At 36.0% G+C, this 144,179-nt stretch overlaps 1 protein-coding gene across 1 annotated transcript; it reads right to left on the bottom strand.

Annotated features, from left to right (window-relative positions):
- Positions 1–43,907: 43,907 nt before the first annotated feature.
- Positions 43,908–137,993, bottom strand: LOC149533640 (Ankyrin repeat family protein). Its single transcript, XM_089805344.1, has 5 exons — positions 137,652–137,993; positions 102,448–102,580; positions 46,272–46,396; positions 45,492–45,638; positions 43,908–44,292 (listed from the first exon to the last, which is right to left on the bottom strand). Exons 1-5 carry the CDS (start codon positions 137,829–137,831, stop codon positions 44,158–44,160), a joined length of 720 nt encoding a protein of 239 aa, XP_089661470.1. The 5' UTR covers positions 137,832–137,993; the 3' UTR covers positions 43,908–44,157.
- Between the last annotated feature and the right edge of the window lie 6,186 nt (positions 137,994–144,179).

Here is a 144,179-nt window from a genome sequence, read left to right as displayed (position 1 = left end):
CTCTTATTAGTACTGTTGAAGGAGTTACAAATAGTGTTTTTTTCTTATTTAAAAAATTATTTAAAGCTTTAATTTTCACCAACGAAATAAAGGACAAAGTAGCAAAGATTGATGAAGACTTGAAGAAAAGTGGTAGTCAATTAGCACTTGACCTGAGTTTCAGCTCTAATCATTAAGGGTCATATTTTTGACAGATTTGTAGGAAAAGTTATTGAGGGAGGAAGCTAGAATCAGGGCAATAATATTAGACATTCATAGTATGATACTTCCTCACATGGATGTGATGCAAAAACATCTTATACATGCAAAGACATTAGTTCTTAGTTCATGACACAAACTTGTTAGTTGCAAATCTCATGATGGAGTTATCAGTTGAACTTCAAATTGAACTGCATATCTTGAAGGTATTGCAAGAAAATTAGGATAAAACTGTGTCTTTAATTTTGAAGGTGCATAATTATTTCCTCACACATTTTGGTATCACCTTGCAAAGATAACTTTAAGGAATTTGTGACAAAAGCAAGGGGGAAAATAAATTATTTAAACAAAGGAAAAATATAATATGTAATCAAGGGGAAATATTTATAAAGGAGAATTGTATAGAGTAGAGGAAATGTATAGGGGAACATGTATATGAAGTAGATGATCATATGACTAGTTAAACAAAAAAAAATGAAAAAACCAAATTCAAATTAGTTGTGATCAAGCCACATTTTTCAATTCAAACCAAGTTGCAGAACCAAGCATATGGAAAGGGGGAGTTTGATAGAAAAAAAAATTATTAAGAGATTTTTTATTGCTAAGAAAACTACTCAAGATAAGTGTTTTTGTCACTAATACCAAAGGGGAGATTGTTCACCCTATGGTAAGACATATTATCAATTAGTGACAAACCACTTAAGTTATCCAGAAAGGTAGGTTAATACTACAACCAAGCTTTCCATCAAACAACAAATTTTAGTGTAGCCCAAGTAAATCAAGGATATCTAATGTAAATCGAGATTCATAGTATAACTCAAGTTATTCAATATTACCAATGGAAACTAATTTCCTAGTGTGAACCAAGTTCACAATTCTTGCCAAGGTATCAGTATGAACCGAGCTATCCAGTTCAATTTTGTATGCTCTAGTATCAACTGAGTGCTAAAGTGTTATCCAAGAATTTAGTATCACCTGAGTGTCATAGTATCACCTGAGCTCATTGTGTTGCCTGCGTATTAGCATAGCACCAAAATGTATAGTGTTGACCAAGCATCAGCATTTGGCCAACTTGAAGGTATAATCTTTTTATTGTTGAGGTATGTCTTGTGTGAGTCGACTTGGTATGAAGTTACTATTTGAGAGATAGATAAGGAAGAAAAATAAATTTGTCTAAGATGTAATATATAACATACATGAATATTTGAAGACAAGAAGCAAATAAGGAGAAGATTGATTAAGCAGGCTACAAAGTAGTACTTATTTCTCACAGCCAGGTGATCATATTATTCAAAGGATCTACATTAGAAAATAGAGTTTCAAAGAAAAGATTAGCCTATTGATTCATTCTAATAGGTGCATCAGTCAAATCCTCTAACCCAGTGGACCTAATGATCCTTTGTTGAATCTATTAATAGAGTACATACTTCATTGTATTGTAAAATCCTTTCACAAGGTGGACCTAATAGTCCTTCATTCTCCTAATAGAGTAGATCACCAAAAGTGATCAATTGTAAGCCATAACAAGCCAACTTTAATACTGTAGTAGTGAAGCATTGTGGGTGTCATCCCCACCCCAGTTTTACCTTTTCCTTGGAGGGTTTCTAAGTTACCAAATATTATGTCAAAGTGTTAATGGTGTTGATTTCTTTATTGATTTATGTTCATGCATGATATTACATTAGATTAGATAATCTAATGAGATAAAAGAAAAATTATTCTGAGTGTGAAAAGTTTAAGTGGTTCTTGATTCACAGTCACCTCACCCCACCCCCTTTTCCTCACTTGCTTTTCATTACATTTCCAACATTTAGCATCACACATTAAGGCTTGATTCCTAGCCTAAAAGTGTTAAATAGTCAAAATTGGCTTATTATTCCCAAGAATATTTTTTCCTTAATGTGTGGTATTTAAGGGTGACTCTATTTTTTTGGAGTACCTAACCATCACACTCAAAATGCATAGGGAGGAAGCAATAAAGGAGTAAGAATGTTTAAGAAAATTAGTAGTGGGAGAGATTCCCATGTCATCACACAACCACAAAATGAACATGGAATTATAGATGATGGAGCTCTAATTCAAGAAAAGACTAGAAAGCCTAATGTTTGAGAAGTCAAAGGTAACTAAAGGCATCTAAGTCGATATAAGGGAAACAACTAGCAAAGCTTATGATAAGAGCATAATGGAGCAACAAAGTATAAATCAACATCTTATGACTATTTTCTTAGCCTTTACAATCTAACACACCATCATCTTCTAGAATACTTCCAATGCAATAGATTAAGGACTTTTGACCAAACAAATGAAGATGCAACTAGGAGCTTCTTTGCAATTATTCCAATTACCTTTAGTTGGGATACAAGTTGATTTAGGGAGCATATCATCACTAAAAAAGTTTCATTCAAGTGATATCTTTCACAAACAACATAGGAAAAATCCTTAAAAAGTAATTAGAAAACATTGATCTATTAGCATATTTGGTAAAGGAGATAGTACAAAATTTTACTTGCACCAAAGAAGAATCATGATTGTCCTTATCTACCCAACAGATATGTAGTAAAATATATTACCATACAAAAGGACACCTTAAGGAAGCATTTCATTGCAGAAAATGGGAGGAAAGCAAGGATCAAAACTCAAAAAAAATCAGAACCCTTAATTGCAAAAATGATTTTATTGTTGTTGAAGGCTTTTTATTTTCAAATCCATCATCCAATGCAGGTGATTTGAATAGTTTAAAAAATAATCGAACAAATATTCTAACAAGAATCAATTTAATTCCCAAAATTAATCCATGATGGAGAAATTAGGGAAGGAACATCTGAATAAGGTGATTCAATAAATAGAGAAAAGGCACACCTTGCCTATGGATGCTTCAACCCACTGACTAGTCACTAGAAACGACACCAGCAAAGCAAGAGAGGATCCAAAATAAGGTAATGCACGCAATGACATATACATAATGTGTATATGTGCAACTTGTCTTCTCTAAGGTATATAGCCATAGTATCAAGGTTTTCTTATAATCCCAGAGTCCAATCAAATGCGTGATCAAGGGAAAACTCTAGAAGAAAATGTCACATGTTTGTGGATGAAAAATTAGTATCATGAGAATATAATGTTGAAAGAATGAAAAATGCCCTTAAAAACAAATTAGAAAGAACAACATTTCCATTAATATGGAGAAAAAAATGTGCAGCTTACTTTCTTAGTGTTGTGATATGGATCCTAATTAGACTCAAATGTTAAATTTTCAGCACTTCATTCGCATCAATTTCCCCCAAAAAATTTACTTCGTAAGTTTGGGGGTAACGCCCTTATTCTCTAGGGGTCAAGGGGAAAAATTTCTTGCGGGGTTCTGGGGTAGTACCCTAGCCGAGATCAAGGGGCAACACCCCTCGTGGGATCCTAGGGTCAATGTTATAGGTAAGAGTCAAGGGGTAGCACCCCTAAAGACAAAAATGGATTTAATAGTGCAAAAGATCAAAAGTACCTTATGCTTCAATTATAGGGAGCTTAATGTATGTCATGGTATGTACTAGGCCAGATAGTGCACATGCAATGGGAGTTGTTAGCAAGTATATGAGTCATCCTAAGATTGAGCATTAGAATGCAATCAAATGGATTTTTAGATGTTTGAGAGGAAAATCTAGTAAATGTTTACATTTTGGGGGACCTACTACTAATTTACAAGGCTATGTTGACTCAAATTTGGCAAGGGGTCTAGATACCATGCATATTACAATAGGATATGTATTTATTGCCGGTGGGCTAGAAGTGAGATGGATTTCTTGGTTACAAAAGGTGAATACTTTATCCACTACATAGGCAAAGTATGTTACTACTACAGAGGCAACTCAGGAGGTAATATGGCTTCAATTCTTCATGGAAGAGTTGGGGAATCCTTAGATGTGCAATCATTTGTTTTTAGATTGCAAAAGTGTCATTCATCTTGCGAAGAATTATGTTTTACATTCAAAGACAAAATACACACAGTCGCAGTATCATTTTATTCGCTCAGTTTTGGATGATGGAAAATTAAAGCTAGAAAAGATACATACACATGATAATCCAATAGATATTCTTACAAAGGAAGTGATATGGGAGAATTTGAACTCCACTTCAACTTCAATTGGTCTTCTAGGCTGAACAGAATAAAAGAACAACAAATTCTAGGGTGATTTTACATTCCAATGGGAGCTACAAGTTTCGTTGTGCTATGATCAATCTCCAAGTGGGAGGTTATCATTGTGGATTTTTATTTGTATCCAAGAGGGAGAATTTTTTGATGTGGAGCCTAATCAAACTCAGAGGTAATTTTTTTCCCAATTCATTTGGGTTGGTTTCCTCGCATATTTTACTACAAGGGTTTGGGAGAAACACCCCACTGCTTTAAGGGTCAAGTGGCAACACCCCTTGCAAGGTCTTGAGATTAGTAATACAAGGCAAAGTCAAGGGGTAGCATCCCTGAAGCCAGAAATGAATTTACTATTGTAAAAGGCATTAGAAGTTATATTTTCTATTGGTTGGATTTGTAAGTGTAAAAAAGCTTGTATGAAATGGCTTAGGGTTAGCTATTTCATTATGATGGTGAGATTGTAGCTTCTTGCGATGGTTTTGAGTTGTAAGGGATTGTAGATTATAATCAGGTTGTAATCACTAGATAACAAGAATATTGAACTTGTTGGTGGACGTGGCCTAGGGATTGAGTGAACAACATTAAATCTTTGTGTCTTGTATTCTCTTATGTGCAATTTTTGTTTTTGATTTTCATTATATTCACATGTAATTGTTATTTATGTCTCAATAATCCTAAAACTTAGGTATTTTAATTTCTATTCCACAATGACATTTACCAGTTTAAAGATAAAGAGACATACATTAACCTTTATGTGCAAGTCATCTCATCAAGCTATCTTGTTCATTCCCTTATGCCTTAAACATAGAAATCAAAGTCACCAAAACACATTAAGCCAAAAGTCAATTGCTATGAGGAAAGCTTCTCTAGAAATATTACTATTATTTAAGTGTTTCTTCCTTTTTAATTATACAAAACATTTTAATAAATATAAGAATTATCTTCTTGAGTAAGGTAAAATTATCGCCAATGGAGATTTTTTTGGTAAACTAGCAATCGTTCAATGCATTGTTATTGCAATATTTTTCGAATGGGTAATCCTAGACATGTTTCAAATTGGTAGTCATTGGAGTATTTTTTGTTATGTAGTTTAAAAAATATATCTGATTAAGTGGTGAGATTTAAAAAAACACATCATGATATCACAAAGATTTACATGTTAAGATAAGAATTTTAAAAAAATTGATGAGCATAGTAAATGGCAAAATACAATAGCACAATATTGTTATATATGAATTTACATGTAAATTTTCTTGTTTTGAAGGCCAATGAAAATATTTAGTTACCAAGTAGAAGTTTCATTGCATAAAGATGAGCACAAAATAAATTTTGAGATATGTCATCAAGATGTGCATAAAATAAATGTAGAAGGGATATTTTTCAGAAACTAAATTTTAGTAGAATAGATTTTTTCTTTCTTTCAATATGTTGGACTAAATAGTGAATAGAAACGAATAGATTTGTCAAGAGCTTATTTTCATGTTACATATGATGTGAACATATTAATATATTATTGGTCAATAATTTATTGTCAAACAATGACAGTTCATTATGGTGAAAAATAAGTAAAAGTTTATTCATATTTCAAGTTATGGTTGTATAAAATTATTAATATTTAAATTAAATTTCTATTTTTTTTGCACTAACTATTTAAAATATAAGTCAATAGAAAAAGAGAACAAAAAGGTTTCTCAAATTATGGGAAAATGTAAAAATTATAAACTATAGACTTTTTGTTCAAATTTGTAAATTGTGTATCATGAATGGTGCAACTAATAGGAAAAAGGGATTTGCATGAATGCATGTGTATTCATGCCTAAAATAGAACCTAATAAATGAAGAATTAATTTAAAATAAGTTTTATCCTCATTCTCTACCAATTATGACCATCGAAATTAAAATTTGAAAGTCTTACTCTTGGGAAAATATCAAATGAATTTCAATGTCCATAGGTTTTGGTGAATGTATTTGTCATATTTATATCAGTTTATTTACAAAGCAATTTCTCATGTAGATCAATAAGTGTGGAAATATCGATTCTCTAAATTGGCTTTCTAAAATCTTGGGTGCAGTGTATGTGTCAATTCAAACAAATTACATATGGTTTTTATTTCAAAAAAATATTGAATGAGATACTACGACCCTAAGACTTTGCAAGATTGTTATTCTAGTATAGAGAATCGTAGAGGCCAATTGGTTCAATGTAAATATGAAATGAATGTGAGATATCATTTTCCTAAAAAAGGACATTTTGAAAAACCATGGAATATATGAGCAACAAATTTATTAAATCATGAATCGATTGCACTTTGAAAAAATACAAAATGAGGTTATGAGATTTTGAAAATGGGCATAGGTTTACATATGATAGGCACAATTCATAGAAACAATTGTTCTAATTGGAAATGTCTTAGGTATTTAAATATTGACTCATGAAAACGGCTCACTTGAAAGATGTGTTATAAGATTCTTTCTAACCCTAAAAGATAGAGTTTCAAAAACATATCAATTTTGACTCAAAGAGGTTGAGAACTGATGTATACACTTATTTTTTCTATAAAATAGAATTCTGAGGAGAATTTACTTGTCAAAATGAGTATTCATAATGGTACTTAATAAGGTCTTCATTGATTTCCCTCATTTAGGAAGCACCAAAAATTGCAAAATAATAGAGTTCAAACGTATTCATTAATTAAACAAGGGAATGCTTGTATTGATGATTTAGGAGCGGCTTTAGTTTTATGGAAAAGTTGTACTCAAACCAAAATATTTGTTTTTCTATTTTCTAATTTGTACAATCTTTGAGTTTCTTGTAACACTCCTTCATTTTAGATCCTTTCCATTTACACAACTTGAGGCATATTCCTAGTATCATGTTGCTCCTTCACCTAGGTTTACACCTTGATTGGTTGTTTTGCGTATAAGACCTTGTGGATTTTTGGTGTGTTCTAATTGTTCTTCACTTCTCATAGTCAATTTGATTTTTTTGCTCTTATGAAGGATAATCCCAATTAAGGAAGCTTTGTGGTTCCTTTATCAAACTTGCTATAGCTATAGTCAACCTAATTGAGGGGTTAGTCTTTGTGTTTTATCTATTTGTGGGAGATACTTAGGATTTGGATCTTGACCCATATTTGTAGTGTTTTTTCTTCTTATTGGGAAATGTAATTCTTTCAAGGTTGACTTGATGCTTGCAAAGGCCTTATATGGTGATGTAATTGACCCTTTAAGAAATTAGTTCTAGTTAGCAAGAATAAGGCTTATACAATTTTATTTTTTAATCAAACCTATATGCTAGGAATATTAGATTGCATGTCGTTGGTCTATTGCATGCGATTTTCTAAAAATGAGAAGGTTGATTTTTCTATTCTCTCAATTAATCTTTTTTGTTTACATTGTCTAAATCTTATTTCTTAGATTAGAAAGCTCACATTAAGCTCCCTATGTCCTTCACCACACCATGTTATCGCAATAATTATTTTGTTCCTTGAGGAAATTGATCTCTTTTCTAGAAGTTGAAAAGCCCTAGATTCAATTTTTGTGGGGTGAGAGTGTGAGGATACAAGACAATTGCATAGGACTTGCACAAGATGGTTTGTCAAAGGAGTGATGCAAATTCGTCCATGATAGATATGTTGAGACAAATTTTATCTAGGTTAGAAGTGTTGAAAATAATTGTTCAATTGTATATTGTCTTTGATGTTACACAAAATGTCAAGTCTTTACCAATCAGTGTCTTTCAAGGTCACTTAGGTGATGAAGATAGTTTCTAGTGTCTATCAACCATTCTAGAGTAAACCAAGTTCAGAGACAATATGTGTCGAGCTTCACTCAGACAACAAAGAAATTTTCCAGGAAGATAGTGTTAACTGAGCTCACTCGGTTACCAAAGGAATTTAGTTTAGGATGCAATGTTAACTAAGTTCACAGGATTAATAGAGGAAGTCTGAAGAAAGTCTTTTTTGAGTTAGAGTTGACCGAGCTAGGTCAGCTAACAAAGGATTTTCTTGAATCAACACATTTAGTTTGATGAATTTATTTGTTAGGTCAAGCCGACTTAAGGGATGAATATTAAATATTTATAAGTATGTTCAAGTTGCCTTGACTATTCAAATGATATAAGTCTAAGGTCAAGTTGTGGGATTAAAGAGAAAAATTAGGGGATTGAAAAGATAAACCAAGGAAGCGAATTGGAAGGATAACAGAGTATCCTAAGTTGACTGAGTTGCAAAGCTTTATTTGATCAAGGAGGATCAAGTATTCAAGCCAGAATAGATATCTGAAATCAGCAATACAATTGAATTGGAAATAAGTTTGTATCATTGTTACTCTTTAATAATTATAGCAGTGTATTAAATCTCTTAACAAGGTTAGCTTAACAGCTATTTTCCAAATCCTTTAACAAGGTAGCATTTCTAGATTGAAGTGTCTAAATACCTCTAACAAGGCTACTCCTAACAAGGTGATTAAATTCTTTAAAAAGGTCACACCTAACAATGTGTTTTGTAACCTTTAGCGAGGTTGGCTCCTAACGGGTCTCACTTCAGAAGGTGAAAAATAGTTTTTGTCACCTAAATTTGCACCCTATCAAATTACAAGAGACATTTGATAATTTTAGGCCAACATTGGGACAGCCAAAGGCTGTGGGTAAACTATCAATGACTGAACCTCCAGATTCTAGGCCGGCTCCTTTATGGGAAATCACCTGATTGATTCTTCTAACACTACTTTCTTGCTGAGAAAAGGGTTAAGAAAGATTGCAAAATGGAAAAAGTAAACTACTTCCTAAAAGGTGATGCACCAAATATGTTTAAAGAAAGGTTTCAATGAATAACAACCATTTCATCATCAATATACAGGACAAAACATTAATAAGCACTTCAAACTTTATATTGGCCTGCAACAGTGTTTCACATTGAGGTTTTGATTCTCACTCATTAAGAAAAATAGAAATTTTTTTTAACTTAATAAGATGAAAATTAAACAAACACAAAAGGTGACTTGCAAACAAAATACACTTCAGTGACAAGGTATAAACTGAGACAGATTAACAAGGAACCCTTGGATTCACAGACTAATCTTATCAAATCAGAAAAACTACACAGTACCACTAAAAAATATTAAGGCTTGAAAATCCTTTCCAAAATGAACCTGTAAAATGCTTGTCATATATTCAACTTTTCTTCAAAATAGTTACAAAAAAAACACATAACAGTACTCAGGGTAAAATATCACTCAATATTGTTTTGCATAACTCAGAACTGTTTATATTTTCTGCACATGGCACAAACATGTTAGCAATAAAGTCACTTGTATACATGGTTCTGATACTGTTGTTTCATGATTGATTGAGTTCATTGTTCCTGTTCAAATTAGGATCATGGGTAAATGGTACAAGTGTACATGTATATTTTTGCAGAATCAGACATTGCTTAGATCCATATGGATCTAACTTGTACCTTTCTTTGACTTTTTGCAAGAGTTGGATGCTTAAGGAATTAGGAAGAGCTCAATTTCAACAAGGCAACTTCGGGAATGCAGGCTCAGACCAGCCATATACCCCCAAGCAATGGTTGGTTCCCTTTCTCTACTCTTGCATGTTCATTTGTATCATTTATTATGTTTTCTACATGTTCCTAATTTGCACAAGAATAATGAATAGGTTACTCTCTCGGCCTTGTGTAAGAGATTTTGATCACTTTTTTCATTCAGTACATGTTCTTTAATCCTTTAATGTATAAACTCCAAAATGAAAATTGTCATCGTTTAACACAAATAAAGAATTTTCTCATTTTATCAATGCAATGTACTTTTTCCATTTCTGAAAACATTGGCAATTGAATGCAATTGATAAATAGTAATGAATGTTAAAACAAAATTTCGTAGGTAATGAAATTTTGATAACATTTTTGGCGACTTCCATGGGATGTATGCCTACTATACACGAGACCAATTGTCTTACAAGTCCATTGGGCTATGGAGTCTGATAATGTGGGAATCAATGATTATTGTTTTCAGCTCAGTGTGATTTGGGTGTCTTGTAATGATAAAGACTTGTCCTCATTATTATGAGTTATGCTAATGATACTGAGCTGGAAGTAATGATGGTTGACTCTTGCATAGGTATCTTGATTGGGCAATCATGCTTATATGTATGTTGTGAAGACATTTGACCAGTTTGTTGTAGTCATTAGACATAGAGTCTGAATTATGCATCCCTAGCACCTAAACTTGACACAAAGCGACTTCTAAAGTTGTTGGTTCAGTTTTGAATGTATGCTCGTGAATTTAATATGGAATAACTTATTAAATTGATGGGTATGCAAGGTTAGAACTCAAGTATCAACTTTAGGAGTTGAACCATCATAGTCGACCATTTGGTAACAAATGTGTGGATGTATGGACTTAAGTGCATGTGTGTATGCAACGTATGCATGGATATGCAGATATGTATGGCTGACAGCCAGACATATTTAGTGTTGGCAATATGTATGTGTGTATGTGTGCGTATATTGGATATATATATGCATTTGAGCACACACATTTATGCATGCGTGAATCAAAAGGTGGATATGATTGCAGAACAACATAAACCAGCAACTTAACTAACCTAGACCACTAAACCAAAAACAAGATAGAAAACAAAACTAAACTAAAAGTAGACGCATTTATTGAAAACAAGGGAATCTAAACCTAATATGTACAAAGTAGACTAGAACTCATACCTCAAAACATGGTTTGAGGTGGATCCCGTTCATAGGGATCGGTAGCCTTTCTCCATTCATCTTTGATAACTGAAAAGCATTGTGCTCCTTGCACTCTGTAATGATGAAAGGACTGCTCCACATTTTGTCAAACTTAGTATGCTGTCCCGGTCTGCTTTTCAGAACATCCCACCTCAAGACAACATCACCTTCTTTGAACACTTTAACAGTTGACTTCTTGTCAAAACTTCTTTTCATTTGGAGTTGATGATACTCCATATTCTTCATTGCTTTGTCTTGTATTTCTTCTAACTCCATGAGCTCAACATATCTGACTGCCATTGGGTCTTGACCCTCTAAAATTTCCAACTGACGCACAATCTCCAAAGCTGGAATCTCCACAGATAAGGGTAATCTGGCTTCCTTCCCATAAACCAGCATAAAAGGGGAATTTCCAATTGATCTCTTCGGTGTTATACGATCTACCCACAATGCAGATTTCAGCTTAGTATGCCAATTCCGTTGGTTATCTTCCAATGTTCTCTTAATAACCCTTATCAGATTCTTATTTGTGGATTCAGCCAAACCATTACCTTGAGGGTAATAGTTCGAGGATGTATTCAAATGAATACCATGCTTGACAGCCCAATCAGTGATTTTTAATCCCAAGAATGCCCATGCATTGTCAGATATAATTGATTCCGGGACTCCAAACCTGGCTACCAAATCTTCATAAAATTTTAGAACCGATGTTTCATTAGCTTCCTTTAATGTCACTGCCTATGTCCACCTTGTGAAATAATCAGTAGCAGTAAGGATCCATTTATGTCCTGAACTGGATAGAGGGCTAATAGGTCCTATAAAATCCAACCCCCATCTGATGAAGGGTTGATCCACTCGAATTGGCTGAAGAGGTAAAGCTAGCAACTTGTCTTTCCCAACAAAAATAGCACATTTGATACATTTTCTAACCCAAGCATGTGCATCTTTAAACAAACTTGTCCAGTAGTAGCCAACCCTTAGGATTTTCCAAGTTGTAGTCCTAGGTGCAAAATGTCCTCCTGCTACTCCGTCATGAAACTCATGCAAAATATTCTCAACTTGATGAGAAGCTACACATTGCAGTAACACGCCACTATAGTCCTTTCTGAATAGCACACCTCCAAGCAAAACAAATGGAATTGACTACAACCGAAAATACCTTATTTTAGCTTTATTCATATTAGCTGGATATGTACCATGTTGCAAAAAACTTATCATTTCAGTCATCCAATCACCTTCTAAAACCTCAGTTTCCTCCTGATGTCCAGTTTGCAGCATTAAAACATTGTCTGTCTCAGTTAAAATAGGGCCTTCAGCTAGCTGCTCACATAAACCTTTACCTCTGACTAGCTTAGTGATCTTGATATGCACGTCATATTCCATGACTTTAGTGATCCATCCTGCCCTCTTTTCATTTAAATCCTTGTTTAAGAGGAAATCCTTGACGCTACGATGAGAAACCATAAGATGAATCCTGTTGTTAAACACTAGAGGTTTAAATTTTTTTAAACTTATGATAACAGCCAGCACATGCTTCTCCACAAAGGAATAATGTTGCTCATAATCATGAAGCCCTTGATTGAAAAAGGCTATTGGCTATTCAAAGTTATCTTCATTTTCTTGGACTAAAATTGCAAAAATACAATCATAGCTCCCGTAAGCATAAAGGATGAAATCCTTATCAAAATTCGGATTTGCTAAAGTTGGAGCTTCACTTAGAGCTTTCTTGATCTCTTCAAAGCTTTGCTTTCCCTCCTTTGTCCAACTGAAAACTGCATGTTTCTTGAGCATGGCTATCAATGGTTTGAGCAAATTTGCAATGTTATGAATGAACCTTCGAACAAAATTGATCCTTCCTAAGCAACTTTGCAATCCCTTTTTTTGATGAGGCAAAGGCAGCTCCAAAATGGCAGAAACCCGCTCAGGATCAATGGTGGTTCCTTCTTTTGACACAATATAACCTAACAATTTTCCTTGGTGAACAGCAAACACACTTTTTTTTGGATTTAAGGATATCTCGAACTCTCTACAGCGTTGAAAAATCTGCTTCAAATGGCCATGATGATCCTTTGCTTCTTTTGAAAATATTGTTATATCATCAAGATATACCAGCACTATCTTGTACATTAATTTGTCGAAAGCCATATCCATAGCTTTTTGGAATGTTGCTCCAGCATTAGACAACCCAAAAGGCATCTTTTTATAGGCCATAGTCCCCCACTTGGTTGCAAACGTTGTTTTATACTGATCCTCATTTTTAACCAAAACTTGATTGTATCCGCTATAACCATCCAGCAATGAAAAGCGTTCAGCTCCTGAAACAAACTGCAAAATTTGTTCCATTGAGGGAAGAGGAAGGCGATCCTTCAATGAGGACCTATTAAGGTCTCTGAAATCTACACAAAGCCTAAGCTCGCCATTCTTTTTTCTTACTGGGACTAGATTTGAAACCCAGGAAGTATGTTTGATTGGAAAAATTATGTTGCTCTCAATCAGTTTGTTAAGTTCTTTTTGCATTAAAGGCTCTAATTTGTGATTCACAGGCCTTTGTTTCTGCCTAACTGGTTTAGCACTAGCTTCCAATTCAATGGTATGCTGGGCTAATTTTGGATCAAAGCCTTTCAAGTCTCCATACTCCCAGGCAAAAACATCACTAAACTCATTAAAAAGCTGCATAAAAGATACTTTCTCCTCTGTTGTACATGCTTTTCCTAGCTTAATTTTCTTCCCTATTGAAACCTCCACCTCTTCTTAATGATCTTGTTGTACTCGAATGCTAGATTTTGTTTTTTTAGCTTCATCATCAGTATTAAATACTAATTCAAGGGTAACCAATCCCTTTGGAACTTTGTTGTTTTTCAGCTGGATAATCTAATCATCAAAGAGATGTTGAATTTTATCTTGATTCATCAGAGAGAATTCTACCTCTTCTCTGATAAAATTTATGATTTGCTGGTCGCTGTCAAAAACTTGCCAATGTACGCTATTATCAGGTACAGCCGGTCTGACAACCACCTTAATATGTTTGTTCCAGCCTTTGCTGCTGACCTCCTTGGGAACATTAAATTCTGCCCTATGGCAACCAACCTGTCAGCGTGTCTGTTTTGATTTCTTGGAATTGAAATCAGATTTACGGCATCAAAATCTTCTAACAAATCCCATACTCTGTTTTTGTAAGATTTCAACAGATTGTTCTTGGCTGTATTCAAACTCCTCACTTGATTAACCACTAATTCACTATCTCCATAGATCCTTAAACAACAAATACCCATCCTTCTAGCCCATTCTAGTCCATGTATAAATGCCTCATACTCAGTCGTGTTATTGGAACAACTAAAACAGAAATGACAAGAAGAATAATACCTCTTTCCACTAGGAGATATCAACATACAAACACCACCAGCTCCGACTTTTCTTCTAGCACCATCAAAATACATGTCCCAAACTTGCTCAACTAATTCCTCATCTTGTTGTTCAGTTTCTTTGACCAGATTTGGGATTATGGCATTTGGTTCCATCATCATGTAAACTCCAAGGTCTGACTATTCAACAAGGGCTGACGTATTTTGCATTTGGTCCTGAACAACCCATTCATCAAGAAGTATATCTGGAATACCTTGAATCAGAGTTTGACTTTCTGCCCCATTATCCTCTAATTCATTTATTATCAAGTTGGCATTGACAGGGCTAGGATTATAGGGCTCAATGTGATCTTTTGCAATAGGTTCAGACTGGATAGTGACTTTGGTGCCATACCTGGTCCTAACCAACATATGTGACCAATTTGAAGATAAATAACCTCCTATCTTAGCAGTGAAATCACGCGAAAGACACAAGGCAAAATAAGGGGGTAACTTAATGATGTAGATGTCTTGAGGAATAGAAAAGTTTGGACAGGCATGGAGAAACAAATCCAAACCCTTAACAACACGAATCGTGCCTACTGATGTTCCATCTAGCTGAACAACTCCCTTTTCCAGAGGCTCATACTTAATTCCTATATTGTCCACAATTTGTTTAGGCATAACAGAGCTGCTAGCTCCCGAATTGATCATACAGTTATGGACTAGGCTATTTCCAAAAATTAAGGATACATAAAAAGGAGGTGGTTTAGGCTGTACCAAAGTTTGAACTACTTGACTTTCTTCAACATTAGTCAATATGACTTTAGCACTATCAGGATTAGGCTCACTAGACAAATTCAAATCACGCAAAGCTGATTACAACAAATCCTTTTGCCCCGGAATACTTAAAGGATCCCACAATGACATGGAAACATTAACCTTCTTCATTGAATCTAAAATATTGAAGGTAGGGACACTTACTTTGGCACCTTTAGAAGGAATCGTCGGATTATCAGTTGCTGTAGCAACAGGTGGCACACTTGGTTTGGGTATATTTGTTGATTGGTTAGCAGTTGGTAAAGATTGACCCCCTAGTGAAATCCTTTGGTTGGAAGGAATCTGCTAGGCTTGATTTGTAATCATGGCCGTTGCTGGTTTATCTGGTACCACAGCTACTTTTTCTGGTATGTTGGCATCCAAAGCTCTCTTTTTGCTTCTCGTGTTATCTGCTATTGTGGAACCGTCCTGGTTAACTCCACAAAAGTCTTCTTTTTGCCAGTTTAACAATGTTGTTTCAAGTTCTTGCTCTACTTGATTGGATGTTGAAACTTCATTGGCTACAGCTTGCTAGTTAACTAGCATAATCTAAATCATCAGTGCCTGATTGATCATTCCATTCACACAAGTATTCTGATTGTGTGCTTGGTTACAAGGATAGCACGATTTGAAATCTTGTACCAAGTTATTCTGAACGGGAATTATTTCCTTTGAAGTACGGGCCAAATTTGGATTATAGGGCTGAAAAGGTCTATTATTGTATGCTCTTTGACCTTGATTTTGCTGGAATACGGGCCTATTCCCTTGGTTTTGCTGAAACCCAGGTTGTATAGGCTGTTGATAAGGCCTATAATTCTGACTTTGTTGCTTTTTAATATTAACTATCTCATTACCAAAGTTCTGTAACAAGCCTTTGATTTCTTGAAGTTCATTTGACTGAGCTAAAACATTCGTTTGTGATGCATTCTAAGATGTTCCTGATGCTGGCAGTGTTGGTACAGTTGGAATGGCTGCTAAAGGAGCCACTTGTAATGGCTCTGCTGGTGGTAGCCTTGGTGCAACTAGAAAAATAGGCATTGCAAGCCTTGGGGCTATTTGACCAACTTATATCAAATTTTTTTCTGCCCTTATAGCTATTTGATACACATTTGGGAGAGTATTTCCTCCTAATGATTGAATCATTACAGCAATGTTGTTGTTAAATGCCCTTAGGAAGTATAAGAATGCGTGCTCAGTAGATGGCCTTACTATCACAGGAATTCTTTCCCAAGTCTTTTGGAATCTGAAGTTGAAATCAGATACCTGCTCATGGGGAGCTCGCTTGATAGTTGACAACTGCTCCATCAGAGACAAATGATTTGAGGTATCCTTGAAAAAGTCACACAAGGCTATTCCCAGCTGGTCCCAATCTGTAATGGATGTTGCAGCTAACATTCTGTACCATTCTAGAGCTTTTCCTTTAAATGAGGCTGCCAAGAGCCTAACTACAATATTGTCTTCAGTCACATGATGTAATGCACATAAGTTAGCTACATCTTGAATATGTTCTGTAGGAGTGGTTTTTTCTTCTCCTAAAAAGTATGGTAAACTTTTAAAAGCAGCCATTGGTATGGGATCATGTTGTGCTAGATTTAAAGGACTCACTTGGTCAAACACAGAAAAAGCTCTTGCCATTTTTGCTCTTCTTCTTCTTCTTCTAACAAACACTAATGGGAATGGTTGTACTAATACTGGACTTGCAAGAGGAGGAATAGATTTTTCTCTTCTTTTCTTGACTAAGCTTTCTTGCACTCTATCAGTTGTTCTCCTGCCTCTCATGGGTGGTGATAGCTCACTGTATTGAAGAGGTGCAGGATTGCTCCTTGTTTGGACTTTACTCATAAATTACTGCACTGAAAATGCTCATACCAGAATAACAGAGTCGCCAAGTGTGCTTATTTTTGCCTTTTGTAGAAGAATATATTGTTGAACACACCAACAACAATATCAGAAAAACACAAAAGAAGTACAAAAACTCCTTTGAGTCCCACCGGGCGTGCCAAAAACTATTGTCACCTAAATTTGCACCCTATCAAATTACAAGAGACATTTGATAATTTTAGGCCAACATTGGGACAGCCAAAAGCTATGGGTAACCTATCAATGACTAAACCTCTGTATTCTAGGCTGGCTCCTTTATGGGAAATCACTTGATTGATTCTTCTAACACTACTTTCTTGCTAAGAAAAGGGTTAAGAAAGATTGCAAAATGGAAAAAGTAAACTACTTCCTAAAAGGTGATGCACCAAATATGTTTAAAGAAAGGTTTCAATGAATAACAACCATTTCATCATCAATATACAGGAAAAAACATTAATAAGCACTTCAAACTTTATATTGGCCTGCAACAGTGTTTTACATTGAGGTTCTGATTCTCACTCATTAAGAAAAATAGAAATGTTTCTTAACCTAATAAGATGAAAATTAAACAAACACAAAAGGTGACCTGTAGACAAAATACACTTCAGTGACAAGGTATAAACTGAGACAGATTAACAAGGAACCCTTGGATTCACAGACTAATCTTATCAAATTAGAAAAACTACACAGTACCACTGAAAAAGATTGAGGCTTGAAAATCCTTTCCAAAATGAACCTGTAAAATGTTTGTCATATATTCAACTTTTCTTCAAAATAGTTACAAAAAAAACACATAACAGTACTCAGGATAAAATATCACTAAATACTATTTTGCATAACTCAGAACTGGCTTCTAATGAGCTCTAAAACTCATTAAGTACAAAACCCAACCTCTTGGGTCGTATGCAGAATGATAGCCTCCAAAATAGGGCTTAGAAACTTCCAAAATGGAGTCCAATAAAGTCTAAGACTTCATTAGCTCACAACTGCACCCCATGACTCATCAAAACAACCCAAAAAATGCTCTAACAAGTCATAAAGAGCCATAAACCAATAGGGAAAAATCAAATTCGACCTCCACACCTCCTCCTAAAAAGGTTCCTCATGTTTCCAGCTTTAACCTTTTCAATCAAGACCATAAAATATCGAACTAATTCAATTCCTCTCCTTTTTGCATTTAAAATAGAAGAATATATATTTAATGACTTATACATTTGTCATTCAAATACATCTTCTTTACAATGTGACATATATATGCAAAATAGAAAAGAAACAAAATAAATAACCATAAGGTATTAAAAAAAAACCTTTCCCTTCCCTCAAATTAAACACAAAGTTTCAAAAACATAAAAAACCCTATCAAATACCCCGTGGACTTCAAATGATCCTTCAAAATGGCAAATGGTATAATATGTTAAAGAAAACATAAGTTACTATTTTCTCATTCTAGGATTTTCGAAGTGGAAGAAGGAGTGAGGGTTTTAACCCTAGCTGCAGGGATCTTGCTGCCATTTTTGGACCTTGCTGGTTCAGTTTTCCTAAGTGCGTTTTACTCTGATCTTGAACTTGCTAGAGATGTATATTTCTTCAGCGATTCCTTGCTATACTTATTCTTGGATGGGCGCCATACTGCAATCGCTTAACAAATTTTTACTTTGCGAATTCTGAGCTTTCCTGATGCCATATTTCCTTTGTTGAGATTTTCCTGAGGGTTATCGGATTCTGATCTTGGATAGCAGCTATATTGGTGAACATCATTTTTTACTAGTATGTGCTTTTGTTGCTAGCCGTAAGCCTTAGAAACATTGTTATTTTCATAGGCTATTATGAATATGAACAGTATTGAGACCATACCAGTAAATTTACCTTACATATTGGTTTGCATATCTTCTGTGATTTTTGACTCCATTTGGTAACAAATTCAATGCTTCTTTTACTATTATCTGCTACATGCTATAAGGATTGTTTCACTTTGTCACTACTTCAAAACTCGAATAAAGTTTACTTGTTTTGTTGAAAGATCTTCATTTTGTTTTGGAACCACTTATAAAAAGAATTGATGTTTCTCTTTTTGCTTGAATCCGTCGTGGCTTTTTTGTGACTGAAGGGCTACCATATCTCCTGTTAGTTGTGAATAAAGGTGACCGAACATATCTGAAACATGTTGTTTGATCACAGTCTCTGCAGCCTTAATAGCATAATCAGGAAGGCATGCCTCATGTAAGACTTCACCAATCCTCCTGACATCTGATGAAATAACTCTCAATGAAGAAATAAGCTTTGTGGTAGACACCACACCTTCCTCATGATTCTGCAAGCTTGCAAAAAGTTTGTTGAAAAGATCTATTGCAATTTCAGTAAGGCACTTCTCTAAATTGGGGAAAATAATACGATAAGCGGTATTTTTTGCAAACTTGACAATAGAATCCTTTTTTGAAAATTCCATTGATTGTTTGGAGCTTGTGGAATCAAGCATATTTCTAGAAGACTTTTCTGTCTTCAGCAACCCTGGAGTTTGTTGTCTAGTTTCGGCCTGGAATTCTGAAGGGAAGTGTTCTAACTTTGCTTCTAAAACTTTAGTCTTCAGGTTGTCTACCCATAAGACATCCGTACTTCCTTGGAATAAAACATCCTTTCCACTATCCAAAGCCATTTGCAGTAGCTTCATTTCATTTGAACTCCCTCTCTCCTTTTGTCGTGACTGAATATTCCTTTGCTGTTAGCGATCAGCACATGGTTCTTTTTTTCTTTTTTTTTCAAATGTTTTCTCTTGCTGGTTCCAATAACTTAAAATATATTGTGAGTCTAGATATCTCCAGCAAGTTCCAAGAAGGCACATACAATCCTCACTTATCAAAGCAATTTTTTTAATTTCTATGTTGCTCTCTTTGCATAACTCATTTGTACAACATGTATGATCTAATTCCCCCCCCCCCCAAAAGCCAACTTCATATTTTATGCTTCTGTTGTTATGTTCCATTATTGCATTTGCATATTTCCAATAATGAATCTGTTGTAATAGCATTTTACGTACATTTTTTCTTGGTTGTTGATCTTCTAAAATTTCCATTTCTCTTTGCAAACTCTGTGCTTGAACTTTTAATAGCAAAGTTAAGCTCATTGTAATTGGCTGAAAAAGGAAAATCATTACTAGAACTCAATTTCAACAAGGCAACTTTGGGAATGCAGGCTCAGACCAGCCATATACCCCCAGGCAATGGCTGGTTCCCTTTCTCTACTCTTGCATGTTCATTTGTATCATTTATTCTGTTTTCTACATGTTCCTAATTTGCACAAGAATAATGAATAGGTTACTCTCACGGCCTTGTGTGAGAGATTTTGATCACTTTTTTCATTCAGTACATGTTCTTTAATCCTTTAATGTATAAACTCCAAAATGAAAATTGTCATCGTTTAACACAAATAAAGAATTTTCTCATTTTATCAATGCAATGTACTTTTTTTGTTTCTGAAAAGATTAGCAATTGAATGCAATTGATAAATAGTAATGAATGTTAAAACAAAATTTCGTAGGTAATGAAATTTTGATAACAATAGTAACTAGTTGCAATTTGTGGTTTTTCTTAAATTGGGTTTCTACATTAAATCATGGTGGCATGTGTTCATGTTTTTTTTTTTTTTTTTTGTTCTGCAATTAAGTTAATTATGGTTAATCACATTAAACATCTAAAGAAGTAATATCTTAGTACTTACCAAGTTATAGTAATTCTTAGTGTTTGCTAAGTGATTCAGTGCTAATTGTGTTACATTAGTATTTTTTAGTCTTGGCGGAGTTTAGTTTTGATTTGTAATGACATCTACAAGATTTGGGATATATTTTTGTGGTAACTGATTCAACCCTCCTCTCTTAGTTACTCCTCTTATATTTCCAACAATTGGTATCAGAGATTTTGGTGCTTGCAAAGAAGGTTTCAACGACCTAAGATAAAGATCAAGATGCCTTATAGAAGGGAGATCCCTAAGCTGAACAAAGATAACTTCAAGGTATGGCAGTAACTCACGAGATTGCATTTGGAAACTATTGGTAACTCAAGCCTAAAGTACCTAGATGCCAAGAATGTGGCACCAATTGGAATCATGATTGTTGAAGAAATTGCAAAAAAGAAGAATCGTAACATTATGATGATTGATATTGCTTCAACTCTCAGCAATGTTGAATTCGATGAAGTCAGAGACTGAAATTGCTCATGAGATGTGGATCAAGCTGAAGGACATCTATGGGGGAGGTGATAATGTAAGAAGAGCCAAGGAATAAAATCTCAGACCTCATTTTGATCAAATAAGGATGAGATAAGACGGGAATATTGCAAAATACAGTGAATGTTATATTTTATATTCTGAAGGAGTCTAGAGAAGGAAAATTTGATGTCAAAAGTGATGAAGGAATATTTCTAGGATATTCCAATGAGAGCAAAGCATATATACGTTTGAATTTACCTACTCATAAAGTTATAGAAAGTGCACGTGTGAAGATTAATGAGTTTGCAAAAAAGAGCAAAGAACAAAGCAGTAAGGAGCTTGAAGAATACAAAAACTTTGTTTACTATGAACCTGATATTGTTCCTAATATTCAAGCATGTGAGAATCAACAGCCTTAACCACCCAAGTCCCAAAAATCTCTAGTTCAACCCGATTCATCAAAAGGACCAGAGTTTCAACCAGAGGAAACTGAGTCACAGTCTGATGGACCCAAGTCACAGATAGTGGGACTCGAGTGTGAAATAGAAGATCATGGTGAACCTGGTGATTTTAGAAAGAAGGTGCCTAGACTTGCTAGATATGTCAAAAAGCATCATGCATCCAAGAAAATCATTGGAGAATAGTTAGTTGGTACAATGACAAGGAACAAATTAAAAGGTACATGTTTTCTTCCTGAATTTGAACCTAGATCTGTAAAAGATGCATTAGAGAATGAAGGTTGGATTGAAGCTATGAATGAAGAAAATGATCTAATTGAAAGGAATAGGACTTAGAATCTTGTTCCTAGACCCAAGGATAAGAATCTAATTGGCACAAAATAGGTGTTGAAAAATAAGTTGAATAAGAATGGAGAAGTTTCTAGAAACAAGGCAAGGCTAGTTTGCAAGGGCTATGTTGAAGAGGAAGGTATTGACTATGGAAAAACTTGTGCTCCTATTGCTAGACCTGAAGGTGTTAGAACACTCCTTGCATATGTAGAACACAAAGGGTTAAAAGTGTATCAGATGGATGTGAAATTAGCATTCCTGAATGGAATCATAGAAGAGGAAGTCTACATTGAGCAACCTAAAGGTTTCGTTGATCCTAGAAAATGGGACATGGTTTGCAGACTATACAAAGCTTTGTATGGTCTCAAACAAGCCCCTAGAGCATGGTATGAGAGATTACACAAGTATCTGATAAGGATTGGTTTTCAAAGAACTAATGACAACACTAGCGTATACATCAAAGGACCAGATAAGAAGATTGTGTTGGCATAAATCTTTGTGGATGATACATTGTTTACTAGAAATAATCATTTATGCAAATCATTTTTTGAGGAAATGAGTAAGGAATTTGAGATGTCAATGTTTGGAGAGATCAAATTCTTTGTTGGCTTGTAGATTCAACAGAAGAAGGACATCAAGCAAGTACTGAAGAATTTTGGAATGGAGGATTCTAGACCAGTTAAAAGACCTATGTCTACTGGACATAAGATTTCTAAAGATGATGATTCAAAAGAAGTAGATTAGACTACATACAAATCAATGATTGGAAAACTTCAATATGTAGTGCATACAAGCTCTGATATAGAATTAGCAGTTGGAATGGTGGAAAGATTCTCTACTAATCCAAAAGAAAATCATATGATGGAAATCAAAAGAATCGTGAGGTATCTAAAGGGTACTGAAGACTATAGTTTGTGGTATAAGAAAGGAGGCAACTTTGAATTGAAAGCATTCATTGATATTGATTGGGTAGGAAGCATTGATGATAGAAAGAGCACTAGTGGTGGAGCATTTTTTTTTTGAAAGAAGTAGTATCTTGGACAAGCAAGAAGCAAAATTGTATCTCTCAGTCAAAAACAGAAGCAGAGTATGTTGTTGCAGCAATCAATTGTTCAAATATTGTTTGGTTCAAACAACTGTTGACAGGTATGAAGGAAAAGATCAAGGATCCAATTGTTTTTCTGTGATAGCACCAATACGATTAACATTTCCAAGAATCTTGTGATGCATACCAAAACCAAGCACATTACAATTAGGTATCATTTCTTAAGAGAATTGGTCCAAGACAAGGAAGTAAGATTGGAATATGTGAATTCAAAAGAATAGATTGTAGACATATTCACCAAGCCATTACCTAAGGATGCATGCATGTATTTAAGAGGTAAGCTAGGGGTCATTCCCCTATCTAAAGCTCACTAATCAAATTTTAGGTATGCATCAATCAAGCATGTTGAAGATCAGTCAAGTTCATGCAGTATTGTAAAGGGAAGATTGCATATGAATCAATTCATCAGGTACATGGAAGTTCAATGAATGTTATCTTTGGCATAAGATGTAAAAGAGGGAGAGTTATGTCATACATTAGAGAAATTTTATAAGAAGAGTTTATTGTGAAATTTATGTTTTTGCATGAGATGTCAAAGTTTGTTGTCAAGTCAGATAAAGAGGGAGAATGAACTTGAGTTGATATCGAAGAGGGAGAGTTTGATATTGCAGTCACTGTAATCAAATTAATCAAAAAATCATTCCAAAGGAAGAGATTGATGTCAGAGGAGTTCACACTAATAGAAGGAGTTCTCATGGATGGGAATCAGAATGAAACTAAAGATATTATCCTTTTATTTTTCTCTAAAAATTTTGTTGTATAATAACATGTTGTGTTGTCATCAATGCCAAAGAGGAAGATTGTTGAAAACAATTGTTCAATTTTATATTATCTTTGATGTTACACAAAATGTCATGTCTTTACCGATCAATGTCTGTCAAGCTCACTTGGGCAATGAAGACAGTTTCTAGTGTATGCAAACATTCCAGAGTAAACCAAGTTCAGAGACAATGTGTGTCGAGCTTCACTCGGGTACCAAAGAAAGTTTGCAGGAAGATAGTGTTAACCAAGCTTACTTGGTTACCAAAGGAATTCAGTTCAAGATGCAGTGTTAACCGAGTTCATGTGGTTAACAGAGGAAGTTTGAAGGTATTTTATGAGTTAGTGTTGACCGAGCTGGATCATCTAATGAAAGATTTTATTGAATCAACATATTTAGTTTAATGAATTTATTTGTTAAGTCTAGCCAACTTAATGGATGAATATTGAATATTTGTAAGTATGTTTAAGCTAACTAGACTATGAAAAAGATATAAGGTCAATTTGTGGGTTTGAAGAGAAAAAACATGGGATTGAAAAGATAAACCAAGGAAGCGAATTGGAAGGATAGCAGAGTATCCTAAGTTGACTGAGCTGAAAAATTTTATCTGATCAAGGAGGACCAAGTATTCAAGCTAGAATAGAGATATGAAATCAACAATCAGGTCATATCATTGTTACTTTCTAATAATTGTAGAAGTGTGTCAAATCTCTTAACAAAGTTAGCTTAACAGTGATTTGTCAAATCCTCTAACAAGGTGGCATTTCTAGATTGAAGTGTCTAATGACCTCTAACAAGGTCACTCTTAATAGGGTGATTAAATCCTTTAACAGGCTCACACCTAATAGTCTGTTTTGTAATCTTTGATAGGTTTGGCTCCTAACAAGGCTCACTTCAAAAGATTGAAAAATAGTAACTAGTTGCAATTGGTAGTTTTTCCTAAATTGGGTTTCCACGTTCAATCTTGGTGTCATATGTGTTCATGTTATTTTCTTTATGTTCTACAATAATTTAATTGTGGTTAATCACATTAAACATCTAAAGAAGCAATATTTCAGTGCTTACCGAGTTACAGTAATTCTTACTGTTTGTCAAGTGATTCAGTGGTAACTGATTTATAATAGTATTTTCAGTCTCAATGATGTTTGGTTTTGATTTGTATTGACATCTAAGGGATCCGGGATATATTTTTGTGGTAACTGATTCACCCCTCCCCTCTTAGTTACTCCTCTTATATTTCCATCAAGTTGTGGAAATGACCCTGAGAAGATGTTTCCATATTGATGATCTCAATGATGATGAAGAAGATGAGGAAGAAAAGACACAAAACTTGATCTTGGAGGTGAAAGACTCCTAAAGAGCCATAATCAAAGTACAAAATCATATTTTAATCCATCCAATTATGATGGAAGTTGGACTTGAATGAGTTTCTTAATTAGATCATGGAGATGACAAATTTCTTTAAATTTGAGGTTACTAATGAAGATAAGAAAGTGAAGTATGTTTTCTCAAAGTTGAAGGTTTATTTATCCTTTTGGTGGGATCATTTACAAGTTGATAGGAAAACAAGAGGCAAGGATACAATCAAGTCATGGGATAGGATGGTGAATAAATTGAAGACCAAGTTCTTATTTATTAATTATCAAGTAAATTTGTTTGAAAGTTGTAGAACATAAAACAAAAGGAAGCTAGTATGAATGAAAATACCAAGGATTTCTACAAATTTGAAATCATATTTGTGTTAGAATATTTTGGAATAACTGAGAGTGGGGTGAATCAATTATCCTTGGGTCTAGATGTACAAATCAAACACTTAAAATTCAACAAACTTAACCTAATAATTTTTTTATTAAAACATGTTCACTCTAATCAAACTTATTCATTCCACTTTATCTCTCTATTCTATATGTCCCAACTTAGAGAAACTTATCACAATCAACAATAAATTTAAACTTAAAAACATTAAGTAGCATTACACAATAAATATTTGAACAATGTTTAATACTGGTATTTAACGTGGAAACCCAATTTGGGAAGAACCATCTATAACATGCTACCATTTTTTCACTCTTCTAAAGTGGGCTCCATTAGGAGCCAACCCTATTAAAGGTTACAAAACGCATTGTTAGGTGTGACCTTGTTAAAGGATTTAATCACCCTATTAGGAGTGGCCTTGTTAGAGAACTTAAGAACATTCCATTAGAATGTCACCTTAATTAAAAAATTTACAAATAATTGTTAGGTCAATCTTATCAAAAAGTATTTTACTACTGTCATAGTGGTTATAAAGTAATAGTGAAACTTTGATTTGATAACATACAACTCACTATGCAAATTCAGATCTATGTTTGTCTCAACTCTAGTTCATTGACTAGACTCCATCATTCTCATCATTTTGGGTCTACTTGGTTACTCTTCAAGCAATCCTTTACCTCACAAACTTTGCACTTCTCCTTGTAAGTTTTTCTTCCACTTGTCTTCGCAAGTTTTCAGTCCAACAACACACCAAGAACATAACAGATACCTTCTTAAATAGGTAGCTTTGATCTTTTGTTTCTAAATCACAATTGTAGATCTTAGGGTTTACGATCATATCCAAAACATCCAATGCATTTTTCCACCATCTTGTTCTCCTTCTCTTCTCAACACTTCTAAAAAAATATCCTCAAATCTTAGCCTTTGATCACTCAACTTATCCTTTCTTTGCACTAAATAATACATCTCATCAATCCTCATCATCAACATGTTTTTCTTATTCGAAGATTTCAACTATGTCAACTACAAATCTTGATTCTATCATAACTTGTTCTTTTGTTGTCACTCGATCATCACTATGTCTTTCTGCCTGACTTTCACTGGATCACTTGATCATCACTATGATTTTTTTTTTGGTCTTCACTAGATCACTCAATCGATATTTTTACTCAGCAATCTCTACCACTCGACCAATATAGATACTCGACCAATATTGTTATCCTCAACAATGCTTAAGTTCCTTAATCTTCTGCTTCAATTCCTGCATTGATCGTGCAACACTATACTCAGTCAAGCATATCCTTATGACTTGTTTCAACTCTTAACTTCACCCAACTGTCTTCTACACTTCATGTATTGATCGAACAACACATTATCTTGTTAAATACTAACTTATAAAGTGCTCATTGTAATTCCATCTCACTTATACATCTCAACTCAACCTTTCACTATGTCTTCTCATGATCTCCTTTTCAAATCCTCTTCATCAATCAATAGATATGACACTCTACACTATTAGTAAATGTCTCTCCAGTAGGTTTGACACTTGTCTTTTCAATGGGTTTGACACCAATGACAATATAATAATTGTTTCAATTAAGCTCTCAACAATTGTAGCTCTAACAATTTGGTCATACATATTATCAAGGAGGCTCGACACCACTCGAAGAAAGTCTACTATAATTTTGTGGATTTTTGTAAGGCTTTCGATTCCATCCCTAGAGCAGCCCTTTTTCAGAGACTGAGAGATATTGGTATTTCTAAGATCTTACTGATGGCTATCATGAGGTTATATGAGACAGTGATTGGTAGACTCAAGACCACAGAGGGCCTCTCCAACCCTATCTAGAGCACCATGGGGATGAAGTAGGCCTGCCCTCTCTCACCCACCTTGTTTAGGATCTACATTGATGAGCTTGAGGCTTTTCTTAGTGACCCCTCACTTCTGGGTAATGATTGTCATCTACACCAGGTATTGATCTCCATCCTTCTCTTTTTTGATGATGTGGTTCTTCTTGCCTCTTCTCTGAGGGTCTTCAAAGGCTTTGGATAGACTTGCATCTTTTCGCGACATGAGACAGTTGGTTGTGAACCTTGAGAAGACTCATTTTATAGTCTTCAATGGTCTAAAGACCTCACATCTCCATTGTCACTTCTAGGGTCGAGAAGTTGAGATTACATCATCTTACACATACCTTGAGATTAAGTTCTATGGATCTCGTTTCAACTTGAGACAAGTCATTCAGCCTCGAATCAGCAAAGGATTGGGTTCCCTTGCCATGCTTGAGAGACAGTGCTTCAAACACCACTTTCAAGACACATCATCTAAGCTATCCATCATGGATTCCTTACTAAGACCCATTTTGCTCTATGGTTTGGTGGTTTGGGGTCCTTCCCTTTTAGACTCGGATTGGGCTATGATCGAGCGTACTCAAAACTCTATTCCTTCGTCAGATTATCAGATGTCATAGATCTACCCCCCACAATATTATTTTGGCTGAGTTTGGAGCTCACCCATTCAGGCTTGTAGCCACTTTTGACCTGATCTAGTTTCTCCATCATCTTTGTGGCTTTGCAGACTCGGCTAAAGGCCAACACAGATATCGTTACTGAGCCTAATGTTCCTCATTTGTTATTGCTGACTCTAATCCAGCCACTAGAGCTCATTGTTGGTATGCTCGAGCTATTATCCTCCTTAGCTCAGTTGGGATCGACATTGACCATCTTCCTCCCTACCAGTTCTCATTGGATGCTCCTGCTCACCTACTCCCATCTCGACAGGAGTTAAACAGGCATGTCATACTTGAAATTTACAGGCAATATATCATATGGACTTGGGTGGATCCTCTAGGGGGACTACGTCTGAGGATGGCTTTCTATGCCGAGCACTTCTTAGATATTCGGGATGGGATCATTGTATGCCCTAAGTACTTACACAGATACTAGACATATACCCTACATATCTCCCTAGGCTCCTTCAGGGTAGACTCGCACAGACTCTGGATACAGGTCGATCACCATATTTCTAGAGAGGATGGGGTATGTAGACTTTCTACCTTAGCAGAGGCAGAATCTGAGATCCATTTCCTTTTCAGATGCCCCATATACTACGAGATTAGAGGGAGATTTTATTGTTTGTTTAGAGATTGCAGATCCCTCTCCAACTTTTTCAGGTACATAGATCAATGTTGCATTGTGCTCTATCTCCATGAGTCCTTACAGCTTCGTGACCATACTTTACAGCTATCATTTTCCAGGAGTTAGACCTAGGCACAACTTATTATGACCTTCTCGCCCTTAGTTCCAACCCAAGGTGTGAAGCGACTGTACAATTTCTCTAACGCAAGCCATTATAGATATGTGAGACCCCGTAGGGAATATCTTCGCCAACAACACTCCTTTCGTAGCACTCAGCTTCATCACAGGGCCTCTGGTAGCCATATAGATCAGCCGTTGTTGGACTTTTTCCCTGTGAGGATAGATAGCTAATATTTTTCGTAGGTCTCCTACTTTCTTCTTCTTTTGTTGTACTGGTTCTTTTTTGGACACATTTTGGTCCTCCATTTGTTTGCTCTCTTCTTGGTGTAAGCTTCCAATCCCATAGACCCACGTTGTGGTCTTTTGTTGGAAATTAATAAAATTATCTTATCTATGACAAGATTGAAATAATTGAAAGATATTTGAATGGTTTAAGGGTTTCATTTCAAGATGAAATAATTTTGGTCAAGTTTCTTGATGTAGAAGAAGCTTATCAATATGTCGTAAAAACTGAGAAGTTGAAAATGAGGCAAAAGAAAGGATAAAGACAAAGAGATGGAAGATTTCATAGAAACGTTTGCTAGAAGAGGAAGATCTTATGGGGATTAGAACAAAGAGCAGGTTGAGTCCAAAGAAGAGAGTTTGTATATAAGGGATGGCTTAATTGTCCATATAGGTGGAGGATCAAGTAGCTATAGAAGAGGTTTAAAAAAATTGTTTAGAGGACTTCGATTCAAATGGAGAGGACACTAAGCCTTTCAATGTACTCTAGGTAATTTAGGCAAGATGACTGAGAAAAGGGGAATATTTTCTTATGATAAGGAAGACCTATTAAATCTTTGAATCAACAAGAGAATGGAGAATAGCTAATGGTGAGAAGAGTCGGGTGCCATGAAGAGATGGATCAAGTGTCATAAGGAGAAAGATTTTGCTGGGAAAAAAGGTGCAAAGTTGAAGTCAATTGTTGCAAAGTAATCATTAATAGTTGTAAATATAACCTAGCGTTTGAGGAGTTTGTGGATAAGTTAAAGTTGTAGATATTGAACCATCCCAAACCCTATCAAATAGCATGGATAAAGGATGACCATAAGGTATCGGTAAGTGAGATGCCTAGTGAAATTTAAGATTGGATCTTAATGAGGAAGTTATTTGTGATATTATGTCTATGGATTTGTGTCATATCTTGTTGGGGGTAGACCATAACAATATGATAGACAATATTTGCATGATGAAAAAAGAATAGGTATAGTATCATTGCAAGTAGAATGAAACAAGTGTATTTTTTCTTTAATGGAGACTTCTAAGACTGATAATTGCACTAGTACTAGAGTTTGTTTGGTTAAGGAAGAAATTTCTTGGATGGCTTTGAAAGTAACAATATGTGGTATGTTTTGATTTCTTAAGATGTCTAATTTGGAGTCAAAGAAGGAAGAACCTAAGGAGATAAAGGTGTTGCTAATAGGGTATGAAGACATAATCTCAGATAATGTACTTGATGGATTACCACCTGTGAGGATTATTAGTCATTGCATGGATCTAATCCCTAGAGTTATTCTTCCAAAAAATGTTGCACACAAAATGACACCTACAAAGATTGAAGAATTGAAAAGGGAAGTGCAAGAATTGTTAACAAAAGATGTTATCAAAGAGAATTTTGATTCCTTGTGTAGTGTCAATTGCATTAGCACCTAAGAAGAATGAAGAATGAAGAATGTGTACTTATTCAAGAGTCATAAACATGATCATAGTGAATTATAGGTTTCTATTCCCAAAGATGGATGATTTAATAGATTGTTTGAGTGGAGATATATATTTCACAAGGATTGATTTGAAGAGTGGATATCATCAAACTAAAATCGAAGAAAGAGATAATAGGAAGACTATATTCAAGGATTTGTATGAGTGGTTAGTGATGCCTTTTGAATTGGCCAATGCACCTAGTACTTTCATGAGACAAATGGATAAGGTATTGAAGGAATTATTGGGTAAGTTTTTGATTGTTTATCTAGATCATATTCTGATTTTTAGTAGAATAAAGGACGATCATTTGTTACATCTGAGACAAGTGTTTCATAGGTTAAGGGAAGAGAATTTGTTGATAAATATAAAGAAGTGTCCTTTCATAAAAGAAGATATAGTATACTTGAGATTTATGATCTTAGTAGATTGATTGAAGATGACCATAAGAATGTTAAAACAATTGTTGATTGGACTATGCCTAAAAGTGTTGTTGAGGTAAGATCAATTCGTGGATTGGTTAGTTTCTATTGAAACCTCATTAAAATTTTCAATTCAATTTGTAGTCCTTTGATTGAGACAATGAGAGGGGATGGGAAGAAATTCAAGCGGATGCATAGAGGGAAAAAAGGAGTTTTGAATTGTTGATGCAAAAGGTAATTGAACTTTTGTTAGTTTTGCATGATTTCAATAAAGTATTTCAGGTTTATTGTGATGCAAAGGGAATGCAATTGGAGGATTATTGTAGACCTACTTATTTCTGTGAGAAGTTGAATGATGCAAAGAGAAGATATTCAATTTGTGATCAAAGATTATATGTCATAGTTTGAGTCTCAAAGAAGTGGAGACATTATATGTTGCCTAAAGAATTTGTGTTATACATTAATCATCAAATATAGCAATATTTGAGCAGTCGAGGCAAGTTGAATCAAAGATGTATGAGATGGCTTGAGTTGCAAATTTATACTTTTGTGTCAAAGCATAGGAGTAGTAAATTAAACCAGGTTGTTGATGCTTTGAGCAGAAGAAATGTTTTTTTGACAGAGGTAAGAGTCAAAGTGTTGGGATTTGATGAGTTAACTTGTCTAGGGATGACCCTAATTTTGCAAAACCTTAGAAATCTTGTAGAGAACATGTCATAGCATACCAAAGCAAGTGGTTGGATTATTTCATTCCAAATGATATGTTACTCAGAGGAATTCAGTTATGTATACCTAGGAGGTCAATAAGGGATAACCTAATTAAGGAAAAGCATTGTGGTAGATTAGCTAGACATTTTGACATTGACAAGATAGTGGCTTCGGTAAGTGGGAATTATTTTTGACCTCATATTTATAAGGATGTAAGGAAATTTGTTCAAATTTGTAGAGTTTGTCAAATTGCTAAGGGAAGTAGATAGAATGTGGGATTGTATACACCTTTGATAGTTCCAACTAGACCTTAGGAAGACATTAACATAGCTCTTGTACATGGTTTACACAAGACACCAATAAGTAATTATTCTATATTGGTGGTAGTGGATAGATTTTCTGAATGTCATGTTTCATATCTTGTAAGAAGACTATAGACACACCACATCTACTTGACTTAATTTTTAGAGAGATTGTGACATTGAATGGATTTCCTAGAAACATAGTTTCAGGCAGAGATATAAAGTATGTTGGTTATTTTTGGAGAATGCTTTAGAAGAGGATGAATATTGATCTGAAGTTTAGTTTTGCATTTCATCAATAGAAGCTTAGGGAACTTGTTAAGGTATTTGGTTGGAGAGTATATTGGGAATTAGGATTTAGTCCTAGCATAAGAAAAGTTTTTATATGATAATTTAGTGCATAGGGGTACAGGGAAGACACCATTGAGATATTTATAGGGATGAATCATAAAGGATTAGCTAAATTATGGGATATCAATCATGAAATAAAGAGAAGTGTAAAGGGAGACAAGTTTCAAGAGCTTATAAAGCCATCGCATGAGAAAGTTGCACAATATTTAGAGGAAATGAATCAAAAAATGCAAGGAGAGGGCTTATGTGAAGAGGAGATATAAGGAGTTTGTAGTAGGAGATGAAATGATGGTATAGTTGAAGAAAGGTAGATTCCCTATTGGGACATACAATAAGTTAAAGAGGGGGAAGTTTGGATCGTGTTAGATCTTAAGGAGATTCAAAGAATGCATATAAAGCAGAGTTACTAGATAACATTGATACACCACCTATATTTAATGTTGTAGATTTGTATGAGTATCATCGGGCATGTTTCGGTGAGGACAATAGATTAGATGTGTACAACAATACCCTAAGAAGAAAATGGATGAGATAAAAGAGATTTTTTATAATAGAATTGGTAGAAGGACAAGAGGTTGACAATATAAAGAATATCTTGTTAAATGGAAGGATAGACTAGTTGATTCTTCATGAATATCTTAGGCTAAGGATAGTCATCTTGGTTTTCCTCTAGCCCTAGAAAAGTGAGAGGCTCACTTGTAAATAATCTTGGGTGTTCGATGTAGGAAAATCTTGGGTTTCTTGATAATCTTTCATCAACCAAAATATTTATTTTCTTGTTTTCTAATTTATCCAATTTGAGTTTCTCATATTGGGCCTTAAGTTTTGATCTTTTGTAGGTGTGCAGCTCGTAGCATGTTCCTAGCATCATGTTGCACCTTCACCTAGGTTTGGACCTCAATCAGCTTTTCGAGTGTGAGATCTTGTGGATTCTTAGGGAGTTTTAATTGTTCTTCAAATTTTGCGATTAAATTGTGTTTTCCAATCTTGTGAAGGATTTTCTTGTCCAACGAAGCTTCCTAGTTCACTTTTCAATGTTTCTATACTTGCAACCAACCTACTCAAGGAATCGCTCTTTGTGTTTATCTATTTGTAGGAGATCCTTATGCATTGGGTCCTAACCTATATTTGTAATGTGTTTTTTGCTTATTAGGAAATGTAGTGCTTTCTAACCTAACTTGATGCTTGTAAAGGCTTTATATTGTGATGTAATCGATCCTTTGGGAAGTTAGTTTTGGTTAGCAAGAATAAAATAACCTCTTGAAGTTTAGCCTATAGTATTTCTTTGGGTAACCAAACATGTATGCCTAGAATGTAAGATTACATGTTACAGGTTCATTGTATGCAATTTTCTAATAATGTTAAGGTTGATCTTACTTCTCTCTTAATCACGCTTTATTGTTTTTGTCATGTCACTCTTGCTGCTTGGATTGGAAAAATCTCATTGTGGTCCCATCATCCTTGACTGCAGCAGTTGACCAATTCAACATGTGACTAATGCAAGAGCATCATGGGTGTAAGGGCAATTTTAAATTAGCGAAAAAATATTATCTACTTTGTCAATAAGGACTATCTCAGAGCAAACTTGTTAATTTTGAAAACTTACAAATTTTGGGAAGTTGGTTGTTGGAGCTTAGAATGTTCTAATTTCTTCCCTACAAATTCACTTTAGATATAGATCATCTCGCCAGTAAAGTCCATATTGCAAGATCAAATCTAAGTCTTGAAAATATGGGTACAAAAACTTTGAACTCAATTTTTAAGGCTTAAGAGGTTTTGAAAGGAGGTCAAACCTCAATTTATTAAAGCTTGTGCAAGTCAAACGCTATAGGACACTTCTTGTCATTTCCAAAATAAAGTTATGATGCCAATCAAATCAACTAGCAATGAGTTATAATCTCTCGAAGTTGCACTACTCAAAATAGACAAGAAAAATGAAATTCCTTCCAAATTTCTTGAGTTTTGAAAGTTTTAGAAAATAAATTTGTCTTTTACAAAAACAACCTTAAAAATGACTCTCAAATACCTGGAAGAGAAGACACGATTGTGCTACTAATAGTTGGGTCGCTTTGCAATTAGAAGACATAAGTGCCTTTTGAATTATCTTGTGTACAACTCCCTGTGTAAGATTTTCAATGAATTCACAAGACTAACTACAAAAATCCTTTTAACTTGAAAGAAAATAAGGTATACAAACATCCACCTGTAAATGTGGAATAGATGTAAAAGACCTAAATGTAAAGATAAAAGAATGCAAGAAATGGACACATAGATCACTTTCTCGCATTCATAAAATACAAATTAAAAGGGAAAATGTGAAGAGTACATATCCCTTTCAACAACTAGCTTAATCTGGAAACTAATACTAAACTTACATTTGTCGATGGTACTAAAAATAATCATATTCAAAACACAGTTCAATATGATCTAAAGGAAGCAATAACAAATTCATAGATTGAATAAAGTTTCCTTCATTTATTCAATACCAAAAAGAAGGTGAGCTCGCAGACTCAGAACTTGTACAACAATTGCATAAAAAGCTAATTTGCACTCTCCTTGCTACAATTATTTGTAGAAAATTATTTGCTCTCCTTTACAACACACAAGCCTTTTTACCAAAAGCAAAACCCCTCTCCTTATCAAACTTTTACAATAAAGAAGTTTCACAGGAGCATGATTTAGTTTTCATAATTGAATCTTGATATAGAATACTACCCCCATTCATTTTTCTCTCATCATAACTTTATAATGTCATGAGCATATAAGGTGTGCCTTGTGCCTTTATACAAGTAACATGTAGCATATCTCCCTTGACATATATTATATTCTTTAAAATCAAACATTATCTTAAAGTAACAGGTGGCAAATGTTGATGATGACGTGATGTTATCCTAATGATTGTCGTTGATAGTTTTGATAGTGTTGCACATAGTCATTCGTAACTCACAAACCAATTAGAATTTTGAAAATCAATTTGGTGAGGAGTTAGATAATTAGGTTTTTGAAAACATATCTCAAATTAAGCACCATCCAATGGCTGACTTGAAAGTTATGCCTCCTGAAATATGATTTTTTTTTTGAGATGGTCATGTATTCCGCTTCAGCAAATCGGTGTCTTTCTCTATTCAAAACACAGGTCACCGTTTTATAGTGTATTCTCAATTAATGCATGCCAATTTGATGAACAAAAAATTCAATTTCCGCCATAATTTGGATCGTTTCGTGCAAGGCTAATAGATTGTTTATATTGTCAATAGTAAATTAACATTCCTCAAATGTTTTCTTTATATTGACAAAACTTTTCTCCTTTTTTTGCTTTAACTTTGCTTGAGTTTGAAGGTTAACCAACTCTTAATCATATGCCTCTCACCTGGTAGAAATATTTGGATGAGCTTGTAAATCTTTAATAATAACTCTTGAGTCTTATGATAGATAAGATCAGATAAATTTATTAATGTCCAACAGGAGACCAACGAGGGTCTAAGGGACTGGAAACAATACAAAGGGAAAACGCCAGCAGGAGGGAGCACCAAATGCTATCCGCAAAAAGAGCATGAAATGAAAACAACCAAAGAACCAAGAAAATGAAGAACAACAGCTAAGAACTCCTCACAGACGACAAGTAGTCTAGAATGGAAAGGTGTACATTAGAGAAATTAGGTGCTCTAGAAGGTCGCCTCTGAGGTCTACAGAAACTAGTGGTAGTAGTAGAGATACGTTGCCAAGTGCGATCTCTACGAAGTCTTACAGATCTGGTGTGAACCTAGATAGTGCAGAGAAGCCACTTTAATCCTCGGGCAGGAACCGTAGGACTGAAGAAAGAGGTGATGAGTTGTGTAGGGATCAGTCTCCAGCAAAGCTAGAGCTATATAGTGTGCTCGCGAAGCCGCATGGTCTCCTAAAGGTAGAGTGCAAAACGGTGATGATCAATATATCTGAAAAATGAGGGAAGAGACCAGCACTCTCTGAACATATAGTAGAATCTCCCTTGGATCTCATAGTAAATGGGACAACAAAAGATAAAGTGAGACTCGATCTTAATCTCCTTGAGGTGACAAAGCCAAAAAATCTTATCCTCCCTGCTGATTTGGTGATCAGTCTGAATATGTAGCCGGTGAGATTCCACTTTCAAAGATCACAAGGAGATGTGAAGAGCGTGAATCCAAAAATGAGTGAGGTACCAAGGGTGTAAGATGATCTCATCTTGGATATCAAGGAAGTGCTCAGCATAGAAGGCCATACACGGACGAAGCCCACCGGGGGGATTCCTCCAAGTTGTGATAACATACTATCTATCGATGTCAAATCTAACATGCTCGTTCAACTCCCGCTAAGGTGGAAGAAGGTGGGATGGAGCATCCGGAGAAAATTGGAAGGGGGAAAGACAATCCAAACTAATACCAATCGTTGGGTGTACCAGCAACAAGACCTGTGACCAAAGTCCAAACCCACAACCTCCTTAGAGGAGCAGCAAGTCAAGTAGGAATATATGTGACAACTGTCAAGGGAAGCAGTGAAGCTCCACAGCCGGTGAAGAAGCCAACCTAAATCAAACATGGTCCCTAATTTGAAAGTGTGAGCTCCAAACTCTACCAGAACGATGTTGTGCGGTGTGGACCGATGACATCTGATAATGCACCTAAGGAAAAGAGTTTGGACTCTCTCAACAGAGGCCTAGTCAGACTCCAAGAGGGAAGGGCCCCAAACAGTAGAGCCATAGAGGAAAGTCGGCTTGACCACGAAGTCAAGAAGGGACATCTTAGTCGTGGTGTCCTGGAAGTGGTGTCGAAAGCACTATCGCTCAAGAATAGCATGGGAGCCAAGCCCCTTGTTGACTTAGGGTTGCATGGCTAGTTTCAGGCTGAATCGAGATCCATAAAACTTAACCCACAAGTAAGTATATGAAGATGTAATCTCAATCTCAGTACCCTGGAAGTAAAAATGGAGGTGCGATGTCTTAAAAAAATTGAAGACCATGACCCCGAGCCTTTCCCAAATTTACAACTAGCTCACAACAAATTGAAGATTCTCTCAACAGAGGCTCAGTCAAACTCCAAGAGGGAGGGGTCCCAAACAGTAGAGCCATAGAGGACAGTCGACTTGACCAAGGAGTCAAGAAGGGACATTTTAGTCGTGGTGTCCTCGAAGTGGTGTGGAAAGCACTATCGCTCAAGAATAGCGAGGGAGCCAAGCCGCTTGTTGACTCAGGGTTGCATGGCTGGTCTCAGGTTGAATGGAGGTCCAAAGAACTTAACACCCAAGTAAGTATATGAAGATGTAATCTTGATCTCAATACCCTGGGAGTAAAAATGGAGGTGTGATGTCTTCAAACAATTGAAGACCATGACCTAAGCCTTTCAGCAAATTGAAGACTCTCTCAACGGAGGCCCAGTCAGACTCCAAGAGGGAGGGGCCCCAAACAGTAGAGTCATAGAGGACAGTCAACTTGACCAGGGAGTCAAGAAGGGACAACTTAGTCGTGGTGTCCTAGAAGTGGTGTTGAAAGCACTGTCGTTCAAGAATAGTGAGGGAGCCAAGCCCCTTGTTGACTCAAGGCTGCATGCCTGGTCTCAGGCTGAATCGAGGTTCAAAAAACTTAACCCCCAAGTAAGTATATGAAGATGCAATCTCGATCTCAGTACCCTAGAAGTAAAAATGGAGGCGTGATGTCTTCAAACAATTGAAGACCATGACTCGAGCCTTTCCCAATTTACAACTAGCTCACGTGAGTCGCAGAAAGAGGCCAAGCCATCAAGGAGTCGTTGAAGATCATCGGGGGAAGATGCTAAGAGAATCACAACATCAACAAATAGGAGAATAAAGATCAACACATGATGTAAGTAACAACCAACACCAGGGAGTGAGCAATCACTAAGAAATGCCTCAAGCTCGTCGATGTAGATGCCAAAGAGAGAGGGGGAGAGAGGGCAGCCCTGTTTCACCTTGATAGTGCTCTGGATAGGGTCAGAGAAGCCATGTGGAGTCCTGAATCTGTCCACAATGCACTTGCATAACCTTGTAATACTTGTAAGGAGAATCTCTAAGATCCCAATATCTCTAAATTGTTGAAAGAGAGTCGCCCGAGGAACATAGTTGAAGGCTTTACGAAAGTCACAAAAATAGCAATAAACTTTCGCTGGTTGGTGGGGAGCCTCCTCAATGATGGCCCGTAAGGTCAAAATGTGATCAGTGATCTAAAAATCTGTACAAAACCTACCCTGACCCCTAGCCCGGCAATGTTGCTAATCGAGCTCTCTAGACAAGATATTGTTCAGCGTGGTCAACTAGAGTTTGGCAAAGGTATGCCCAACCATAGATAATATGTCGTGACCAAGAGTCGGGGAAGTCGGTGCAAACCACTTGATTAAAGAGCACTGTAAGAAAGGGACCCAAGACAAAGATACTCAACTTGAAGAATTCAGCTTGGAATCCTTCCTCATCTGGTGTTCTTCTACTGTTCATAAGTCTAACTGCCTCACTAATGTGGGAGAAGGAGAAGAGGTGACAACAGGTGGGGGGGAGGATGAGATGGAGAGGGGGCGGGCCAAGAATATCATATCGGGTGGAGGTGTGGGAGGAAAGGGAGTGAAGGTCCAAAGTGGAGGAAGGGGGGGTGGTGAGAAAACATGGTGCACCAAAAGAGCTTTGGAGACTGGAAAAACATGGCACAAAGGGACCTATATTGCAACAAAGTGAACTTCTGTTTCTTGTGGCAAAGAAAGTGGCAATAGTCGAGCCTCAACTGAGAGGAAGAGGAGGAAGAAGTGGGTGAAGCAAAGCGAAGCATGTGGTGGAAGGATTTACAGTCCTCATCGAACCACTGGTTCATGGGGCAAGATCTGCGAGTGGTGCGAGAGGTGAGCGAGGAGGTATAGTGGGGAATGGAGAGAAGGGCAGACTCCCACAAGACAGACGCAAGTGAGTGGAACATGGAGGTGACATCTCCAGAGTCAGATAAGGGATCCTGGGGGAGAAGTCGTCTGAGGTGATGGATGAAGAGCTTTGTGTCACCATCTATGAAGCAAAAAGAAGTGTGAGTGTGGGGGGGAGAGGGGGGAGGCCGCTAGAAGAGGGGGGGCAAGCAGAAGGAGAGAAGGTGTCAGGGGTCCCCGAAGGGTGATGCTTAGGAGGGCATGGTCAGTCAAAGGAAGGTGAGAGATGGTAGAAAGGAAAATGAGAGGGATGAAGGAGGCAGTAGAGAGAACATAGTCCACAATGCTAGCACGGCCACCATGTGGCCAACAAGTGAAGAGCTCAGAGCCAAGAAAGCAAGAGAGCCCATTCAGGATCACTAAGTCTGAGGACTCACAAAGTTGTAGCAAATTACGACCATACCAAGTGAAGGGCCCCTAACAATCCTTAGAGAGTCAATGCAAACCCACAGAACCTGGATCAGAAGCAGTTGTACACATGGAATCAAACCTACGATCATGGAGAGGAGGTTGTAGGTATCTGGTCTGTGCATTAAAGTCTCCCAAAATGATGATGCCCCCCATGGCAGAGAATCTAGTAATGTGTTCAAGAAGGTTCTCATAGGGGTCCTGCCAATGCTGTAAACTAGATAGTATGAAGATGTTGGTGGGAAGTAGCAGACAACAATATAGGTATCTCTATAGAGCAAGGTCCCTCGATCAATGCAAATCCACATGAACCTAGCATAGCTGTCAGAGTGAACCAAGGAAATAGTATTGAAAAGGTGGTCCCGAATAAGACAAGCGACCCCACCAGAACCTCTAACCCCAACAGAGCATCTGACCTCGTCTCTAAAAGAGGAGAGCCACTTATAGCCGATAATACCAAGAAGAGGACACGTGGGGCTCTCATGTGTCTCTGTAACAAAAAGGTGGTCGGTAGAACCAATAGCGTTGTTAAGTAAGCCAAGAAAAGACTAGAGGATACCATTACCGTTCCAAGAGTTGAGGCACAAGGAGCCTGTGCTCAACTATCGCTAAGCACGTCATTTGGCCTTAGAGGCCGCCCTCAAAACCTAGCCTATAGGAAAGGTGTCACAGATTACTACTTTAAGATTTATGATGACTGCATATTTACCCTCTTGACAGGTAGCCACAACGAGGGCACGAGCTTGCTTAAGTTCTACCACCTGTGATCGGGTGAGATCCTCATCTAGGTAGATCTTAGGGAAAAGAGAAAATAACTTTCTCTTTGCCCTAAGAGCCCACAACTTGTCAAAGAGGGAGAGTAACTGGATGAAGAGAGTGTTATCTAGGCCTAACCAACGTCTGTCAAGTGTGATGTCTGAAATGTCCAGTTGATCCTTGAGGAAAGAGTATCCAGCAGTCGAGGGATCATCAATGGAGGAGAGACCACGGACCTATAGGTTTAGTTCACGGGTCCGCCTAATCCGCTCATTGTCCATCTTCCCTTGTACTAACTTCTCAATACCTAAAAGAGGAGCCTCAGTCGCAAAGTTGCATAAAGAAGCCCAAGAATTCACCTTCAATTCAGTCTCTATTAATAGTGAAGCATGCCTATCCACAATCTTCGATTGTTTCTCTTTGATAGTGTCTAACTCCTTGAGTTGCATGGTGGCAGACTCCAAATTAGTCTTGAGGCCTGTAGTTTCAACAACTAGAGATTGCACAATATCATGTAGAGTGTGGTTCTCGAATTCCAACAAAGCCAACCATTCGGCAAGTTTAATGTAGAGTGAGGTATGAGCAACAACACTTTGTAGGACAACATTAGCGAACTCCACTATAGTCAAGCGATCAGTGAGTTGCTTGAGTGTAATTGGATGAGATATGGATGCCATGGCTCACAAAGAAGAAAGGTACATCCACAAGAAGAAGGTGCCCCTGGAAACTCACAGCATTACAACAGACTAGGCATTCTGTCAAACAATTTACAGATAGCTAACCGTTCCAAGAGTTTAGCATGTCATGTGTTGTGCTTCCACAATAGATGTGTTGAATTCCGCCAAATACCTCCACACAGCATTGAGGTCAAGTCAAGAGTGTAAAAATGGCAACAAGCAAAGAATCTGAGACCAAATGTGATGCACAATGCGTCAAACAGTTGGCACCCAATAACCTGTATGAAGACATTGGCAGTTGGCACCAAACGAGAAGTTGGTGATTTTCCTGTGGTAGAGTCCCTTTATAGAAAATGTGGAAGGAGTGGTGCAAAACAACAACGATAGCTCTTGAGCGAATCACGGCTAGGGCGAGCGAAGCAGAGCAAACAGCAGTGACTCACAGGCAGGTGGCTCGCGAGTGGCGGGAGAAGTAATTAATAGCGGCATCAGAGAGAGAGGTTGTTAAACCAACAGTATCGATTGTACCAGATTGAACCACTAAACTTGTGAACCTGTTTAAACTAGTCCACACACGGATGAACCCAACTATACCATTTTCAACCCTTTATACCTTGTTGAATTTATTTGAACCAATTCCTCTAAACTGGTGAGTCAAGCATTCGAACTTGAACTCTGAACTTGATGAACCTCTGAACCCTTTGAACTAATTCAAGAGGTTCAACAACCTGTGTTTAAACTTGATGAACCTTTCTATAAAACCATCTAAACCTAAATATAATGATCTTTAAAATACTTCCCTTTGTAGAAGAGTTTCATGTAATAACAAACTTGATCTTTAACCATTATGAATAGGAAGACTAATTAGATTTTGAAATTTTAAATGGGGGGTCCTTATGGGCAACTAACATAAAGTTGTTTGGGGTTTATTCTAATGTAATAAAATATGAATAATAGTATCTTAGGAATGCTTGGCCTCAAAGTTTGGGATTAAAATTTCTAGAAACTTCAAGTGTGCTTATAATTGCCTATATAAAGAAGGTCTGGAGGGTTATCTAAGGCAATTTTGGGGATGCATATTGTGGCTCTAGCTTGCTTAATATTGTAAGGATGCATATTGTGGCTCTAGCTTGTTGAATATTGTAAGGATGTTTCATCGAATATTGTAATTCTATTTCATTTGAACTAATAGAAAGCAAGTTTCGTGTTCTTACAATTTGTAGTTATTTTTCTATCTTGTTTTGTGTGTTTGTGTTAATAAGGGGAGTACCCTTCACCCTTCATCAAACTCCTTGGTCTAACATTCAACTTGGTTCATGGAATACAAATTCAATAGTTCATAGAGCCTTGTCATGCTTCTACTTTTTATTCTATTATGGATGCTATAGGAGACACTCATTCGATGCCTTCATTTGAGGAATTGTGTGAGCAATTGACCAATGAGAAGACCAAGTTGATTTAAATGGATGGTCTTCCTAACAATCACACTTTAATGGAACATCTTCCAAGGGCAAGGGTAAGAATAAGTAGCCTAACATATACTAATCTATAGGTGGTGGCCTCCCTCCAGCCTATGGTAAAGAATGATTAGACGACTAATCCTACACCACTTCCTTTCTCAAGGGAATCATCCTCCAAAGTATAAGGAGGATTGATCTATTTATGGAAAGCTAAGGCATAATGATGCATATTGTTTTGTGAGGCTAGAAGCATTGGAGAAAGCTATGAGGAAGGACAATACAATCATGCCCAAGTCTTCTACCTTGGGAAAAAGGGTGCACTATTTTAGCTAGGTATTTGTCCTCGACTAGTTCCAATTGAATTCTTGATTCTGGTGTTTTATATCACATGACTCATATTGTGGATCTTCTTGCTTCTCTTTCTAATAATCCTACTTCACATATGGATCTTGGTTCTCTTTCTAATAAACCTTCTTCATATTGCTTTTAGGAGTATTTTTGCATTCATGTTTTGGGGATGGGCTCAATTCCAATGCAAGATGGTAGCATTGAGGATGTTCTTGTTCCTAATATTTCACAAGAATCTTATTTCCATTTACTTGCAAGACACTCAACCTCATCTTTTTGAGTCTTTGCATATTTCCAATTTTCATTGGCCATTTCTAGTGATGAGTGCACATTCAACCCTAGATTTGAATTAAACTAAATTGTATCTCACTCCAATTAGTAGTTGTCATTTTCATTGCATTAAGGCCAAACTAATATATGCTTTCATCTAAAAGACATAGTTTGCCTAATAGTAAAATAGAAGTGAAATTATGAAAGAACTATAATGTCTGGGTCTTTGTTTCAAGTAAACAGAATTTTTCCCATGACCTATAGAAGTTTATTCTTCTTCTTAGTGGATGCATGTAGAAAAATCTGAATTTGAACTCACTCAAAAAGGAAAGGAAAGGAAAGGGGTTTTTATAGTTCATGACACCAGCCTTAGTGTTTTGATTGACATATGGTGACAGTGATATGGGACTACCTCATACTCCTTTTCAATAGGTACCTAACTGCACTACAAACGAGGCGTACATACCCTACCCCCCAATGGAATTTGAACTTGTAACCTCTCTTTCAAGAGTACAAGTTCTCCACCACTAGGCCAACTCAGGCTGTACAATGGAAATTGCAAAGAGAATTCAAGAAAACAATTTTGTAAATGGCAATCATCTTGAAAGAATTTTAGCATATGCTTGATGCATGTTGTGGGCAGAACAGTCCCACCAGAAACGTCCAAATTCTGAAACACATTCAAATCAAACAAGAATTTTTTCCAATGCTATAAGTTGATCCTCTCAATTATTAATTTGAAACATCACTCAACAAGGCACCAAAAAAACTTTCAAAGCTGATGTATCATTCAAAAGCAAAAATAAAATTGCATGTTACTAGCCCTCTAACATCAATCTGGCAGCATCAATCAATGTTTGCCTAAGTTCATTTGAAGCTCGACCAAGGACTGTATAGCCTTCATTGTCTTCACAATCCACATCTGCACCATGCCTCACTAGTAGCAAAGCGACCTACCAGAACAAGAATATAAGAAATCAGATAACCATATAAGAAATTTCTATAAATACTTGATTTATTTTCAAATTTGTGGAATATATTTCTTTTGAAATATAGAGTTATATTGGACGAATATAGTATTGAAGTTATGACAGTTAACAAGTCACACATTATTAATCTATGATCTGAAGCTAAGTTACCAGATTCTCTCCAGCAACCCTCAAAGTCTGGTTCAATTCTGTACAAAGTCTGGTCCTTGTCAAATTCTCTTGGAGAGCTATGAATTTGATGCAAATTCTGTCAGAAGAACCCGAGCAAAATTTGCAGCGAATTTTGAAGAAATTGCTCTCTAGACCTAGGCTGAATTTGGTCTCAGAACTTTTTTTTAGACTTTTTTAAGTGTTTTTTGACCTCTGAACCCTATTGTGGCCACTAAAAAGGCCAGAAAAGATGTTTGTATGTCATTTATGCATGTGTATGAAAATGAAAACTTGCTTACAAAGGAAATCCAAATTGACAATAGGTGACATCAGAATTGATGATTATAGAGGAATGTCTTTAAAAAGATATGATATATTTGAATCAGGACTTCAAATTTGTATCTCACCTTTTGATATAGCCTGGTTAGAAATGCTCTAACCAATACAAAATTAAAATTCAGATAGCTGCACTTATCTTTTGACAATTCCTTTCATTGTCAAACTGTCCCCATGATATGGGAAATATGTTCCATGCATGTGAGACAAGCAAGTGTATCAAGTTGTATGTATTGCTAAATGATGCAATTAATGTCCTATCGAACTGAAACATAGATTTGGTGGTGTATTTTGCTATGTTCCTTTACTATTAGCAGATTCAAGTATGGATTTACTTTTTGTTGCATATATATACACACGTATTACATATTTTGAAAAAACATGTTTTTGTATGGATGAACCCAAAACGAATCTGAACCCAAGCCCAAAAAAATTTAGACGAATTTTGAACTAGCATCTGAACCAACAACTTAGATCTGAAGCATAAATTAGAAAGTACAAGAGAAATATGTAAAATGGAAAAATTCTTATGAATATTAGTACTGTAATAGCCTGCAAGAGCTCTCTATAAAAAATTAGCAGTTCTTTCAATGACATGTATGCATGGCAAAAGTTTGGCAATATAAAATGTAATACACCTTCAAAAAGCAAGATGAGCGATTATGAGTCCCTTGTACCTGCTTGTCGTTGCAGATTACTGCATGCATAAGAGGTGTTTGACCAGTTTTTTCAGTGGCATCCACATCGGCACCTTCCTCAATCAGCATTTCACACAGTTCTGGGTGCCCTGCACTTGCTGCTCGGTGTAATGGAGTACAACCAAACTGCATGATATAAGATGTAATATTTACTTCATTGATTACAGGGGAATTGCATGTTAGAAGAATAACACTAAATTATTTTCAAAACTTAAAAGAAAACGAATATTAAAAAAAGAGGATGGCATAATGGTATTTAAGTGTGCATGTGTGTGGGGGTGCACACACATCGAGCTGATAGAGGATATTGTATGGTCAGTTGAAACATATGAAAATGGAAATCTTGAGCATCTATTCACTAGCTGTCCAATTTTATTCTAATAACTTTAAGAATATGCCTTTTTACTCCTTTGATGTGCTTGACATACATAAAATAAGTTAGAATTTCAGAAATCAACCTGTATTATATGTATGTATGTATGTCAAGCAAATGAAATAAGTTCAAAGACATTCTTAAAAGTTAATAAAAGAATAATGGAACGGGACAACTGGTGAATAGATGCTCGAGATTTTCACATTCATGTGCATGATGCTCATACCATCTTCTTTGTCAGCTTGTGTATACAGGTGCCAAGAAACAATTTAAGGAAGAATGGCAATGAAAATATTAGAAAAAAAAAAACAGTGTACGAAACAACCATGTATCTGTTCAAACAACCTTTGTGCCAAAAGAGACTGCTACAGACTATATATGCACACCTTATCCTTTTGATTGATTTTTGCCCCATGGGCAATCAGAAGACGGGCTATTTCAAGCCGCCCCTTGCTGGCAGCATAATGTAGAGCTGTGCGTCCTCCTTTATTTGCAATAGAAACATCTGCACCTACACATACGAAATTTGTTGTTGAACATATATATCAGGAAAATGTTACCTGTTCATCGCTGTAAATTTTTAACATAAACGTTGACAAGCTAGAATAGCATGTGAGGCCAATAAATAGCAAATGAACTTCATGTCTTTTCTTATATTAAATAAGCCTGCAAATACATGACAATGTGCTGTGATAACAACAGATACAATGGATGCAACAGAAACGACTACAAACTGAAAAGACCATGCTTACACCCACAAAAACATGCAAATCGAAAAAAACTTGGTACAGCTAAGATCTGCCACCACAAAGCTCATTCAAAACCTCTATATGAATCATTCTACAATGCCAGAGGTTTTGTCCAACTCATAAAACTAAAGGGTTTTCATCCTCTAATCTCCTATAAATCCAAAGGTTTTGTCCTTGAATCCAATTGCTTGAACACGTATGTTCAAAGCAAGTCTCCAGTTAGGGTTTTTATGTATAGATTGATGCATATAAGCCATGAATGAACACAACTCACGTTTTATATCGTCCACATCAATAGCTAATATCAAATCCCACCAAAATAACAAATAGTTAAACATGAGGACCAAAGGACATGGAAGATGTAACCAGTACCACCACATTAATAAAGCATAGCCATCAACCTCCAACACCACAAATGCATGTGAAATTGCTCCCTCCAAATTTGAAAAATGTTCTAGACAGCAGAAAACCTTCAGAAGTAGTTGTGATGTCAAAACTGGCCATTAATGACATCCTAGGCCGTGCAAGGAGGTAGGTGGGATGAATGATGAATGTTGAAGTTCGAGGATGCCATGGAAAATGGCAGTTATAAACATGAAATTATGTTATATTTGAAGTACACGAATGTCTTAGTTATTAACTGAGTTTTAAGGAAAGAAGCCAATTGATAATTATTTGCAATCATTGGAAGCAATAGATCACAAGTTTGAACATTTACAAGGTTTAGTTAGTTAGTTTCTGGAACAAATTATAAATGGTGTATTATCAGTTAACTCACTCTTTCAAATAATGATTTCATCCTATCACCTTATTCTTGTACTAATGGGACCATATGTGCTACGCTTACAAAAGTTTCAAAAGCATTGGAAAATCACATGCTACTTCTATTGGCTAGAGTGTAGAACAAACATCAGTATAAGCTGAAGCATCAAAGTTTGGAGATTTTTTATCATCTAAATCAGCTTCTTGATCAAGGATGATACACTGCATGAGAACCAACACCAGTTTCATTTTCTTTTTATATAATTAAGTTTACCTCAACTTACAAACTTGGTGAGTGGTACCTAAATATAATTGAGTTTGTCTCGATCCACAGTTTTGCAGGTTACTATTCGCAGATAATTGAGTATATCTCAATCTACAAATGGGGTAGTGTTACTGCCATTTTTTAGGTAGTCTCAATTCATAGTTGATTGGTGGTTGTGGTACTAGTGATAATTCAGTTAGTCTTGATTCATTATTGGTTGGTGGATGTGGTGTGAGTCTCAGATCAACAGTTGGTGTATTGTATAGAGTTTGTCTCAATTCATGGAGGAATGGTGTACTTGTCGATAATGGAGTATGTTTCAATTCACAAGTGTTTTGCATTTTTGATACTCAAGAGAGTATGTTTCAATACTCAAGTGTTTTGCATTTTTGATACTCAATTTTTTAGGTAGTCTCAATTCATAGTTGATTGGTGGTTGTGGTACTATGGATAATTGAGTTAGTCTTGATTCATTATTGGTTGGTGGATGTGGTGTGAGTTTCAGATCAACAGTTGGTGTATTGTATGGAGTTCGTCTCAATTCATGGAGGAATGGTGTACTCGTCGATAATGGAGAATGTTTCAATTCACAAGTGTTTTGCATTTTTGATACTCAAGAGATCCACTGATGGGTTCATTAGTGTTCACCATGCAACTGAATATGTAACTTTATTGTTAGAAGTTAAAACAAAAGTTAGCCGTTGAGAAGTTTGGCTAGTTGAACAATATTGTGGCTTTTATAGAGCTCATTGTATTCAATATACCAAATTATCCAAAATTTCATTATCTTATTTTTTTGATATTGCTATGCGATGTAAAATTCCTAGTTCCAAAATCCATTCTTGGATGTTATTCTCAGATTGCTATGACAAACATTCCAAATATATTTGAAAATTCTGAACACAAATGCTGATTCAAACTACTTTATACTGAAGATAATATTCAACACATATGCAATATACTGAACTCTGAAATTACACAACAGATTTGTTCAAAGTTTTAAAATTTAAATATCTGTAAATCAAAATAGCATCTGATATTATTATTCAAATCAGGAACCTCTCCAGTCACACTTTACAATATGCTATTTGATTGTGCCTTACGAACGATCAACCTTGTCTCCAGCCGCAGTTGCATCAAATACCTTCATCCACATACATGACTTGATATTGGTTGTGTGTGACAGTTTTGAATGGAGTGCTATTGTATACAACCTCACTTTGTCCTTTTTCTCCAGTTACATCTGACGTCAGATGGTATCAAAATGGCAAGTTTCCGGTCTTTTCAAAGTATGCCTGTCGCCGCGCAATCTCGTCTCTTCTTCGAAAGAATGTTTGCCGCTGAATAAAAAACAACAATATTATTGGCTTTCTCAAGTCCCTCCGATTCAAGTTGGACAATCACCGTGGCACGTAATAGACAAAGAAAATACTTGTTTGTAATTCGACATCCATCTACCAAATTTCGGCTTTGCTCCTTCCAACTTTCGATTCACATATACTGGAACTATTTGTCGCTGTCTATAGATATTATCAATGTCTTCAAATACACAATAACTCCAATCCAACCTCCGTATCCAGCAACCTATTAAATAGCATGCTCTAAAAATTTAACAATACAGGCAATCGAGCACCACCAAGATTTATTATTACTCGGAATCGCCCACATTGATTCTGTGATTTGCTCCACTAGGTGTACTAACCCTTCCCGGATATTTTATTAAAAACCCCGTGACATATACTTGCAAATTTTAATCCGAACAGTAAACCAATATTCAATATAAATTTTATAACTTACATCAATTTCTAATCAGCAGATTTACATACAAGAAAACTCAGAAAAAGCTTGTTTATTCCTCCAATACTCGTTAGTACATATATAAACCAGGAGTTAACATAGATAACCACCAAATGTGTTACTGTTATACAACAGCAATACAATAACATACAAATATCCAAATGATCCAATCCTATAAACAGTAAAAACAGTCAGATTGGCAAATGTAGATAAAACCTGTAAGAAGGCTAGGTTTGCGTCCAACCTTCGAATGATTCTTCAAGGGTTTGCATCCTAGAAGAAATAAATAGCAACTGTTTTCAGCTCCCAGATTAATATTTGTTTTGAATATTATAATCTTCATGTCCTCCCAAGTGGAGCCTATTGTACCTTTATCACTTTCCCCAATGTGATGCATGCTCTTTTAAGCAATGTGGGATAAAGCACCTTTTTGTCCTTTAGTCACTTAAGTGAACATAGTACCTTTTTAAAATAAAGTGACAAGTTAAATGAACTTTAAAAGTCACTTAGCCAATAAACCATATAATCGTCAGGCATTAAAATAATTGACCAAACGAACTCGGATAAGCACGTGCAATACCTCATTGGAAAGCTCTCAACGAGGCGCTTCCAAACCAACACTGAGATATCAAGAATACTGAACTCTGTTTACTTACTAAAAATAGTAAGCATCCGGACAACTTGCCAAAACTGCTCTGATGGGTCTGAAACTGGGAATGTCTAGGCCAAATCTCAAACTAAACCCCATAAAGAACCTTCTCGCCCCTCGAAACCTAGGCGAAGTGAGCCAGAAACACTGAATTATAATGTCTCAAAAAAAGGGGGCATTACAAAGCATCCCTTCTCAAAGGTTGCTTGCCCTCAAGCAATCTGCTCATACCTGCAGAAACCAAATGCCAAGATCCCATACTCGCCTTGGGAATGAGGTCCTCAGTCGATGTACCCCAACATGCATCTTCCCAAACTCAGAATGGTGAAACAGTACAATAAGAATCAATGTGCCAAATAAATAAATGTCAGGATCCCAAGGCTCACCATTAAGGGACACCAACTGCCATGTGTTATTGCCTCGTGTACCAATACCCTCAGTCAGAATGAATGCCTCACTCCATGAGTGACCTTGCGAGTCTCTACTGTCAAGTGATGATGGGAGCTCGGCAATATACCAATATCAAGATGATAATGACCAAACTCTCCTCCTAGCTCCTCAATGAAAGGCAATACATAGGGATGCTCCCCTCGGATCCCAAGTGAGAACTCGTGCACTGTCTGAGATACCACTTACCAGCTCCTATAATATCTGCACCACTGTACCACTCCTGTAATATATGTACCAATGACAATGACAAATCCATCCAATCTAACTCCACCACTATATCACCCTAGTGAAAACAAAGTAATCTTAATCTCTCGAACTCTAATGTGTCAGAAGGCTAAAACACAGATCATAATCCTATGACTGTGTAACAACACAGCATAATCCACCAGATGTAAGATACTATTAACACCTGGATACCCGATCACCCAATCAACATGATCCTGGATAAAGGGAAGAGTGGTTGGTGAATCACCAACATCATGAAAGCTAACATTGTCTTCAACATACTGCTGAATAGAAAATGTAGACACCTCATGAGGAACGTACGATAACGTGTGTTCTCCCTACTCATCTGCAAATAACTCGCTAACCCTTGAAAGCCAATTAGAATCAGCGAAAATACTACTAACACACACAGAAAAATCACTGATAGTTGGAATATACCAACAAGAAAAATCACCAATCAACAAGTAGGTCGTGGCCATCTCATAAGAGCTGGGTGATAAAACTTTGGGTAAGCTGAAAAATCCCTCAGAGCATGCTAAGGGTAAATCTGGACTTCCTACTCCACCATAAGTACTCTCACTCATGTCAAGGTCTTCATAAAAGGGAGGTTCACCATTACTTGAAATTTCTGAATTATCTTCACTTGTGGTATCACTAACCATGTGCTCATGTGAAAATGTACAGCTGCTGTCATAAAATTCAGAATTTTCAGACTCATCAACTAGCTGGTCCATAGAATTTTTCTCATCAAAGAAAGTCTCAAACAGAAAACATGTAATTGAATTACATTATTTGCATTCCATCTACCCACGTTATGAATTTCTTCAACAATGTGCATGATTTCTTGTTCCCTTGATCCACGATTATCTTCTTCATAAGTGGCTGCCCCACTCATTTGATTTTCAGCTTTGTGGATGGAGTAATGTGTTAAGCTCAATTGAAGGCATAGTTCATCTACCTCACTCTCCTTGTCCCTTCCAAATTTTATTGCAAGATCTCTATCCATTAATAGTTGCAAGTACTCAAATTTTATCATTTTCAAAGTTTCAAAAATAGTATGTAAAAGAGGACTTGTGACACCACATGCACTACCATGTCTCTCTTCTATCACGATCTTCTGCATGAGATCCTCAACCAATTTGGAAGAATCATCCACCCTTGTCAACACTTGAACAATCTTGTCCTCTTTGACCGAAAGCATATCTAATAAGTCAAGGAGCGATAATGGTTTTTGACCATCTCCTTCGAACACAAGTGGGTTGCTCTCCATAGAATTTTCTGATTTTTCATCTAGGGGAACAACATTTTCAGATATTCCTCTAACTCAACGCGTGCTATATCATCTATCCTGCCAACATTGAAGTCCATTTGCTCCTCAAATTTGACATAATTTCCAGCCCAGTATCCCATAAAATTTATTCAAGTTAATTTCCATGTCACCAAATAAGATGTTGGAGTTTTCCATGTCTAAATAAGATAGGGAATTGCCAACGTTGGCGGTTTGGTCAACTCTTCTACGTGGGCTATCAATATGCTCATCAGAAGGACTGGTGTAAACAGCTCCATAAGATACTTTTGTTTCCCAATTTCCTGCTAGTATACTTGTGCCATTATTAGTATTTTGCATATTATCAACCGAAGGTTGCTCTTCCTTTTTAGTAATGCTATCATGTTGGTTGATATCTTCCCTTTGCAAATTGCTGCAACTGTCCTCTGCAAGGAGACCTCGAGCCAATTCATAGTATTTGTTTCTTATCATATCCGTCTTGTTTTGCAGCTCTAGCTAAAAGTCCACGTAATTAATGAAAGGAAATTCTTTTTTAAGCTTTGACGGAAATTTGTTATAACCATCGTACAATCTCCTTCGATTTTTATGTCGAATTGGAAATCTCGTCCCACTACCTCTACCATATAGTTTTTCATGTGCCTAAGATGAATCCAATCTTGTTTCATAAATTCTATCTGTAGGCTTACCTTTGCAAACTGCACCTTGAAGCTAAATATAGACTTTCAAAATGTTATATTACCACTGTAATAACTCTACTAATTCTGACCACAGAGTTTTGTACTGTAAAGTTCTCTACTTGAAATAACCAGACTATAAATATTTTAAGCGAAATACATAGTCTCATTTCCGTGTTCGATTCTGAAACTGTAAAGTCAAGTTGGAGAATATCTCAATGGCGGATTGGTTCCACCTCACTTCTTCCCATACTCTGACCTGTCAACAAGAATGTTTGCTCCCTAACATCTTCAGGAAACCCGACTGTACAGCTGTAATATTCTTGGGAAATTTTAATCACAGAGTTCTGAAACTGTACTAGGTAATTTCCTCAAACAATTTCAATCAATCCCCATATTCTTCATTACCAAACTTCTGTATAACCTCAGCAATCAATATATGTTCAGAATAATAAACACCACAATTTATTGATTTGTAAACTAGGAGCCAATGAGTGTAACCTTCCAAATTTCCACCAGATATAATCAGTCAACGCTTAAACTCAACAATCATAGCAATACTGTCCACTACTGTAAGGGGAAATTATCTCTGAGTTGTTCTCTGTGTGTCTACCATGAGGGCCTAGTATAAAAAATTGCAAATGTTGATTTTCAGATGATTCGCAGCTACCATGAATTGATCTCAGGTGTCGATGTAGGAGTCCAATCAGGAAAAATGGGTCCTTAAATGTATTTGCAGCCCTGATAAGATCAAACGCTGCCTCTGTGTAACCAAACACAACATTCCTAAACCACTGTAATAATCCACCCTAAATTTTAATCAGAAGCTGAATATGTAGCTGATAGTAATTTCGTTAAATAGTTCTTTGGTAACCAGATTATGTTTTGAAATCACTATAGTAACCTCCAATTCTGAATAATTAACTAAATATGAGAATAGAGACTTTATAAAAAACAGTTGTCATGAAAACTATAGCTTATTTTAGAACTCATGCATTCAGTATACAAAACTCAAGGAAACAATGGCTATGGCGTTCAACCTGGCCCAAGAAAAATACTAAAGTTAAATATTAGGAGCTACGTCCAACAGTCTTTACACATATACTCACATGCCATGTTTTGGGTTCGTAACAGTCCACCCACGTTGGCAAGGTTGAGTAACACGAATGTACTAAGCAAGGTGTACAGACCTGTGCAATGGAAATGCTACCCATACTTGGTCTTCTCTCGCACATGACCACACAGCCTCAATTTCAACATAACAACCAGTCATTACTCTAAGCAAAATGTAAGCCGTGATTGCCAATTCCATTAGCTGAGAACCCCGTCCATGCACTGGAGTGTCGTCCTCCCTTATAACTTGACGTGATCCTTGAATGAGCATGGATTTATAACCCAGTTCCGCAGCTGATAATGTAGCCTGTGAGTTCAAATGCACTAAGCCCGCAAACTCAACGTCCTTTCATTGTAACCCAGCCAATAACTTCCTCTATTGGTCGAATGAAGTCTGAACCCATAGGGGAGCTGGATTGTGATGTGGCCACCAAGATGTGGGTTATTAACCTGGTCGGCTTGCTTATTCACGTTGACAGTCCACTCTATATACACAGACCCGTGCTCTGTAACTTCTTACACACGACTTCCTTAACACATTCGGGTTCCTCCATCAAACCGTAACCCATTTCCCAAACGTATTACTACAGACAACAATGAAATTACTGAAGTGTTCCAGTCATGAGTAACTATTTACTCTAATCTGCACTCCTCTTGCTCGCACTATAATGACCTTCCATGCCGCTTCATATACCAAAAGGCTCAGTTTCCAACTTCATTAGTATGCTCTTGTTCTATAGTGACTGAGGATGAAACCTAGATTACTGAGGATGGAAGCCGGCCCTTACGTTTCCTGTTGCAACTCTGTGATGTGATTTCGAGGTGTTAATAACTTGGAATGGTGACGCCCTTCCTATCTACGTCCTCCAATGAAGAGATGAGGTGATTAACAAGGTGATGGCCAATATTTTGGAAATGCCCGACTGTGTCACTTAAACCCGATGGCTTACTGGTCTAAAAATATATCTGGCCTGTTGAAGAATTACCTGCTCTTATACGTAGGCTTTAATCTGAAAATAATTTTCTTAGCCGGCTAACCTCTGCTCATTCCTATGATAAAATAAACAATGCCACTGAGTTTCATTATATCATCTATTTGTACTTACTCCCAACTGATTAATCTGGGACTTTCTTGCCGATTTCTACCTGAACTATGCTTCACTTCCATAGAGGGGCTTAGGGTATCGTCCAACTTCCTCACACAACTCGAGGGGGTTTCATCCTCAAAGTTTACTAGTCATATCAAATCAACCAAACTACCAAAATATCGAATGTATATATTCTTGTATTGCGTGATTCCACAGGATGGCAGGATACATGGCTCTGATACCACTGTACTAACCCTTCCTGGATATTTTATTAAAAACCCCATGACATATACTTGTAGATTAAAATCCGAACAGTAAACCAATATTCAATATAAATTCCAGAACTTACATCGATTTCTAATCAGCAGATTAACATACAAGAAAACTCAGAAAAGCTTGTTTATTCCTCCAATATTCAAAAAGTACATATATAAACCAGGAGTTAACTCAGATAACCACCAAATGTGTTACTATATTATACAACAGTAATACAATAACATACAAATATCCAAATGATCCAATCCTATAAACAGTAAAAACAGTCAGATTGGCAAATGTAGATAAAACCTGTAAGAAGGCTAGGTTTGCATCCAACCTTCAAATGCTTCTTCAAGGGTTTGCGTCCTAGAAGAAATAACCAGCAATTGTTTCCAACTACCAAATCAATATTTGTTTTGAATATTATAATCTTCATGTCCTCCCAAGTGGAGCCTATTGTACCTTTATCACTTTTCCCAACGGGATGCACGCTCTTTTAAGCAATGTGGGATAAAGCACCTTTTTGTCCTTTAGTCACTTAAGTGAACATAGTACCTTTTTAAAATAAAGTGACAAGTTAAATGAACTTTAAAAATCACTTGGCCAATAAACCATATAATCATCAAGCATTAAAATAATTGACCAAACGAACTCGGATAAGCACGTGCAATAGCTCGTTGGAAAGCTCTTCGCGAGACGCTTCCAAACCAACACTGAGATATCAAGAATACTGAGCTCTATTTACTTACTAAAAATATTAAGCATCTGAACAACCTGCCAAAACTTCTCTACTGGGTCTGAAACTGGAAATGTCTAGGCCAAATCTCGAATTGAACCCTGTAAAGAACCTTCTCGCCCCCCGAAACCTAGGCGAAGTGAGCCAGCAACACTGAATTATAATGTCCCAGAAAAAAGGGACATTACACTAGGTCATCAACAAGTTGATGAAAGGGATGCACCAATATACTGTTTTAAATTCACAATATTCAAATAATCAACTTTGTCCTCGTACCACACAGCACCAATTTAAACTAGGGCGATTTGATAACCTTCCTGTGAAGTTCCAAAACTGCTTGGTAATTAAATATATATTATGTAATCAACATTTATTTATGCTTCCCCATATATTATGTTAATCAACATTTATCTATGCTTCCCCAATATTATTAATTATTAATTAAATTGTATTAGTTCATAAGTTGAAAACTGAAGCTAATATAAAATAATTAATTAATATATGTCTTTAAAAAGATAGTCCTCCAGAAGGGACATCACATGCAACAATATTGTACGTTATGGTTTCAATTGTGTTTGCTCTACCATTTTTAATAATTCTTCTGGCACATATTCTTGGCCAACAAGACCAACATGAATTATAGATTCACAACCTTTGGAGGTTGATCAACAATATATGTTATGAGATGTTGTAGCCTCCTAGGCAAATCAATGCAAGACTAGACAATATTGTTCTTAAACATTAATCTTTTGATCTGCATACACAATGACTTCAAATTTTGCCAATCGTAGACAAACTGTTGCTTCTCTTAACTTTAGTTGCTGCACAATTTTATTCAACTTGAATGCTTAAATAATTCTTCAGACACACTCAAAGAACTTTGTCTTCCATTGCTGCAGTTAAGTTCATCTATGTTTATAAATATTGGTTGTTCTTTGTAATAAAATTGCTGCCTTCAACTATATATTTATTGGTGCATATAAATTGTTGCTATTTTTATCCTTCAATTTATCTCCTACCCATGCACATCCATGGCACTGTAAACAGTTTCTTGAGTGCAAATTTGAACAGTGCAATGCGATAATTTGCAGCTTCAATTAAAGGAAAAGTCTGGACGTTTTCAACTACTTTTGAAATATAAATCTAAGCACCTCCTTATTAGTGTTTCAGCTCTAGTCATTGCATTATTAAAGGTGACATGCTCCTTACAATTATGCACTCTGTTTTAAAAAAATTGATCCTTCACTAATAGCAAGATCTACGTTACCTTTTTATTATCATTTCAATGTTGAACATTTTGATGATTCGAGTGATTTGCCTGGGAAGAATCTCGTACCAACAGCAGATAAATTCAGTGTAATATCCCCTCTAATATTAAATCGTAATTAATACTCCAATTTGTAATAAGCATTAAATCAAGATAAGTAAATTATTAGCAAAGAAAAAATACATAAAATATATAAATAAAATGATTAAATAATTAATAAATATATTCAATATTAATTGAATAAGTAAATAATAATATAAACAAAAACCAATTAATAATATTTAATTATTGAATAAGTAAATACATAATATCCATTTTTAAAATGAGTATCATTGAACCCTTAGCTAATTTTAATAACATTGACTATTAAACTAAACAACCATACCGGCCTATGCAAGTGGATATGTAGGATAAATTTCGGCATGGGAAAGTCGTGCACCACGACCCTTAATTCGTAGGGGTATAAAATAAACCCCAATTCAACAAGAGAAACCATGGAGCAATAAGGAGTAAGACTGAAAGGAAATAAATTATAAAGGGATATAAAATAATTATTAAAGAAGACATGACCCAATAATGGAGGAGTTGTCAAGCATGGAAAAGTAAATGTGAAGACCATTAAAAAAGATTACAAAACATTAGTGAAGTAAATAGGGGAAGATATTAAGCATCGGGTGGAATAAACAAGCCTTATATATATGATGACAAAAGCATAGGTGCATAAGCAGCCCATAGAGATAAGATAGATACCGTAGCATGTTCAAATTAAGACGAGATAATAAAGGTACATAAGTAAGGAGGGCCATTTAACTAATAAGTAAAAAAGTAATAAGGAAGTTCTAAGTGAGTATTAAGTAAAAGGAAATTATAGTGGGCAAAATAAAGTACATCAATTTAGGTTGTTATATCTATAAAATTAATACATTTTGCTTTGCATATAAAATAATTATCTTTCTATATATAATTCAAAAGCTTTGTATAGCTTGGAAATAAACATAAGTTACAAATATGTTCAAGTGGAAAATATATATTCAAAATCTAAGGTTGCATGGGGATGAGGGTACTTGGGTACTTTGGCTACGGGTACAACTATATTTCAAAATAGGGGACAGGGGTACTTGGGTACATCAATTTTTTTTTTTAATTAATTTAATATTTATAGTAAATCTGAAAAAATTGAGTCATAACAATGGTTTTTCAAAACAAGACCACTGATAAAGTTTGCAGATGTAATGAATTTTTTCCATTTTCAGATTTGCAATATGTTTGTAACAAGGTTATCGGGAGACTGGGGTACTTGGAGACTTCAAACACTGGTACCGGTACCGATACGGCAAATTTTCAAAAAAAAAAATGAAGATCATGCTCCTTAAAGACGTCAATATTTTTTTATAGTTTTAGTTTAATAATCTCTAGAAAATAACATTGTGTAGAACTTTGAGAGAGAACAGCAAATAATATTAAATTCAAATACACAAATGTAAAATGATATTGTCAGATTTTTAAAAAAACACTTCAAATTTCAATGTTTCATATTAGATTTTCATTACATATTGAAATGCAAAAATATTTATAGTTCAAGGGCAAATGCTGATACACAAACAAAAAAACAAAAATCAGAAATCTATTTTCATTTTTGACTTTTTCCAATGCAGAGACGTATTTTTTTCAGCCCTAGACGTCATTGCCCAAACCTTAAGCACCCATTAAGTCTTCGGAGACATTTCTGAGACGGGAGACGAGTACCAATACCCGAGACGTGTACCACGGATCTGGAAACAGGTCTCCCACTAACATTGGTTTGTAATAATAATATGTGCTAAATGTTTAGATGCATAACAGAGAAGGCAGAGTTTAAACATGTAGAAGAAGCTCATAAATTATATAACATTAACATATTGCAAATGAAAAACATCTAACTTGAATACTGATAAAGTTTACTGTAAATCAGTATTGTATCGAAATTTCAAACTGATTACGTATTGAATTTAGCTTGATAAACAACAAGCTGATATGGAAACAAAAAATCGTAACAAAAATCAGAAATCTTAATCAAGGTCCTTAGCTATAATGCTCTCCACTGAGTACCCGGTACATGTACCGCATACTTGGGTGCATGGGTATGCATCCTAGGGGTGTGGATACGCGTACCCATGCAACCTTGTCAAAATCATTAGTGGTATAATATACTCCAAACCCCAAATGGGAATTTGAAGCAATTAGTGTAAATCCAAGGGACATTACATTTAGAATTTAAAAAATATTTGTGTACCAAGAATAGCTTCAAATCTGCTACAGTTCTATGTGATAAGAGGGGCAGCTACAATAGCAGTTCTGATTAAATTTTAGCTCCCAACAGCTTGATAAGTGTCCCATAATGTCAGAGGCATAGTAAGTAGATAAACAAAGGCAGTGCTCTGTTTTCGTTATTTGCATTTAATGCGGGTATAATTTAGGCATCTACAAATACATGATCACGAAGGACTGCTACAAAGAATTTTACAATTCAACAAAGCATATAGTAATTCAGTTTATACTAAAAGAACATGTCTATAAACTCAAACTGTGCACTAAATCTTATTGTTACAACACGTTAATCATTTATTTTGCCCCTGTACACATATTACTCAATTTTAGAATATGCAAAAAAGTTAAAAGTAGTAAAATATACAGAATGTATTTCATAAATCCAGTCTGTGCCTTCTACTCTCTCATCTACATAATACATTACTGGTTTTATGTGCTCAAGTGTCCAATGCACCTTGAAACTAAGTTTACACTTCCTACGTCCACAACTACTACCATAATTCCAAAAGGTAGGGACTCAAGCTGGGCAAGAGCTCTTGTTAAAAATAATGGTCAATTATGAATTATATTTATTTTTTTGTAGATAAGATTCGCTTTACGATACTCTTAAGTTTCTTATTAGAAATAGAAACTTTCTATTTTGTACATTTGTAAATTCCTTCATTTGATCTCTTCAATCATTTGTTAATACGTCAAATATTTTACCAATTACATTGCATAATATGCTATCAGAGCAACCTTAAATTTTTTTTTGGAAAATTTATAGATTCTCTTATGAAGTTATTTGCATTAAAATTTTCAAAATTAATTTTGTCAGCCTTGGCTCGTTAGAAATTTGGTCTGCTAAATCTAGACTAGGATGTGCATGTTTTTTTGGGTCACTTTTTTGCTGTAAAATCCTGAGCATCATTGCCAGGCATTTTTCTTTGGTGGTGGAAATTTTTTTATGAAACCCATGATTTCTTCAGTAATCTTGTGTTTTTGGCTCCTTGTTTCTGCTGTTCCAGGGCCACTGACCATTACTGCAAGCTTTTTACAAGTGTCATTTTCCCTCTGCAACTGAGCGTCGTTTCTTTATCTACACTTGGGTGTCCATTTTTAACATTGTTCTGCAAAAATAGGATGTTTAGATTTTTTTTGGCAGTTTTCAGAAAACTGTGGCTGTTTTTGCAATTTCCGCCATTTTTTCTTACAAATATCTGTTATTTTTTGAAGATTTTGCAGCCGGCTTGGGTTTTGTTCAAATCTCCCAATTGTTTTACTGGATTTGAAATCTGATTATAGATTCTTAGTGGGTTTTCCAAGAGCTCAAATAGGTCAATCTCAAACTTTTTTGGGTACCTCATTTTTTGCGCCTTGATTTTTGTGCCAACAGATCTAAATTTTAACTTCATACTCTTTTTGGATTTTTTGCAATGTAACACCGGTACTAGGGTACGTCGAGATGGGAGGACACTAGGACAAATTTCTAGGACGGGGTGAAAATGGTCCTCATTTTTGAGACAATGGGGGGGGGGGACGACCAAGGGACAATGACAAGGGTAGGCGGCAAGGGGAGGACGGGGTAGGGAGGGGTGTTGTTTAGCATACATATAGAACATGAAATGCTAGTTATGAAATGATGTTTCAGTACAACATACCAAATTAAAATACTTTAACATAAGAAAATTGCAACATGAACTAGAACTATTGAACATTCAACATAGTAACATACTACATTCCTATCGTAACACTCAAAAATCAAAATTCAAATAAAAATTCAACTACCATCCCAACGGCCGCACAGTTGCAAAATGGCGGAGGTGGGGGCTTACTCAAATACCTGGTGCGGGCATGTCTCGAGATGGGTAGTTCGAGGTTTAGGAGGGGGTGTGAGTCCCCATTTAACATTGGCTTTTCGCAAGGATTTATGAGTTGTCTTCGGATTTTTTAGAATGGCGGAGGTGGGGGGGTACTCAAGTATTCAAGTACCCAATGCGAGGACGTCTCCAAGATGGATACTTCAAGGTTTAGGAGGGGGTGCGAGTCCCCATTTTACACTTGTCTTTTGCAACGATTTATGGGTTGTCTTCAGATGTTTCTAGGTAAATCGAAAAACTTTTCTCAAAATTTGTGCCAGTCATACTTTATCATTGTTTTCTGCATTGGGATTCATATTTTTTGAATTTGTGTTATCGCCTCTTGTATAGTTTTTGTTTTTTGTGCATTGGGAAACATACAAGATGGCATCATTGACCAACTCAATGTTGGAGGGAAACCAGAGATTTAACAGTAAGAATTATAACACATGGAAGCGGCGCATGTTAACAATCTTCAATTATCATCAACTTGAGACAATTGTTTTAGGCGTAAAAACTCATCCTACCACTTGTTGAGGGAAATGATTGTTGCAAATGCAATAACACTACCATTAATTTATGTGTCTTCCAAGTGCAAATTCGAATGTTTATATGAGTAGAGGAGACATGTCTCATATGGTAATTTATAAGTTAATAACCAATTAGATAATATTAACAATAATATAAACATATATATATAATAATATGAAAGTTTGTCTAATTTGATGATTAACCAATAACCATAAAAGTATTATCTTTAGGTCAATTTAATCCGACTGAAGCTACAACATTAACACTCCCTCTTAGCTAGGTAGGATTATTATAAAACACATTATGCTCTTAAGCATGTAGAGAGATGATCTCAATATGATTTTCTTGGAGTGGCATATTTAAGGATATTAACATATTTCCATCAACTTGGATGTTATCTTTTGATATCATCCGAAGTATGATTCAACAAGAAATATCAATCATATGATATTCATCACACTTATATTCTCTTGGTATGTGCACGGGTATCATGTTCATGATGCCAACCAAAAGAATATGTTATATCCTAGAAGGATACAGGTTATCTGATTTCCAGCACACTCTGGAACAATACTAAATGTAGTCTATTAGATAACAACCTTGATCTCAAGGACAAGTTAGTCTCCATTATGACAAATATCACAATCTCTAACACCCTCCAAGACATCAACTTAATGTAGTCTATCATGATACGTTAGTTATCATGATCTTTGGCACATTGTGGGACAACAATTTAATGTAATCATCATCATAATAGATCAAGAACTCAAGAACAACAAATTGTAAAAAACCCAAACTGGCTTCCAATTTGCACAACTTATTGTTTTTGCAATTTCCTCAAAGTTTACTAATTATTGTATGTTTTTCCTTTGAAAATATAAATCAGCAACTTCAAGAACTTTAAAATGAAAACATAGATAATCAGACTATAACTGAATGATATACTTGCATTGAACACAACTAATTACATTAATTTCCAGAATCTTTTGCAATTCATTTATTCCAGCTAAGATGCAAAGAAATATAAACTTAATTGTCCCCAGTGAAAAGAAACCTAGTGTGAGCAGTTAGGAAGCCTCACACAAAATCTGATTCCCCAATTGTGCTGCAAGCAGTCGATTGAGACTCACAATGTTGCCTAGTGTGTCATATGACCTTCCAAGGAGAATAGCAGATGATTCATATGTAGAGTCGGCCTATTCAATCCTAACACACACCCCAAATAGCTTCAACAACTAATTGCAAGCCCTCAATTTGCTCACGTGGTTGAAATGGAGCATCCACATAGCTGGTAGTAAATTGCAGATCCTATGTTAATGTCATCCAGCTCCTTGGTTGATAAGTTTGGTTCAGAACTCTAACAGAAACAATTACTATGTAAAACACTGCCTCCAAATGCAATTTAGTAGTCTTCTATTGTCAAATTCGTTTCCCATCTTGCAATCACCAATATGAAAGAGCAATTTGATTCTCTACACATTCAAACAATAACCTCACTCCAAACTCCAAGGCACGGTATGAACAGTAGGAGAAATGCAGATCGTTATACCTCAGCAACAATTTGCAACAATTACAAACAATTCTCAGAATTATAAATCCAATCTCCCAGTCACAGGAAATCACAGATAGGAGAAATCACTATACATCAGCAGTGATTTCAGACAATCTTCAAAAACTCGGAAACCCTTATACTTCAGCAAGGGCTCACAATTCAAAACTAAGGAAAAAGCCACAAAGGCACAAAAAGAAAATATTTTTTCAAGTGTGGTTTCCCAATGAAATGAGCTCTCATTTATAAGCTTTCGTTGGCCAGAGTTCCCTTAAAACTCCACTTTAGAAATTGTGTAAGTTTCCCAAAAGAACACAACACTAGAAATTTTCCAACTTGCTTTTTAGAAATATCTCTTGAAGTCATTATTATAATAATATAAACATTGTTATAATAATGCAACTCAACGATTAATAAATAAATATGAGCTCATGCAATTTATTACTTTATTAACTGCAGGTGACAACTAACTGTTGAAGCCACCCACTGCACTTGTTACATCCCAATTTTTGACCTAACTTAAAATGTTCATATAGTCGTTGAAGTTCACCTAAAGTCAGTTGACAATTAAATTTGTTATAATCCTGCAAAATGGTAAGATGATTAGTTGTTATAATTTCATGTGAAAATAACATGCTAGTTGATTATTTATCACGAATTCATGGAATTGAAAAGGCAGTTAGCCGTTATGATTTTTTTATGATTAAATAACTTGTTATGGTAATATGATTTAATTGCGGAGAATTTCCTTGTAGGAAGCACGTCGAAGGGGTGGAAGCATTGACAGAAAAGAATTAGGCACAAAAATGTCACCATCACTGGGCAAATGCGTATGAATCGTGAATCACCATGGTTGAGGACCTAGCGACTTGAACATCAAGATACAATCAATGAAACTACATGAGCTATTAAATAACTAATTTAAAACATAAAATAATTTAATTAAAATATAATACGTACCTTAAAGGTTTGATTGATCTTTCTCAATATTATTTTAATTTATACCTATGTACATACACATAGAGATAAATATAAAGTGACACCATAATATTATCTTCTTTATAATATAATGATGCCACCTCACAAATAAATCTGTGTACGTAGATAAATATAAAGAATAATAATCTTGATTTTAAACCTTCAAACTTTCTTCCAACCTTTATTCTTTGCTTTTTCCTTATTTGAAACCGATTGAACACTTAGCATTTTAAATTGGCAAATATTATTTAAGTTACGGAAGCCAAGAAGTCTTTTAAAATATTTTATATCATAAGTCGCGAGAAGAAGGTGGACATCATTCCAAACACCCGACTACCCTAGTTTTGCTACGTTTCTCCAATAATTATTTCCGCCTCCCCATAACACCCGTTCTCATTCTTCTTGTGTCGTTATCTCTGCTAATTCCAATCTGCATTTTCTTCCCACGATTTCATGCACATTCAGACATTCTACCAGAAATCGTGAGTGTTATTTTGGTTGGAACTATGACTTGATCTTTGCAAGTAAGGTGTGGCTAAGTAGTTGAGGATTCAACAAGACAATATCATCAATTTGTCCAGGTTATGTGAAACACCCGAAAACAATATTTCCAATTTGATTTCCTTGTATAAAGGTACAATAACATCGAGTTTCATAGCAGCAAGTTTCAACATTTATCATGATGATATCTTGTTTTATTTTACAAATTGAACTTCTTTTAATTTAGCTTTGTTCATGGCAAGTGATAGCCAAGTAACCATAGTATGGATCCATAAATCATTATGCCAATGGATATTAGAATTAAACAATAAATTCTGTAATCTTTAAGAATATAATCTCTCAAGTCACAGGTTGTAAAAGTTGGAAGTACATAATCGATCATGTTCCAAGCATAGTTGTATACTTCTTATCATTTCCTACTGGTTTCTGATTTCCATAACAGTTAAACTGTAGTTATAATCATCGGATAGAACCTCTTAGGAAAGAGTTATTGAAGATGCAATAAAATCATGATTTAAATATACAATTTGGAAATAAGAGTCAATGATATTTCTGCTAGTTTTAATGAACATATTCTTTCAATTCACCATTTGTGATAAGCTGGAAACATATAATATTCTTTTACCAGTTAAGGATCTATAGAAAGAGCAGGTTGCTCTAAGATTCAAACACCTAGGACTCACTCGGCTATATAGCCAAGGAAAAGGGTGAAGAAGTGAGAAAAAGGAATCTGCAATAGCCTGAAACAGAATCAATTATAACATAACAATGTTTATCATTTTTAAAAAGAATTTATTTAATAGCTCATGCATGATCATGTTTATTGTATTCTCCTACTGTCAAATCGAGTGGTGTGATTAGATACCACCATACTCAGTGGATGACAAGATGTTCCATGTCTAGTCCAGGTAGGGAGGGCCTTTCTCGTTAGAGATTGTGTGGGGATAAATTATAGTCTGAGGTTGGGTGGTTAAGCCCTTGACAATGATTCACCTCTCCACAAGTTGTCGGATGTGCAATAGACAAAGATAAGCTATGCATTCAAACATTTGTCAGAAACAGGTATTTTTACTTTTATGATGTATATTCAAGTAGAAGGTAAGATTAATTGAGTTGTATCATCATTACAATTATTTCTTTAAATAAAAGCAACTTTTATCATCAATATAATTGACAATCATTTAGATCGGTTGATCTTCTAACTAAATGTGGAATATATTCATTTATAAGAATAATGATTATGAGCATATCCTCTAATCTTATGTTACTACCATAGTTAAGCAATCAGAAAGAAAGGAATGATACAGTGGTATTGACCCCCCAAATGATACATTGGTATCTGATGCCCTAAATGATCCAATGGTAATTGATGCCCTCTATGATATAGTGGTATATGAAGCCCTAAATGATACAGTGGTATCTGATGTCCTAAATGATCTAATGGTAATTGATGCCCTAATTGATACAGTGGTATGTGATGCCCTAAATGATATAGTGGTATTTGATGGTAATCGTTATTTGCTATTGATATTTGTGAACTAATCTAGGTGATTGCAAAAGCATCCCTACATTGATTTTCAATTTGAATTCCATGGTATGTAGATTTTAATTTCCATGGTAAATTCATTGATGGTGTTTTCAGATGTTAGTTATGAGTTTTCCGTTTAAGTAATTGTAACTATTAATCTCAATCACATGAACATAACTGATATAACTATCTTCCTATGAAAATGAAGTAATAATTGTATTTCTTTGATATGTTAGTTGTTAATTAAGACCCGGGAAAAGTGGGTGTTACAACACTGCCAAAAATAGACTTACTAAAAATAGTAAGTCCACAACTGAGACCCCCAAGACACCTTGTCAACTCACGAGGGTCGCTATGATGAGCTAACCCCATCAACTGCATAGACTTACCAAAATTGGGGACATTACACAAATGTAGGATCATGATCTCTGACACATTCTGGGACAACAACTAAATGTCGTCTATCATGATACCTTTGTTATCATGATCTTCGGCACATTACGAGACAACTTAATGTAGTCCATCATGATATATTTGGTATCATGATCTCCAACACATTGCAGGACAACAACTTAATATAATCATCATGATAATAGATCAAGAACTCAAGAACAAATGCAGTATCATGATCTCTAGCACATTACGAGACAGCAATTTAATGTAGTCTATCATGCCAATAGGTCAAGTCATTGTTAAGATCGTCACCTTACAATAGCAACCTCACAAATACATCAACGAAAGTTCATGACCTTTCATGACATAATCCACATATGCAAAATAGTAACTCTCATGATATCCACCATGAACCAAGTCAGAGGGTGGATACACCATAGTTGCTCCTAGGGGTTGGAACAGGGGCTTTTACTTCAAGCTTCTCTCTCACAGAGAAGAATGCATTACAAAGAATTTCACCTCGAACTTCTCCCTCTCAATCTCTTGAATTTTACCAATTCAGGTTGCTTCTAATGGAATGTCAGACTCCCTTTGAATCTGATATCAACCTTCTGACCTCCTCGTACAAGGTTGCCTTTGATAAAGTGTCAAATGTCAAACACCTTTAGGTTAACTGAAATATAACTAATATCCGCTCCTCCTTATCCAAGGTTATCTCAAATGAACTATCATGCTCCCTCTTGATATAGAAAGATAATCATAATCTTAATCATCAAATATATTAGCTTCAAAAGCCTTACTTTATCCAACAAGATCATCAGAAGACTAATGAATTCTAATCACAACTTCTTTGGAGCTACTGTCATGAGATTGAGTATGCACAATATTTGGTAGCATGTGTAAAGTACCAACCTTCTTTTCCTCCAAGAAGGTTCTCAGACATAAAGAAAAAGATCAAGGAAAATAACTCTTATAGTATGTATAGAATTACAAATAAGAGAGAGACTACAATATGTAGATAAATGTAATACTCAAAGTTAATGAATACTTATATGTTCATCCTTGATACAAGTTGCTTTAATGAGGTCCATATGCATCAAGTCTGAATATACCTCTATATAAGCATTTGTCAAACAATGAGAATGGAACATTGGTCATTATTCCTTGCCACAATGTAAAATTCCCACTCTTATATTGTTGAACAATTTTGCATCAACCTTCCTTCTGCTTAATAGATCTCAAAACCTTAGCCTATTTGTACAATGAGAGGGACACAATAGGAGCAACTAGAATCATTTCCATGCCAATTATAAGTAATGACATGATATTGTGAATCTTTAGCAATTGCCAACAGGCTCAATACTCCTTTTGCAATCTTCATGCAAGGATTGACAATTTTGAATCTTCCTTGGACCCTTATCCATTGTCCGTTGTTCTGTACATGTGTTGAGAGCCATCATACAATAAACCATAAAAGAATTATTTTTGCTCCCTGCTCAAGCTGTTGTCAGGACATATTTTGTTTGGAAAATCATACGTTGCTGATTGGATATTATCAAGTTGACTTGTCTACAATTTCCTCCTTGTATCAATCGTAGCTATCATTTAACTGGTTATGAATGATTAATGGTATCTTCAAAACTATTTATTGGATTATTTGGTGCTGACATGTATATTCCGCCAGTGAGCGAGTAGAATCCATTGAATCAATTGATCCCGCATAGGCAAGAGCATATTGAATGGACTTCTATGGTTGCGAGGATCTTGAATCAGAATAAATTGATTCCAGAAGCATGGGTAGAGGAACTTCCTACCTATAGTTGTCGCAAAGTTCATCAATAGGAGAGACGCAGTTTATGTTCCAATTATTGGTTATGTTGACTGAAATCAGTAATAAATGATCCCAATATGGGTGGGTGGAAGCAAGGCTTGCCTGTGGGCACGGAGCACTAATGCCGAAATGGATAAGAGTAGCTTCCTATTCTTTGTCCAACCCGGTTGCGGTGAAACTGGTATGAAGTGCCCATTTTTGCCCTACTATTCTAAAGGGGGGGGGGGGGGGGGGGGGGGGGCAGGGCCTACTATTCTAAGGCATTCAGCATATAGAGTGGGCTATATAGGTTGGTTCTTGTCGTGGCACATGAGGTGGAAAACTATTAGCTCAGGGGAAGAGTTGGGGCTGGGGTTAGGAACAGAGATACGGCTATTCGCCCATAAAATTTTAGGCCACCTGGAAAAATCTGATCTATCGTGTCAGAAGAGTCATTCCCCGTTCTCGATTGTATTGGCATAGTTCCTTTGCCTTCTCATTTCCCTAAGGTGAGTGAGGGCCCCCAACCCACATAAAAGAACAATGTTGGAGCCTAAACTTATTGATAGGGAGAGACACAAAGTATCCCATTGATCGGGCGGAGCTAACTGATTTCAAACTCCCTCTGTTCACTGCTATCTCCCCACCCAGAAAAATCATCCACCTATAGAGCCTACTATCTATAAGGCAATCCACATAGCCTTCCCCTTGCAATAGTAGGGTAGGCGGTTGGGTTTAATAATAGTTGGGCCCCATAGAATTGTAGGGACTAATCTTTTAGGGGCCGAACAATAAAAAGCACGACGTCAGGAATCACTCATTACAAAGGTCACCCTAGCAACCGCCCTATCATAGTTCCGAAAATCACCCAAAAATCGCATGAATTGCGATACGATTCAACCCAGCTGAGTTTTTGTGAATCGTGAATCATAATCGGCCATTCATGCCAAAAATCGCCTGAATCTCCTTCGTGAATCGGTCGCGGCAGCCCATAAAGTTGCATTCAATTTTTTTTTAAAAATACATATTTTTATTGTTTTCTTTTTAGCCTTTCCTCTTTGTTTTAACCCTAAAGGGCCTTCTAATTTTAACCATGAATGTAAGAGAGGAAAAGTGAAAAAGAAGAAGAAAAAAGAAAAACCACAGGTTTCCAACCAGCAAGAAGGAAGAGCACCAAAATGATTAGAAGTCCATCTGGGGAGGCCATAAATTGCATTGAGAGCATTAAGGAGTCAATATCAACACTCCTCAACTCATTTGCAAGAGGTAAGTGCTGATTTTTTTTGCATGTTAGTGTATTTTTTTAGTTTTCATTTGTAGATCTTAAATGTTTTTTAGTTTTACTAAATTGCAAACTAGGGTTTGTTGTTTTGTAGCTTTTGTTTATTAGTTTCAAACTTTGATATTTTACATGAATTTTTTTATTGCAGCAGCCCTTTGCTTTAATTTTCCGCAATGGGTAAAAAAGATGAATGTTGGAAATATAACGAAGGGTTTCCTAGAAGAACCAAATTTCAAACAAAATGTATATTTTGTAAAGAAAAAATAAATTCTAGAGGTATTTATACATTGAAATACCACATTGCTGCTATACCTAGACATGATGTTACAATTTGCACTCAACAAACTGCTGAGGCAAAATGCACTTCTTTAGTGGCATTAAAAAAAATTGAATAAGACAAATTGAATAAGAAAATGCAACTTGAAGGGTTAAAGGGTAGTGGCTCCCATGCTTCCGTAGCCGCATATAAATCTGCATCAGCTTCCGCATCTGTAGGTTGTGTTGGAGAGGGTTCTTCCAGGCCTCCTTTTCGTCCTAGCTCTAGTGCTCATGCGAGTGCTAGTGCTAGTTGGTCTTATACTAAGACTAAGTCCAACTCCAACCTATTGCGGCCTAGAGGGCGAAAAAACAGAATGGATAGTTACTTTGTGCCCCGCACTACTCCTGGCTTCCAACCCATGCTTAAGGGCATGGGTTTGAATAAGGAGATTCATGATGCTGCCAGAAAAGAGATTTGCAAATTTTGGTACTTTTGCAGCATTCCATTTGTTACAGCCAGGTAATTTATTCTTTTTTCTTTGTTTTCTTTAAGGTTAAACTTAAAAAGTAAAAGTAAAACTTTAACTATATCTACTTGTTTTATGATTCATTGACTAATCATAGATTCGCTTTACAAGCTTACATAATGATTTGAGTCTTTGACATCTAAATTTCTAATCATTATCTATTTGTGACAAGGCTCTTTATTAGCAAAACATGATAGATGCAGTTGTTATTTGTGGTCTGGGGTTTAAAGCCCCAAACTAAGGCTGAGTGGATACCTCGTGGATGATATGGTAGAGGATACGAGGGTTGACCTTGAGGAGAACCGAAAAGAGTGGATCGAAAAGGGTTGCACCATCATGACTGATGGTTGGACAGATAGGAGGAATAGAACACTCCTCAATTTTCTTGTATCCTGTGGAGGTGATTGATCATTCTACTTTTCTACATACATAATTGTGAATCGTGATTGACTATTTCAAATTTTACTTTGTTGATTGCTAATTTGTTGATGATTCATTATAATTCGTTGTTTTGTAGGATATACCATGTTTCTCAAATCCATTGATACTTCCACTCATGTAAAAAATGTCATATACTTATGTGAGGTTATTGAGGAAGTCATAGCAGAGGTGGGGGAACAAAATGTGGTGCAAGTGGTGACGATAATGCAACAAATTATGTTGTTGCAGGTAAACTTTTAACTTTTCAAGTTTTGATAATAAATTTATTTAAATTTTGAAATTTTTTTAATTATAAGTTTCCTAAGTTCTAACATGTTTGAAATTTGAATATCTAATTAACTTAAAATTGTTGTGGGTAAACTTTTGATGTAGAGGCACCCCACCATATTTTGATCCCCTTGTGCGGCACACTGCATTGACCTGATGTTGGAGGAAATTGGCAAGCTTGAGTGGGTCAAGTCATGTGTCGAAAGGGCAAAAAATAGATGCAAGTTTATTTATAATCAGTGTAACACGGAGACGCGTCCCCCCCCAAAACTAGGCCGTTTCAGAGACGGGGACGTCCCCGGGACGGGGGGACGGCGTCTCGTCGTTTCGGGCGGCACCACTTAGAGCGCCACCGCTGCTGGAGACGGCGAGACGTCTTCAAGACGGCGAGACGTCTTCAAGACGGCTAGAGGTCTCCAAGACGGGGGAGACATCTCCGAGACGGCTAGAGGTCTCCAAGTGTGGGGGTGCGGAGGGACACCAAGGAGTCTCCTTCATTGAGGGGGGACGCCAAGAAGTCTCCTTCATTGTGGGAGGATGCCAAGGAGTCTCCATTGATTTGACATTTTGATTTGGACTCTAGGAGACTTGTAGTTTTTGTTTGCATTATATGCTTATTTTGATATCATGATTCATGACACATGATACTTATTGTAATCATCTTTATGTCATGACTCATATGATCATTGATTACTATTAGATAGTAGAATCTAGATACTCATACTATTGATTTGAAGGCTGATATATAGAGTTTAGACTAATATTTATTATTTGTTGATGTTCAATGTTTAATGTTCATTGTTTGTTTGTCATTTGATCATGAATCATGATATTCCAGTTGATATGGTATATGCTATACCATATGTATAGTATATACACCCCTACTCCTTCCACCACCCCCCCATCCCCCGCCGCCGTCCCCCTGCCGTCCCCAAATCAAGGCCCCTCTGTCCCCCCATCTCGAAAACTTGTCCCCCCGTCTCCCAAGGCGATGTAACTATGTTTATAATCATTCATTTGTCTTTAGCACAATGAGGAAGTACACAAGAGGCAAGGAGTTAGCTCGACCAAGCATCATGAGGTTTGCCTCGAATTTCATCACATTGCAATCCTTGTTGACATCAAGGAACGATTTGAGGAGCATGTTTGTTGGGCAGGAGTGGATTTCATCTTCCTATGCTGCGACCACTACAGGGGTAGATGTGGTGGATTGCATATTTGATGATGATGGTTTTTGGAAACCTACTAAAGAAATCCTTAGGGTAAATTTATTGCAATTTAACATTTAGTATTTTATAGTTTACTATTTAGTATTTAATATTTAATATTTAATATTTAATTGTTTAATGATTTAGTTTTACTTTAAGTTATATTATTTTATATTTAAGTTTTGACTCAAATTTTTGTTTTACTTTATATGTATGTCACTGAGCCCCTTGTATCTCTCCTACAAACTGCTAACGGGGAGAAGCCCTCAATGGGCTACATATATGAGGGCATGGATAGGACCAAGAACATTAGAGCCCAGTATGCAGGATTGCAGGAGAAGTATGCCCTTGTTTGGGATATCATTGATAGGAGATGGCAGAATCAGCTCCACCGACCCATCCATGCAACAGCTTACTTTTTGAATCCGGCATTTCGTTTCCGTCCTGACTTCAAGGCGGATGAGGAGGTTCTCACCGGGTTATATATAGTGATCCAGAGGTTGAATAGTGATGACGATAACGCAACTGCAATCATTGACCTCGACAAGTTCAATAATAAAAAAGGGCCAATTTTCTTTGGCAAGATGGCAATAGATGCTCAGGCAACAATATAGCCAAGTAAAAATTAAATAATATATTCAATGTTCATATATCTAAACTTAAAGCTTATGACTTATAAGTTGTGCGTTTTAAATTTTAATTGTTGATTATATAATTTTAGAGTTGTAAATGAGACTAATTGTTTTTGTTTTCCCTTATTTCAGATAGATGGTGGCAAATGTTTGGGGCCACAACCTCAAAACTTCAAAACAATTGCCATCCGTATTCTGAGTCAGCCAAGCAGCGCTCCTGGATGTGAGCGCAATTGGTCCATGTTCGAGCACATCCACTCGAAGAGGAGAAATAGGTTGATTGTGCAAAGGTTGAATGATCTTGTCTTTGTTCATTACAACCTTACTCTTAGGATCAGACAGATTTTGGGCGCTGACTCCTCTCCGATCGTTATGGAGGAGATTGATCCAGAATCAGAGTGGCTCACAGAGTTTGTGGATCCAGTCTTCACTGAGGAAGACCATGCGTGGGTTGACTAGGTGGATATAGTGGCTGAGGCTATGGCCATGGCAGAGGAGGCAGCTAGAGCACATTCAGGCACTGGAATACACACGCACGCACAGACACAGGCCCTAGCAATGTTGTTCGTGAGCCCATCTTACATGCGGGGGATATAGGCTCGGTAGTCCTCTACAACCTACCTTAGACGCCTTTCTAGTAGGCAGACTGGATACTCAGAGACTAAAGCTGATGTTGTGGCCAAGCTTGAGGATGATGATGAGGATGATGGTGAGGCTTGAGCTGGAGCCTTTTTCTTTTATTTTGTTTACAGATATTGATACTGAATCACTGATAGACATAAATTTCAAACTTTCATGGATCTTCATCTTAGATTCTTACATACATTTATGATTTGATGTCTTATGGATCTTCATCTTACATATATTCTATGATTTGAATCATTATGATCATTTGATTTCTATTTACTTCAGCTAGCCTACAATTTACATTTTACATAAAATAGTTACATGTGTGATGGATTTTATGTTCCATGTTTATGTATGTTAAGTTTTAACTTCTATTTGATAATGTTATAGGGTGTTTAAATTATATTCAATAAAGGGTGCATGAAATAAGTTTTAAATTGTTAAAATATCTAAATTTAAAGGGTTTTTCAAATTTTCCGATTCATCGCCGATTCACGATTGATTCGACCTTTGTCGATTCCGATCTGATTCTGATTCTCGTTACTTTGATATTTACATTGATTGTAACCTATCCTTTGTTCTTTATGCTGACGGAATTCTTTGTATTATGTATTGGTTCATCTTCGTAGATCTCTATTGTACCTCCATCTATTGCAAAGGACTAGACAGTGAGAGATGTCTTTTAGAGACATTTTGTGTCTTATGTCTTACCATTTTACACCCATTTCTCTAATAGAATATCATCTACTTTTATAAAGTCTTTGCCACATGTAAGATTTGGTGCCAATTGGAACAAAGTGCCTCTGCACAATTGCAACTCTAAGCATAGACACTTAAATATCAAGGACTCGTTGTCCAAGTGGTGTTTAGAAACTCCTTGCACAAATATTCTCTTCCCATAATTTCCAACCAAAGATCTTTACAATTTTCTTGGAGAGAGATACCCAAAAATTGCTACAAAGTTTCATTAAGATCAAACTTCAATCTTTATGCTAAACTAGGGCTTAGAATGAGATTAAACATGGCATGTCGTACAATGTCTTGAAAAATCCTATATACTTTATAATTTTCCTTAATTTGATTCGACCTCATATAGTGATTTAATTTACACAGCCACACTAGTACAAAAATAATTCACCGTAATGATATTATCATGAGGAATGGAAAAAGTTTATATTGTTGATAGTTACTAATTAGAGCATTTGAAGCTTTAGGCCCACTAAATATATCCATCATATCCTCAAAGAGCTTATCTCCATTTATTGATGCACTTTGCTTGAAGTCTCTGATAATACCTTATTTTTATTTTTTATTTTTTATTTTGATCAAATACCAATTTTATATGTTGTGTACTTCCTTGGTGTTGGATGTACAATGGCACTAACAAATTTTATAATAATATACGCACCATCAATGCGTCTCCAAATCTTGTAATGAATCAAGGTATACAATGAGCAAGCTTCTAAATCTTAGTCTATGGCTTACAACCAGCCATGAAGTGCACCTCAAAGAAAAGTCGATTGCTTCAAAGGGACTCATGTAATGAGGTAAAATAGAATTTGCTTGTTGGTTAATGACATCTCTCGATTCCTGCTTCCTTTCCTTGTCATCTTAAAATTGAATTTGTTCCATGTTCTTTGCATCACAATGTCTCGTAGAATCAAATGTTGGCAATGCTATACATCTATTGGTGGAATCTCTTTCTCAAACATTTGTGACTTTCATGAATCGAAATCACGTAGAAAGTAAATCTCTTAGTTGAATCGCTTCCTTGAAGGCTTATTTGGATAGCATTAAAACCTTTGACACTTTCTTCTATTTTTCTCAATCCTCCCCATGGTACAACAATCAACACCCCTTTAATCATGGCTTGGTTATTTAGAATTATATTGTTTAGCTTCTCTTTGTTAATGTCGGATCACTTTTACCCTATCTACTTGTGACTTCCATTATGAAACCATACAATAACATGATATCCCTACACCACTTATCCAAAAATAGCTGCTCGGCATATTAGTTTCACACTATGCGGTCCCTAACTAGATGATTGTATTCTTTTTCTTTGATGTTGATTATTAATGATATTAAATCACAGATGCTTCTCTCGAGTATACTAGATAAACAATCATATTGTAGCAACCACTAACTGACAGAATATAAGCTTCCACGAACATATTAACATCATTGTATCGATAGTCCTGACTCAACTGGAAACTTAACCCAGAGGGTCCTCTGATGAAAGTATTGTCACTGATGTCAAAGGTATGAAGCAGAATATCGTGGTTGAAGTCTAGAATGAAATCAAGATGAAATAGTTGAAGTCACTAAAAGAAATATATTAATGACATATAGATAGATAAAGTCTATAATCCAATTCCTTGGACTAGTTACAATAAAAGATATTAAAGTTTAAATTGAAGATTAAAACTTTATTTAGATAGCACATAGTTAAAATAGTGAGCATGTGTGATTTGTAAAGAAGCAACTTGAAGTATTAAAAATACAAAATTATTATGAATGAAAGAAAAACTTGAACCAAGGCAAGAAAGATTATATACAGGCAGCAATTGTATCCAAAATGAGAATAAGGAAAATGCAAGGCAAAGAAGTAATGAGAAACATAACAACAACTATTACACAAATACGGCAACATGAAAGATGATATTCAGTATGACTCAACAGCTAGGAGCAATGCCATTTTGGAGAACACAATGATATCTTACCTTTGCAGGGATGGGGACATTTCGATGTGATGTCGAAGTTGAAAAGAAAAATACAAAGTAGCGATATCTACATGAATATATGTATAAGCATATGTGGCAGCGATGGTATAAAAAAGTGAATATAACTATCAAAAGACAAAGACACATCTTCAGTGGCAGAGATTCTAAAACATAGCTAACATACAAAAATATAATTTGGGAGTTGAGCCAGTTCATTGTGGAAGAGCAACAATGTGTATAACGGCAATGATGATGTCTTCCAACATGAAATGATTGAAGAACTTAGACCATCGGTATTGACTTATTTAATAACCATTTGACTCCTACTCAAAAGAGATTATGGAATATGAGAATTTGTTTTATCTATCAAGATCAAAAATTTCAGCATGTGGAGATTATCAGGAACACCAAACAGCATGTCAGCCTTCAAAGAGAAAATATCGGGGACACATGAACAAAGGAATAAACTACCATTCACGGATGATTCATGATGCAGACTGCAGAAATGAAAATGATAATGACAATAATCACCTCAGAAATGATTAATTTTAAAAGCACCAACAAAAATAAAGATTTGGGTTTAAAACAATATGTATCACAAGAGTTTCGAAAGTACACTACTATTTATTTATGCAGGGCTATAATAGTCGCTGTAAATATTAAAATGTTGGAAAGACAGATATTTAAGATGATACGTAAGAGCCTGACAATGAAGACTAACAAATTCAGATAAAGTTTATCCATGATATAATATGAAAAAGAAAGTGAGGGAAACTCTAAGCAGCATTAAAATAGAAACAGTGATTCAAAGAACAAATCAAACAAGCCTATCACCATTGTGAGTTTGATATATGTGAAGGACAAGAAAACATGGCTTTACTGCAGCGTTAATGTATTCTATCTGAAACGATTGAAAGAACAAGACACAGCAAAAGAAGAAATATGACACATCAGTTTTTTGAAGAACCTCTGCAATTCAAGGGCAGTGATTATAAATTTTGATTATGAAAGATGATTTTAGTTAAAATAAAAATATGTAATATTTAAGAAAAGATGCATCCATTCATATATGAAAAGTCACATCTTCCTCTATACAAGATATAAAATAAAGATGTATTATTTTGTAAAATAGTGTGAGTGAATAAAAGAAAAAAGAGTGAGTAAAGAGAGGATGCTGCACATGGAGAGTACAAGAAAAGAAACGTGAATAAAAGGTTGAAAAGTTTTTAAAAGAATAAAAAGGATATATTCAGAGTATTGGTATGAGAATAAAACATATGCCGTGGAGTGAAAAGCACAGAATATATGATATATGCATGCAGATTTATTGATCTGTTACATATATTAAAAGCATGAGATAGAAAAGCATAAGAGGATTTATGCAGATCTTGAAAAGGAGATATTTATGGCAATATAGATATAGAAGAGTCTACGCAGATGCCAAGAAGATTTATGCAAAAATATAAAGAAGAGAATATACACATGATTTAATTGTCCATCATTGGTTGAGTAAGCAACATTGTTAAGGTGAAGAATAAGTTTGTGTGCAGTAGATTGGTGTTCACGAAGATAGCAGTGGGAGTAGGTGCTTCTAGCAGGTCAGAGCTTGCAAAGTGTGGGAGTTGGAGCTTCCAGTGAGTAGGTGCTCATAAACATAGGATCCTCTAGCAGGTTGTAGCCTACAAATCTTTGTAAAAGAACAAGTTTATATATGAAGCAATTATTTGCTGTGGATTTCTCCCGCATTGGGTTTCCACATAAACTGTGTTATTGTGTTCATGTGCATAATTATTTATTTCAGTATGTGAAGTTATTGTTTGGATAAGAGCTTTAAATTGGCAAAGTTGTTATTATACTGATTCACCCCCCCCTCAATATAATCATGTGATCCTCATCCTCATCATTGATGCAGTAAAAATCAATGGTCTTCTTAATATGATGTCAAGATAATAGGCACAAAAATGTTTCGGAATTCCATTCGATGAAATAAAGTAAGAATTTGCTCCCTCCAAGTAATACTGGACTTTCCTTATTCCTCCGCCATTATTGTCAAAGTCAATGTATGGGAACCTTCAATCTCTTTTATATCTAGAAGCTTTGAAATCATAGCATTCGCTGCCAACATTCCTTGCATCAGAAGACACAATTTATCCTCTAATTTGTGCAATTGCATTTTTCCCAGTTACCCATCATCAATGGCCATCTAGGAGCTTCTAATTGCAGAGAAGCTTGAATGTGACCAGCAACCTTGTGTGATACGAATCTACTAAAATTCTCTAATGATGTTTCTTTAATATGGAGTTGTAAAACCCATACTCTCTAACCAATATAAAGATGAAGTTATAAATTCTTCCTATCTTTGTCACCTCTATATTTTCCAAAACTCAACCTGGGATGTATTAGCTTAACATGTCTAGACGTAGGTTTTTGCTGCATGAGTTTAGTAAACTCATCTTTATTGGCTCTACTTTCTTCTTTTCAATATTGTCTTTGTAATGTTCCCTTTTGGAACATTAGAAATATTGAGGTCTTATTTTATGCAATGTTAAATTGACTCTGAGACATAGGCTCAAAATATTAAAAAGGTCGATTTAATGTTATATAAAGGACAAAGGGGCAAGGAGGAACAAGACGAAGTGCCTTAGGGAAGTTGACCAGCCACAAGGGAATAAGACGAAAACCAGAGAGGAGCCGAAGAGTCTTGGTTTGTGTATTAAAAGGGGAAAGAGGTTCATTGTTGGATATGCTTGATTTTATTATTCAGTTCAGTTTCCTCTCTTGCAAGAGTCTCAAAAAGCTTCAGCTTTCAGCTAGTTGGAGGACGTAGCCCCTCGTGCTAGCAGACAGTGGACACAAACCCATTGTCCCAAGAAACATCATTTTAGGTGTCTCAGTAGCGCTTACAGGTTCTTATTCTAGTATTCCAATCTGACTGTTAATATGTGTTTAGGATTGGATTCGTAGTACTAGATATTGTATTGTTGTTGTATAATACAATAACATAATCTAGGGAGTATAAGAGTTGTTGGTTTTACCTTATTAGTTTGTAACTCATGGTTTTATGTTGACCTCTTGGATGCTATTGTGAAATAACGGGTTATATTCATCTGAAGAATTTTCTGGTCTTATTATAGCATTGTGTCCCATTTTTGTGTGCATCCGAGTCTGAATGTTGTATCTGAGAAAAGTGATTTAATTGGAATTTCTACTGGTTTTCGAATGTGCTGGAAATTGTCCGCAAGGTTTTATTTCTAAGTGTATTGTTAAAGGAAAAATCAGCAAATATCCTATTCAGGATATTACAGTGGTATCAGAGCTGGTTTTTCAAAGTTGGTTATTCAAAAATATTTGCAGAGGATTTTTTTTTACTAAAGACATAGTCCAGTCCGAGTTTTGGAAATTTCTATTGCTTGCATTGCAGATGTTAAAGGTTTGAGAGTTCGCACATGAACAGAATTTTCTGGATTAATTTAATGAAAGAGTTTCCATGAAAGTAATTAATTTGTGACAGTAACCTTTGAGACCATTTATCTTGCCGAAACACATTAGATACAGTTTTAGAGGATATTTTCTTGATGAGGATGGATTTGACCTTGTCAAGTTGGACCTTTTTGAAACAAATTAAGGTCCAGTAGTGAAGCTTAAGGGAATATCTCAAAAACATATACAAGAGCTGAGCTGACACATCGATTAACAAGCATTTGAAGACATTCGAGCACTTACAGGTCAGTACTAGACAAACTTGTGTTTGGGACCGCAAGGATAGAAGTCAATTTATCTTACAACGCAACTACCGGTTCTTCTGTATGTTTGCTCTCTCATCAACAGTGTTGTGTGCTTATATCTTTGTCATTTGCTTGTTCGACATTATTGAATACAACTATAAACAAACTCTTACCTATTTTCTCAGTAAGGAAGGAAGAATTGCTTTAGTTGCGCTCGTGGTTTATACTTTTGTTGCATTTTGGTTTGTTGGTGGGCTTACTGCATTTTACGTTTACCTAAGTTGTACAAACCAAACCACATACAAGAACTTTTGTTCTAGGTATGAAAGTAAAGTGAATCCCTACAATCGAGGAGTTTTCTCTAACATAACAAAAGCTTTTTGCGGAAATATACCTCCTTCAAGAAACAAGTTTGATGAAAAGGTGCAATGCGATTCTAATAATGGTGATCTTGATTCCAATGGTTGCGGAAATATTGTGAGTCCAAACATAAGTGGAGAATACTGTATACATTCATAGTCAGTAGTGACGAGTAGGGAAGGAAGAACCAAAACAGCACACGGGGGGTAACAAGAAATTACAGTAACGTCTACAGGTACTAATAGTAACCCACACGGGTCTCCTCTCTTCCAACCGTCGACAAGGAAACAATAGCAGGATCTACACGCAAAGAATAGAGGTGGTAGTTAAGAAGTCTATCAATGGGCCACAGTTTTACTACACAGACATCCTCTCTACTAACCGATGGCCACACACTCTGGAGAAATCATAACAGTGCGCATTTTCATCTACCTAACTCTGTGAAAGTATTTTGCAATATTAATGGTCGTGGAGCTACATCAAATATTGATAGGACCCGACCATTGTATGAAGAGACGTAAATTGATTGCTCGAATTTTGCCATAAGTACTGAAAGAGTGATTATTCCAAGAGCATACATTATAGTGGCCATTGGCGTTACCGAAGGGGAGTATACAGGTATTTTATTGCATTTCAAAACAATCGTTGATTCATTAAGAAAATAATGTCGAGTTAATTCATTCAGGCCTATTAGGAGACACGTCACATTGGTGTTACCGTGTTTGTTGGATACCTTCGTGATTGAGGGTGACTCTATATTGGGGAGTCATCATTTAAAATGCCTTAGCAACCGTTACTTGTCAGAAGCATCTTTGCATGGTCGTTTCAAATGAAATCGAGGGAAGCCTTATCGCCAAAGGAGATTAAAGAAGCCGTTCATGTGAAGTTTGTTTGTATACGGAAGTGACACTAACTATTATTTATTAATGAATTATGAAGTTTTTACGCTTTCACAAAATGGATTTGGGTGCTTGCTCAAAAATCCACTCATTACAGCTACGAAAGGAATACGAAGACGACAAGGAAAAAGGTAAAGACAATTATGACAGAGAAATGGAGAATGTTTTCAAAAGGCATATTGGTGAATGTGAAAGGAAAATTACAAGAGCTCTCAGATGTCTTAAGGATGATGATGCCAAGGCTGCAACTGCAATCTCTATATCTAAAGTTACAAAGTCAACTGAGGCGGAAGATATTACAAAACAAATAAAACAAAAGCTCAAAGAAGCAAAATATCTAAATCTGGAGGGGAGAAGCAATGATAAGATTAGAATTATGGAGGAATTCGAGGAATTGAGAGCAAAACGAGCAGATAAGCAAGCTATGCTTCTCTTAGAAGCTTTTAATAAAGGCAGAGCATCAATGCCACAGCCAATCCAAACTACACCTCCACTTGCTCCTTTGCCACTTCCTGTAGCCACTAATGCACAAACCCAAGAAATGATCATGGAGAAACTTAAGAAGGCTGAACAAGCTATGGATATAGAATTTCCATCTTCAAAGTCTCTCCCTAAAAATTATCTTCAAGTCGATACTCTTCCAAATCACACAGTTACTTGCACGTCATTGAATGGTAGTGTTGTTTCTGCTTCTACCAATGGATTAGTGAAAGTGCAATGTGAAGTAAAGGATGAATCAAGTATGCTGGATTCAAAGGCAACAGTGTGCTCGAATGCTCATTCCATGAGAAATAAGTCACTAGGAAAGTCCAGCAAACTTCATTTACACAACTCAGATGAGCCGATTTCTTGTTCACAATCCTAGCAATTAGCTGCATCAGGAAATTCGATTGTAAAGGAAGCAACACAGATTTCAGCCCTGGTGGGAAGGACCTCAAGGCCAGATGATGGTTTGCAGTCATACAAGAAAATTCCTTTGGGGTAGAAACAAATAGAAGATCCTCTCCAAGCTAGCAAAGATGTTGATGATCTCATTTACAAGTCAAGAACAAAGGCCTTACAACAACAACAATTGGCATCCACCCAAATTAAGTCTGGTTCTATAAATCATGGAATCCACTCCTCTATCTCTGTGAGTAATCTTGAGGAAAAAGTGTTGAAAATTCTGAACTGTGGGTATTCCAATCAACAGATATAAGAACTGAAATACTCAACATTTACAAGGAGTATCAAAGACTTCCTCTCTGAATTCAAAATGATTTATCATTCAGTGATTACATGGAGTTTCATCTAGACCAGCAAAATAAGACTGAGTTGGCAAAAAGAAAGTATCTAGATTTGGTTCAGGATCTTCTTGCAAGGGGCCATGGCAAAAATGTGTATGAGGAATTTCCAACAGATCACGAGCATCGAATAGAGGTTCTTGCAGAAGAAGAGCAGCCAACTCCTATTGATTTGCAGCTTCCCAGCGACCACGTGGAAGATGTTACCCACAGTACAAGTTTTTATGTTGGTGAAGTGGAGGTTAGCGTTGACAAATAGGCGGACGAGGGCGATTGCACTCGAGATTATTGCAGATTGGAATGTTCGTATGATGAATCTTTTAATTCTGATGCCCATAACATAAAATTAGAACATACCGAGATGACCATACAAAACAATGAACCACTTTGAAATGACAATCATGAAATGCACACCTTAAGGAATCAATTGAAGGTTAATAAAGATAGAATTGTGGCTTCTCTAGTACATTATGACAGCACTCACAAATTGGTTGAGGATATCAATAGGAAGGCATGAAGGGAAGGGAAAGGAGATTGGCCTATTGCGGATCTGCAGGTGGTCATAGCAGCTATTGAATCCATGAAATTAGAATATTTGTATTTGCTTTCCGACAGGGATTATATTCTTAAGGTTGCCGAAATTCATGTTGATCAACTGGACGAAAAAAGGAACGAAAGTATGAAACTCAAAGGGGAGCTTAAGGATACTCATGAGGCATTAGATGATGCCTGAATTTTTCTTCAGGAGGCAGAAAATCAGATTAGAACCATGAATCACTCTCGGAAACATGAGGATAGAACGAGGTAGGAGTTCTTCTAAGAAGCAATTGACGAACTTGAGAGCATTCAGCAGATATATGACTTGGATAACTGCCCCAAACGGTTACGCAGCAAAACTTTTGAACACTTTCAACTTGTTGACAACCCTTTGTTTGAAGTTGTTGCTGATTGGACGTCCGAAAATCCTCTTTTTGTGTTAAATGAGGGATCATCTCTTGTTTTCCATGAGAAGGAAGAGTTTGATTTCAGACTTTGGGATCCTGGCTCAGATTCTAGCAGTGAATCTGGATCTCAGCAAGGGAATGATGAATCAACTTCTATTGCTTATCATTTGATCAGTCTCAACATATTTTTTGATTTCATTCCATTCAGGAGTTGGGTGAATTTTCTTCATCAGCCTCTAAACAGTTCTCGGTGGAGCATTTATTTGAGGTTTGTGGGTAGATTCTCAGCATCTTTCATACTCATAGCACCTATGCATTCGGGAATTCTCCAAGTTTATGCCGACAATATGAACTTTGATGTCCATGGGATGGTGATTTCAGCTTTTGAGCAGTTCATTTCTTACATCATCCACTTAGGTCAAGTCTTCACATTCTACTAGATTATACATGGACCCTGGATATATTTTTATCTCATCATAGCAGCGAGGCAACGTAACAGAGTTTGGGATCCAGGTGTTGGCAGATCGTATCTATGGTTGGACGAGGATTTTATTGGGGTCATGGTGTTGATCAATGTTGATCAATTCACAGGTGCAGGTTCTGAGCTTTTCGAGAGAGTTATATGGGATCCAGGGATCTGTTTGAGAGATAGATTGCAAAGAGACATCTGGCTTTGCAGTATGGCTGAAATTGTCTTCATTTTGGATTACAGGGCTGCCTGTAGCCTCGTATGGGATCCTGGTCCTAATTGCTTGAGGACAAGCAATTTTAAGGAGGGAAGATTTGTAATGTTCCCTTTTGGAACATCAAAAATATTGAGGTCTTATTTTCTACAATGTTAAATTGACTCTGAGACATAGGCTCAAAATATTAAAAAGGTCGATTTAATGTTATATAAAGGACAAAGGGACAAGGAGGAACAAAACAAAGTGCCTTAGGGAAGTTGAAGAGCCACAAGGGAATAAGATGAAAATCAGAGAGGAGCCGAAGAGTTTTGGTTTGCGTATTAAAAGGGGAAAGAGGTTCATTGTTGAATATGCTTGATTTTATTATTCAGTTCAGTTTCCTCTCTTCCAAGTCTTAGAAAGCTTTAGCTTTCAGCTAGTTGGAGGATGTAGCCCCTCGTGCTAGCAGACAATGGACACAAACCCATTGTCCTAGGAAACATCATTTCAGGTGTTTCAGTAGCGCTTACAGGTTCTTATTCTAGTATTCCAATCTGATTGTTAATTTGTATTTAGGATTGGATTCATAGTGCTGGTTATTGTATTGTTGTTGTATAATACAATAACATAATTTAGGGAGTATAAGAGTTGCTGGTTTTACCTTATTAGTTTGTAACTCATGGTTTTATGTTCGACCTCTTGGATGCTATTGTGAAATAACGAGTTATATTCATCTGAAGAATTTTCTGGTCTTATTATAGCATTGTGACCCATTTTTGTGTACATCTGAATCTGAATGTTGTATCTAAGAAAAGTGATTTAATTGGAATTTCTATTGGTTTTCGAATGTGCTGGAAATTGTCTACAAGGTTTTATTTCTAAGTGTATTGTTAAAGGAAAATTCAGAAAATATCCTATTCAGGATATTACAGTGTTTTTCTTATTTCTGCTTCTTGATCCCTTCGTAGATTCTCTTCATATTTTCTTCCTTCCATCTCCACACAGCTATTCTCAACATTATAATATTTTCTATGTTTGTCAATAATTATGATTTCATCAAATTTAAATGATAAAGCATTCACCAAAGCTCTATAGTTGCAATTGATTCTGCTTAATGTCTGATTCACTATTTTTATTCACTTATTTGATACATTTGCAATAGGCTTTGATACCATGTTGGGGGAAATGACTGTTGAAAATGTAATAACACTGGCATTCATTTATGTGGCTTCCAAGTGCAGATTTGGATGTTTATAATTATGAGTAGAGGAGACATGTCTTTATGGTAATTTATAATTTAATAACCAATTAGACAATATTAACAATAATATATATATATATATATATATATATATGAAACTTTGTCTAATTCGATGATTAACCAATAACCATAAAAGGATTATCTCTAGGTCAATTCAAACCGACTGAAGCTACAACATTAACACCATTGTACAAGTACATATAGACAAGTATGACAATCAAAATCAAGAGGATATCATGCTTCTCAAACTCTATCACAAATGATCAGTTGCCTCAAGTTCCTTCTAGCAAGTCTGCAGCATTTGAAAGAGATGCATGAGACATCTATCAAAGTCGAGCATTCTTTCAAAGAACTAGTTGTTCTTCATCATGATGGATGAATGCATGTCCTTACATGAGCATCTCACAAAAAATAAGGACATTCAGGATCAGTTCAAAGCTACTGGTCAAAAAATGGAAGAAGATATGGTAGTCATCACCCTAAAGAGTCTACCAAATCTTATAAGCACTTTATAGAGACTCAACACTACTTCTACTAAAGTTGATCTGAAATTACGGATTCGGTTATATTAGATGGAGGTGAAGAGTATATTGTTGACAGGGGCAATGTACAAATATAGTCTAGTGGGAGGAATCTCATTTTCCTCGATGTATCAACATTCCTAGCATGGAACTTAACCTACTCTCAGTGAGTGAGATAGTGTGGCATTCTCCTCAACTTGATGTCGTATTCATTTCAAACAAGTGCTCAATTGTTGATCGTGCAACATGCACTACTTTTTTCATTAGCATTAAGGTTCATAGTCTATATAGACTTGTGGATACTAGCAATTATCTTAAGTGTGCTTTCACAGCAAAATTAACTTCTATCAGTAGTCTCCGGCATTAGCGATATGGTCACCTGAATATTCACTACCTTCCTCGGCTTGTTTGGATGATTTAGTACTTAGCCTCGCTCAAATTTAAACTCAAAATTAGGGAATTTGTGGAGCTTGTCAAGATGGAAAGAAGCACAGGATATCGTTCAGGGATAGTGACACATGGCGAGCCTCTAAGGTACTACAATTGGTCCATGCTGATGTATGTGGTCTAATGAATACTCCTCGTGTTACTGGGTGCAGGTATTTCTTAATCCTTGTTGATGATTTTTAGTATGAAAATGTGGGTGTGCTTTCTTAAACAGAAATTAGAGGTGTTCATTGTATTTCAGAAATATAAGGCCTTAGTAGAAAACGAGTATGGTTGCTCTATTATATCTCTTAGGTCTGATTATGGGGGAATTTTTGTTTTATTGCTTTCTCCACTTTCTTTGATACACATGGCATTAAATGTCTGTTAACCACTCCACACACCCCTCAACAAAATGATGGCATATGGCATTGCAACCACACCATTACAAAAATGGTCAGATATATGACGGAACACATAATTGTTCCTAAGAAATATCGAGCAAAGGTAGTGTCTATTGCAATCTATCTCCTTAAAAGGTGTCCCACACATGTCAAGGGGAACACTCCTGAAGAAGCCTGGACTGGTCACAAACCTAGGATCAACCATCTAAAAAATTTCAACTCTTTAGCATATGTTTGGATACCAGATGCCTAGCACTCCAAGTTGGATTCCAAGAGTTGGAAGCTCATGTTCTTCAGTTGTGATGTTGTCATTGATGAAGAATAAGGACCACTTCTCTCTTCCCGTCTAAGCAAAATTCTGAGGTTTGTCTTTGAAGGCCTCTAATTTGGGTGTCGTCTTTCATTAGGTCCGCCTTATGGAAGGGATGATGCACAATCTAAATTTGATGATGCACTATCTAACTTTCCTCTGGATAATGCTAATCTTCCTCCACCTTCAACTCCAATTATTCCTCCTCTTGATGTTGGCTCATCTACTCTCCGACATATATGGTTGGCTAAGACTATCAATTATCTTCATCCTAATAAGCTCATTGAGGGTAGATCTTCTAGAAATAAGGGCAAGCAACCAGATACAACTAACATTGTTTTCATGGCCAACCTTCAAAGCATTTATGAGCCTCAAACATTTATAGAGGCCAAAGGGATTTCATAATGGGATCAAGCTATGGATGCAAAATCCTAGATTCATCTTGGATTCTCTTTGATCTTCCTCGAAGGAAAAAACCCATCAGCTGCAAATGGACCTATAAGGTCAAGTATCATGCTTATGGTACCTTAGATAAGGCCAAATTAGTTGCTCGAGGTTTCAAACAGTGGGAGGGCATTAATTATGAGGAGACTTTTGCTCCTACTACTTGGTTGCTCACGATTTGCAGTGTTGCCCTTTAGACAGCAATTTGTATATCAACACTTTGGTGATGATATTCTCTTTCTTGTTGTCCATGTGGATGAATTGATCATTACCGGCAATTCAACACATTTAATTGAAGAAATCAAACAAAATTTGTGCAAGGATTTTGATATGACAGATTTGGGGCTTCTCTATTAGTGTTCAGGTGTTAAGGTTTGGTAGACTGATGGTAGCATCTTTATTTCTCAGTCGTATGCCACGAACTTTCTTCACAAGTTTCATATGCAAGTTGTATTGGTTCCCAAAACCCGCAGATTGGAATTCCAAGAGCTTGCCACTTCTCCGATAGGATTTCTCAATCAGTTCTCGCCAACGAACAAGAATCACCTTGATTACCCTGCACTTTAGTCTCCGCTACACCCAGGTGGGTAGACCTTCACCTCAAACGCTAACTACTTGGTTCAAGACTTTTCCATAGTGAATTTATGCTTTGGAGTTCTCAGGATGGCAAGATCTTTGAACTCGATTAATATGGAGTTATGTGATAGTTTCAAATGAATGTTTTGTATAAGGTTTTTTACCAATTGATTTGAGGTTTGTAAGAAGGAAGTTATAGATTTTATGACTTCAAATATAAATCCAATACTTCAATGATAAAAAGACCAGTGCTTTAGCTTATCCAGGCAATAGAGTCAATTACAATGGAGATAATAACGTACAACTTTATAATGTTCTATGCACATAAACTATAAGCAGTTTAATAATCAAGATGCGACGGATCAAATATATATACGCAACTCTAAACTAGTTCAGATTGTGCTTTAACTCCTAAGGTCAGGGAAATAGACTGGAAACAGATTCGGAAACAATTAAATATTTCAGAATATCTGCAAACATCGAGTTTAAAATGCCATAGATGACCTCGTCCACTTATCTGACATAAATTGTTTACAGCATTAAAAAACTGATTATAAAGGACCCATCAACTGCAATTTAATTCTCCATGCCATTTAAATAATCAAAAAGCAACAAGCTTTTATAAATCATTGAAATATAATTTTAGAATATATTGCAGAGTCATATTTAAAAGTCCTTATTCCTCCTTGCAAATTAATATATTACATCTGTTCTTCCGAATGTCTTTTTTCGAGTATGTCTTTTATTTCAAATGATACTCGTTTTCTACTAAGGCAATTTAATTCTCCATGCCATTTAAATAATCAAAAAGCAACAAGCTTTTATAAATCATTGAAATATAATTTTAGAATATATTGCAGAGTCATATTTAAAAGTCCTTATTCCTCCTTGCAAATTAATATATGACATCTGTTCTTCCGAATGTCGTTTTCGAGTATGTCTTTTTTCGAGTATGAGTAGAAAACGAGTATAGTACTATAAAAGAAGATGACTTTTCAAAAAGTCATTTCTTTTTAACAAATAAAAACACCCTCCTTAATTGCACCATTTCAAATTTTAATTAATTTTCATTATGGGGATATTATTTTGTTTATAATACTCTTACACTCCTTCAAAAGTCTTCATGAGTTTATTTGCTTGGCAAACTGATGACACCTGGTAATCTCTTTTAAACTGATTGCTGTTCTTCTCAGATTTGATTATTAAAGTCGCTATGTATATTTATCAATATCTTTATGCACTTAGTTCTCTGAAGATGTATCATCAATGACACTTAGACAGCTACGTGACAGAGATTAATCTGAATCATATAAGACTCTTTCTATCTTTGTCTTACATCGATCTTCATCATCGACTATGTGGCTTTCTATATAGTTTCGTTGCCTCAACACTGACGATGCCTTTGGTTATTTAATACTTGCTGAGTGTATTTGCTTTTATAAGTGCCGCCTGAACCATACGAACAGTATGCATCCTTCAATCGAACTACCCAGGCCTTCGTGGTTTTCTAAATGCAGGAGTTACATGTCTCTTATCAGGCATTATTCGTCCATGAAGAAGGTTGGCTTTGATCTTATATAGTATCTCTGGAAACATACACGACATACATCCAAGTTATGGGGCCATCAAATATTTGAATACTCCTTTGAGTGAGCCAATGTGGAAGAGCAAAGAAATACACGTGGATGTGTATTTGAGAAATATGCTTTGTTTGCCGCCATTCCTGCTTGCATTTTTCCTTTATCGTTATCGCCACAAGTTCCTAACTATAGTTGGCTAAGTGTTCAACCTTATAAATATTCTCGAACTTGAATATATATCCGGCGCATGTATCTATAATTTTCCCGTATATGTGTTTTGATATGCTCGAGCCATCGATGACGTTTGTGAGTCTTCAAACTTTCAGTGTCTTTGTTGTTATGCCAAAACCATTGTATGTTGTTCTGATCCTGCAAACCCTTCAATATCGTTTCTGTAGGTTTCTATGCACCGCACGGTGTAGAAATTCAGTATTTTGTGCTCACATATTTCATAGCTGCATTTTATTCAAACAGGGATCTGCAAACAAGCTCTTGTTTCAATCATTTGATTATGTTCTTCAGAGTCTTGAGAGTCGCTGAATGTTCACCGTACATGTGTAGTCATTGTCTTATTATTATCCCTGCATATCTTTGTTCCATGGCTGAGTCTCTTCTAAGGCATTGATTGATATGTCATATCAGTGTCAAATTACTCCAAGTTGAAATCCAAGTATGTTATGTATCTCCAGGTGCACTATGCAATGCAGGCCACTACAAAATAATTTAAGTGTATTAATCTGTACAACTGCAATGCTCCATCCATTTACAAACAGTGTTACAATCTATATCCTTTTTTATTTTTCCCCATTTATGCATAAAAAAAGAAACTCCAGCACATGCTTCAGTTCAGACTTTTGCATTTAATCAAGCAGACCCATCCAGAAGAAACTGATTCACTTATACTGATGCAGCGAGTACTGATCTTTTGGAGATGGTAGCTGAAGATCTCTTCTTCACCTGTAATCTGTTATTGAAGTTCCAAGATCCCTCAGTGTTTAAGCTTCCTCTGCATGTCAGAGACAAAAATAATAGCATCTAGAACATGAATGCCATCATTGCAGATTCACTAGTGTGACAAACTTCACTTATCAATAGGAAATCAATCTGAGAAGGCAACTAAACTATTAGAAATATGTGCAGAGGTGATAATGTGATATATGTAACATACACCCAAGCCTCAATAAGTTAACAATTCTGATGGTTCCTTCACAGGTATCAGGGTATATCTCAATTCCTTGACAAAATCTTTCTCATTGTGTTTCCATATGTACATTCAAAAACCACCTTAATCATCTCCATTTTTCACATGTTCAGTGAGGTTCTTTCCAATGGATGGCCACAATGTCTCTTTTGAATATTTTATACCTCACAGTTCATGTAAATTTGGATCACTAAATTCTTCACATCAGTAATAAGATAAGTGACTAATTATTTTTCCTCAAGAAGGTTAGAGAGGGAAATGAAATGGAGGTAATAATTTGCCAAATTTAGGGCTCCATTCGGTCAGTATAAATCCTACAATACTTATCCTATCTATACCGCCTCCAGCTAGCAGCTTCCATTCCAACAACACCAAGCGTAGGAGAAAGGCCTGTCAATCTATCAGTCAGTCTCTCTAGTAAGGCTGTAAACTTGCTTCCACACCTATGGAGAAAGGACTGAAGTTGTCAGCCAAGTCTGATTCTCCTCATGTAGACAAAAACACTTACAGGCAACAAGTGAGTAGTCTCATCTATCTCACTGCCACTAGACCCGATCTCTGTTTTGCAGTGCACTACATTTCACGATTCATGCCAGCCCCCAAGGATAATCATTAGGTAACAGCAGAGCATATGCTGCATTATGTGAAGAGCACCTCTGACTATGGACTTATTTACACTAGAAGTCATGATTTTTAAGACTCGGTGGGTTCATAACTTCAGATTGGGCAGGTTCAGTTGATGATAAGACTTCAACTTTTGTATATGTGTTCAATTTGGGATCTGGTGCAGTCAGCTGGACCAGTAAGAAGCAATATGCAGTCTCACTCTCCTCCATAAAAGTAGAGTATCGAAGAGCTGTTAAGGAAGTTTGTGAGGCAGTTTGGCTTCATCAGATGCTTGCAGATATGCATTTATCTTAAGTTGGCCAGGCTCCTTTGCTCTCTGATAACCAAGGAGTGCTCAAACTTACCAAGAAACTAGTCTTCCATGAAAGAATCAAACATGTGGACGTTCCTGGTCATTACATTTGGCAGCTGGTTGAATTCAAGACTCTTCATTGCAATATGTTCCAACAACGTATCAGACAGTAGACATTCTCACCAAGCCTCTTGGTCCAAATAAGTTTGTTCAATTCAGGGGATAGATTAGTATTGTGGACTGATTGACCGTTAAGGGAGATATTAGAATATTATGATGTTATTACTTCAATGGTCAATTATGTATTATATTTAATTATTAGAAGATAAGATCGTCTTTCCGATCTTATACTTTCTATTTGTACATTTGTAAATTCTTTATAATGATCTCTTCAATCATTCGGTAATACATCAAATATTTTACCAATTGCTTTGCGTAATAGGCATGGTTGCACAAGGACGGGCTACTTGGGTACTTGGGTATGGGAATAGGTACGGATATGACTATTTTTTAAAATAGGGGACGGGGCTACTTGGGTACATCAATTTAATACTTATTGAAAATATAAAATATGAATCATAATGGTTTTTCAAAACAACAATTATAAAGTTTGCAAATGTAATGTATTGTTTTCAGTTTTAGATTTGCAATATGTTTGTAATAATAATATATGTTAAATGTTTAGATGAATAATAGAGAAGGCACACTTTAAACATGAACAAGAAAATTATAAATCATATAACAATGAAATATTGCAAATGATAAACTTCTGATTTGAACAGTCATTAAGATTATGTTAATCAGTAGTGTATCAAAGTTTCAAACTGATTACATACTGAATTAAGCTTGATAAACAACAAGCTGATATGAAAACAAAAATCAGAAATCTAAATCAAGGTCCTAAGCTATGATGCTCTCCACTAAGAACCCGGTACCTGGGCACGTGGGTACGCGTCCTAGGGGTGTGGGTATGTGTACCCATGCAACCTTGGTAATAGGCCATACGGCTTTAACCTTTCCTAATTTACCAAACACATGTTTGTTTTGAGATCATCCTATCCAGTTGCATTACTCATTGCCTTTCACTTTTTTTAATTTTTTTAATAGAAAGAAAATACATTTGTAATGTCCCACTTATAGAATACAATTTAATAATAAATAATAAGAATATCTTGACAAAAAGAGAGAAAATAAAATTATAGGGGTAAATACATAATATATTAAATCAATATTATCATAGTTAAACATAATATATTGAATTAATATACTAAGATAATATATAATTAATGAATAACAATATAATAAGATAAATATCGATCATTTAGAATACATAAATATTATATTATAACTCTAAATTATACTATTGAAATATATTATAAATATGCCAAATGTTATAATAAATAATATAAATAATTCATATAATACACAGGTATTATCATTGAAGTATAAATATATATTAAATTTGTATAAAATTCTATTGAGTAAAAGATCAAATATATAAATGAATGGCCATGACTATTACCACTTAGGGATATATAAGAATAGGAGATATAGTGAAAAAGGGGGAGGGAGGTGTTAAAAATAAACTAAATACTTGAAGAAGGAAGATTTAGGAAGGAGAAAAAAAAGTTGGAGGAAAACTGTGAGGAGACAAAGGTCTGACCCAGCGGAGAAGGAATAGACTCAAAGTATTCGCACCCTTTACTCATTGTAACCGGGAGATTCCTTAAGAACAAGACATATATATCAATTCGGCTTTGTATTATTGAACATTTTGTTTAGAAAATGATTCAATGAGGGCATCTGCAGAAATGTTACAGTATAAAACATAGTCAGTGAAGAATGGAGACTATCACAGTTGAGTATCCAATCAATCTATACTATGAAGCAGAGGACACTATCGATGAAATTGTAATGTCGATAATCCATGGCAAGGTATATACCTTATGCGACAATCTTCCAACCAAGCAGCAACCATAATTAGACATTGAAAACACTCAGAAATCAGGAATAGCAATGACAGTCATCCTTACCTCATTATATTCAGAGCAAACTTCAGAGATTCACTTTTTAAATTGGCAGTAGAGTTGTCAGGAATGAGTAACACATGTTTATCAGCATAAAACAAATCATCGTGCCTGGGGAGCAGTTGACACAATCAGAGAATTAGAAAATGAACAACGAATATCTTGGAGGCACTGTCGATGTATCAAAAAGTCTCAGCCTTCATGGAACAACATTCAATCCCTGGCTTTGAAGGTGTAGAGAAGGATTGGAAATACAACCAGCAAAGAAATAGATTAACACGAAGATAATAAAAGAGCAACCACTGCTCGAGCATCTTGGAGGAGCGATTCTAAGATTGGATGATTGAAAGGTAGTCGAGTGATTTTTAAAGAGTATAATCTACACAAGATCTTTAGAAGGATGAAATAAAGAATAGTTTGAAACCGATTCACAACAAAATAAATATTACAACTGAGCCTATGTGGATAAACAGAAATTCCAATTTTTGACATCCAAGGTCATCCAGTGATTCAATACTGATTATTAGAATAGCACCTTCATCAATTATTATCTTCATTGACTTGACGGGCATAAGAATTCAAAAGCGATTAAGAAGTTGATCATATATGTGCATCAACATGTTCAGGGGGAAGTATCCAGTCAGCGAATAGGAAAAAGCACAGTCAGCAAATGGGAATATATACAAGCTAATCACAGAACAGGGTAAACATCATGCTTCTTTCCTCATCGCTGGTGAGCAGAGAAGAAGATACAAAAGAGAGTAATCAATTGTAACCTCTACTCAGATATAAATATAAATAAGACAGAGATTAGTTCGAGACAATAATTACATCAGTCTTCATACACCAATTTACATCAGACGTACCTATAATTATTCTGGTTCCAATGTCTGAAGAATTTTGGATGTATGGGATGAATGACCATTCTTTAGTAATACCAGACATATGCATAAATAAATTCTTCTAGGGTCGACTTCACTAAAAGATAGTGATAAGATGCATATTTATCATTTTCAATGCAAACATTTACACCCCATTATAGATTTATGTGAAAGTTATAGAGTGAAAGAAGTTGGCTTCAATTTTTGATACAAAACTAAGAAATTCACTCAAGTTTTAAGAGATCCCTCACGGGACTCAAGTTTTAAGAGATCCCTCACGGGAGACATTACAAGATTAATACAAGGGATGTTAAATATATCAAGATGGTACCAAGTTTCGAGAGATATACACCAATATTCCAACAAAATACCAAAAACCCAATTAACTAAAACAAACTAAACCATAAGATTTAAGAAACCTACTCCTACAAGAACTCGTAGAAATAAATTCTAAGCCTCTAAATTGGAATTGCCATAAGGCAACCCATTCCTTGGATTGAGAATTTCCAACATTAACATTACAAGCCTAAGGATTCGTTATATAGAGAAGTGTTTTACCTCTTTGGTCATTGGAGGAAAAACAAGCATATCCTATAGTGTGTTCCTCATCTTAGATGGGTCCACAACCCCCATCCAAAACAGGGTTTTGAATGCCATACTTCTCAATATTGTCGCTAAGAAATTTTTAACTCCCGTTGAAGGTTTACACTGCTGCCACTGTGGCACTTTCCTACATTTTTCACTATTCTAGTGATAGTGACTTTTTAACAATGCCATTTCTTTGTTGCATATTTAGACTTCGCCAAAAATAACCATGTCCTCTTACCAGCACTTCACAAGCGTCCATAAACATTCAGCAGAATTCCTTAACCAACATAAAACTTTCTCAAATGTGATCCAACTCAACTTACAGCATAGAACTTGAATTGATTCCGAATAGCTAGGCTGCCTCATGAAATCTCCTACTTCTCACTAGCATATCTGCAATTAGTATGGCAGTGAGTAAAATATATATATATATATATATATATATATATAACATTGCCACTACAACATGAATGTGACTTTGAAGACGAGCATATTATAACTATCACTTCACCTAAACTAGGTTCACGGGATAAGCCATGAAAAATTATATGGAGAATTTAAATGCATTTTTTGGTTTTGAAAAGCAAATGTATTTTCTTTTATAAAGTTATTATTTCCTATAATAACTACAATATATTTATTAATTATAGCTAAACTATAATTTCAAATTCTAATATCTTTTATTATTATTTATAATTTAATAAAAAACATAAATAATTAAATTATTTTTAGACTTAATAGAAAATAATCTTTTAAAAAGAAGAAAAATAATTATAATAAAACTAATTATTATTTTTTTTTTTTGTAATTTTCCTTCTCTCTACTTTTGCTACCTCTTCCTATATTCTACCCTCTTTCTATATATTTCTTCAATCTCTATCCATTCCTCCTTCCCTATTCTTCTCTTTTCCCTCCATCTTTATCTTTCTCTCTTGTTCTTACCCCTCTATATCTCCCTCTTCCTATTCCCATTTCTCTCCCACTCTCCCTCTCCCTTTCCCTTTTGTAAACAAGACATGCTTTATTGGTAATGGAGCATGATTAAATCATTAATTACAACTCTTTTTTATTAGTAAGTAGATGTATAGTTGATTTAAAACTATCACTTCTCTATTAAAATTTTGTTTGCAATTAACTACACAAGTATTTTATTGGTAAGCAGATATATAGTTGATTTAAAACTATCACTTCTATATTAAAACATTTTTTGCAATTAACTACACAATTATATACAAATGGCCAATTATTAGTTCCCGCCTCAAGCAGGAATACTAATGGATTTATTTAATCCATATTTTTCTATTTGACCAATTCAAACAACCAATAGAATTTTAGTATTAAATTGTATTCAATCAAAATATAATAGTTATCATGTAATATTTATTTTTCATAATTATAAGTTCTGATTTTCCTTATTTTATAAAATTTTGTATTCAGCTCCAATCAATGCTTCAAGAGAAGTAACTTGAGTTAGATGATTGTTTGTATTACATAGAAGCATTGATAGTTTGGGGAATAAATTGCAAACTAGAGTAGGATTTTTTCAAAAAATTAGGAAAAAGTCCAGAAAAAAGTCAGATTAAAAAAAATGTGAAAATTTTAAGAAAAATAGGCAATAACTACATTTTTTAACTTAAAAAGCATTGCCATTGTATAGATAAAAGCTTAGGTAATAAAGGATATATAAATGATTCAAAGCATTTGCACAACATCTTCCTACTATATTTTTAGCTCGAGGACTCAAAGTTTTAATATTGATTTTATTTGTATAAGTTTCAACCAAGCTATGATGTGGGCTTTCCTATTTTTCACAATCCAGAGGAAGCTTTCTTCACAAAATATTGCCAATAAAAGAAAATCTTCATATTCATATAAGTAGAATTGATTTTCTAGAATTCTCTCAAGTTCCTTTTATATATATATATACTAAACAAATAATTATATACAAAGTTGGCATGATATACACATATTTGAAGCATAGTAACGAGAATCGCCATGAAATTGCCTGAATCGCCGGTTTGGCGATTCAATTTATGGTTCCCGATTTTTTTTGAATCAATGATCTCATCGCATAAATCGCCAATTCATGCGATGCATGCAAAAAATCGCCAAAATCACCTTTGTGAATCGCAAAAAATCGGAGAAGTGAGAGGATGATGATAAGGCTTGAGCTAGAACCTTTTTTTTTTCATTTTGTTTACAGATACGGATAGACATACATTTCATGGATCTTCATCTTACATACATTTATAATTTGATGTCTTATGGATCTCCATCTTACATACATTCTATGATTTGACTCATTATGATCCTATGATTTCTATTTACTTCAGCTACAATTTACATTTTATGTGATGGATTTATCATTTATGTTCCATGTTTATGTATGTTAGCTTCTATTTGATGATGTTATAGTGTGTTTAAGTTTTATTCAATAAAGGGTGCATGAATTGCGTTTCAAATTGTTAAAATCTCTAAATTTCAAGAGTTTTTTTAATTTTCCGATTCGTGGCTAATCCATGGCCGATTCGCGATTCGATTGAGCCTTGCCGATTCTGATTCTCGTTACTTTGATTTGAAGTGATATATACACCTGTATATACTAAAACAACTTTATATATGTTGAACTTAAAGACTGAATTGCATGAATTATTTAATTTAATTTTGAGAGAGTTTAAATACCTAGCTATTTGATTAATTGTAAGAACTTATATGTCATAATTGACAAGCCTGAAATGATTATAATGATAATCGTAGGGCTCTTACTTTCTCTAGAATAAATAATGCAAAACTTTGTTACCGTTCTTTTTTTAGATCATATCGTAACAAATAAATTTAAGGCAGCTTTCAGAGGTCCTCTTTTGTTTCTTACTCAACACTTTAAGTATTTGAAATTTATACAACCATAATCAAATTTTAAAAAAGAAATACTATCAATCAAGCTTACAATATATTCAATGTAGAAAGAGAGGAAAATTTTGTTTGCAATCATCCATCTCCCATGCTACTTCTAGACTGCAAAACCACGAGACTTTGCAACAGTCTTCTTCCAACTTTCCCGACTACGTCTTCAATGTCGCACATCATTTTCTTACGAAACCATGTCACGATCTTGCAGGTTCTTCTTGTCAGCATCGCTTTTAAAAGTTTTTGCTAGTCCCCTGCAATTTTTTTGTTAACTATCGTAAATTGCCTGATAAATCGTCAAAAGAAGCGTTGGAAGTTGTTGACCAAAAAGTCCCCATCTTAGTGGCAATATATCACTGCACATGCCGACTTCGGATTAATCACCTAAAATCACGTTTTTTTATCATTTTATGCTTTTGTGCAATAAATATAATAATAGTCAATAACAATTTTAATTTTTTAACTACTTCATAACATTAAATGTAAACTACAGGGGTTCACTACTTCGTCGTTAAAGGGCCATCTATAATAGTGCATAGTAATTATAATTTTTAAAATTAGTGTATGATATTGATTATATATTTGATCTCATCAAAATCTATGAGGCAAGGCGTGTAGAGAGCTCTAGTCATATTGGAATCATGAGTTAAAACAGATCTATTAATAATTTAATTGCTTCAACAATATGTCAGATGCCCCCCATAATTTACGATGATCGAGGCCCTCTAAAATTTCGCTGATGACTGTCATTGCTCCTCCCACTCCTCTGTTTAGGTTTTCTACAGGTCAAAAAAACTAAAGCAACAAAATTACATTTTTTTTCCACACCAATTCTGCATTGATTTCACAGAATCACCCCCATTCGTAAGTGTTTTGTCACTTTCGTGAGTTCTTTTAATGGTTCCATAGGTTTATGCAATCATTTTTTTACCATTTTTTAGGAATTTTAACAAGATTTTAATGCCCTTTAAGTGGAAAAAGCTCATTGAAAATTGGGTGAATGACAGGTCAACGATTTTTTTATGAATCACAATTTTTTCAGCGAATTGGCTCTAGGATTCAGGAATAATCAGGTATAATAGGGATTCTTTTTCAGATTTCTGCTTCTATGGAACTTTAAAATATGAGAAGCCCCTTGCCAAACAACCTCCCAAAGCTTCAATCCCAATTTAAACATGAACCAGCTACCCATTTTCTATAGATTAATTTACCCACCAAGCAGAACAATGCTTACAAACTAATTTAAATACAAATCAAGTATTGTTTAAACTTTATAATTATAAATGATATAACTATTTAGGAGACATAACTCTCTAAACTTGATAAATACTCTATGTGGTATAATTTCCTATTTCCAAACTAAATTCCACAATTTAGTCAACACAAATTTGCATGCCAATGTGGGATCCAATTGTAACCAAAGAAACATACATGAATGTAATAAACATGATGTGCATAGGCTTGGCATTGATTGTATATGCCAAAAATAGCTCTAATTGTTTTAGGGAAAACTTTTCAAAACAGTGATGACAATGGTCAAAAATGTTGGATATCCATTAAGCCATATATACAAAAAATTATTTCGCATTACATATTTATAAAACATGTTCAAAAATGGCTTTTAGTGCAAAAACGCACTCTCTAGGGGTCACTGTATGTTTTGAAAACACTTAAATATGCAAGTCTCACTCTTGAAGAGTCTTTGCACATTTTAAAACACATGTATTTACATGTTTTATGTGTTTAAAAATTGTCCTTTTGCTCAAATTTATGGTCTCTAGAGGTAATTACATATTTTCATGTAAATATGTTTATAGACATGCTATACACAACTTAAGTGATGAATTAGGTCAAGAGCCTACAGCATAATGGTAAAATTGTGAGTCTCTTATCCGAGAGGTTTTCGGTTCGACCCTACACAAATTTAATAAATAATAATAATTAATTACATCACACAATAAGGCTTTGGCCTTTTACCCACCAAAAAAAACATTTAAAAAAACTTAATTAAGCACATGTCAATTTAATTTTTGAAGAAATATTACTTAAATGGGTCATAAATATTTACACTAATATATAATGTGCAAAAATCATTCAGAAGTAATATTTACTAAGATGTTTTGAATTAAAACTCAAAAACTAAATCAAACTATATTGTTGATATAGTCACTAAAGTGAAAAATTAAAAAGCAACTCAACTTTAAAATATAACATAAAGTGCTCTATAGTTACTTTAAGTGAAAATTTAAATAATAATCATAAAATAACTTAACAACATAACATAAAGTGAATTTATGTTCTATTTTTCAAAAAGTGAATGTCAATTTTAAAATATAACATAATATTTTAATTCGTGCAGTTGCACATGGAGAGTCCACTTTTTGGGCACTAAAATGTTCATATATTTTGATTCCCAACTCCAATTAAGCCCTAAGATAGACCAAATCGAAGGGAAAACCGAAAGCAATGACTTGAGAAAAAACAAAAGACCAAAAGCTAAGAAAACACACTCAAAAACGAGAAAAAATACATTTAAGGCTTCAAAAATCAAGTATAGATTCAACAAACAGAAATACTAATAAGACCTGACAAAAGGCTTCAGTTAAAGGATTCATTATATCAATTGGAGTCGATTGATTGAGCAATGCCAGCCAATTAAATAATGGATTAACTCATAGAAAAACGAAACTAAGTTGGAAAAGTTTCGCATTGTTACCTACATTTTGTGGTGACAAAATGCAGCACAACAATGTAGACAACTATGAACTTTAAGGATTATTTGTTTAGACAATCTGTCAACTACAGTATAACCACCACCAAAAGCATTGCATAGATATTTTGAAGTTGCAAAGGCAAACTTTTCTTCATTCTTAAATTGATTTGCCAATAAATATACTAACTTTCTAAACATAAATGTCCAAGAATTTCACATAAGTTTCTCTTAGCAAAATTAACCTAGACACAAAATTGGGTAATCCACCCAAACAATTGTTTCTGTATGTAAGAAAATACCACTAAAGTTTAAATCTCAGATGCACTTGAATAAATTGTTTACACAATTCCTTCCTAATACTATCCATTTTGAACAAAAAAAATGCATAAATTATTAGGTGGATTTTATCCTTGTGAATGCAAATATTGGTTATTTGTTATTGGGCATATTCCATGGAAATTTGCATGCTAACCATTAAGTATAGCACTATGATCTCGTAGGTGAGCCAACTGAAATAGGTTGAAAGTATTGCATGTGTTAGGTGGCTGATATTCGTCCAGTCTTAAGCCGAGCTAAATCATGTTGCAGGGTAAGATACTAGGGCTGGTGGCTTAAAGAGGATTTGAATTTCATTAGTCACAATGGAAATTAACCTTGGGCATTACTGAATCCTGCATTAGCCTTCTTCAGGTGGCTGATGATTATATTTTTATTTTTTTTCCTAACTAAAGTTATGTTACAAACATGTAAAAGAATTGGTTTCCAATATTGGCCCTTCCCACAGACTTCATCAGCTTATTCCTGAGAGGCCTTCTACTGACATGATTAGTTCTACTTCCATTTGGGTCATGAGATTAGGGGATCAACTTGTTTTGGATTACCCTCCTTAGTATATTTATGTTCATGTTTTCTGTAAAAAATATTCTCTGAATCTAGAGATCATTTTACCATAATACTTTCTTATTGTAAATGATTTGACTTTTGTATCTGTAGACATTTACATGATTGTGATTTCACAATTGCTTGCTAGATTACGTATAGGCTATAAAAAGGTTCATGACATGACACCAACTCCTCCATGACATTGAGAGAGTATAATTTGGCGAAAAACGTCAATATGAATCTTCTGAAACAATCCCAAATTGCAATTGCCACCAAAGTTTTAACCACTTTGCAGACATCAGGTGAACACTTTAAAAAATCCTACCTGCTTGCAACAATGCTTCAACGACATCATCTCTGCCACTGCTCACAGCAGAATGAAGTGGAGCCCATCCTTCCTCATCGCCATCATTTATACCACTTACAGATGGTTCCATACCTGCTAATATGCGAACAATCTGTCAAGCCAACCCAAGAAGATTAGAAATGGTTAGACTCTACATAGATGGTTTCTGATCACATATCAATGGGTGCAAATAGAAGTTGCTTTTGTAGCTAAGATATTAGTCTAAAGGACAACCCAATAAAAAATTAAAAATCTAACCAAGAGAGATCAATTTCCTAGTCATGTGACCAAACAAATCTATCTTGAAATTAACTATGCATCTAGATAAAGCAACACAATCTGCAGCATTTGAGTGCCCAGAAAGCTATTCTCGTGATTCTCCAAAAAAATTGAAATATGAATAGACATTTGCTTTAACAATGGACATCTTTCAAACAATGTATGCAACAAATACAAGACAAGTAACACCCAGCATCAACAGATAATTCAGGATATAATAGTTTGCTAATTCAGGATATAGAATTAGTGGGTTGAAATAGAAGTTGCTTTTGTAGCTAAGATGTTAGTCTAATAAAAAATAAAAACTCTAACCAAGAGAGATCAATTTCCAAGTCATGTGACCAAACAAATTTATCTTGAAATTGACTATGCATCTAGATAAAGCAACACAATCTACGGCATTTGAGTGCCCAGAAAGATATTCTCGTAATTCTCCAAAAAAACTGAAATAAAATTCTCGTGATTCTACATAGATGGTTTCTGATCACATATCAGTGGGTGCAAATAGAACTTGCTTTTGTAGCTAAGATGTTAGTCTCAAGGACAACAAACAAAACATAAAAACTCTAACCATGAGAGATCAATTTCCTAGTCATGTGATCAAACAAATCTATCTTGAAATTAACTATGCATCTAGATAAAGCAACACAATCTACGGCATTTAAGTGCCCCAGAAAGCTATAAAAACTCTACATAGATGGTGTATGATCACATATCAGTGGGTGCACATAGAAGTTTCTTTTGTAGCTAAGATGTTAATCTAAAGGACAACCCAATAAAAAATAAAAACTCTAACCAAGAGAGATCAATTTCCTAGTCATGTGACCAAACAAATCTATCTTGAAATTTACTATGCATCTAGATAAAGCAATGCAATCTATGGCATTTGAGTGCCCAGAAAGCTATTGTCGTGATTCTCCAAAAAAACTGAAATAAAATTCTCATGATTCTACATAGATGGTTTCTGATCACATATCAGTGGGTGCAAACAGAAGTTGCTTTTGTAGCTAAGATGTTAGTCTCAAGGACAACCCAATAAAAAATAAAAACTCTAACCACAAGAGATCAATTTCCTAGTCACGTGACCAAACAAAGCTATCTTGAAATTAACTATGCATCTAGATAAAGCAACACAATCTACGGCATTTAAGTGCCCAGAAAGCAATAAAAACTCTACAAAGATGGTTTCTGATCACATATCAGTGGGTGCAAATAGAAGTTGCTTTTGTAGCTAAGATGTTTGTCTAAAGGACAACCCAATAAAATATAAAAACTCTAACCAAGAGAGATCAGTTTCCTAGTCATGTGACCAAACAAATCTATCTTGAAATTTACTATGCATCTAGATAAAGCAACACAATCTACAGCATTTGAGAGCCCAGAAAGCTATTCTCGTGATTCTCCAAAAAAAACTGAAATAGAATTATAAACAAAAAGAAATGCCTAAGAATAGACATTTGCTTCAACAATGGACATCTTTCAAGCAATGTATGCAACAAATACAAGACAAGTAACACCCAGCATCAACAGATAATTCAGGATATAAATCGTGTGTATAGTTTGCTAATTCAGGATGTAGAATAAAGAGCATAATATCGGAAGCCTTAGACCAGAGAAGAGCATAGTTAATAAGAAAAATAGCCAATGATCTGATGGACAAGTAGCAGAATCACCTTAGTCTAATAGACAACTAGAAAAATTGCCTGTGCTCTGATGATTGGCAAGGTCTAAAAAAGATAGTAAAGAAAGGAAATGCCTTATAAATGTCTGGAAAATGAGCGCCTGGGAATTTCAAACTCCTCATTTAGAACACTTAATCCAGTGTTAACAAATTACCTATAAGGATTACTTGCCATCCCATAAGAAGTTAGACAATTCATAATGCGAAGGCAGTAAGTTGTTAATTTTTCAAAGGCCACAAGATATAAGAAAAGGCGAGTGAAGTGATTTTCAATAAAATGACCCTACATAGCAGTGTTTGCATTCTTGGCACTGACAGTAAACATGTAATCATCACTCTATGGGTCGTAATATATAGTATCGTTAAGGTCTCTGCGCTACTGAATTCTCACTGCCACAATTAGACATTATGTTCCTGTAGAAATTTTCACATGGAAATATATCTCAAAAATTTCCTACAACATTCACCATACACAATGGCATGAAATTGGTTAACTGGTTACTGTCCTGCTCAGACATTAATCAGGTTTATATTCAGAAACTTCGCATCATGGCAATAGGGAAATCATAAACCCAGTGTAACATTATACAGCCACTTTCTTTGCCTCACAGAAACAAGATTTCTTAATATGCTGTGAAAAAACACAGTTTTTGGCTTATCAAGTGCATGGAAGTTTGTAAACATGTTTCTTAAGAATTGTCTATAGACCTATCTGAAAACTTCTTAAACCAAATATGTAAAGTTAAACTACTCCACATATTGTCTCTACATTGTTTCTCTTAACTTTGGAAGATTAACAGGATCATTACCAAGATGCAATAAAATTATACAACTGTGTATGAAGTGACAATGCATCATGTTTGTGCCCATGCTTGATGTGCATTCAATTTACATAATTCTGACTTGAGCAATTGTTGACATGCAGACTGAACCTCAAATATATATCCTAGTGGTTAGCTAAAAGACCTAAAAAATAACTGCATATCACTGTACTTAAAGAGAGGCAACACAACGTTGTCAAGCATTCAATTTAAGAAATTTATTGCCATGTTCAATTACCAGAGTTGAGGATACAATTTTATTCTCTAAACAATTGATTTCACAAATGTCTTCTCAAAAAAAGTTTGAGTCTTTTCTCTTTGATCGATGTATCAACGCCAATGATTGGGTCTTTGGCAAGCCTTCTGTAATTTAAAAGTCAAATACCCTCGAGTCTTGAAAAGCTAGTTTTCAGCTTAAAGAGGAAAAGGACGGTCCAATCAACCTTTCCTTTATCCTTGTGCACCATACCTTTCCATAGCATCCAAACATCATTTATGTCCCACTGCAATTCCATTGCTATGCTCAATTTGTTTACTTAGGGCAGAGAACTTATCATGATATTACGTTCAGCCAACCTGTAAAAGTCCTATTTGTGGTGTGTAATGGTCGTACTTCCAATTTCATCATTTTCTGAGCTTACAAACCCAGACATCTCCAATAATGTGTATAGGCAGCATCTGACAGTTCAAAACATAGCATGTGTCTTTACTTTGAAGGACAATTGAAACACGCTACCAAGATTATATTAGCAGAATACATCTCAAAGGAAACCTTATGTTTACATCTCTGACCAGTTCCCTTGTCATAAGCCTTCTGTGGCATTAACAGGCTCTGCTTAACAAGCATTTAACCATACCAAACTTTTAAAATTTAAAGTACTCTCCTTTTAGATGCTATTCTTTTCTTTAAAGGTTGTCAGCAATAAAATATTAATGATGTATTCTTCCTTTTTGTGTGTGATTTCTAAACAACGGTATCAAAAGGTCAAAAGATTTTATTGAAAGAAATTTATTACAAAATACCACATAGTTCAATTATATTAATCAGAGCTTTTAATTGTCATTTCCCATGCTTTATATACTTGTGTAAAGGGAATACGATCTCTTAAGTCCCTTAAGTCTATAATCCTTTCTTTACTCGGTTAAGTGAGTATCCTTCCTTCACAAAAAATTAAGAACCCCCTATCCAACAAAAGATTTTCTACTTTTAAGTAATATTGGAAGATACCAAGAAGTGGATTCATCATACCACCAAGAAGATGAGAATGTCCAAAACATAGTGAACTATTTCATAATCCATTGTAATGTCAGAGATTGCATACTACTGCAATTTCACACCGCATGATGTTCTCCCCCTTTAGTTTGCTACACAAAAATGAGACAATAATAATTGCTCGCTAATCATTGCAAACTGAGCAACCATATATAAACAATAACATTATTGAAATTTTCAAAAGAAACTGAAGAAAACAGAAGACTGAAATAAAAATATTCTAATTAAGTAGAACTAGAAGAATCTAATAAGATTTACGACTTAATTGACAATTAGAAAGGTAGATAATTATTCTAACACACTCCCTTAATTATTCCGACACACTCCCTTAGTTAAACCTTAAATTTGACAAAATTTCTGGGCTCAAAGACTTGGTGAGGATATTTTGTAGTCTGATCCTCTGTTGGAACATACTGTAGCTGAATTGGTCTACCAACTTCCAGGTGTAGTGACAATGAAGTTCAACGTGCTTAGAACGTTCATGGAAGACTAAATTTTTGGCTAGTTTGAACACCCCTTGATTATCAGTGTACAAAGAAGTTCCTACTTGTGACATTCGCAAATTAGGAAGCATACTTTAAAGCCAAATGGCCTTTATTGTTGCCTTAATTGTTCCCTAATATTTTGCTTCAGTTGAGGAAAGAAACACTACTTGTTGCTTCTACTGGTCCATGTTACAACAAGACTTGTACCCAAACTGAATACATACCTAGAAGTATATTTTTTGCCATCTACTAAACCTGCCCAATTGGACTCTGTATAACCAATCAGATTTGGATCCTTGCACCTGCTATATAGAATTCCAAAATCTTAAAGAGCCCTTCACATATCGCAGCCCGCACTTTGCTGCAACCCAATGATCAGCTTTGGGGCTGTCATGAAGCGAGAAATGTAGCTCGTGGCAAAACTAAGATCAAGTCTAGTGGCAGTGAGGTAAATGAGGCTGTCCACTAATTGCCTGAATGTAGTTTCATTCGCCATATGTGAATCAGAATTGGTTAACAGCTTGAGCCCTTTCTCCATAAGTGTGTAGGCAAGTTTACAGTTCTACATCTGAAACTTGTCAAAGAGACTTCCTGCATACTTAGACTAAGAGATTAAAATATTACCAATTGTCTGCCAAACCTCAATACGTAAGCAATAAGTGTGAAGCCCCGACTCTATCATGTCAAAAGCTTGGCACAAATCCTATTTGATTGTTGCAATCAAATGTGTTGAACTGTCAGTAATGATCAACTCATCAACATAGAAAACAAGAAAAGAATATCATCACCAAGTGTTTAGCATACAGATTAGTGTCAAAAGGGCAGCATTGAAAACCACGATCAATCAAGTCCATCTTATGTAACATGCCCAAGCAGCTTGTTTCAAGCTATAGAGTGTTTTCACCTTTCTACATGCCTAATATTCTTCACCAACAACCTTGAAACAAGGAGGTTGTGTCATATAAACTTCTGCCTACAACTCACCATTGATGAAGGCACTCTTAACATCCATCTAATGGAGTTTCTAATCAAATTGGCCTACAATAGCGAGAAGACAAACTGTGCTCATATTGGCAATAGGAGCAAAAGTCTCCTCATGGTCAATGCCCTCCTGCTATGTGAATCCTTGAGCTACCAACGTCACCTATTATTTATACGAAGTACCATCTGCATGATACTTGAACTTGTAAACCCATTTGCAATTGATAGGCTTCTTCCCAGGATGAAGATCATAAAGGACCCAAATATTTCTTCAGATGACTAAGGTACCCAACTTCCATAGCCTTTTCCCACTTGGGAATTCCTTTAGCCTCTAAATATGTCTAAGCCTCATAGATGTCATGGATTTTGGCCATAATAGCAATATTGACTATATTTTTTTGCATTCTCTTTTGTGAATTAGTTTATGCTAAATGAGCTCATCATTTTTTAGATCCCCTCTACTCTAGTCCCAACACTTCGTACAATAGAAGTACCAACATCACACATAGGAGAAACATCTCCTAAAGAGGTTCGAACAAAGCAATCTCTAAGTAGATTCTAAGGAAAATCAAGTGATTTTATATCATGACTTGTAGACTCCTCATCTTTAGAGTCAAAATGATCTGAAGACTTCCTATCGAGGGAACCAAAGGGAAGAGAAACAGCCACATCTGAAGCAATCACAGGTTGATCCTCAGGACTAGCAGTAGAAAGAAAGGCCTGTCTCCACATCAATTAGTCTATATGCCTTACAATTATTATTGTAACTTGTGAGCATGAGTTTTTGGCTTGGAATCTAGCTTGGCACACTTGGCTTCTAGAATCCATACATGAGTAGTAGAACCAAAGACTGTCAGACGGCCCATCTTAGGCTTACATGCTAACAAGCCTTCATCAAGAGTCATCTTCTTAATGACCTGTGTAGGTGACCGATTTAGAAGATAGACTGCAATAAAAATTATTTCAGCCAAGAATTTCTAAGGAATGTGTCATTTTAATGATGATTTGATTCCAACTCTCAACTACACCATTATGTTGAAGGGTGTATGGTGGGAAGTTTGCATCGAATGCCATGTGCAAATATAAAGGTGGAGAAGAAGATGAAGAAAACTCCCCACATCATCTGACCTTAGAGTCGCAATCTAAGAATCTAGCTCTTGAGGCCTTAAACTACTGAAATGTATTGAAAACATCTGATTTATTCTTTAAAAAATCCACCCACATTTTCTACTAAAGTTGTCAACAAATAATAAAAAGTACATGGATCCAGAACCAAAAGGTGTGTTCAATGAACCACATACATTAGAATGAACCAATTGAAGTACCTTGGAGGTTCCCCAAGAATCATCATTCAAAAATGGTATCCAATGCTACTTCCCAACTTGACAAGCTCCAAAAATATTGTGATGTTGAGTATAGATCTTAGGTAGGCCAGCAACCAAATCTTCCTGGGATAACTAAGAGAGATAATGCACATAACACTAATGCCAAAGTTTGTTGATGGAAGTAGTCTTGACTGCCATGACATGCTCCTGAGAATCACCAGAATCAACAAGTCTATAAAGAAAATGATTCTCAAGTCCCATAGCAATTGTAGTGCGAATCTCCCTATCAACAATGTTGCAGGCGTGCAAACTAAAAACACTATCCAATTGGGGAGAATGTCTCATGATCTGACTAATTGAGAGAAGATTGATTTTCATGCCTGAAACATAGCATACATGAAGAAATATTAAATTTCCCCATCTTGAGTGAATCTGCACATTGCCCTTACCCACAATTATAGCATCTCCTCCTTCAAACATTATCGAATCAAAAAATGGATTGAATTTGGTGAACCACTGCCTTTCAGCTGAGAAGACTAAACCTTTCCTTTGTCCTTAGCAAAAGATTTTGCAAAGAATGCTTGCTCTATGGAGGTTGAATTGGCACTACTCCCAAATTGTTGCCTCCAATAATCTTGATGTGGAAGCTTGTTACAAAGTTCTCAAAACTTCAGATCAACATTAGTTGAATTAATGTTGAGCATTTCTATGAAATGCTCATAGAATTTACATAAACTCTTCAAAGTAATAACTACCAAAACCTCTTCCTCCATTTTTCTTCCAACTGCCTCAAGTTGATTACGAATGTCCTTGATCTTTGTCAAACAATCCTGTAGAGATGCCCTCCCACTCATCATAATCAAAAAGAGCATGTTCTTAAGAAAGAACGCACATCTCTTCTCTAACATTTCATGGAGATCCTTTAGATGCCTCCAAATCTCAATAGCTAACTTCCCTAAAGGCACTTGCAGCAGCTAATCATCAATCACTAAAAGCTAAATAAGCACAACCACTTCACAATTACACTCATCAATTTATCTTGGTCCTTCCCAATAGTAGTAGGATGAGCAGTGGCTCCTAGAACAACTTTTAAACAGTGATATTCAAAGATAGTCATAATGTGTTGCTTCCAAGTCTTATAATTTTTCCCATTGAATTTTTACTACTTTCAAGCATGATATTTGTTAATGAAGCCATTTTATACACTTCTCAAAGCACGAGAAACAAGGGACTTTGTTGGCCAAAATAGTCAAAAAAAAGGCATAAAACTTAGAGGCGCATGTCTCAATGCACAGAAACCTAGGCAATGAAGATAGGACAAATAACATGTTGGAAGTTTGAAAAGCTTTGAAAAATTGACGAGAACCTAGAAAGTTTTGCAAATCCTAGGTCTCTTGTCAGTAAATTCTATATTGTAGCCGACGGGTAGAATTGTATCCGAAAGAGCGCGTGACGGTTGAGTCACCCCTTTGGGATAATATATGTACACCATCCGGAAGGGACTTTGGGACATCATCATAATCATATGGTAAGCATTAGAGTGCATATTGCGTATATGAATAAAGTATTTGTTATATGTTATATCTTATTGTACTACATTCAATAATTATCCTTTTACCCTATAATGTAAACATCTGGCGTCATTGCCAGTGGAACTTGGAACAAAGGAAGTGTTATGAAGATTAATGTCGAATTTGCTTAATAAAGATAGGAATAAGATAAAAGATAAGGATAAGATACGCACAACACAGGAAGTATTAATTTTAGCACAACAGGCGGAGCACAGACAAAAGCTTCAACAGCTTACTGACGGACACCGAGGCGGTGAAGGAGCACAGACGGAGAGAGTGCATTCACCTAGCAGACCGAGGAGTGCCAAGAAATTGTTGGAAGAGAATCGACAATGATTGAATTTGGTAGAAGAGACAAGGAAGGAGTTCCTTAACTTGTATACGCCGAGGGTAGAGAATCCAAACGGGAGGGAAGTAACTCGCACGGCTCGAAGTGCCGAAGGAGCATGAGTATGGAGTGACCTCTTCATTCCCAATACACCCAACGAACAGATACAAGGAGAGAATCGAACAACTTTTCTTGAGGAAGATCTTTTCTCACCAAGTAACGTGATTGTCCAAAGTAAGGCGGTTGTCCGAAGCAGCATGGTTGTGCAAAACAACGCAAGTGCTCAGAACAACGCGAGTGCTCAAAACAGCATGGGTACACAGCAAGTACCACAAAATTAGAAGTAGCAATGGTAGGACCAAAGGAAAAATTGTTGAAGTTCAACAGTGATGGGATAGTAGATTCAATCAAACACTGCAAGACATGCGAAACAATATAGACGGCGAATGGTGTAAGGGACCAGGATGACTGGATCCGACAATTTCTGGCAACCCTACGAGGTGTAGCGATTGCTTGGTTTGCGGATGTCGATCCTCAGAAATTAACTACATGGTCGACCGTTAAGAAAGAATTCATAGTTGAGTTTCGATTACTAATGGACGATAATGAAATTGTAGCAGATATATACAATATAGAGCAAGGAAAAAATGAAACGATTCATGTATATGCAATAAGGTAGAAAGAATTGGTGGGGAAGATAGAGAGCCCACCGGCTAACGGATTAAAGAAACAATGGTTTGTCGAAGGGCTACAACCGGCACTAAAGAAGAAAATGAAGATTGTACCTCCAGCATCGTACATAGATGCGTATAATCAAGAGATGGATCTAGAGAGTGAGCAAAAAGAAGAAGCAAAACGAAGAAGCAGAAATCGTCGAAACAACGAAGAATCAGGCAAGAAAGTTCAAGCGTTGCAGAAAGATATGTTATAGATGATGAAGGAATTTAAAAATCTCTTAAAAAATCCCAACTTGGTGAAAGGGGAGTTATGGTATACAAACTGTAAGGAGGGCCACACAAAGGGCTCCTACCTGAAAAAACAATTTTGAGATATCTAACAAATTGCGGGACATTCCACAAAGGAATGCCCATTCAATATGAAGACAAAGGGACACCAACAAGTGTTATTTACGCAAACAGTATCCACTACAAGAGCAACAAACACGAACAATGACACAACCTCTAGAGGATATCATAACAATAACCGATGCGGATGAGGTGGTAACAATAATAATAATGAAGGCCGAAGTCGAATACAGCACAACTCGAGTAGACAGCCGATGATACAATGTCGTGCATGCAACCTTTGGGGGCACTTCGTCAGAGACTATACCATGAAGGAAACACCACAATTGTTATGCAGATGGTGTGATCCGAGAGACCACGAGGATTCGAAATGCCCGAAGCAAGGGGTGAACCTGTTAAGCATCGAAACATGTGATGAGAAGATACTAGCCATCACTTGCGAACAAGCAAAGAAGGCAATATACCCAAATGTAGAGGAAGAAAAGAAGAGGTTGCAGCAAGCACAAACAGAGTTGGATAAACAAATGGAAACGAAGAAATTACAAACCAAAGACATTGCCGACACCTCGAAGAGAAACTTGGTAGAACAAAACATGATAAGGCAAGTAATGAAAATGTAAGTTCCTAATGACCTTCTTCCCTTAGTTACAGACAGCGATACTGAATGACACCACTCCTGAAAGTAATGGAAGAGATAGGCAAGGATGGCAACAAAGCAACTGCAACAGACCTAATGGTACTGGCACTCACTATGGGAAGACATCCGACAGTAGTAGAGATGGGTATCCTAGGAACCGTACTCACGGACACAATCATCAACAAAGGGTCAGGAGTAAACGTACTACCGGAGGATATATAGAAAAAGTTGGGACAACCTACGTTGTGGCCATCTACATTTTAATTACTCACTGCAAATCAACACAGGATTAAGCCCTTAGGGACCTTGATGGCATAGCCTATAACTATCGGCACACAACCATTCTTATTAGATTTTGTGGTTATTCTATTGAAAAGAAAAGGATATGATGCCATCCTCAAACGGGGCTGGCTGGTGCAAGTAAAAGTGAAACATGATTGGAGGCGGAATACCCTGTCCATGAAAGGCGGAGGCCAGAGATTTATAATCGACCTGCACACACAGATGGTAGGTGAGGAAGCAGCGTCGTCAAATTCCAAAGGTGAAGGCGAAGGTGACGAGGGAAAGAAGAGAATGGAACCTAACAAAAGAGTATTGAGATTAGGAGGGTCGAATGATGACAACATGGACTCATTGAACGACTTACTCCATCGGCAAATAGAGGATGACGAACTCTCTTTGAGCTGTAACATGTTGGGAGTCGAAGAGGGAAAAGAAGGGAACGAGTTTCCGAAGGAGTGTGGCTAAGTGAAGGAGGGAGAAGCACATGTAGATGAAATGCCAGTGCATACGTTTAGTGATGACAAACCTATAAAGTATGAAGAGCCTACTATAAAAACAATGAACTTAGGAGATAAAGCCAATCCAAAAAATATTTTTGCGGGAGATGACTAGAATCCAATCTTGAAGAAAACAACATTCAAAATATTTATGGAGTACAAGGACGTCTTCGCATGGACGTATAAGGATTTGAAAGGAGTACCACCAGAGCTATGTGTCCACCAAATACCGTTGATAGAAGGTGCAGTAATTGTACGGAAGCGGTCGTACCAGATGAACAAAAATTATGCCACACGGGTAATTGATGAGATTGACCAAATGCTAGAAGCAAGAATTTTTTTTTGGGTGTAGACGAGTGAGTGGGTATCACCGATAGTGATATCTCTGAAAAAGGACACCACACAAATAAGAATATGCGTAGACTTTCAATGCCTAAATGCAGTAATGATTAAAGATCCATTTCTGATACCATTCACCGATAGCGTCCTGGAAGAAGTTGTGGGGCATGAAATTTATTCATTCATGAATGGGTTCTCTGGATACAACCAAATATCCATCGCAAAAGAAGATAAGTTGAAAACAACATTCATAGTGGAAGATGGAGCATATGTCTATAACAGGATGTCGTTTGCACTATGTAATGCTCCGGCAACGTTCCAGAGAATTATCTTACACATATTTGATAAAATGGTTGTCGAAAACTTTAAAGCATTCCTAGATGATTGGTCAATTTTTAGCGCAAAGGACAAACATAGAACAGCACTCGGAGAATGCATGGAGAGATGCAAACGGGCAAGACTGGCACTAAATCTGAAGTGTAGGTTCATGGTGCCACAGGGGAAGCTATTAGGACACATAGTCTGCAAGGCGGGATTGAAGACGGATCCTGACAAAATTCATGTAATTTTGGATATGCCACCGTCGATAGATGTATCAAAAGTAAAATCATTCCTTGGACATATTGAATACTATTGGAGGTTCATCAAGAACTTTGCAAAAATATCCTACTCGCTAGACAAACTTACCTGCAAGGATGAACCTTATAAATGGGAAGCAGAGCAGAATGAAGCTTTCGATGGACTGAAAATGAGGTTGGCCACAGCACCGATTCTAGCTTATCCGAATTGGGATAAGGAGTTCCATGTTCATGTTGATGCATCGAACTACGTGATTGGAGCAACATTGGCACAGACAGGTGACCACGAAGTGGATCATCCAGTATACTTTGCGAGTAGACTGTTATCTAAAGTGGAGAAAATTACAGTACGGCAGAACGAGAAGAACTCGGAATTGTGTACGCAGTACAAAAATTCAAGCATTATCTACTAGCAACACTGTTTGTATTCTATGTGGATCATCAAGTGTTGTTATATCTTGTGAACAAGCCGATCATACAGGGAAGGATAAGTAGATGGTTGTTACTGTTGCAAGAATTTACATTCAAGATTGTAGTACGGCTAAGAAAGAGTCATGTAAGTGCGGATCACTTGTCGAGGATAAAATCAGAAGAGCCACCAGAGGGAGTCAACGATGATTTTCTTGACACGCAACTATTTCACATTGCAGTACTGCCATCTTGCTATATGTGTATCAGAGAGTATCTATCGACAAGACAGTTTCCTAGTGAAATGTCACCGAACGAGAGGAGGAAATTGGTGCTAAGGAGCCAAACATTTCAGTTGATCAATGGGTTACTATATAAAATGGGACCTGACCAGATTCTGCGGTGGTGCGTTCTAGAGGAGGAAATACTGAAGGTATTGAAGGAAGCACATGAAGGACCAGTGGGAGGACACATGGGACCGGATACAACTACGCGAAAGATACTTCTAGCAGGATTGTGGCCAACCGTGCACAACGACGCTAGGGAGTGGGTCGTTGCCTGCGATACATGTCAGAGAGTTGGAAAACCACTGAAGAGAGACTTCATGCCCTTGAATCCTTCATAGGCACAAGAACTATTTGAAAAATGGGGTTTGGACTTTGTTGGACCCCTGAAGGTAAGTAATACTAGAAGATGCAAGTACATTGTAGTGGCAACGGAATATCTCACCAAGTGGGTGGAAGCATGGGCACTACCGAACAACTCTATAGTAAGCACGGCTAAGTTTATCTATGAGCAGATAATCACAAGGTACGAGATTCCGCTGCAATTGACTAGTGACTGTGGGGACACTTCGTGAACCACGTCATCTGACTGCTGACTATAGAATTCAAAATTTACCATTCACTATTGAGCCCGTACTACCCAAGAGCCAACAGACACAGAAGCTATGAACAAGATCCTCGTAAGGGTGATTTATAAATCTTGCGCAGTCAAGGGAGAAGATTGGGAAGAAAAACTACCATCAACATTATGGGCGTACCGTACTTCTCTATTTTAGTTGATGTATGGGCAGCAGGTCGTGGTACCGACAGAATTCGTGGTACCGACGGAATTCATGGTACCGAGTTTAAGGACCGCAACCGAGAACAAACTAGGAGATATGGAAAGTCTGAGAGAGAGGTTGTACAATTTAAATAAATTGGATGAACGACAACTGCAGGCACAATGGCCCATAGAAGTTACATTAAACAAGTGTAAGATATGGCATGACAAGCATTTAAAATTGAATAAATTTCAACCAGACCAATTAGTTTTGAAGTATAATGGGCGGAATGAGATCAGACTAAGAAAGTTCAAAGTGAAATGGGTAGGACCATACAAGATACGCGAAGTTGGCGATATTGGAGCAATCAAATTATAGACGCTCGATAGAAAGGAAGTAGCCGATGTAGTGAATGGGTCAAAGCTAAAAGTCTAACATGAGAAAAATGGATTGCCTTGGTAGACGAACACTTCAAAAACACTATAAAAGGGAATAAAAAGCAATAATTTATATATGTAAGATAAGTAGATAATGTATAAAGTTAAACATTAGTAAAACAAAACAATAAAAAATATAAAAATAAAAATAAAAAATAAAAAAATTATAATATAAAGCAAGCTGAAGGATATATAAGGTACTGTACGGCCATGGAAGACTGGAGATAACCATGTCGTACGGTTGTAATAAATCATATGCATAAGTACAGGATGAGATTGAGACACCGCACAAACACCAAGGAGAAAGACAGTAACATAGGAGATATAACAGACCATGCCGGCCATACAGTATGAAGTGTGACCAACAAAAGAGGTATAACATCGTACGGTACCAAGAGTGTTTTGAGCGGCTTTGAAAGGATACCGTACGGCTACTAATTGGAGGAAGAGATCACCGTACGGTCCAGGCAATCTCAAGGAGGATACCATCCAGGAAAGCAACCATCGTACGATCGTACAAACAAGAGGAAAACCTTATTAGGAATACACCGTACGGATAGCAAAATTGAAAGTAAAAGCAGAAGCAGGGCCACCATACGGACGTACAAACTTGGGAAGTGGAGAAGTAGGAAGCTATTGTACGGCCTACGAAAGCACATCATAGCAATCATTGAGAGAATAGCACCATACGCCATACGGATGCCACATTGACAATAGAGTAGAGAGTATCATGTACCACACGACCATATGAGAACACTGCACAAAAAGTAAAAGCCTTGCAGAGGCACCGTACAAGGACATCGTACAGTCACAAAAGGATATCATACAATAGCAAAAGGGCAATGTATGGCCACAAAGAATACCATACGGAACCGCATAAACAGTGTATTGTGTGAATCGCCAAAGAATAGAACTGTATGACCATCAAAAGATAGGTTAATACAAGAGGCCATACATCACCGTATGGATAGCTGTGGAAGGAAGAAGCCTACCGTATAGTATCAAGAAACCTTATAAGAAACGCCAAAATAAGAGAAAGCTACCATATGGTGTATGAACATAGCATTGAATCTAAGTGCAGAGGGAAAGTGCAAAAGGCCAATATACATTTCAGGAGGACATTCAGCCGTACAGTTTAGAAGGAGAAGTGTTGCACCCGTACACCCAAATAAGGCATTAGAAGGAGGAACCGTACAGATCTGTACGGATGCCAAAGGTAGTAAAGAAAACTTTTAGAAATAAGTGTGTATGGAGGCAACTGACCTAACGGTTTTTTTGTCCTCTTCAAGCAAAACAACAAATAGGGGACAGTTATGCATTCAATCGGTAAAAGGGCTTGGAAAAGGAAACTGGAAGAAGATTCAGCAACAACTGAAGCCATGAACACGAATGTAAAGACTTTGCCATCTAGAGTCCGTAGCAGGAGGAACAAGTACAGGACCAAGCAAAAAGAAAGGGAAGCAACCAGCACAGTTGGTTGCGACGGATAATCCCACAGCGCAGAATGTTTCATTTGAAGGGTTGAATGGAGCAAAATGCAGGAAGTGGTGGCAGCAAACACCTAATAACCATCCGGTAAAGGCCATCATTCGGAAGGGCACAAGTTGAGTAGGTAATACAAATGCCTGTATTTTGTATCAGAGATTATGAAGGGGCTTTGTGCCTCATGATAGAAACGTACGATAGGTTCTCTCGAACCAGTACGTTTGCCTACCTTGGTTGCAACTTGGTAATATCATTCAGACCAGCGGACTTCACACAGGTACTCGAGATACTTGGTCATGCACAAGGGGGAAAGAAAATAGATAGCAAACCAAAAAAGTTGAGTCGAGAGGTAAAGACACAATTGATACAGCTAGTATGTGGGAATCTGACATAGACGGAGCAAGAAGCTCTCACATATGTGTTGAGGGGTAGAGGATTGAAGAAATCCAACGTATAGGAAGGCCACTCGCGTTATCTTATGGACATAGTAAAAAATCGCCTCACGGGATCTAGTCGCGCGTCAGACATTTCGTTCCCACAGGTCACGATGATGAACGAGATTCTGAATGGAAGAGTATACGAATGGGCTACATTGTTGGCAGAACGGATTATGAATTTATGACACTGCAAAACAAGATGTTCTACATGCTACACTATGCCATCAAGCTATTCTTGGAGGCAAGGACACGGATGATCCCCAACGATGCACTGGAGGCCAAACCGGGACCACTCGCACCAGGTCAACCCCTGCTCATGTAGTGGAGACATCTCGATACACTAGGCAACAAGACCACAGTCGAACAAAAACGAACGAGACCAGATGGAGGAAATACTGACAATGGTCGCGAGAAGACTTCTTCTGAGGAGAGTGGGACCGACAGGGAGGAGGAAGAGGACGAGGAGGTAGAAGTAATTATAGCTTCACCATTGAAATTTCCACAAACTGCACTCTCAGCGACAGCACACTTGGTTCTCATAGGTATACATGGCATTCCGAGGTTCGATCAGTTAAGGCAGCCAGTGGTGATGACTCCGACTTCAATTGTGATTCAGCCTACTGCAAAGACACTAGCTATTCTAGAGGCAATAACAAAGGCACATCTGTCACCAACAAAGACAATCGTTCCGAAGGTAACAATGGAGTTTGCTCATGAGGTTTTGCCAAAGGCTGGCGCTGAGGTACTTGTACCTAATGAGGAAACAATTACTCAGGAAGGAGTGATGGAGATATCGACATGCGAGGGGTTGAGGACGTTGGGTGTTCATTTGGACATAGTGGGTTCAGATGCAATGGTTACGATGGATTCAGCATTGTTAGCATCGCTTGAGGAGCCAGACAGAGAGAACAAAACTCGAAAGTTGAGCACACACTTGAGTACGAGGTTTCACCGTACACCAACACCTCGAGTGACATACCTGCACACATACACGAGAAGTAGTTCCGAAGGAAGATCCTCTACACGCACAAGTGGAGGAGCACCAACCGACACAGACTGATGGACTACCACATAGCGCCATTGAGAGGATGGCAGAAGTAGTAGAGAGGGTTATGGGTGCTCAGCAGCAGCCTCCAGTAGCCCTAGAAACAGTGATGAGAGAGGCATTCTTCAGTGATATAGTGACTCTAGCAACTCGGGCTCGCCAAGTAGTGGCCTCTACAAAGATATAGGCCTTGGATTAAGTAATAGAGGAGCTAGAGAGAGTGGTATCTTTCATGAAATTAGGATGTCCAGTGGCCTTTACAATTTGTTTTGAGGAACGAGGATGGCCGAGTGTGGAGACTATAGAGATGCGCCAGGATTGGGCCACTATGAGAGATCCAAGTATGAAGAGCTGAGTAGAGGCTTTAACTCAGGAGATAGTTGAGATACATAGGGATGCGTATTAGCCCCTTTGGAGGAGCCAGGCAGATCAGGTAGCAACAAAAAGGGCTCAGGAGGAGTCAGCTACCAAGCCAGCCGCGGAGAGAGTAGTTTGGGAATCCGAGAGGGCAACTTTGTTAGCCCGACAGAGTCAACTACAGAAGGTTGCAGCAGAGAAGGAACAGTTAGCAATAGAGAAGGAGCGGGTGACAGAGGAGAAAGAGAGTTGGGAGAGATTGCTAGAATGATGCAGTCAGCTTTGGAGCTTCAGATGCAGGCTGAAGCGGAATTGAAAATAGGGAAGGAGCAAGTATATAAGCTACAAGCAGAGTTGAACGAGCTTAGAGCATGAACGACTACTACACCAGGGACGCATCCCTCTTCCTAGTGCCTAAATATTGATGTAATTAATTGTTTTGGTTGTAATTTGAGTTTTGTTGTAAGAGTTGTCTCTATTTTGTCGTCCAAAAAGACTTCACTTTTTAAGGGGGATGATGTTGTTGGTAAATTCTATATTGTAGCCGACGGGTAGAATTGTATCCAAAAGGGCGCGTGACGGTTGAGTCACCCCTTTGGGATAGTCTATGTACGTCGTCCGAAAGGGATTTTGGGACATCATCATAATCATGTTGTAAGCATCGAAGTGCATATTGCGTATATGAATAAAGTATTTTTTTTGTGTTATATCTTACTGTACTACATGCGATAAGTATCCTTTTACCCTATAAGGTAAACAAGGTCAAGTTTGAGTACAGAAAATCATTACCCAAAAATTGTGCCCTAGCTGATCATAACTCGAAATCACAGTTGAGAAAGACAAGTCATGTGCACAAAAAGGAAAAAAATGTGTGTCTACATTCACAACTAAGCTAGCATATCACATGGCAAGAATGGAAAATGGTCATAGATGCTAAAAAATGGAATTTTATTTGCAATTGAACTCTGACAGAATTCTAAAAAATTCTCGTCGAAATAAAGGAACAAAAAAATGTAATTTTATACCAGTCTAAATACAAGCCAAGAAAAACCTAAAACCCTTCAAGCATCACAACAAAACACATCTAAAAATCTTCTAGAAGAAAACGGTGGCCATATGAAAGAAAATGTGAACAAAGAGGTTGTGTACCCATCACAAATTCATGTAGATGATTAGGTTGCGTGAGTACAATAAAATCAAAGCACAACTCAAAATACAACTGAAACCCCGACAATTTATCAAAGAAAAAAACCATGATCACGCAAAAAACTACTCCCAAAAAGACCTATCATTTTTTATTAAAACCCACGAGAATATAGTATTTTGAATGATGGCTTCAAAAACACCACAAAAATGTAGCTAGAAAAATCTCGCTCTAATACCATGTTATACAAATGAGACAATTATCATTGTTTTCCTATCACTGATAAATGAGCAACCTCATATGGGCAATTACATTGTTGGACTTTTGAAAGCATCATTTCTAATTTTTGATGGTGAATCCTTTGAGCTACCAATGTTGGTCCTTTATCATTGTTCTTTTCTAGCCTTACAACTTTGACCTTCTTCAAGATCAACTCCACCTTTATCAGTAGACAATCTTTGTAAGCCAATGACCTTGTCTAAGGACATGAAATTTTTCTGATTTATCTTCTCATGATTCAAATGTGTCAAAGATTTATCTAACCTTCAAAGTGAAGCAATTTCAGCTTCAAATCTTTCACAATTTTCTTCCTTGAGCTTAAGCTGATTTCTACTTTATTCTTCTATTTTCTTTGCTTCTTCAACCTGAACCTTCAAGTCAACTATTAATTTTTTTGCTTCTCCAAGAGCTTGAAATGTCACGGTTTTTATCTCATTCCTTTCTTGTAGCAACAACATCACATTTTATTTTTCTTTCTAAATCTCTTGATTTCATTTAGAGCACTTATTAGCTCCTCTTCGAAATGTACTTCTCTTTCTTCTTCATCAATATGATCATCAAGTTATTTATTTTTAGTGTGTACTTAATTGGCTGTAAACAATTTTTCGCCACTTAAAGACTCCACGTCACTAACCTCAGATGGACTAATCTCTTCCTTTGAATAGAGACTCTTTTTGAAATTCTGAAACTTCCCCTTTCCCTTATACTTCTTGATTGACTTAAGCTTCTTTTCCTAGTTTTCCTCATTTTTTGCATATTGACATTCAGCTGCAAAATGTCCTACCTTACCACAATTAAAGTGCTTGAAAGGCAACTAACCTTTTATGTTGACCTAAACCTTTCTACAACTTCCTCAAGAAATGTGCTCTTCAAAATCATTCTCTTCATTAAACTTTCACTAGACAAACACTCCTTGTCTTTTGCTTTCTTTGAAATTTTGAAGGTTGCCTACCATTTGGATAAAGAATTAGAGTTTATCCTCATCTTATAGATAGATAGAATGCCATGAAGCTCATCAACAATCAACTTATCAAGTTCCTTCATCTCTTCAATCATTGAAACCTTCGCATCAAAATGCAAAAGAAGAGACATTAAAAAGAATTGAACCACAATGAACTCCTCAACCTTTTCTCCTAAACCATAATGTTGACAATTTCATCTGTTCACACAAAATAAGCAGCAACATTTTCTTCTTATTGTATCATGAGACTTCCAAAATGTCCTCTATGGCTCTAAAATTTTGCCTTCTTAACCTTGTCATCTCCTTCATATGTTTTTTGAAGCTTCTCCCAAATCTCATGAGTTGTATCGCAAATAACATTTACAAATTTTGTCTCTGACAAATCACATAAAATTACATTCATGGCTTTCACATTGTTTTCAAAAGCCTTCATCCCATCAGTGTCTGTTGGAGGAGTTGACGGAATTAACTAATCCTAACACTTATACAAACATCATAACCAAGAGCTATTAGATAAGTATGCATTGAAAATTCCAAAACGCATAGTTGGAGACATCAAATAAAGGTGCTCTATTGGTAGCAAGACCTTCAAGAACCCATGTGTACGATCAGGATCAACCTCTAAGCATCTAAGCGCTTTCTCGGAAGGAACTTACTTTAATACCAAGTGAAGAGCCCACAAAAAATACTAAGAGGTGAGGGTTGAATTAGTATTTTTTACTTTTAAGCACATGAAACTGTCTAAAAAGAGAGTCAGAAAGAGAGAAAACATTAACAAGGAGAACAGCAAATTTCACGTGAAAAATCCTTTCAGGTAAAAAACCATGGCAGATCAATAGCTTTCAATAAAGAAATAGGCACCAACCTAGATTACACAAGTGAGCACCAACTCACAGAGAGCACCAACTTCAGTTTTCAAACAAACTCAAAAATGCATTGAAGCTTGAAAATTGCTCTTGACTAATCGTAAGCAAAACGTTGGAAAAGATCACCTTGCAAAGAAGATAGTGAACAATAGAAAGTAAAACATATTCAGCACTTGGTGTGCATGCTCAACTCCATCAACTATATATGAGGAAAAGATCGGCCGAAGTCTACATTGATCACTCTAGAATTCAAAAAAAAGGTTCTTTAATGTTGACATCAGACAATTGTCAAGATCAGAAGTAAGCCACTCCAATCACAGTCAATGAAAGAATCTAAAGTCATCACTCAAACAAGATGAATAAATTAATAAGCCACCAAGCATCAGATTCTAAAGCTACCAAAGTATAAAGACACCTGCAGCGACTATACACCAAGAACAGTATAATAGCGACTTCAATAATTTACCACATCCAACAGTGATAGATTGACTAGCTTCCTTTGAAGATTTCTACGATCAGTATAAGGAAATGAAAGTACACATTTTCATCAAATCATTTACCAATAGAAGTCACCAACTATTCTAGCAACACCCTTAATGGTCTATGCTCACACTAGAACTCAACCTTCAAACAAGAGCAATCATCACACTTGAAGAATTCATATAATAACATGGAATTGATGCTATAAATTCTCACTTACATCCTAGCTATGAGAGATAACACCTAGAGAATCAAACATACCCACAATTTCCTCATGCCTAAGTGAAGTAGAAGATTTCAATCATGGAAAGAATTAAAGAGTCAATCTTGATAAAAACTCACACCATCAAACTTTCTGTGATGATTGCCGCCACTAGGGAAATGGATTCACCATTTTGAAATTCATACCCAAAGACAATCACCTAGAAATATGACCATAGACTTTTGACATGGCATTTTGACTAGCTTTGACATCAATTACAAAATATTCTACAAGAAGAGTTTTTGAAATGCCAAATTGTACCCATTAGCAACTTTACTATCTCTATATACTATAGTTTTCTTTGGCAAAGCAACTACTATCTGCTGTAGTATTTGGCAGATAATGCATGCAAGGAGATGCAATGGCGTGTTTATCTTGTTATAATGACAATGATTCTTTCTGCATTATGAAAAAATGTTTCTTTACAGTCATTATCTTTTTGTATGACCTTTACTTTTTCTATCATGAAAATCAAATGCCATCATAGATCCCCATAGAACATGACCGATATATATCAACAAATCTGATCATACTCATGACAAGCTCAGAAAAACTCAAAGCAATCCTCACAAGCCTGCTAAACGTCATCTAGGGTCAATGACAACCTCCTAGACACTCAATTCGATTGCTTCTAAATACTCCATTTGTTGCTAATGATCATAGCTCCCAATGCCTCTCACACCTTCACAAGTCATCTCAAAACAATTGTTACATCCCAAATTTTGACCTAATTTTACATTTATTCATAGCCGTTAGACTGAACAGATTTAGTTATTTATATCTATTGCATTAATTGTTTAATGAAGATGGTCATCATCCATTATTGTCGTGTGATGTTTAGCAATTGCTTGATTTCGGAATTATGGTTAATAATTAAAATCTTTTAAATGTTAATATGAAAATTACTATGGAACTTGTTATTATCATGGAAATATTGCACGAGTGATTGCAAGAGAAGATGAAGGAGAAGCATTGCTAAACAGAATCAACGAGATGGGATACTACCTTAGTCCAATCATCAAGTTGACAGGTATGACCTTAAAATTGCCTTAGTAAGCACCTAGCAACTTGAACTTCAGGATACAATTCAAGGACCCACATGAGCTATTAAGTAAATATTTTAAAACAAAAAATAATTTAATTAAAATATAATACATACCTCAAAGGATTTTGATTGATCTTTCCACCAAATAATTATAATAAATACCTATGTACGTACACAGATATAAGAATAAAGTGACACCATAATATTATTATTTCTTTTATAATAGTATGATGTCACCTCATAATTGTATCTATGTGCATGTAGATAGATATAAACTATAATTATTTTTTATTTATAACCTTCAAATCTTTTTCTATCTTTTTATTTCATTTTCTTACTTGAAACCTATTGTAACACTTGGCATATTTATTTGGCATTAAAGAGCCAAGACATTTCTTTTATGTTACGGCTTCTTGGAAGCCAAAGAGACATATTATCTTTTTTATTAAGAAGTCGAGAGAGGTGGACGACTTGTATATTTCAAGCACCCGACTTTCTATATTTCAAGTACCCGACTTCTATATTTCAAGCATCTGACTTCTATATTTCCAAGCATCTGACTTCCATCTACCACACGATAACTCTACATATACCATCTGATATCTCCACATCTATTGCCAATCTCTTTTCTGCCTTGTATTAATCTTCGTGCTGAAGACGTGATATATTTTGTATTGGTTTTTGCACCTGAAGATCATTTCGAGGAAGAGTCAAATCACAACGTCTAGCTAGACTCCTATCTTTCCAGATCAGGTTATGTGGTCAATCATGTTCCAAGCATTGCTAAATATTTCTTTATCAAATGTTACTGAAATCTGATTACCATAACAGTAAATTGTAGTTATACTCATCATAAATATTATAGGTTAGTTCCTCTTTAAGAAAGAGTTATTTATGATGTAATGAAATCATGAGTTAAATATACCATTTGGAAGTCAGAATCAAATGATATTTCTACAAGTCTTAAAGAACATATTCTTTCAAGTCACAGATCGTGATAACCTAGAAATATATAATATTCATGAATCAGTTGAGAATCAATAGATAGAGCCGACTGCTCTGAATTTCTGAGCACCTAGGACTCGCCGGCTACATAGCCATGGAAAAGGTGAAGAGGTGAGATGAAATCTGCAATGACATGGAAATAAAGTCAAACATGATACAATAATCCTAAATTAATTTTATTTAATACCTCATGCTTGTCCATAATATTGTTTCCCTATTGTCAAGTCGAGCAGTGGTGATCAGATCATTGAACCCATCACAAAAACCTTGGCCAAGGTTGTTTAAAGGCATGTTTTCCGTCTATGATCACTTGATGTCAATGGTGCCACTTATTCAGACATGTCTGTCCATAACTGTGCGGACATTCTAAACACCGGAATACTCAAGTGGCTGGACTAAAAGTATCTCAAGCCTGATCTCGAGGTAGGGAGGATCTTTCTAATTCAATAAATTGTGTGGAGATAAGTATGATCCGAAGTTGAGAGGTTAAGCCTAAGTCAACGCTTCTCCTCTTACCGAAAGTCGAGGCTTGCACAACCAACTAAAGACTCACCAAATATTACTTGTATGTTCTTCTTCTTTTCATGTTAAGCATTTACTTTACTTGAATGTAGGGAATGATAGTTAATCATTATTTTAGTTGATCATTGATACAGTTATTTTTAGTTAATCGTTATTGTAGTTATTTCAGTTGATCATTGATACAGTTATTTCAATTAATCATTATTTAAGATATTTCTATTGACCATTGATACAATTATTTTCAGATAATCGTTATTATAGTTAATACAAGTGATCATGTAATAACCCCAACAGGTTATAACTCTTTCAAACAACAAAAATCTTTATACTTCAGTTGTTTGACATTTCGTCAAACACTTTGCAAGCAAGGGTCCTCTGACTGATATAACTTTTCAAATTGCTGCAGTGGTTCTTATTTGGATTTGCCTCACAGAGAATGCTTACAAAATACTCCAAATTCTCTAAACAATGACCTAACATAAATATGCAACTAATTTTGGCAATAGTGAATACATATATGAGTTCTAATCATGAAAATGATCACCTACAGCCAACTGGTATTTTAACAAACAGTTGGTATGCAAGCTAACTAGCTGAAAAAAAATGATATATTAACGCTCAAAGACAACTATTAATGACCAGCAATTGTATCTTCTTAATTGAGAATGAGTATCCAATACAATATTCATACTAAGTTAGCCAAGACTCTTGGCATTTACAAAGATATCAAAATATGATGATTGCTGGTAAAGTAATATGCACCTACAGCTGCCAATAAAACTAATGCAACACTAAATATCTAACTTCAATACTCCCCTACAGCAGTACGCTAATCACATGCATGATTAAATACAACTAAAGCCATGGATTGCTGATACCATTGTGAGGAATGTAAAAATGAATGATATATCTATTAATGAATGATAGGTTTGATACGAAATGACAATTACAACAGCACTCTATAGTGAAAGGCAACTATGAAAATACACATCAAACTTGGCAATGAAGTCGCCTTAGAGAATAGATGTATTGCAATAGCACTGAACAGAAAATAACTTCCTCAAGTGCCCAAGTCGTGCCTCTCTAGCTGCCGCCCCTGATTGTAGATGGCTGTAATAATTTTCTTTGCTTTTTCGAATTTGCTTTTTCGGCCTGCTTTTTCGAACTGCTTTTTCAGCCTGCTTTTTCGAACTGCTTTTTCGGCCTACTTTTTTCGAACTGCTTTTTCGGCCTGCTTTTTTGAACTGCTTTTTCGGCCTGCTTTTTCAAACTGCTTTTTCGGCCTGCAGTAATTCAAGTGATATTTCACACCCTCAAAATTGCGTACCAATTGAGAGTTTTCGTTCTCAATGGCCACAAATATTTTTTCTCAATGTAGCACAAATAGAAGACTGAAGTATCTTCCTCCCAGCTGCAATAATTCAAGTGATATTTCACACCCTCAAAATTGCGTACCAATTGAGAGTTTTCGTTCTCAATGGCCAGTTGTGACTATTGCAGAAACCCTAGGCTCCACAATGCACATCAACAAACATCAACATCAACAACAACAAATCTGGATGATTAGAATGAAGCCCGAGGTGCCTATTTATTCTTTTTCCTCCACTTTCTCCAGAAGCTTCTAGAACATTATTTTGTTTTATCTATTAAGTGACTTTATAAAATATTTTATAATTCAAGTCACTTTATTAAATTAATTAAATATAAAGTTACCTTTTAATATTTATTTATTTGATAACTTTATAAATAATTAACTTAATACTACTTATTTAGTTAATTAAAATAATTAATTAGTCATCCTTATAAAATATTCATTATTTTGGACAACCTAATTAATTAAATTAATTAAATCAAATTGCCTCCAAAATGGGGACATGACAGTCCGCCCTTCCTGAAATTGCTTGTCCCCAAGCAATGGCTGAACAATAAACCAATCAATCCACCTGGATCCCAAATGTAGTCATGCACTATACTGCTATCAATCAACACAGGCCCCTGTAATATCCTCTGCAATATAACCAAGAGGAATCCATAATCAAACTGACAATTACAGCTCAACCAAACTCCAAAATCACAACTGTCAACACAGTAAATACCATCAACGCATCCCACTGGCCTATATGGAATGTACAATCCAACTCTGCAACAATGGTGAACGCTCCTGAATGAAACTGTACCAAGTATGGAGAATCCACACACTAAACAACTCCTGCAGTCAACACAACTCTGCAGATCACCGGCCACTGTCTCATAGCCATAACTCGCATGCACTGCTAATGGTGAAAAGACATCACAAGATAAACAGCAAGAAATGGAACCCAAACCAAATTTTTCTGCCATCAACTCTTCAGCACAAGGATCAAATGCTAACTGATGCACATACCCTGCAGTATAATGCTGATAAAAAGAACCAACCTCAGTCAACAGCTCACCATGAACAAGTGATACGACCCACTGTGATTGATTACCAGCTAAGTCAGGAAATGTCATAGCCAAAGGAGTAGAATCAATAACAACTGCTGAAGCATCACTCCCAAACTCTTGCTCTAAGTCGTGTATTATCAAGCTGTCAACCGCAAAACCTATCGCCATGTCATGCTCATCACAACTCTCATCCCGAGGCATCAAACTGTCCCATAACTGATGACAAGCACTAGGAGCCAAAGTACATCTCTGTATCGTCATCTCGTCAACATGGTCATCAAAGGTAAATTGATGAGCATACCTCACAGTGTAATGCCGATAGAATGCACCAATCTCAGTCAATGGCTCAGAATGCAATCCAGATGTAACTAACTGCAATCGATCACTAACCAAGTTGGAACTGACTACTACCTCTGAAGAGATCGCCAAGGGAGTAGTATTACTAGCAGGAACCATGCCAACTGTCGGCTCACCAACATCACACATGATCTTTGATACAACATCTCTAGTCTCCGTGCCATCAGTACTAGAGGCCACCACCATGTCAGGCATACAACAATCTGCTGCAGCACCCAACTCAACTGAACCTGACTCTAGTGGGAACGAACCTGATATGCCAATGTTAGTATCAAGGATGGATGCATCCCCATCTCCACTGTCTCTGATAATTTCGACCATGGACATCCTCGGATCACCAGACACCACAGCTTGTGACTGTACAGAATCTGGTAAAGACTGCAATCGCTCTAACTCCATGGTCACCTTAGCCAAATGAAACTGTGACTCCTCAAAAGCCAACTGTGTACTCTCAAGAATCTCAGAAGTCACCTCGAGCTGCTGAGTAAGCTCACTCACCTCATCTTCCTTGGCCAATAATGCATCGTATGCTGTACTCCCCCACTCCATAAGATAATCTCTGTCGGCTACCAGCTGCATATAATTATGTCTCAGAATCCGAATAGCCTCCCATAAACAGTGGATCTCTGTCAAGGAAAAATAACAGCCTCCCTGCTCATCACTTGTAGGAGAACCCCATCCATAAACTGCTAACAACTGACAAGCAGCATCGAAATGCTGGCAAGCGATAGCAATGTCTCGTTCACTAACTCTCAATTGACTAAACACATGATGGCACTGGCTAGACTGTCTCCTACAAACTTCCTCTGACACACTGTCTAAGAGAGTATCCTCAAAGTTACTGGTCTCTAGAGTATTACCAACCATATCCTGCGAATCAACTCCAAAGCTCATATCAACATACGGAGTATCAAAAACTGTAGCATTGTTGTCCAACTCCTTTGTACCAAAAGAAACTGCCAAGGAAGCTAAGTCTTCAAAACTACCCACTGCATCCTCCTGGATGTCATCAAGGCCAATATGATCCTGGGACTCATCTATACACACTGCCAAATATGAAAGATCAACAAATTCCAGCAAGAATGGTCGACTGAATATATGAACAAAGCCCAACACCGGTGTATAAAAACTAATACCAACATCGGACAAGCTGCTGGCACAAGAAAAGACAACACCGTGCAATCTGCTAATCAAATCCATGATAGCACCCAAACAATCACTGCTACCAAAAAGTGATAAAGATCTCCAGTCGACTGAATCCCAAACGCCAATATAACAATCTCGAATCCATATACGTAAACTAGAATCAGCTGGTAACTCAAGCAAACTCCTCACCTGAGTAATATGACTAATACCAACTAACTCCACATACCTGTCTGACATTTTCCCTGTATCCTGAATGTAAATGCAAGATGAACTCACAACATTATCAACGACCACATATGATCCGCCTGCCGCAGAAAACTGAGTATCAGGAGTGCGAGATGAAACTAAGCTCAACTCCATGCCGTGCTCATTCCCATGTCTCTCCCAGTCCTGTAATGCCAATGGAGTATTCATCCAAGAAGCTTGAATGTCCTCAAGCTCACGAGAAAGCCTGTCAACTTCCTCCTCCTTTCTCCTCAAGGCATTTGAATAGTCTCCGACAAGGCTAAGAAGATGGTCACGATCTGATAGAAGATGTAAATATCTCAACTTCATCGTTCCCATTCCTTCCCTAATCACATGTAAGTCAACACAAGAAGACTTTGCCTGAACTCCCTTATGTCGACCCTGTAACTGAATAATCTAGATGTGATCCTCTATCATATCCCGCATTCTGTCATGATGAGATAATGAAGTCACAATACTATCTTCGCTCACGTTGAGCTGGCTGGACAAATCCTGTTAAGTACTACCAGTCTCAACCTCATATGACGAAGCATCTAACTGTGTCCGGTACTCTCTCTCAACGAAGTCATGAATGCTCAATGTCTGCTCATCTCTGCCAAGTATCTCACCATCATGCACAACAACATCCTCATAATCATCATCTAAACCCACTACGTTGTAGTCACTACCTGTTGGAACTAAACCATCCCGAGTACCTATGACATCACCCTCTGACGACCTGTATACAATTGTCTCAACTTGAGTATCAAGTTGACCGTTACTATCAATCTGCATAATATCCATTCCCACTACCTTCTGAAGTATTGTGTGCCCAACATCTTCCTCCAAGCTAGTCTGATTTTTGTCCTCCCTAGATTCGGCTATATGCTGGTCACCAACTGCTGCAAACTCCTTGTAGAGGTTTCTCGATACCTCACTTGTAGAGACCTCTTGTTCCTCTTTGTCTTTGTTCTGTGATGTAGTCCTCTTAAACATGGAAACCATCAATTCATTCATCCTTTTCTGACTTTCATCCAACCTTTTCAAATTTTGTTTAAGCTTCTTCATATCCTTGTCCCACTGCTTCTGGGTACTTGAAGTAAACATGATTAACTAATTAATTCAATGTCCAATCTACCCAACAGGATGGCAGGTCAATAGCTCTGATACCACTGTAATAACCCCAACAGGTTATAACTCCTTCAAACACCAAAAATCTTTATACTTCAGTTGTTTGACATTTCGTCAAACACTTTGCAAGCAAGGGTCCTCTGACTGATATAACTTTTCAAATTGCTACAGTGGTTCTTGTTTGGATTTGCCTCAAAGAGAATGCTTACAAAATACTCCAAATTGTCTAAACAATGACCTAACATAAATATGCAACTAATTTTGGCAATAGTGAATGCATACATGAGTTCTAATCATGAAAATGATCACCTACAGCCAACTGGTATTTTAACAAACAGTTGTTATGCAAGCTAACTAGCTGAAAAAAAATGATATATTAACGCTGACCAGCAATTGTATCTTCTTAATTGAGAATGAGTATCCAATACAATATTCATACTAAGTTAGCCAAGACTCTTGACATTTACAAAGATATCAAAATATGATGATTGTTGGTAAAGTAATATGCACCTGCAGCTGCCAATGAAAACTAATGCAACACTAAATATCTAACTTCAACACTCCCCTACAGTAGTACGCTAATCACATGCATGATTAAATACAACTAAAGCCATGGATTGCTGATACCATTGTGAGGAATGTAAAAATGAATGATATATCTATTAATGAATGATAGATTTGATACGAAATGACAATTACAACAGCACTCTATAGTGAAAGGCAACTATGAAAATACACATCAGACCTGACATATGAAGTCGCCTTAGAGAATAGATGTATTGCAATACCATTGAACAGAAAATAACTTCCTCAAGTGCGCAAGTCGTGCCTCTCTAGCTACCACCCCTGATTGTAGATGGCTGTAATAATTTTCTTTGCTTTTTCGAATTTGCTTTTTCGAACTACTTTTTCGGCCTGCTTTTTCGAACTGCTTTTCCGGCCTGCTTTTTTCGAACTACTTTTTCGGCCTGCTTTTTCGAACTACTTTTTCAGCCTGCAATAATTCAAGTGATATTTCACACCCTCAAAATTGCGTACCAATTGAGAGTTTTCGTTCTCAATGGCCACAAATATTTTTTCTCAATGTAGCACAAATAGAAGACTGAAGTATCTTCCTCCCAGCTGCGATAATTCAAGTGATATTTCACACCCTCAAAATTGCGTACCAATTGAGAGTTTTCATTCTCAATGGCCAGTTGTGACTATTGCAGAAATCCTAGGCTCCACAATGCACATCAACAAACATCAACATCAACAACAACAAATCTGGATGATTAGAATGAAGCCCGGGGTGCCTATTTATTCTTTTTCCTCCACTTTCTCCAGAAGCTTCTAGAACATTATTTTGTTTTATCTATTAAGTGACTTTATAAAATATTTTATAATTCAAGTCACTTTATTAAATTAATTAAATATAAAGTTACCTTTTAATATTTATTTATTTGATAACTTTATAAATAATTAACTTAATACCACTTATTTATTTAATTAAAATAATTAATTAGTCATCCTCATAAAATATTCATTATTTTGGACAACCTAATTAATTAAATTAATTAAATCAAATTGCCTCCAAAATGGGGACATGACAGATCATTGTTTCAGTTGAACATTGTTGTAATTATCTTAGTTGAGCATGGTTATTTCAGTTAATCGTTGGTAGTTAAAAGCAGTTAATGTCTCATGAAAAGGAATTTAGTTAGGGAAAACTTTTATCGATTGTCTTTATTTTGTTATGAAAAACCGTTTGTTACAAAAATTGTGTGATGAAAATCAGGCCTTAGCAACCAAGACCATGCAAATAATAAGTTAATAACACATTAAAATATGAGTAAACATGGCATAGATAAAATTAAAAAATAAATTTCTTCAACAATTCCAAATTCAAGAAAGTCTTGAAAATACCTTGTGCTATATGGTACTAGTTTGTTAGAAACATTTAGATCTCCTCACCCAGGTGGTATACAGCTTTCAACCACTCTATTTTAGTGTTGATTGCTTGCATGACCAAGTTAAGAGAGTGTACAAATCCAAACAAGTTAAGAGAGTGTACAAATCCAAACAAAATGTGTTTGTAGTGATTGTACCTTTCCTCAACCAGAGCACTTGCAGCCCTAGAATTTTTCGCATTGTTCGTAATGACTTGACCAACATTTTCATGACATACAATCTCTATAGCCTCAATGGAGATTTACAAACTAAATCTACATCCTTATTTTGACCCTCACAATTAACCACCTTCAAAACAATGCCCCTTTGGGGAACACTGCAATTATTTTACTGGAGATCAATTTTTGCAATCTTTCCATTCATAAAAAACAATAGATGTTCCTGTTTAAATCCAAGAAGCCCTAATTGGTTTGAGTATACCTCTAGAACAATTATTATCTTGGCAATAAGGTATTGTGCACCTTTTCATACCCAGGACCTATTAAACTAGAAGGTGTACTATTGAATATCATTGTCATTTCTCACCAATATGGTGATCTCACCAAGTTGAAAGGAACACAATTGGCATAACTGGCAAGTTTCTCCTCTATAATATCTCTTGCTTCATTTCGAAATGTCTTATCCAATGGGCCTCTTTTGCAAGGAGTGGGATCCTTCACTTGGATAGAGAATGTCTCCAAGAAAGGATGTTGGGAGGTCATTGTTGAATTTGTATAAAAACTAATTGATGTTTTATTTGCTAAAGGATGACATATTAATTTTGCTCTTTCACTTACAACGTCAACTTCTTATTGTCCTTAAATGAATGCCGCAAAACCTTCCCAAGACACCCTTCACATATTCTAATCCCTTTGCTACTTACATAAGTGAACTCTCACTTGACTATATGAGCTCTTGGATTGGACTTAACACTAACCACAATTCCAAATGAATGACCCACCTCCTGAAATTTGTTCAATCATTGTAAAAAAAATCCTTAAAGGAGATGCTTGACCAATTTTGAATGTTTTGTTTGTATTAATATCCATTGAACTTGAAATTGTTGCCATTTAAAATAGATAGCAATTTGAGTTCACTATTATAAGAAATTATAAAATTTTAAATTAAGAAACATATAAATAAATGCAACCCTACAATATGTTTAAACTAACAGAAGTTAAAAATGAATACCAAAAACATTATAAAAAAAATTTGAAAACTTGTTTAGAAAAAATTTAAAAAACATGAGAATTTTGTTTAAAAATTTAAGAATGGTATAAAATGCTTAGTTAGATGATAAGATCTCCTTTGTGGAAGTCATCTTCACCCTTTGGCACTTTGTGATTGATCTCTTTAGAAAAATCAGCCAGCTTTAAATATGTAAAAGTGAACAAAAATGGTTGAACAAGGTGTGTTAAGAGAGAAATGAAGTTTCAAAGGGGTGAAATTTAGGGAAGTGGGCATTTTAGAGTTTTTTTAACCTTTTTACAGTTAAAAGAGTATTATTTTGTTTTATGTGTCTGCAACAAACTGGCACCTGTAGGAGTGTTTAGAAGCACCCAGGGTGCACCCCTGGTTCTCTACAGGTATGAATTCCAATATCTTCAAGGTTTAAAAAGTGCTTCATCCCATGATAACCATAAACACTTTGTTTAAATGATGCCCATTTTATAACTTCCAAATCAAATAAAAAGTTCACAAATTCTGATACCAGCTTATATATCAAACATCTCAAGTACTATATATAATATATATGATGCAGAGCATAGAGAGCAAATTTCACAGTTTACCAATTGAGGCAAGATTCAACCTAGCAGTTCTCCTTAGGGCCCACTAGCACTCACTAGTTCCAGAAAGAAACACAGAATGGCAGTAAATAGACCATCAAGACCTCAACAGGATTACCACTAGAAACAGGTGCCTTACATAAATATTCAGGCAGCTCTCGATTTTAAGGGATTAAATCTTGCTTTGGAAAATTGAAATGAACAAGGACTACCCAGAAGAGCTTTGGCGAATTAGACTTGAATTGAAAACCTCATCAGATATATCATACTCCACCTAATATTGAGAAGACTCGCTAAAGAGCGAACTTGGAATCTATTGGCATTATTTGTCCTTTAGATTGACCAATGTGCTAGAAACCTTCATGACAAGTGTTGAAACTTGACAGCACTATTTAGTTACATATATAAGGTTTATCATTTGTATCTGCACAATTATTTATGATACGGAAATATTTGAAATGATCGTCCTCAACATGTGCAGTGCATTATGTCGTTTAGATTGACCAATGCTCCAGCAATCTTCATGAGAATTGTTGACACTTGGCAGTACTATTCAATTGCATATAGAAGGTTTCTCATTTGTATCTGCGTGATTATCTATGATACAGTAATATTTGAAATGATCATCTTCAACATGTGCAGCCCATTGTTGACCTCTTGAAATGACACAAGCTAACAACTAAAGTCAAGAACAATCCTTTTGCTGGAACTTTATTTCTTTATTGGAATTTTCCATTGATTATCAGGATTGTATTGTTCCTGATAAAGTTCAAGAACTAAAATAATGCTCCTACCTACCAAACTAACATAATCTTTTCTTTTTTGAAGTCTGGAGATTGTGAACTTCTATCGCACGGTCATCACATTTAGCTGAGAAACAGAGCATGATAAACCATTTTAGGCACTAGAAGATGCATTATGTATAGCACATGTATTGGCCTTGCAAGATCTATAAGAAGTTTTTGATGTAGAAGCCAACACATTACTAGAAGCCCTCAAACTGTGAGGACATCCCTTAGATGAGCATTCAGAATACTAGTATAAAAGCCAAGAAGATGTTGGTTCAGTACAAGCTCTTAAATGCTAGTCATGTTTTCTTCCCATTGAAGAAAGCACAGTATCTGCAATTTTTTAATACTCACTCCAAAACACGAGCATCACCACATGAAACTGGCATCTTGGTTGGAAACATAATTTAAAATATCGTTATCGGCAACTTATCATCAAGGGCAAAAAAAGACATTGGGAAATTTCGGAGAAAAGTCATAAACTTCTGAGGAAAATTAGAGGAAATTAAAATCTGTTTTTCCAATCCTGATGAAAACTTCTTTCTCCTGCCCTTTCTCTCCTCTCCAAATCTGTTTTTCCAATGAATACAATGTTTTTCCTGGGCCATTCCTGCCTATAACAGGCCTGTAGGCTGATATTTTACCAAATTCTCTGTGATATTTTGAATCTTCTCTGCAATAACTTATCCCACATAAGTTGGTGTTACTCCTCAGAAGCCAAAAAACATCGCGATAAGTAGACATATCCCAGATATATCTGAGATATTTTGAACTATGTTTGGAACATTAGCATCTTGTGACCACTACAGAGAAGCAGCAGATTTCCATAATTATTCCTTTGTGCGACTACTAATTGAATTTTTTTTGTCATATTAAAAAATCGTATGAATTTTACTGCCGAAAGCACTTCTCAACTTTCCAATTCAAAGGCTTTACATACATTATTACATACCTTAGAAAGTATTGCATTTTTTCAAACTCCTACAAGATCTTCTTCCTGAAAACAATTTCCAGTCCCAGACTCTGCACCATTATAGGGTCATCAAATTCTCAAAAAAAGTCTAAAGGTTTTCCTACTAAACTATGGTTGCCAATCCAAAGACACTGCAGCCTTAAAAAGAACATCGAGTCATTTTAAACGTACAAACTTTTCAACTGAAACCATATTTCCAATGCAAAGACTTGACACCCATTAAAAGTCAATCAAATTCTTCACAACTCTTACATTCCTACCAAAAACGACAGTTCCAATCCAAAGTTTCAGCACACTTGAAAAGACCATCAAATTCTTAAATACTCATAATGGTTTTCCCACCGACACCAATATTTCCAAAGAATCTACACCCATAAAAGTAGCATCGAAAACCCCAACAGACAATCGAATTGTATCTTAGTTTTGAGATAATTTGGATGTGTCACAACCGCAAACGAAGTGCAAATAATATACAACAAAATGAAGGTGTTTTCCAATGACTGAACTTGAGGAGGGTTTGAAGTGGCAATTATTAGGACTTACCTGAAGATGGCCCGCGGCGGCCGCAACGTGGAGGAGGGAACGACTGTCTTCATTCCTGATACATGCGATCCTTTTGAGTTGCTCTGCTGACAATTCATGGAAGGCCTCTACATTTCCACAACCTGCAGCGTTGAAGAGATCCTCATCTTTAATTTCATCCATTTCCATTGCTTCTGCCATTCCTTCCTAATACAAATATCCTTCCTCGCTAACAGAGATGGCGGCGAATGCACTGTGAAAACACTGATGTTTCAATTCAACAGAGACCGGGTAACGGGTTACTGTAAATTTGAAAACACCGAATCGGGCACTAAAAGTTACTAGTTACAAGAAATTTCGAATGGATATACAAACATATAATATTGCTTTCATGCAATTCAATTTTTCAATTAAATTGATTAATCAATTATATGATTGAAATTAAAAGAAACTTTAAATGTCTATATCTTTTTCTAATTTTATTTTTTTTTATAAATCACATTTTTCATTCATTCTATTGGACCATTCTATTTTTGGGAGGGAGTAAATTCAATTTTCTCCAACAAAAATACAAATATTTTCTAACAACTCTATCATGCATTAATGAATGTATTAATTACAACTTTATCTTTTCCACATTTGTGACATGTTCATTAGATTTTCAAAAAAGTAATATTTTTATCATCCACCTCTTACCACTTTGAACAAAAAGAAAAATAATGTATAATCAATATTAATTATCACAATTTATTTGTATGTGCGACAACTTCATAAAATTGTTAGGAGTAATTAATGCAAAAAGAGCGAAAATGTTGAATTTCTATAAATTCGCAAAAAATGCAGGTCAGTCTTTTCATCAAAAAAAAAGGAGGAAAAACCCTAGGCGTTCACTCTCGAATGGCAATCTATGGCAGAATGTGTCTACTGATAGAGGCCGCAGACGATTCCCCATGGCTATCCAAGATCTGCATAAAGATAGATTTGTAGTAGAAACTGCAAATAGGTTTGCTATTCTGGAAAAACCCAAGAGTAATCTCCACAGTCAACAATGGAAAGAGGGGACTCGAACACAAAGGAAGAGAAACAGTCACCAGGAAGCCGCACTCAAAATTCCTCTCCCGCTCTCAAACCTGCCAAGTACTGACATTCCCCAATCTTTCTTCATGATTGAACATTTAGACAACCAATTTAGGATCTTTAATTTAACCAAGTATGCGCTTCCACATTTTCGCAAGTCTTCCCCCATATCAAATCGTTATACACCTGTCGCAACGCCCCAACCAGGAAATTCAAGGAGCCAGTCTTCATTTGATTTGAAGTCCTTGACTTCTTACATCCCCCCACACTGTCGACAAGCACCTTCAAATGTCACCCCTCCGCCAAACCCTAGAGTACCTTCTGGTTTGCTTTCCTCGGTTAAACCCATAGATAATCCCATAATGATTACCGATAGAGAAGTCGAAGAGACCTGGATTGAGTGTCAAAGGGAGGAATCTTCATGATTTGGAATGGCCCCTTGAGAGATTTCCCTCTTCTGTTTGATTGGCTTGAAGAAAACTATGAGGAACAAGTAAGTATCTTTCACTGCCCTAATAGGATTCTTTACTTACAATGTGAGGAAGAATCTGTAAAGAAAGAATTCATTTCAGTCTCCAAGTGCTTTTTTAATGGTCATATCGTCAAATTCACAGAATGGTCTCACAATTTTTGCATAGAAAAGTTAGAATGTAAGATTCCAACTTGGTTTAATATGCCTTATCTTCCTCCAGAGCTGCTTCAATTAGATATTCTTAAGTCTATAGGATTGGCTTTGGGGGAAATTATCGATATTGATTATTCTTATCATTGATGTAATAATGTTAAATTGCTTATCAAAACCAAATTCAATCATCCAACAAAGATTCAAAAGAAAGTAATTACTAACAAAGCCTCATATGATCTTAACTTGCAAATCTATGAAGGCAAAATATCTAAAATTTTAAAAATAGAAGATACTAGCAAAATCAAACTCAAAACCCTCCCACTCACTTCTGATTTCAGAAGTAAGTTTCTTGGATGAGAATAATGAAGAAAAAAAGGAATCAAAAATATATAGAGCAGAATCTTACTGCAAATTCTTAGGATGAGTATGTATTTCAGATAGAGTCACCCCACACAAAAGAGACAAACACCAGAAGGATAGAGGATCCTCCAGCAGACAAAGGAAGGCTTAAATCAATAATAGTGGCTGATTACAAGGAAAAAGTAGATTCGGTATCTGATGGTTAGTCCCTTAAAAAATAGAAAGCAAAAAAGGAAAGGAAAACATCTAAAAACAACAAGGACTCAAGTAAGAGTGGAAATAGAGAGCCCTGGCCACCTCAACAGTAGCGGGTAGTTAAAGAAAAAGAAAATAGAATCCCCGACATGGAAAATTTAAAAAAGATAGAGGATGCACCCAAGGAAAAGCATCCTAAACTCAACTCAAATCTTGCAAATAAAGATGTTGAGCAGGAAAAGATCTCAAGTACCGAACAAGCATAAATCAAAAGGGATAATAAAGGGAGTAATATAGAGGATATTGAGAATCTTTTTCTATTCAACTTTGAAGAGAAAAATGTAGAGGATTCAGAAATATAGAAGGAAACAAGTGAATTGGAGCATATTCAGTGTCAGGTTATGGAAGACAAAACACCATCTCCAGCTACCAGAAAGCTATACAAGTTTTGGCAAATACCAACAACTTCAAAGAGTTCTCCATTCACTCCTAGTAGCAACCATCAGAGCAGAGATATGAACACAAGGGCTTCAGATAAGGTACCATTAAAATAACTTCAAGTTTTTTTGAATAAGGACAGCATCTTGGATCTAGTAATGGAGGAATTGGGCATATCAAAATCAAAAGAAGACAATTTGAATCATCTTACCGACCAACTGGTTTAGGGTTTTTGTGTTGATAATATTGATGAAAGCACAGATGCACAAAAAGAGGAATTAATTCAAGAAATCCTCAAATTAGGAGGGAATAACTACACCTATAAAGATCTAAGGAAAGGATTATTAAATATTGAAAATGAGGATAATAATCTCAGCCAATCTCAAATGAAAGAGTAGGAGCAAAAGGACAAAGATATCAGCAAAAACAACAAAGTGGGATCAGATACAGACTTAGAAAATCATTCTGGCCTTGTGAATTAGTTCCTAAAAGAACTAGCATAGGAAGAAACGGAAAGGAGCCTTGAAGAAAAGATAGATGCAGCTAAGACGACAGAATCTAGCCTAGATCAGCTGGGGATTCACATGAACCAAGAAGGGCTTAAATCTCCTATCTGTGGCAAATTGAAAGGCAAAAGAGGTAGAAGATCACTAAAAGAACTAAGAGAAGCAGACAAGCATAGCAAAGAACAACAAAAGATAGACCAGATCTTTAATGTCGGGAAGGGGAAGTGCCTTCCCGAGGAGGTATGAGGATCACGACATGGAATGTTAGGGACCTTAATGCCCCTAGCAGAAAGAGTTTGTTAAAACATAACCTCAAATCCTTTGATTTTGACATTGTTCTCATTCATGTAACTAAACTAAATAAGTTAGAAATTTCTAAATTAGATAAAATGTCAGGTTTCTAGAATTTAGTATTTCAAGAATCAATAGGGGCTTCAGGGGGTTTAGGGATCCTTTGGAACCCCAGGAAGGTATATATAAATATCCTTAATACAAGTAACAATTGGATGAGTGGCTGGGTTCAGAGCCTAAAATCTGAACTCAAATTCATCCTCATTAATGTCTATGGGCCTATTACCAACCTCGGTAAAAAAATTAGTTTGGGAAGAAATTGGCTCTTTTATGAATAATTTTAAAGATAATCTATTATTGTTAGGAGGAGACTTTAACACAATTTTAAATATTAATAAAAAAGTAGGTGGTAATCAGCAATTATCACAAGCTTTCAAGGACCTCAAGGTATGGTACAATTCTCATAGTTTGATCGATATACCAATTAGTAATGGCATTTATACTTGGAACAATAGGAGACAAGATTTTGCATACATAGCTGAAAAATTGGACAGGTTCATGTTAAAAGGGGACCCTGATGCTAATAACTTGAAGTTTCACTCTTCCATGCTACCAATCACTGGGTCTAATAACTTTCCAATCAGATTTGAATGTTCAGAACCACATAAACCTGCTAGGAATCCATTTAAATGTGAGAAAATGTGGTTCTTAGATTCTGGCTTTATTAATAACATGAAAGAATGGTGGGCTCAAGACAACTTTGAATGATCTAAGATGTACGTATTTGTTGCCAAAATGAAGATGCTCAAGGAACAAATCCTCAAATGGAATAAGGAACACTTCAATAACATATTTAAAGAAAAAATAGATATAGAAAAACAATTAAAGGACTTAAAACTCATAAGTGATTAAGAAAGGGATGGACAATGCTAGCTATATGCAAGAAAAAGATTTATTAGCAAGGCAAGAGGATATTCTAACCAAAGAGGAAATTTTTTGGAGGTAAAAACCTAGAGAAAAATGGTTAGATGAAGGAGATCGGAACACGAAATACTTCCATAATTCCACCTTATATAACAGATCAAAGAGTAGAATAACTTTTATTAAGAATCATTTGGGCATCATAATAGCTAAACCAAGTGAAATTGCAGACACCTTCATTAAATACTTTCAGAATACTTTAAACAACTATGAAGGGTCTAATAGATTAGCACAAGCAAATCTACTTAAAGTGATTCCTAAAATTGTCACACAGGAAGATAATAAGGTTTTAAACAAACCCATTTCATTGGAAGAATTTAGAAAGGTAGTGTTTGATATGAATTTCGATAAATCCATAGGCCCAGATGGCTTTCAAGCCTTCTTTTATCAAAAATGTTGGGATATGAGACTTCAGACCCATTGCATTATGCAACACGGTGTATAAAATATTCTCTAAAATTCTAGCTAACAAGTTAAAGGATATACTTCCTAAAATAATATCAGAAGAACAAATAGGCTTTGTGCCAGGCAGATCTATTTTGGATGGTATAATTACCATTCAAGAGACAATCCATTTAGCACATATGAACAAAGAGCCATGTATGTTCATGAAATTGGATATTCAAAAAGCATATGACATGGTTGATTGGAGATTTCTCTGTAAGGTTTTGGAAGCTTTTGGCTTCTCTCATCAATGGATCAATCTCATCTACAAATTCATATCTATTGCCAAAATCTCAATTCTCATTAACGGAACACCAGAAGGTTACTTTGATATATCTAGAGGCATTAGACAGGGAGACCCTTTATCCCCCTCCCTTTACATCATCATGGCTAAAGCATTTGGGAGAGCAGTGACTGATGCATTTAATAGGCAAAAAAATTCAGGTATTCTGGTCACTAAAAATATGCGCAATATCACTTATCAACAATATGTTGATGACACCATCTTACCGGGCAAAAGTAGGATTGATGAGGCTCTGGGTCTAAAATCCATTATTAAAGTATACATGGATGCTTTTGGTCAAAAAGTTAATGAGCTTAAATCTAAGATTTACTTTATGAATATGAAACCAGCATTAGAACAACAGATTTGCAAAATCATGGGATACAAAAAAAGGTCAATTCCCCTGCAAGTATCTGGGAATTGCCCTAGAAAAAGAGTTGAAATCTAGCAAGGTGTGGTGTAATACCTTGGAAAAAATGGATGCCAAACTTGGTTGTTGGAAGGATAGATGGCTAACAAAGGCTCAAAAATGTACTAAGATCGTATCAGTATTATTAGCCATTCTGACCTTCCCATTATCTTTCTTGCCATTGTCCTACCGAAACCTCCTTAAATTTGAATCCAAAATGAAGAATTTTCTTTGGAATGATTGTGAAGAGGAAAAAAGACTGGCACTCATTAAATGGGAGAAAATCTGCAAACTTAAGGACTTGGGTGGTTTAGGGATCAAGAATTTACAATGGCAAAATGAAGCATTAGGGGCAAAACTTATTTGGCACCTCTACAAGGATAGAGATCACAAATGGAAAAAGATAATATAAAATAAATATCTTAATAAGGAGGATCCTCTATCAATTTTCAAGATGGAACACCCCCCGAAGGGGTCAAAATGTTGGAACTTTATGCTAAAGTGTCGACATTTGATCTCAAAGTACTTGACTTGGGCTGTAGGTAAGGGCAATGAGGCCTTATTTTGGGAAGACTCGTGGGATGATCACCCCTCTCTACATCTTAATTGCATAATTAAGGATCTCAAAGACAAATTGATTTCTCAATGGGGAAACAAAGTTCGAGACTACAAGACTATGGTTTATGAAGATGGTATACCTAAATGGGTGCGAAAATCTTTGGAGGGTTTGGATGTGGATGTCGAATCGATTAAAGTATATAAAAAGCTATTAAAAGGTAGAAGAATTAGGCAATTTGAGAAGAAAGATGAACTTATATGGACTGCTTCTAACGACGGTAATTATAGCATGAAAAATGGATACAGGACCATTTTAGCCTCTCACGGATGGGACAACATTGATATTCCACTCAAGCTGTATTGGGACTCTTCATGTTTGCCT

Source organism: Cupressus sempervirens, chromosome 10 (assembly GCF_028749045.1).
Source record: "Cupressus sempervirens isolate cs-2001-9-10 chromosome 10, ASM2874904v1, whole genome shotgun sequence".
NCBI lineage: Eukaryota > Viridiplantae > Streptophyta > Pinopsida > Cupressales > Cupressaceae > Cupressus > Cupressus sempervirens.
Note: the sequence above shows the minus strand (reverse complement) of the source record. Positions and strands in the feature narration are given on the sequence as shown.

What these genes read in the sequence shown, in the direction of transcription:
- LOC149533640 (XM_089805344.1), bottom strand. Translation starts at nt 137,831, where the DNA reads ATGGCAGAAGCAATGGAAATGGATGAAATTAAAGATGAGGATCTCTTC. An exon ending in CCGCCGCGGGCCATCTTCAG is followed by an intron (nt 102,581 to 137,651) that starts GTAAGTCCTAAT and finishes TTGGCTTGACAG; the next exon opens with ATTGTTCGCATATTAGCAGG. An exon ending in TGAAGCATTGTTGCAAGCAG is followed by an intron (nt 46,397 to 102,447) that starts GTAGGATTTTTT and finishes TCGTATGTGTAG; the next exon opens with GTGCAGATGTTTCTATTGCA.